This window comes from Macrotis lagotis, chromosome 4 (assembly GCF_037893015.1).
Source record: "Macrotis lagotis isolate mMagLag1 chromosome 4, bilby.v1.9.chrom.fasta, whole genome shotgun sequence".
Lineage (NCBI taxonomy): Eukaryota > Metazoa > Chordata > Mammalia > Peramelemorphia > Peramelidae > Macrotis > Macrotis lagotis.
In genome coordinates this window covers 172,769,372-172,913,550 of record NC_133661.1, presented here as the reverse complement: position 1 = coordinate 172,913,550, position 144,179 = coordinate 172,769,372, and the positions used below count along the sequence as shown (strand labels likewise).

At 36.4% G+C, this 144,179-nt stretch overlaps 1 protein-coding gene across 1 annotated transcript; it reads left to right on the top strand.

Moving 5' to 3' along the window:
- Positions 1-64,858: 64,858 nt before the first annotated feature.
- GLDN (gliomedin) lies at positions 64,859-142,140 on the top strand. The gene is made up of 10 exons (XM_074231939.1): positions 64,859-65,218; positions 93,043-93,094; positions 101,791-101,808; positions 102,198-102,305; positions 116,346-116,501; positions 120,228-120,386; positions 124,771-124,854; positions 124,933-125,058; positions 130,121-130,271; positions 138,292-142,140. The coding sequence occupies exons 1-10, from the start codon at positions 64,859-64,861 to the stop codon at positions 138,767-138,769; spliced, it is 1,692 nt and encodes a 563-aa protein (XP_074088040.1). The 3' UTR covers positions 138,770-142,140.
- Positions 142,141-144,179: the final 2,039 nt, after the last annotated feature.

Here is a 144,179-nt window from a genome sequence, read left to right as displayed (position 1 = left end):
TTTTTTCCATTTCTATAAAGTATTTGCTAGTTTGAAGAGTATGGCACTTAATAAATTAACTTAGAATTGTCATTTTTATATGACAATATAAATCCATGCCCATGAGCAATTAATTTTTCTCCAATGTTTAAATCTGTCTTTATTTGCATGAAAAAAAATTTATAATTGGATTCAAATAATCCCTGTGATCTTTCTTGGCAGATAGATGCTCAAATATTTTATATAGTCTGCAGTTATTTTAAATAGATTTCTCTAGCTATTTCTTCCTACTGGTTTTTGTTGGATTTATATAGAAATACTGTGGGTTTACCTTATATTCTGAAGCTTTGTTGAAATTGTTAATTATTTTAAGTTAGTTTTTTAGTTGATTCTCTGGAATTCTCTGTCATCTGCAAAGAATAATAGTTTTGTTCCTCATTACCTATTTTTATTCATTCAACTTCTTTTTCTTATCTTATTATTATTGCTAAATTTCTAGTACAATACCGAATAATAGTGGTGACATCCTTTCTTCACCTCTGATTTGTTGAAAAGACTTGAAGTAAATTCCTGTTACATATAATGCTTACTGGTAGTTTAGATAACATTTACATTTTAAGAAAGACTCCACATATTCCTAAGTTCTCTACTGTTTTAAATAGGAATGAATATTGAATTTTGTCAAAGACTTTTTTTTGCATCTAGTGATAAAATCATAAGATTTTTCTTGGTTTTTGTTATTAATATGGTCAATTATGCTGATAGTTTCCCTAATATTGAGTCATCCCTGCATTCTGATATAAATTCTACCTGGTCATAGTATATGATCTTTTTCATATATTACCTTGTTAGTATTTATTTAAAATTTTGCATCAAGTCATTAGGGAGATAGTGTTCCTTCTCTGTTTTTGTTCTCCTTTTTTAGGTATCAATATTTATATCATAGAAGGAATGTTGTGGGACTCTTTTTTTTTTACCATTTTTTTCACATAATATTGGAATCAATTGTTCCTTAAATGTTTGGTAGAATTCACTTGAAATCCATCTGACCCCGGGAATATTTTTCTTTTGTTAGGGAGGTCATTGATGGCTTGTTCAATTTCTATGGTACAGCTATTTGAGTATTCTGTTTCCTCTTCTGTTAATCTGAATGGTTTATGTTTTTTAAATCTTTATCCATTTGCTTTAGTACTGATATATAATTGGATGAAATAGGTCCAATTAATTGATTTAATGTCCTTTTCATTGGTGATATATTCAGTCTTTTAATCTTTTGGATACTAAAGATTTAGTTTTCTTTTTTATTCAAATTAACCAATGGTTTAGCTATTTTATTAGTTTTTTCAAAAAATAGCACCTAGTCATATTTATTAGTTCAATATTTTAAACTTTCAATTGTTTTGATCTCTCACTTGATTTTTAAGATTTTTATTTTGTATTTAATTGGAGATTTTTAAATTGTATTTTTAACCACATTGCCAATATATTGATCTGCTCTTTCTACTTTCTAACTGTTGTAAGCATTTAAAAATATAAATTGTCTCCTAAATATTGATCTGACTGCATCCCACAAATTTTGATATGCTATCTCACTGCTCTGATTCTCTTTAATAAAATTGTAAATTATTTCTATGATTTGTTCTTTGTTCCACTCATTCTTTAGGATTAGATTGTTTTGTTCTATTAATTTTAATATATACTTTCACTGACCATTTTTAATGTAATTTTTATTTCATTTTCGTCTAAAAATGCTTTTCTGGATTTGGTTATGAGACTTTTATGCCATAATAAATGGTAAGTTTTTGTGAAGGTGCCATGTACAACTGAGAAAGGGATATAGTCTTTTCTATTACCATTCAATTTTCTCCAGATTTCTATCAAATCTAAATATCCTAAAATTCTATTCATCTTCTTGACTTATTTCTTACTTATTTTATGATTAGATTACCTAGTTCTGAGAGGGGAATGTTGAAGTCCCCCACTAATGTAATATTATTGTCTATTTCCTTCTATAATTAATTTAATTTTCCAGTAAGAATATGGATGCTATACCATTTTGTGCACAAACATTTGGCATTTATATTATTTAATATTGTACCTGTTAGCAAAATATAGTGTCTCTTCTTAAAGTTTTTAATGAGGTCTATTTTGGTTTTGCTTTGTCTAAGATCATGATTGTTACCCCTGTATCTTTTTTAACCTCAATTGAAGCATAATTGATTCTGTTCCAGCCTCCCAACCCCCTTTTAACTGTATGTACTTCTCTGTTTCAAGTGTGTTTCCCGTAAACAACATATTGCTGGATTCTGGTTTCTAATCCATTCTGCTAGCCACTTCTGTTTTGTGGATAAATTTATCCCATTTATAATTATGGTCATTAAGTGTACATTCCTCCAACCTACTGACCCTTCTTTCTCATTTTTTCTTTTTCTTTTTTATTTATTTAAGGCAATGGGGTTAAGTGACTTGCCCAAATTCACACAGCTAGGTAATTAAGTGTCTGAGGCTGGATTTGAAATCAGGTCCTCCTGACTCCAGGACTGGTAGTCCAACCACTGCACCACCTAGCTGCCCTTTTCTCTCTTTTTTTAACCTGTCCCTCCTCTAAAGTTTGTTTTGTTTCTGATAACTGCTTTTTTTTTTTATCTGTCATCACTTTTATCATCCTCCTTCTTTTCATTTATTCCCTTCCTCTCCTTCTTCCCTGTTGGGTAAGAAAGATTCTGATTACTAATTGAGTATGTATGTGTGTATACATACATACATATATTATGTATATGCTTTTATAAACATATATATATATATATATATATATATATATATATATATATATATATATTTCCCCTGTTTGAACCTATTTAGATGTGAGGTTCAAGCATTAAATGCCCTTCCGTCACTTTCCCCTCCACTGTAAAAGTTCTTCCTTTACACTTCTCTTATGTGAGATAATTTTCCCCATTCTTCCTCTCACTTCCTTTTCCTTCCAGGGCATCATTCTTTATACCTATCTATTTATTTTTTTGTATCATCCCAACATAATCAACCCTCCCCATATCCTCCTTCTATGTAGAAACTGACATAATGATGAAATTCTTAGGTGTATTTTCTTCCCATATAGATAGAGTAACATTTAACCTTGAGTCCTTTAAGATTTCTCTTTCACATTTACCTATTTATGTTTCTCCTGAGTCTTGCTTTTGAAAGTCAAAATTTCTATTCAACTATGATATTTTCATTAGGATTGCTTGAATTTAATTAAATTAAATTGCTCAATTTAAATAAATATTCATTTTCCCCTTGAAGGATTATAGTCAGTTTTTCCTAGGTAGACTTTATGGTTATAATTTTAGTTCTTGGGGCAGCTAGGTGGAGTAGTGGATAAAGCACCTGCCTTGGAGTCAGGAGTACCTGGGTTCAAATCTGGTCTCAGACACTTAATAATTACCTAGCTGTGTGGCCTTGGGCAAGCCACTTAACCCCATTTGCCTTGCAAAAACCTAAAAAAAATAATTCTAGTTCTTATTTCTTCAGAATATCATATTTTAAGCTCTTGGACCCTTTAACATTGTAACTGCTAAATCTTATACAATCCTGATTGTGGTTCCATAGTATTTGAATAGTTTTTGACCACTTCAAGTATCTTCTTTTTGACTTGGGAGCTTTAAAGTTTAACTGTAATGTTTCTGAGAGTTTTCATTTGGGTATCTCTTTCAGGAGATGATCAGTGAATTCTTTCTGTTTCTATTTTAGCCTTTGTTATAGAATATCAGGGAAATTTTTATCCATAATTCCTTAAAATATGATTTCTAGGATCTTTCTTTGTTGATAGCTTTCAGGTTGGCCAACAATTCTTAAAATATCTTTCCTTGATCTCTTTTCTAGCTCAGTTGTTTTTCCAATGAAATATTTCACATTTTCTCCCAATCTTATTGTTTCTTGATGAGTTACTAGCTTCCACTTTTCTAATTCTGATTTTATAAGTTATTATTTACTTCACTGGACTTTTGTACCTTTGTTCCATTTGGTCAATTCTTCTTTTTTAAGGAATTATTTTCTTCATTATTTTTGTGCCTCTTTTGTGCAGTTGCTAGTTGTGTTTTCATAATTTTCCTCTTTTGCTCTAATTTATCTAATTTTTTTCTCTACCACTATTATTTGATTTTTAAACTTTTTTTTATAACTTTTAAAGGAATTCTTGTTGGACTCTGTCCAACTTTGTAGCTATTTTGACTTTTCTTCTGAGTTTGCATCTTGATCTTTGCTATCACCACAGAATCTTTTTATTGTCAGATTCTTTTGTTGTTGTTGTTTTTATTTGATCATTTCCCCACCCCAATTTCTTGATCTTGAATTTTATGTCAGGGTTGGTTTCTGTGCCCAGCTTGGGAGTCAGTGGGGAGGGATGAAGAGAAACTATCTCAAGTTTCAAACTTTTTCACACTGCTGTTCACTATTTCTGGGATTTTTTGGTGTTTTCAGTGATTTATGGAAAAGGCTATCACCAGATCTTTGCTTTAATATTCGCTGATAGGAGTGGCTAGGTGGCGTAGTGGATAAAGCACCAGCCCTGGAGTCAGGAGTACCTGGGTTCAAATCCGGTGTCAGACACTTAATAATTACCTAGCTGTGTGGCCTTGGGCAAGCTACTTAATCCCATTTGCCTTGCAAAAACCTAAAAAAAATCCACTGATTATTTGCCATACATTTATATAATCAACTGTGAACAGATTCACTACATTAAAACAATGTATGTCATGGAAATAGCGTGTTTATCTGACTGACATTTTCCTGGATCAAAACATCCCTATCATAAGCCTGTGTAAGACTTCAGTACTTCTTCAGGGTCAGTTCTCTGAACATTTATAGAGTCTTTTTGTCAATAGCCACAGAATTTTTTTTTGGTTGAGCTCTCAAAAAAGTAAAAAAGGAAGAAAAAGAAAGGAGGAGGACATGGAGGAAGAGGAAAAGAGGAGGAGGAGAGAGAGAGCAAGAGAGCGAGAGAGCAAGAGAGAGAGAGAGAGAGATTTAGCAAAATAGGCGCTTAATAAATACTTACTGATTGATTTAATGGTATCTAACAATTATATAGGTGTAGATTAGCACAGGAATTCTCAACACAGACAAAACATAGAAATCCACCAAAATAACTTTTAACAATGTAATATAATATAATATGATACGATACGATACGCTACGATACGATACGATACGATACGATACGATACGATACGATACGATATAATATAATAATTAACAGTAGCCCTAAATCATGGGACTGAATTAACTTATGGGATTCTCCAAGAGAAAATGATCCCAGAGTTCCCCTAAAAAATTCTAGAGACTCTGAGTAACTAATTAGTTGAGTCTTTAGAGAATTAATAACTTTTTTGGATTCTCCTAAATATGTAGTATTCCATTGCTGAAAGGATTCGGAATTTTAATATGACATGGTAAACTCTATGATTAAAGTACCTTTTGAGAGAGAGAGAGAGAGAGAGAGAGAGAGAGAGAGAGAGAGAGAGAGATTGATTAATTCTGGTTGACTGTAGCTTGGTTTTGATGGTAGAGGTGGCATTACATTACCTCAGTGAGAGGAAAGCAAGGGAAGTCCTTTTTTCCTTTTTTTTTCCTTCAAGGGAAGACCTTGAGGCTAATTCATTGGGACACTAGCTAAGAGAGCTTGTGTCGAGATTGACTGGCTTGCCCTTTATCTGTTCTTTCCAGCCTTAGGCAAGTAAGTATCCTGACATGGATGTACTCACGATTAGAGAATACTTTTTTAAAGGACCTGGATGGGGGCGGCTAGGTGGCGCAGGGGGCAGCTAGGTGGCGTAGTGGATAAAGCACCGGCCTTGGAGTCAGGAGTACCTGGGTTCAAATCCGGTCTCAGACACTTACTAATTACCTAGCTGTGTGGCCTTGGGCAAGCCACTTAACCCCATATGCCTTGCAAAAACCTAAAAAAAAAAGGACCTGGATCCTGTAGAGAGTAGACTGATAGGAGAAGTTAGCCACTACCAAGAGAACAGGAACAAGCCTAGTCATTTAACCAGCAGAGTTATAAGGGCAATGCCAAGCTCAGGTGAAATACAAAATGTTCATTAGACAATATAGCAAACCACTTTATTTTCTGATGAGTTTTACAGTTAACTTCTAAACAGATTGTAACAGTACTTATAAGTTATTACTGAATTCTGTTAGTATGTTTTGTAGGTACTGTGTTTAACATTCCTTACCTATCCCATATCTAATACATATTTACATTAAGTACCTTCTTGCTCTCTTCTTTTGGGAAGGCCTTAGACATGGGCTGTAACCTAAACTTGAAACAATTTTTTTATACTGTTACACTGGTGTAGAGGATCTTATAAGCTGTAAAAAAAAAAAAAAAAAAAGAAAAGAAACTAATCCCTCTAATTAGTTCTGAACCCAGTCAAATCATATATCTTGGTATAAAATTGGGAGCGGACCAGTTGCCTAGACTCTGTGGGTTCTGTTTCTCAGCTAGATAAGCATATCTAGAAAGAATATACAATAATTACATGGTAGTTTCAGTAGTTCATTAACAGCTTTATGGGGTTGGCAGGTCCTATAAGAAGTCAGGATGTTGTCATTCTATTTCAATAAATATGGTTCTTTGTGGCCAACTATATTTCTGGTTATTATACATTATCCACGCATGAAATTTCAAATAGTTAAAAGGTCCTTAGGTCTACCAACAGTTCTTGGGCAGGCTCTTGACACCATAGTGTAGGAAAAATATGCACTTGAGCCTCCCATACAGGGGTCCTAGGAAAGAGATTGGGAGAGAGAATATCACGTTATGAACCCTAAAGTACTCAAAGCACTAAACTTTGAGGTAACCATAAATACATCACAGTGACTTTGGAGGTATCTGAAGAGTCTCTGAATAAGCCAAAAATTTTGATCACTCCAATTCTGCAAGTAGTCTAAATTAGTTTGGGATGAGAGGCAAGCGGGAATGGCATAGTTGCATATGAAGATGGAAAATAAAATATAGGAAATAGGCAGACCCTAAGGATTTTTGAAGGCTGGTAGTCAATATTTCACATTCCATATGGCAGGTGAGGAGGAAGGTTAATGGCATGAGACTCTGAATTAAATAAAGTCATAATAGGCTAAATCAGATGGTCAGAGGAAAAACATTCAGTCAGTTTGATCAACACAAGTGACTAAGAGCTGAAATCAAATGCTGAATAGGGTTTTGTGGTTGCATCTCAAACCATTCATTTTACTCTTGAGAGTTTTCATTTCATTCCGTGTCAACACAGTCAATTTTTCCATGAAAAAAATAAGCTATCTTTGAACCTGCTTTAAGACTGTCTGACCAAGCAGATCCCCTGAATTGATCCAAAAATAGAGTGTGGTACTCCCCCCCCCCAAAAAAAAACCTGGCTTGAGTAAAACCTGGGTTTGGGCTATAATTAATGTTATTTTTCCACTGAGTATTCAGATATTACTTTTTCCTTTAAAAAAAACCCACCTTATTTTAAAGGTGTGGTCTTATATTTAGGAACAAGCTATATTCAAGTGAACATAGTAATTGTTGAAAGTAAGGGCATGGGGGGAGCGGAACCAAGATGGAGGCATGGAGGCAGAAATTCCCAGAAGCTCTCTTCTAGAATGCTCTGAATATCTTAAAATTATGACTCTAATGAAATTCTAGAATAGCAGAACCCACAGAAAGATGGAGTGAAACAATTTTCTGACCCAAGATAACTTGGAAGATCCACGGAAAGGTCATCAGGGTTGGAAGGGGCCCACAGAAACCAGGGCTGCCCAGAGCCAGAGCAAATGAGCTCCAGCCTTCCAGGAACTGTGGGTTGCCTGGGTCCCTGGAGATGCCTGAGTTCATGGCAGCTGAAGTTGTTTCCAGAACTCTCAACCCAGGGATCCCCAAGGACAACTTGGAAGGTCAACAGGAAAACTGCACCAGAGTGAGCACAGAGCCTGGGCCAGTACAGCCCCAGTCTTGGGAACCTGCAGAGACACCTGGCACCTACTTCCAGAGTGCTCAGTCCATAGACTGTAAGGGGGTTGGGGAAGACTGCACAGATCCCATTATCCCTGGGACAGGACTCTGTTGCTTTGTCCATACTCAGATCCTGGTATTATTCTGGCGTCCCCACTGCCATAGCAGAGCAGGGACCCTCCTCCTCTCAGCTCCAGGACAGAGGGAAGTGCATTTGAAGGAGAATGAATGAGCCTTCATTCTTTTTTCCCATTTATTTATTTGTTTGTTTGTTTGTTTATTTTCATCCATTTGTACACACATATTTCCAAGTTACAAAATTTCCCTCCACCCTCCTTTCCCATTCCCCTCCCCTCAGCAGGGAATAGTAAAGTTAGCTTTTTACATACATATTTTGTTAAACATAATTACAAAATTAGTAATTTTTGGTATGAGGAATTAGGATTACGGGAAAGAGATACATAAGAGATCATTTTTATAGAGTGTTCATCAGATTTAGTAGGGGTGTTTTTTTCCTGTGTGTTTTGTTTTGATTTGTTTTGCTTTTATTCCTCTGGTTGGGGATAATGTAGTCTGTAACCAGTCAAATACATTTGTCCTGGCTCTCTGGACTATTGAGAGGAATTGCTTCCATCAAGGTTGTTCATCTCATAATGTTGTTGATGTATACATTGGTCTCTTGGCTGTACTCCTTCCACTCAGCATCAGATTCCATAAATCAATCCATGCTTCTCTAGAGTCCAACCATTTATGATTTCTTATAGAACAATAATATACCATAATGTTCATGTACCATAACTTGTATAGCCATTCCCCAATTGATGGGCATCCCCTCAGTTTCCAATTATTTGCCACTACAAAAAGAGCTGCTGTGAATATTTTGGAACATGTAGGACTTTTCCATTTTATACAATTTCTTCTGGATATAGTGCTGGAATTGGAATTGCTGGATCAAAGGGTATGAACATTTTTATTGCTCTTGGGCATAGCTCCATATTGCTTTCCAGAAAGGCTGGATCTGTTCACAACTCTACCAGCAATGCATCAATGTCCCAATCCTCCTATAACCCCTCTAACATTAATCATCTTCCCTTTTTCTCATTTGGGCTAATCTAATAGGTGTGATATAATACCTTATTGTTGTTTTAATTTACATTTCTCTAATCAATAGTGATTTGGAGCATTTTTCATATGATTTTATATATATATATATATATATATATATATATATATATATAGCTTTAATTTCTTCATTTGAAATTGGTCTGTTCATATTCTTTGGCCATTTATCAAATGGGGAATGACTTGTGATCTTACAAATTTGAAACAATTATCTATAAATTTTAGAAATGAGACTCAGAACTCCTGGTTGTGCACATTGTTTCCCAGCTTTCTGATTTTCTTCTAATTTTGGCAGCATTGATTTTATTAGTGCAAAACCTTTTTAATTTAATGATTTTGATTTCCATTTTAATGAATGATTTTGCATTCATTCATTTTGCAGTTTATAATGTGCTCTAATTCTTGTTTGGTCATAAATTTATCTTTTTTTTCCATAGATTAGATAGAGTATTTTTTGGTCTATTAATTCATCTATGGTATCACTCTTTATGTCTAAATCCAGTACCCATTTTGACCCTATTTTGGTATAGGGTGTGAGATTTGGATCTGTGCTTAGTTTTTGCCATACTATTTTCCAGTTTTCCCAATAATTTTTATCAAATAGTGAATTTTTATCCCAAAGGCTGATGTCTTTGAGTTTGTCAAATAGTAGATTGCTGTAGTCATTTACTCTAGTTTCTTTTGAACCTATCCTAATCCACTGATCTGTTACTCTATTTCATAGTATTTCATAATCATATGATTATTTCACTAGATGCTGAAAAGGCCTTTGATAAAATACAACATACATTCCTATTAAAAATACTAGAAAGTTTAGGATTAAATGGAGTTTTCATTAAAATAATAAATAGTAACCATCTAAATCAAAATTCCAAAAAATTACTTTAATGAGTTAGAAAAAGTTATAAATTATAAAATTCATATGGAGAAATAAAAAGTCAAGAATTTCCAGTGATTCAATGAAAAAAGTGCAAAAGAAAGTGGCTTAGCCCTACCAGATCTAAAATTATATTATAAATCATTAGTTATCAAAACTGTCTGGTATTGCCTAAGAAACAGAGTGGTGGATCAGTGGAATAGACTAGGTGCAATAGCAGGAAACAATTGTAGTAATCTGCTGTTTGATAAACCCCAAGAGTTCAACTATTGGGATAAAAACTCACTCTTCAATAAAAACTGCTGGGAAAATTGAAAGTTAGTATGGATTAGACCAACTTAGATTAGACCAACACGTCATACCCTATACCAAGATAATATCAAAATGGATACAGGATTTAGACATAAAAAACAATGTTATAAGCAAACTAGAAGATCAAGGAGTAGTTTACCTGTCAGATCTATGGAAAGGGAAGCAGCTTATGACTAAGGAAGAGATGGAGAACATCACTGAAAACAAACTAGATGATTTTGATTACATTAAATTAAAAAGCTTTTGCACAGACAAAACCACTATAACCAAGATCAAAAGAAATGTAGTAAACTGGCAAACAATCTTTACAACTAGCATTTCTGACAAAGGACTCATTTCTAAAATATGCAGAGAACTGAGTCAAATTTTTTAAAAAAAAAGCCATTCCCCAATTGACAAATAGTCAAAGGATATGCAAAGGCAATTTTCAGATGAGGAAATCAAAGCAATTCATAGTCATATGAAAAATTGCTCTAAATCTTTACTTATTAGAGAAATGCAAATTAAAGCATCTTTGAGGTACCACCTCACACCTCTCAGACTGGCCAATATGACCAGAAAGGACAATGATCAATGTTGGAAGGATTGTGGGAAATCTGGGACACTAATACATTGTTGTAGAGCTGTGAACTCATCCAAGCTTTCTGGAGAGCAGTCTGGAACTAAGCCCAAAGGGCAACAAAAATGTGCATACCCTTTGATCCAGCAATACCACTACTGAAAAGAGGATGAAAAAGGGTTAAAACATTACTAGTACGAAAATATTCACAGCAGCCCTGTTTGTGGTGGCAAAGTATTGGAAATCAAGTAAAATGTCCTTCAACTGGGGAATAGCTTATCAAACTGTATGTCATGGAACACTGTTGTTCTATTAGAAACCAGGAGGGATGGGAATTCAGGGAAGCCTGGAGGAATTTGCATGAACTGATGCTGAGTGAGATGAGCAGAACCAGAGGAACACTGTACACCTTAACAGCAACATGGGGTTGATGATCAATCTTGGTGGACTTGCTCATGCCATAAGTGCAACAATCAGGGACAATTTGGGGCTGTCTGTGATGGAGAATACCATCCCTATCCAGAGAAACAACTGTGGAGTTTGAACAAAGACCAAGGATTATTCCCTTTAATTTAGGGGAAAAAACCCTGATATCTTATTGTCTGATCTTGCTATCTCTTATACTTTATGTTTCTTTCTTAAGGATATGATTTCTCTCTCATCACACTCAATTTAGATCAATGTATACCATGGAAACAATGTAAAGACTGGCAGATTGCCTTCTGTGGGGGGTGGGGGAGGGAAGGAAGATTAGGGGAAAAATGTAAAACTCAAAATAAATAAAATCTTTTAAAAAATAACTGTAGACAACATTAAATACTTGGGAATCTACCTCCCAAGACAAACCCAGAAACTATATGAACACAATTATAAAGCACTTCTCATTCAAATAAAGTCAGAGCTAAATAACTAGAAAAATGTCAAATGCAAATAGATAGGTCAAGCTAACATTATAAAAATGACAATTCTACCCAAATTAAATTACTTATTCAGTGCCATACCAATCAAACTACCAAATAACTGCTTTACTGAGCTAGAAAATAAAGTAACAAAATTCATCTGGAGCAACAAAAGAGCAAGAATAGCAAGGAAACTGATGGAAAAAAATGTAAATGAAGGTGGCCTAGCTCTACCAGATCTAAAATTATACTATAAAGTAGCTGTCATCAAAACTGCCTAGTATTGGTTAAGAAATAGAGTAGTGAGCTTTCATTCTCATCAGAAATGTCTCAGAGAGAGAAAACAACATATACACTCAATAGGGTATAGAAATCTATCTTACCCTAGGGGGAAAAGGAGAAGAAAGGGATGGGAGAAAAGGGACAGAGGAGGGAGGAGGGGGTTATAGATATTAGAGAGGGAAGATCATGAGAGAGGATGGTCAGATAAACACACTTTTTCTTTCTTCTTTTTTTTCAGCAAGGCTGTAGAGTTAGGTGACTTCCACAGGGTCACATGGCTGGGTGGTAGTTGGTTGTCTGGGAGCAGATTTGGTCTTGAGTCTTCCTGGCTACAGGGCAGGTGCTCTGTCCACTGTGCCACCTGGATGTCCCACAATATACTTCTGAGGAAGGAAAAAGTGAAAGGAGAGAGAGAGAATAGAATCAATAGGAGTGGGGAGGAATAGATGGAGGGAAACACAGTCAACAATAGCACCTGTGGGAAAAAATATTGAAGCAATGTCTTTGAGATCCATCCCAAAGACAGAACTGATGGTATCTGAACAGATTGAAGTATATTTTCTTTTCTTTTTCTCTCTATTTTTCACCCGGTTTCTCTATCTTTGTGGGAGGAAGGGGGATTGAGTTTGCCTTTGCAGAAAAACTGTTGTAATAATGTGCAAATAAATTAATTTTTTTAGGTTTTTGCATGGCAAATGGTGCTTTATCCACTGCGCCACCTAGCCACACCTAATAAATAAATTTTAAAAGAAAATAAGTAAAGTTATCTGCTTAGAGCTGTGACCTATTCATCTCTGTTACACAAAGGACTCAATCTGTCTTGACTCTAATTTAGTGGGTAGATCTGAAAGAGTAATTGAAATATTTTTTGCCTAGCATCAGGTAGGCTAAGAGCTAAGGCAGTCACTTATTTTAGACTTAAACAAAATAGATATTTGCCTAACCAATGAGCATGGGTTTTGTCCAGAGTTAGAAAACTCATATTAGAAGGGCTTTCCCAATCTCTCTTCATTTTCCCTCTCCACCCTTGCTGGTGCCTTCTGTCTAAAATTACCTTCTAATTACACTTTTATATCTTGTGTGTATCTGGTTTTTTAAATACTATCTCCCCATTAAAATGTGAGTTCCATCATGGCAGGGAGGCTATTTTTGCCTTTATTGGTAATCCAAATGCCTAGCATGGTGCTTTGGTTTCAAAGAAGTCCAATACCATCACATGGTGATGTTTTGACTTGTGTGAGAACTGGATTTACAAAAGTCTGAGCTGGCAGCCTCACTCTCTCTTCCAGAGCCATTAAAGTCCAGTGGTAAGGAAAAAAAATGGAATGACTAGTGATCTGAGATGCAACAGATGACCTTGGAGTCTTTAATATCCAACCAAGCTCTAAGTACTCCACAGAGCCAGCTTCAGCTGCTTTCATACCCATTATAACAAATTGCTGCCATCCACCCATTCCACTAGAGGAAATCTTTGGGGTAGATTGGGGTAGATAACCCCCTAAATCACCAACTGGTTTGTGGCCCTTTGGTTACTTTCAATCTGGTTAACCAGACTATTTGCCAGTATGCAATCACTGTACATGCTACAGATTCTTGGAGCCCCAGATAAAAGATGAATGCTGAGTGGACACCAAAGGTGGATAAATAGCCCTGAAAAAGGCTTGGAAAGCCCTTCCACCAGAAATGTTCTTCCTTCTTGAATACTGTGCTCATAGTAAGCACTTTATATATACTTGTTGTCTCATCTGTGAGATATGCAGAGAGATTCAAAAGGAGCATTATTAGGTTGGGGAAGAAAAAGTGAAAATGAGAAACAAGAGAGGGGTATTTTTTTCCTGTTGATTGATATTACTGTAACTGTAGCTAGTTTTCCATTACATCAGGGTGAGGGGAAAATATGAATTAGAATATATATGCATTATTGAATTATTTATTTGCAATCACAATCATTCATGCAAGTTATTCCTTCTTTGTTCATTTAATTCAAATTAAATATTTTATATATTTGTTTTTCCAACTATTTACACTGGTAGTTTTTTATTATTATCTGTAACTTTATTTTTTTTAGAAAGACTTTATTTATTTTTAATTTTACAATTTTTCCCCTAATCTTGCTTCCCTCCCCCCCAGAAGGAAGTCTATCAGTCTTTACCTTGTTTCCATAGCATAAATTGATCTAAGTTGAATGTGATGAAAGGGAAAAATCATATCCTTAAGGAAGAAAAATAAAGTATAATTACATAATAAAATAACTTTTTTTAAAAATTAAAGGTCATAGTCCTTGATCTTTGTTCAAGCTCCACAATTCTTCCTCTGGTTACAGATGGTATTCTCCTTGGCAGATACCCCACGCACTGGTAGTTTTTACCAACCATTTTTTTTGCAAGGTTTTGAGTTTTACAGTTTCTCTTCCTCCTTCCCTTCTCCCCCCATCCCCCTGACAGAAAGAAATCTGACATAAGCTCTATATTTATAACCATGCTAAATATTGATCAATATGGAACATGTTGTAAGAGAAGAATCAGATTCAAACCAGAGAAAGAAAAACAGTTGAGAGAGTTAAAATGACATAATACATAAGTCAACTTCAAAAAATTAAAGATAATATGCTTTGGTCTTCTTTTAAACTCCACAGTTCCTCCTCTGGATATGGATGATATTTTCCATCACATGTCTTTTAAAATAGTCTTTGATTACTTCCTTGTTCATTTAAACAAAACTTCCAAATGATTTGTTTTTGAAACACCGCATGGCCATTTGTCCAGGGAAGTGACTTTTCATTGACCCAAATGTTGTTTAAGAGCCAATGATTGTTGGCCCATTTGAACTGTTTCTGGGCTGAGCCAGCAAGACTCAGAAGAGAAATAGGAAGAAAGGAGTAAAGAGAAGTAGTAAATAGCCTCTCAGGATTGACTAGCTGGGGCTTCCCAGCTAGAACAAGATAACCAGTAAGCCCAGATCACAAAGAAGGTCTTTTTTTCTGGTGGTTGGCAGGAAGTGCTTAGGTGGAGGCTGCTGTTGTCGAGACCCCACATGAGCCAGATCTGCAGGTTTCCTGGAGCCAGCAAAGGCGTTTTCTGACTGTGTCCATTCTCTGCTGTGGAGAGAACATTATAAAGATCCAGAAGACTGCTGCCAATCAAGACCACCCTTCCTCCCTGCTCCCTACACACTCCTCTCCATTATTAGTTCTTGGTGGCTTCTCTTTGTCTGACCAAAAACAGGCTTCTTGCCAATACAAGGGCGCCTTCAGTACCCTGAGCTTGCATAACTTTTTCTGGTAAACAGATAAACAGACACCCCCCTGCAGAGACAAAGACAATTCATTCACAAGGGCCACTACCCAGCTGACAGATGTTTCAGTCTTCATATGCTTCAGGCTGAGTGGGTATGCCAGTGACCTAAAGGTGAAAGGCTCTGTAACCCATCACCATCCTCCAGCTGGCCAATCTCTCTCCAGTGTCATCCAAGAATTTTGACATTTTGCCTTTCCTCCCCACTCCTGCCTCCACAGTACTTAGTTGCTCTTTAGACCAATATTTCCCCAAAGCATCCCTTTATGTTTGTGGCTACAAACTTAAAAAGCCAGGGCATGTAGCTACAGCTGTTTTGTAGCAGCTGTTAAATTGTAACAGAGCCAAACATCTGGGAACCCAAGTGTACACTTTCAAAGAAAATATCCATAAGAGACCTTTTCATATGCTTTGAACTTCAATAATAAGGTTTTTTTCTGGAGGATTCAGAATTCCGAAGAAAAGTACATACCTCTTCATTCAGCTAGAGACTAAAATCTTGACATATGATGATTAAGATTTAAGAGGAAATAGCTACTGTCCTCAAATATCTGAAGGTGTCATTCTAAAGAAGAATATGTCTATTCTACTTGTCTCCAAAGGGGAGGACTAGGATCAATGAGTAGAAAATAACAGAGATAACTTTTGACTCAATATATGAAAATATTTCTTAAAATTTGAAACTGCTCACCAGTGAGATATGATACCATGGGAGGTAGTAAATTTCCTATTCCTAGAGAGTCTACATCTCCTCACGGATTGATAGATTGGGTAGGAAGTTGGAAGATGACCTCTGAGGTCTCTTTCAATGATAAGATTTTATGATATTTAAATGTTCAGGCATCTCTCCACTGAGTATGGGACAGATGTGCTAAACTTATTTTAGTTATAACACAAGAAGCTTTTTACTAGCTATAGGACAAGTGTCTAGAAATTGTCAATAATGGTTTTAAATAAACTACCACTAGGAAAGAGTAATAAGAAAAAATATCTTCATGACAATGAGAGAAAGGATAGAATAACTCCTAGAGGAGTTTCCTCAAGAAGAAAAGGATGGGGCGGCTAGGTGGTGTAGTGGATAGAGCACCAGCCCTGGAGTCGGGAGTACCTGAGTTCAAATCCAACCTCAGACACTTAATTACCTAGCTGTGTGCCCTTGGGCAAGCCACCTAACCCCATTGCCTAGAAAAAAAAACTTAAAAAAAAGGTAGAAGTAGAGGGAGTGGCCTTAGTAAAGAGAATGCTCACCTCTTTATCTACTATAGGGTTTCTTAACCTAGGTGCATGATTTTTTAAAAATGTGAGTTTTCAAAATCATTATGTTTCAATATACTTGATTTCCTTAGTGATTTCTATGTATTTTATTTTATTCTCTTAAAACAATAATCACAGGTGCATCCATGACAAGACAAAAACAAAGAAGAAATTAAGAAGCTCTGACAAAGAGCAAAGGAGGAGACGTGGGGATAGGGAGATAGGGGATGGGTGTGGGTGAAAGGAATATTAGAGAGCATTCTTTTTCAGTTTCCATTTGGACTAAATGGACACCAAGAGCTATTCAAACACTGAAATTCTTTGCTTCAGGGACCTCAACTTAGTATTCTCTCTTAATGAGTTGAAATTCTAAAAAAAAAAAAAAAAAAGAAAAAAGTTCTGCTCTGCTCACCTCAGTAGCATATATATTTAAAATAATTTTCTTTTAAATGTTTTCATTTATAGTATGCTTAACCTTTAAATAATAATTAACAAAAATCACGAATCATTTAATATTAAATTCCTACAATGTGTCAGACCCTAAGACAGGTGCTGGTGATACAAAACCAAAAATGAAAGTCCCTGCCTCAAAGAGCCTCCACTCTATCACTATGAGCAATATTTCTATCTGCTTGCCTTACTAAATTAATCATATTAATTGAAAAGTTAATTGTCAGTAAATAAATAGTATTTACATGCCTACTCTGTCTCCTATAATATCTATTCTCAGGAAATTTTCAAAAATAATGAAACATATATCAACCATACTGCTCTCACTAAAAATATTAATATTTTTATGCTGATAATAAACAAAATATTTTTAAATATTATTTATTAAAATATTTTAAAATATTATTTAGTCCATGCTTTAAATTTTGTATATATTCTAAATAATGTATATTAATACAACAAAAAATAAACATAATTAATGAATATCTGTTAGGGAATACATGCTTAAAAATGTTTTACTAATTGGGGTGTGTGATCAAAAAAACTTGGAAATCACAGCTCTAGATTTTTGAACCTTTTTCATTCTGTAGTACATTTGTTAATTTTTGCTCTTCCTTTAATGAAGAATGAAGTCATCTGCAACTTTATTGGTCCAATGATAAAGACCAGGAAACTAGAATGTAAGCACCTTGAGGGCAAGAACTATTAGTCTTTATACCCCCCCCAAACCCAGAATATTATCTAGTACATCTTAGGTGCTTGAAAATGTTTATTGAATTGAATGTGCTCTTTATAATATGTGCTTTAAAGTTTTCAAAACACTTTGCAAATATCATCTCATTTCATTCTCAACAATCCTAGGTGATAAGTGTTTTCAATTGTCTCAGTTTTATAGATGAGGAAACTGAGACAGACAGAGGTTGACTTGCCCAGGGTCGTACAGCAATATAGATCTGAGGTCAGATTTAAGTCATGTCTTCCTGGGTCCAGGTCTTCATCCAGTATGACATCATGTCTGGAGGACATTTGGTTCTACTTTCCATAGAGATCCATATGGGTCTTCCAATTCCAAAAATTATCACATTGAATGGCATGTTAAGAATTCAAAGCAATTATTATTTAAAGTACAATAACTGATCATTTTCAAAGAAATCTTAATTCCCTCTTAAAAATAATTTGTTATAACTATTTATTATCTCATTTTCCCACTGTATTCATCACCAATGCCCCTACCCCACTGGACAGGTTAAAAAAAAAAAGAAAAGAAAGGAAAAAAAAAACCTCAAAAAAATCCATAGTTCAGAAAAACGAACTTCCCCATTTTTCATGCCATCACTTCTCTCTCAAGAGTTGAATGACACAGTCTGTCTTCAATCCTTTGGACTTGTGGTTTATTATTCAATTGTTCAAAATTCTTAAGTTTTTCAAAGTTGTTTTTCTTTATAATGTTGTCACTGAGGTATAAATTGACCTCCTGCTTACTTTAATTTATTCTTAGAGGTCTTTCTGGTTTTCGCTAAAACTGTCATCTTGTCATTTCTTTTGGTGAATAATACTCCATAGCATTCCGATACCACAAATTTGTTTAGTCATGCTCCAAAGGGTGGGCAACTTCTTGGTTCCCAGTCTGGGGCTACTCTGAAAAGAACTACTATAAATACTTTTATATACATAGATCCTTTTCCTCTTTCTTCTTTTTGGAGTTATAAGCCTAGTAGTTATCTCACTAAGTCAAAAGATATGTACAGTTTAATAACTTTGGGGGGATAGTTCTCCAAATAGCTGGAACAATTCACAGTTCCACCCATAGGATGTAAGTCTGCCTACTTTCCAAAGCCCCTCCAACACCTGCCATTTTCCTCTTTTGCCAACTTTGCCAATCTGATAAATGTGAGGTGGAATCTCATTATTTCAAGTCCTTTTGTCAAATAAAATTTGGTTTAGAATCCTATTAGGTTTCTTGGTCCTGGGAGAGTATAATACAATGGAAAGAATGCTCCACAGGGAGTCAGAGGACATGAATTCTAATTCCAGTGCTGGATGACTTTGGTGAAGTCAAATAAAATCTCTCTTAGTTACAGGATCCTCATTTTTAAAATGAGAGGATAAGGGTACATGATTCTCAGTCTCAAAAAAGAGGCAATAACAAATAGGTCTAAAGTGTAAAAGTTACATTTCAGTATAAAATGCAAAAGTTACAGGGAGGAAAGGGTAGGAATGATTGAAATGGTGTTTTTGGAAGTGCTAAGTATAAATATTTACTGTGAAAAAATCAATTTAATCTCTTCAGTAATATAAAATAATTTCATTGATGATAATATTAATTATACTTTATGCTGATTTTGTCTTTACAAATGAACACCTTAGATATTCCCATTTGAAACTGGTTGCTGGGATACAACATTAGGGTTTTCAAATTCATAAGTTCACTTTTTGGTTGTTGTTTTTTAAAGAGGACATTGACCTTACTAATCAAGTTGCATTAAATTTCCAAGACAAAGGTAATCAGAGATAATTATCATAAAACTATAAAAGTATGATCATCGTAGAGAATATCTAGTACTTAAACAGAAATTTTTCAAGTCTCATTTCTCAGTGATCTTTTGTTCCCCTCTATAAGTTTAGTAAGATGATATAATTTCTGATGGGATCTGAGCAATTTGTACTTAGATAATTCTAATAAGAAAGGAACAAGATAAGAGCAAAGGAAAGGGCCTAGCAAAGATTGTTAAAAATTCCAAGCAAGAATAAACATTTAAAATCCCAATATTGTCACTTATTGACAGTGAAGTGATGCAATAAAGTCTCAGACCTAGACTCAGGGACATTCAAATCCTGAGTTCAAATCCAGCTTCAGACCCTTAGTAGTTGGCTAACTCTGGGCAAGTCATTTAATCCTTTATCTCTGTTTCCTCACATATAAAAGGAACTAAATAAGGAAATGACAAGCCACTCCAATATCTTTGCCAAGAAAACCTCAGATAAGGTTATGAACAGTTGAATATGACTGAAACAACTAAACAGCATCTTTCATTTATAATAGGTGAGACCTTGGACAAGACTTGTTAAAAAAAAATTAGAGCGGGGTGGACTTGATCATTTCTAAAGTCTCTTCTAGTCCTAAATAATATATAAGATGGATGGGAATCCAGCAATGGAAGACCTTGAATTCTGAGGGTCACAGAATTACATGCCCTAGAGCTGGAAGAGACTCCTGAGGTCAAATAGTTGCACCTGTACCTCAACTAGAACTCTTTATAACTTATATGATGAATGGTCATTCAATCTTCACTGGAAAACCTCCAGTGAGAGGGAATCTACTGTCCCTGAGACAGTCCACTCCACTCTAGAAAGCCTATTGTTTTACTTTTACCAAGTTTAAATTGGCCTCTTTGCAGCTTTCTATCTCTATTGTTTCTAGTTCTACCTTTTGAGGTCAGTCATTTGTATCAGGCACAGAAGTAAGCATTGATTTATAAAGGAAGTCAAAAAATGAATAAATAAAACCCCCAAATAAATGCAAAACAATCCCTGTTCTCAAAAAGTTCCAAGTCTCTTAGGGGTACATGTGAATAACTTCATACAAAGAGCAGAACTGGAGGAAATTCACAAAGGATAAGTTTTAGCATATTAAGAGAGGATCAAGAAAGATTTCTTATAAAAGGTGGGATTTTAGTTAGAAACTGAAGGAAACCAGGTAGATTGGGAGATAGAAATCAGGCAGGAAAAAATTCCAAGCATAGGGGACAGTTACTAAAATGCCTAACAAGGGACAGCTAGGTGGTATGGTGCATAGAGCGCCAACCCTGGAGTCAAGAGGACTTTGAGTTCAAATCCAGCTTCAGACCTTTTATAATTGCCTAGTTGTGTGACCTTGAGCAAATCACTTAACCCATTGCCTTTTGCCTTGCAAAAATAAAATAAAATGTCTGACATTGGAGATGGCTGGACAGCAAGGAAGTAAATTTTATCAGATTAAGATTATAAGAAAAAAGGAATAAAATATAAAAAGAAATATAGGAAAAGTTCAGATTGAGAAAGACTTTGACAGATTATCCTGCAGAACAGGCTTAATACCTCTTCCATGTGAAAATGTTTCAAACATTTGAAGATTGCTATTGCAATTACCCCTAGGGAAGTTTTCTACTTGGGAAATTTAGGTGGTACAGTAGATAGAGGGCTAGACTTGGAAACAGAGAGTCTCATTTTAATGAGTTCAAATCTATCCTCAAACATTAGCTGTGTGACCCTGGCCAAGGTCACTTAACCCCATTTGCCTCAGTTTACTCATCTATAATATGCACCGGAGAAGGAAATGGCAAACTACATCAGTATCTTTACCAAGAAAATCCCAAATGGGGTCATGAATAGTCAGAACTGAAATAGCAACATGTTGGTCCCCCTAAGTCTTCTATTCTCCAAACTAGAAATTTCCATTTCATTCAATCAGTTCTTCTATGACTCAATAATAAGGCCATTTATAATACTGGTTGACATATGTTGGATCTTCTTTAATTTATCAATGCCCTTCCCAAAATGTGGTGCTAAGAAGGTAGCACAATATACTACAATACCTCCACTAGAGGCACCTAGGTGGCACAGAGAGTAGAACCTAGAGTCAGGAAATCCTGAATTCAAATCCTGCCTCAAACACTAGCTGAGTGTCCCTGGGCAAGTCACTTAATCTCTGTGTGCCTCAGTTTCCTCAAATGGGGATAGTAATAGTACCTGACTCCCAGGGTTTTTGCTGTTAGGATAAAATAAGAGAGATCATATTTGTAAAATATTTAGCACAATAACTGGTACACAGTAGGTACCTGATAAATGCTTATTCCCTTCTCTGATGTAGAGAAGAGATAAGAGGAAAATCACTCATCTTCATCCAGAAAAGGCTCAGAACTAGAGACCTTCTCCAATGAGGAGTTAAGGAGCACTGCCATGGAGACAAGATGGTGGAGTAGGGGCAGCCACTCAACTGAACTCTCAAAACATTCCCCTCCAAACGACTTTAAAATAATACCCACAAATCAAATTTTGATATGGCAGAGTCAACAAAAGGTTGGGGTGAGACATTTTTTCAGTGTAAGAAAACTGAAGAGGTCAACAGAATTCTGTAACACCAAATGGGAAGACTGTCTAGAGCCCATGCATGTGGTACCAGCAACATTGATAATAGTAGCAGCAGCAGCAGTTCTGAGAGCTCTCAACTATCAGAGACAAAAAGAGGGTTGGATAACTTGTCAGAAAGAAATTTCAGGGGACTCCTCGTTGGCATTGGGTACAGCTAGCACTGATTGACACCTCTATTGCACATATGTAATTCTGGGTCAAAGTTCCAGGGCAGAGAGGAACTCTGAGGGTCAGTCAAAAGGGAGCAGGGACTCTGGTCAAAGTTCAGAGCAAAGAGGTATGCAACACTTGAGGGTGCAGGGGACCAAAAACCCTTCCTGAATAAAGACCAGAGCACAGAATAGAATAGGGATCATACCTTTGCCCAGGAATCATCCTTGGAAGCATCAAAAATTTGCAGACTCTGAAGCTTGTGACACTACATGAATTTGAAAGTCAAGAAACAGGATGGAAAATGAAGAAACAACAGCAAAAAGAATATGACCATTAAAAACTACAGTGAAAGGGAAGACCAAGACATAAACACAGAAGACAATATTATGAACATAGCTACAATCAAAGCTTCAAAGAAAAATGTTCATTGAACCCAAATCCAAAAAGAATTCCTAGATGAGTTAAAGAAAAAATGAGTTGTAAAGGAACAATTGGGAAAAGAAATGAGCTTGTTATAAGAAAAGTATGAAAAGAGAATTAATAGCTTAATAAAAGAAGCACAAAAATATTGAAGAAAAAAAAAGTTTAAAAATGAAATTGGCCTAATGGTAAAAGAAAAAAAAGCACAAAAATTCACACAAAAATGAAAAATGAGTCAAATGGAACAAGAGGTCCAAAATCTCATTGAAAAGAAATAATTCCTTGGAAATTAGAATTGAGTAAGTACAATGCCTCCATTAAACTTCAAGAAACAATAAAATCAAATCAAAAGAATGAAAAAAATAGAAGAAAAATGTGAAAAATTTCATTACAAAAGCAACTGACCTAGATAATGAGATATAATTTAAGAATTACTATCTAAAAGTCATAATAAAAACAAAGAACCTAGCTATTACATTATTAGAAATTATCAAGGAAAACTACCCTGATATCCTAGAAGCAGAGAGTAAAAATAGAACACAATCACCTTCTGAAAGATATCCCAAAATGAAAATCTGAAGTAATATTACAGTCAAATTTCAGGTCAAAGAGGAAATATTGAAAATAGCCAAAAAAGTAACAATTCAAAAATTATAATTACAGTCAGTATCACACATGATTTAGCAGCTTCCACATTAAAGGAATGAAAGGCTTTGACTATGACATACTGGAAGGCAAAGGAGCTAAGATTACAACCAAGAGTAACCTGCACACAAAAACTGAGTGTAATCCATCAAGGAGAAAATGGATATTACATGACATAGAGGACTTTTAAGCATTGCTGATGAAAAGATCTGAGCTGAATAGAAAATTTGACAAACAGAAGACAGTTTAAAAAGGTAAACACCAAAGAGCAATCATAAAGGACTTAATAACTTTTAAGTGTTTCTACTCCTATATAGTAAAATTATATGTAAAATCCTAAGAACTTTATCATTATTAGTTCAGTTAAAGGGAGGGCAGATAGACAAGTGGTATGTGTGTGCATTGATTATGCTGGAACAGTCTCAAAAAAAAATGAAAGAAAAAAAGACAGATTCACTGGGAGAAGGGGGAAGAGAGAGAGATAGAATGAGGATTTTTTTTTCATATAAAAGAGGAATGTAAGAAAGAGAGTTTTATGATGGAAGGAAAGAAAAAAATGGAAAGGTGAAAAAGGATAGGGTGATAGGCAATGTTTGAACCTCACTTTCAAATAGAATTGGTTCAAAAGAAAGAATATACACTCAATTGTATGTAGAAATGTAACTTACCCAATAGGGAAGTAGGAAAGGGGGGGATAAGAGAAAAGGAGGGGGGGAGATAATTAACTTAAGGGTAAATTAAGAAGACAGTAGCTAAAAGTAAAATACACTTTTTTGAGGAAGGACAGGATTAAAAAAAGAGAAAGAAACAAAGATAATGCAATGACGGGAAATCACCGTAATCATAACTGATGAATTAAGTGCAAACTAAAGTATAGTTTCTTCACTTTGTTTTTCTTGTTTTTAAAAAATATATGGCTAATATGGAAAAATGATTTCACATGTATATTTTATATCATATTACTTGTCTTCTCATTGGATAGAGAAGGGGTGTGAGAGGGAAGGAGAGAATTTGGAATTAAAAATTTAAAAAGAAAAGACTATTTAAAAAATAAAGAAATTAAAATGTTGGAGGGGGAAAAAAACAATACAGGAACTACCTGAGAGTTCCTTTTTGGAGCTGAGGTGGGGCTGAGGGACAGACTAAAGAATGGGATGAATAAACCCCAGGCACAGGGTTCTCTGAAAAAGTTTATACTCAAAGAATCCTAAACCTAGGCCACATAAAACTTCGGAGGTCTGTGGCTAAGGGAGCTTACCTGAAGGAGCAGAAATGAATGGACAGCCACAAAAGAGCTTGAGGTTAGCAGTGGGTTTGATGGCAAAAGCAGAGAAGTTAAAACAGGAAAAGAAATAATGAAGGAAGCAATGCTTTAAGGGATGAATAAGAGAGGGAGTTTCAAGACCAAGAAATACAGTGGAGTAAGATTTCCAAGCAGTGGAGGCACACTCTGGTCAGAGGAGCCAAGGACTGCTATTTGAGGACAGCTGCTGTTCCTCCAGAACCTTCAGAGAAGGACACCACAAGTCCCATATTCTCTTTCCTATCCTATGTCCTCTTTGTTCCTTTTCTCTAATTGACACAAGCTCAAAGGGTCATAGCTCTAGAACTGGGAGGGAGGTTAGAGTTTAGTTTATAATTCTCACATTACAGATAAGGGAACCAATGATCAGGGAAGTTAAGCAACTGGCAGATAAAGAGTAAAGAATAACTTTATTAAATGAGATTTCCTCTGAGTTATGTTTTCTTATTGCCCAATTAAATGTTCTGGTTTGTTTTTTTTAATTCAGGTGGTTTTTCTGGACTGTAAGGAGATTCTGCTTTTCTTACTTCCACATCGAAACTTGGAGTAACATAAGAATCCCTCAGATAGAATAGAAGACTTCCTGTACAAATCAAAATGCTAAGTCTGGGTTCTGCTACTGTTAACCTGTGTAATCCTGGACAAGTCAACAACTTTCTGGCTTTAGTTCCTCATCTATATAATTGGGATTCCTTCTACCTCTAAATTTATTATCTTTAAAATTCCTATGAAAAAAACATAGGAGTTAAGCATAGATCCCCAGATTATTACTAATAACAATGGATAGCATTTATACAGTGCTGTTATGCTGGCTATGCTAAGTATTTTACAAGTATCATTTTATTTGGTCATAATAAATCTAGGAGATTGGTGTTATTATTTCCCAAATTTTACAGTTGAGGAAACTGAGGCAAAATAGAGGTTAAATGACTTGCCTAAAGTCAGATAGCTAGAGTCCAAATCAATGTTTGAAATCAGACTTGTCCTGATTCCACTCTATCCAATATACCACCTGTTTCTATCCACTAGAGAGCTCTTTCCATGTTGACCAGATTGCTCAATTAAGCAATCATAGCTGCCAGTTCATTCAGTACCCTGTGATATCATTCCTCTGAGACTGATGATTTGATTTCATCAAAGACAGCTGAGTATTCTCAAAATTACTCACTTCTTATCTTTGGTATCAACACCCCATTGACCAATTTTTGTTTCATCATTTCTTGAATAATTCATCATCCTCCTTGGCAGAGAAAATAGAATTGAAATAAATTGTACAACTTGTCCTTCATCTTCAACTCTCATCATGAATTTACCCTAAGCAATATTTCTCGGTTTTTTTTATCTACCTCTCTTTATCAACAATTAGTAATACCCCAAAAGTCCTTTTGCTGTCCTTGGATTTTTTCAACAGCTTTTTGAGTATTTATACTCTTGACTTGATCCTTGTAGGACCATGCACACTTCCATATTCATCTTCTGCTGCCTGTCCTTCCTTCCATCTTCTGGGTTCTTTTTTAAATCTAAGTTTGTAGATATGTGAAAAAAAAGAAGTCACCTAGAGAGACTGAAGGGGAGACCACAGAAAGCTCCCTGTGTATCCACTTCTATGTCTTTAGACAACTCCTTTTTCCTTTTCCTTAGAACTGCTTTCCTTTAGAATTTTATTCTAGAAAGTAACTAATCTCTCCTGGGCTGACTTTCTGTGTCCTTTCTTTCTCTGGACTTCAAGAAAAACATGGAGGAAAAAATTGGCCTCATTGTAAAGAAAAATATTGAAAATAAATAAATAACTAAATAAGAAAAATATTGAAATCAGTCCCTCTAAAATCTAGGGTACATGTCAGGCACTACTTGAAAAAAATCCTCTCTACAATACACCTGATAAGTGTGGAATTTATTCTAAATTCTGTGGCAAATCAAGGTAAAGGTGTGTGTGTGTGTGTGTGTGTGTGTGTGTGTGTGTGTGTGTGTTTGTGTATATGTATACACATGCATGTGGGTAGCTAGATGAAACAATGGCTAAGGTCCCAGGCCTGCAGTCCCAAAGAGCTGAGTTCAAAACCAGTTTGAAATACTTACTGGGTGACTTTAGGCAAGTCATTGAACTTCTGTTGATCTCGGTTTCATTATCTATAAAATAGGGATAGCTTATCCTTTCCAGGGTCTTTATGAGGGTCAAATGAGAAAATAGTTATAAACTGTCCAGTATTGTATATAAGTAATACATATATATATATATATATATATATATATGTTGGTCAGTAGTAGTAGTAGTAGTAGTAGTAGTAGTAGTAGTAGTAGTAGTAGTAGTAGTAGTAGTAGTAGTGTTGGATTTGAGGGAGAGAAGCTGAATGCAGTGAGACCATTTTGGAACCCATTGCAAATGTACAAGTTTTGTACAATGACAATGAAAATGACAAGAGATATTGTAAAGGAAAAATTATCAGAATTTAAGGGTGAAGCCAACCAACCTTCTCTGAGATTGACATGAGCCCCTGCTTGGTACTGGAATTAAAAGAATAGTATTGATATTGGTGATAGTGGACCAATGGGCTCATAGATAACTCTGCCTTACAGAAAAATATAATTGTATATAGGCATTTTCACAGAATTAGTTCATGACTAATTTGAACATTTCAGATCTAAATTGGTCACATCTGGAACAGTTCATTGTAATGCCCTGAAAAGGCTTCTCTTCTCTAGTGGATGCCAGGGCTTTGATAATAATGGAGCCAGGATGCAGACGTAGGCCAACTTTTAAAGATATTCTTTAAATGTAAATTTTGTTATCAAGATAGAATGTCCAAGTACAAAGTTCTAAAACAGAAAGCTACAAATTATCCTTCATTGGCTAACCCTCAAACTGCTTTTGTATACATCCTATTCAATAATCCTGTGAGTTTAGGGCTACTAAAATCCCTTCTAACAGAAACACATAAAGAAGGGCATTGGGGAAAGTTTGTGCCAATTCCTATTTCTCTGTCAGTATATACATGGCCCCTTGAACTATGGGTGTTAACCTATTCCACACCTAACTATGATAATTATTATTGATCTATAATTACACTTAAATTGAGCTATATTCCATTTAACTCTTATATTTCCCATGATACAATGGAAAGAGTGATGAATTTGGACCTAAAATCAAATCCTGACTCTGCCATGTATCATGTGAAATCTTGGGCAAGTCAGTTAACTTTTCTAGACCTCAGTTTTTTTTCATACAAAAAAGTGAAAGAACTGGACTAGGTGACCTCCAAGTTTCTTTCCATTCTAAAGCTATAATTCTATGACATTTATGGCTATCAAAAATGACTGATTTGAACATAATATTTTAAAATTTGCTAAGCACTATTTAACTTTAACAACAACTCTGTGAAATGGTGCTACAAGGACTATTATTTCGTTTTGCAAATGAAAAAACTGAGGCTCATAGAGATAATTTGAATTGCTTGTGTTCATAAATTTGTTTGAGTGAAAAATAAATTATTGAATGTTTGTTGTGTGACAGTGACTGTGTAATCCCTGAATATATGAATACAAAAGTAAAATAATCCTTGCCTCAAGGCAAGTACATATAGGGAAGTGGTAGCCAGGGAAGAGAGATTTTGTCTGGGAAGTTCTTGGAATGGAAAGTTGGGACCTTAGGACAGCCAAATGACATGCTCCTTCCAGAGGTAAGAGTGGGCTTGATTGATTATTGCACCTAGAGAAAGACATGGAAAGAAGGATGTGGTATGTAAGTGGAAGCAACAGATGACAAGTTCTCTGGGGAGATGGTTCTATGGGAATCATGATCTGGTCTGGAGTTGTCAAGAGAATGGATCAAGTAATTTTGCACTCTCATCAATCGAAACAGCTAAGGACAGAGTTAAATGAATTCATTTTCCTAGGATTGGAGATGATTTCTGGAGGGTGCTATTTTAAGTAGGCAGTGGGACATTAGAAGGACAGATGGCAAGATAAGCAAGTTGAATGACTGACAGGAATGTGGATCTGGGTTCAATCTGAGACTCAGTGGATTGAAAGTCTAGATATAATAAACATCAGAAATAAAGTTTGAAATCCAGGTTTTCTTGTTTCCATGTTCAGCACTCTATCCATTTTATCAGGTTTCATTTCTATGATCAATGATGATATTTACTCCAAGAACATTAAGCATATTTTGAATATCAGTGTTGGGTTATTTGCATGCCCAAACCTTGAATTATTTAGGGCTATTTTCCTAAAAGCTGGTATAAGATGAACCAATATAAATGGGCTTTCTCCATTAAATAGGGCAGTAATCAGTGTTCTTGTCTCTTTGGAGCTTCTTTTTCCAAAAAATCTCTTCTTGATCTGTGGAAGATAGTGACTAGAGCTCAGTCGTGTCCAAAATGTTCATTTCATAAAAGGGCACATTAAAAATAAAATATAGTAATGAGAATTTTTTATGGGATCCATATTTTCCTTTGTACTACAAAACTTTCTCCATGAAAGAAAATCAGATATTTTAAAACTTATAAGTGTCAATTTGCTGAGGAACTGAGAGAATAAGTGTCTTGCTCATGGTAACTGGTTAATGTCAGTAAATGCTAGAGGTAGAACTTAAACTAAAGTCTTCCTGACTAGTTGGTCCTCTGACCACTATGTTGCCCCTCAACAAGACTAACTATTAAATTATTTACCATAATTTAATAAATTTACCATAACAAAATTATTTTTTATTATTAAATTTAACTAACAAAAAAGAATGCTAGGAGATAGAAATGGAATGAATAAAGGGAGGTAAACAAAATGTTAAAAGCTAAACCTTATGGCTCCTTAATTTTCCCATGGGTTAGTTCTGCCCACAATTTTCTACAAGTAAAGCAAAAAAGTATTTCTTCCTTTTAGAAACTGAAACCTAAGATAGACAGGAAGAGTAAATATTTGCCTGGCGAACATTGAAAGGTTAAGTTGGGGTATGGGTGAGGGGTAAGAAGGAGATATTAAAGTATAGCAGTATATATCTGTCAACTAGAAATTTTGAAGAATGGAACACTTTGGAAGAGATTATGCCTGTGTGTATTTCTTTAATTTGCTTCTGAGAGTTATATAGTATGGTAATTATCATGTGGAAGACGAACTCAAATTCTGCCTCAGATACTTACTAGCTGTGTGGCCCTGGGAAAGTCATTTAATCTTTCTCTGCCTCCATTTCCTCATTTGTGAACATTGTTAGACTGAGGTATTGAGAGGTTACGTGATATATTGCCAGGATTATGTCTCCTATTGCTACTTTTGGAAAAAAGCAGTAGTTCTGATAGATCAGTAAAGTAATCCAGGCAAGTTATTTCTGCCCTATTATTATTACACTCAGACTAAACTTTTTTTTCTTTTATTTTAGCTAAAGAATAACAGACTGTGCTCTAGCCCCTTATTTTGACTTTAAGTGTGTCTTTATGTTTTGAATGTCTCCAATGAAACAACATATTTTTGGATTCTGGTTTCTAATCTATTCTGCTATCAGCATCCATTTTATGAGTGAGTTCATTCCATTTACATTCATACTTATAATTGCTAACCGTACATGTCCCTCCATTTTCTGCTTCTATTCATCTTTCTTTTTTTTTTTAACCCTGTAACCTTTTTTTTTAAAAAATCTATTTAACTTTTGATCACTGTGGCCCTTAATTTATTTATCTCCTTACCACCACAAATTCCCCTTCTCTTAGCCTCTTCTTCTCCTACTAATAAGTAGAAGATGAATTTCTATATTCAAATCTGTGTGTATCTATAAAATATATATATATATATATATATAAATTTATATATGTGTAATATACATATTTCCTCTTTGAGCCAGTTTAGATGAAAATAAGATTCAAATTTCACCAACTCCTCCCCTCCTACTTTCCCTTCCATTGTAAAAATTATTCTTTTTGTACCTCTTTTATGTGAGTTTTTTTTTCCATTCTTCCTCTCCCTTCACCTCATCTTTCTATTTTTCTTTGAGATCATCCCAACAAAACAGATATACATTTATGCTCTCTAAGTAGACTTTTCCTAAATGCTCAAATGATGAAAAAGTTCTTATACCATCTTCCTATCTGGGCATATAACATTTTTTTTATATACCTCTCTTGAATCTTGTATTTGAATGTCAATTTTCTATTTTAGCTTTGGACTTTTCAGCAACAAAGCTTGAAAGTCCTCTATTTCATTAAATACCACACACACACACACACACACACACACACACACACACCCCACCCTCCCAACCCCCAAAGGTAATCAGTTTGGCTTAATAGTGTTTTCTTGATTGTAATCCTAGCTCCTCCTTCTGGAACATCATATTTCAAGCTCTAATCTTTATGGTGATAGATGTTTCCACAAGATTGTGTATTCCTGACTAATTCCATAAGTTTTGAATTATTTCTCTCTGGTTGCTTGCAGTATTTTCTCCTTAACCCAAGAGCTCTGAAACTTGATTATAATATTGCTGGGAGTTTTCATTTTGGAATCTCTTTCAGTAGGCTATTGAATTTTTTCAATTTTTACTTTGCCTTATGGTTCTATGATTTCTGGGCAGTTTTCTTTTATAATTTCTTAAAACATGATGTCTAGGCTCTTTTTTTATCATAGTTTTCAATTAGTACAGTGTTTTTATATTCTCTCTCTCTTTAATCTATTTTCCAGGTCAGTTGTTCTACAATGAAGTATTTTACATTTTATTCTCTTTTTTATTCACTTTATCTCCTTGTTTCTTGATGTTTCATGGAGTCATTTGCTTCCACTTGACTAATTCTAATTTATAAAGAGTTATTTTCTTTGGTGAGGTCTTGTACTTATTTTACCATGCTGTTAATACTCTTTTAATAAATTTCTTGAATTACTCTCATCTCTTTTCTTTTTTTCATAGTAAAGACCATGTTATTTATTTATATGAAATTGGAGAAACAGGGTAGGATGGTGGTCTCTAACACCAGCTCAAAAATGACTTTATCACTACTCTCTCATTTAAATAGAGTTTTCCAGATGTAAGAAAGGCATAGACTCAAGATCCAGAGGCTGAGGGTCTCTGAATATCCCTCTTCTAGCCTATGATCTCCAAGTATACAGTAGTATTCAGAAATGGGATGATTATGTATATATGAGGGGGAGAGGAATGGTTAGGTGATATAATTACCCCTTTTCAAAGGAGCAAGATCATCTTTATTTGGCATCAAGACTTCTGCATATCAGCTATTGCCATTCTATCCTATCTCTTTTTTGGGGGGAGGGGGGAGATGGTTCTGAAACTAGAACATAAAACTCTCCTTCTTACAAAATTCCTAAGGGACAGGGAAGAAATCTCAGCCCCCTTCTGGGCCAAAACATAGTTCCCAAGGGAAGACCAAAGGTGTTGATCACTTCAGACCCAGAATTGGTGATCTTGAACATATGGAGAATATGTCTGGGGGGTGGGTAGGGGAGGTGAGTGACAGGGGAAAGGGTATGGTATAAACATTCTGTGCTTTGGGTTTACATAGTCAACACAGATCATTGTGGATATTGAGAATTACCTCCTACAGAGGAGGAGGGTTGCAGGGCAACCTGAAATTTCAAAGACTGAGCACCAGTTCTGGGGTCTCTATCTATAGCTGTTGGACCCAAAGAGAGCCTTCATGGCTTGGGTTTGGTGAGAATGGACAGTGAATCTGGATTCTGTATCTACTATAGAAGGACAAGGAGTTTGGATGCTCCTGCTGCTGGAGTTTTGGACAAACAGTGGGACATCCAGTATCAATTAAGCAACAGTCTGGATTCTGGACAGTTTCTTCATCATATTTCATATGTATTGGGAAGATATTATGTTTTGAATTGACTAAGGATTCTTTGATGAAGAAAACTTTGCATCTCAGGGCTATTAAACTGACCCCAGTCTAGCTCTACTGATCCCAAAGTGATTGGATACTGGTGGATACATCTGCTATCTGTGTCTCTGGTACCCTCCCTATCAGGTTGTGGGTCCTGAAAGGTGAGGGTTGAGGAGCTCCAGGGGTTAGGGAGGTGCTTCTTTTGTCAGTCTAAAGATTCAGAGAAGAGGAGCTAGTCAAAGTTCCCTAGCAATGAGGAAAAAGAACCTGAGCAGCATTGAACATGGGTTCCTGAATGTCTATATACATGTGGTACAAAGTGTTATATCCCACAAGAATGTTCTTTAGGCTTCTTAGGGCCTATCATCTCCTGTACCATGGTAAGATTTCAAGCCAGTTCCATGGTCTACCTCATTAATTCTGGGCTGTTGAGCATGTGGTTGAGCATGGCTTCTCCATCTATTGTCTCCATGATCTTGTGGCATGATAAGCAGGTCAGAGTTGGACATCATGTCTTAAAGAAGGGAGTTTTCCATTATCTGGGTCAGCATCTTAGAGTTGTACATCAGTTTTCTCTGCGATAGCTCCATGAAATGAGATGAACCAAGACCTAGGCTGCTCAGGCCTAGAATCTCCTAAAATCAGAGAGAATAGATACAGGACCACCAGGAGGCCTAGACCCAGTCTCTGTGGTTAGACAACTTCCTCTGCTCCTCTGGTTTCCACTAGCAGCAACAGGGTTGCATGAGGTGGATGACTGAGGAGGAGCCAATTTTGGGACAAAGTAAACAGTAGGAGGAGGGTGGCAGTAGCTACGGCAGCAGGATCTTGGACCTTCTGTAAGGTCCAATCTGTAAGATGAATTGCTAAATGGACAATGAGCCCTTCTTTGCTCTAATTTAATGCCATCTCCATCTTTGAGAATCTTGACAATGAAAATCAGGATAAGTTAGTTTTGTTGGATTTTTAAACCTCCAGGAGATCTTTTTTTTTAACTTTTTCACCAAAGTTCAACTGCAGATCAGAGTCCTCTCCTTGTCCTTTGGGCACTTGGTGGTGACTCAGATTGGGGGCCCCCAACCTGGCCTGGTCCTGGTCACAGCACTGCCATTGCCACCACCTGCCTACCCACTAAACCAGCTAGTATGGCCTTGGATCCTTCTATCTGCCATTCCAAGTATGGCCATAGTATTCCCAGGTCTCCTCTCTGCTTCCCCCACTTCTTGTTTCTACTGTTTTGCCACCTACCTTAGCCCCTCACGTGTCTTTTTTCCAATTTTTCTCTACCATTTTAATTTCATTTTTAAAACCATTCTTGTTCTTTTTAGAGTGTTCCTAAGCTCTTTTAGATATTCTTATTGGGCTTTACATTCAATCTGCATTTTTTTTGAGACTTCTCCTCTAGATGTTTGCAAGTCATTGTCTTCTGAATTTGAACTTCCTTATCTCTGAGGCTTTTTTGATGGTCAGATTTTTATTTCTGTTATTATTTGCTCATTTTCAGCTTATTTCTTGTCTGGATTTTATTTTCAGTAGCTATAGCATTTAATAGTACTTGCCTTTGGGGGAAATGATTAGCCTGAGCTACTGTGAATAAACCGGGGGACCTTTAGGTTTTCAGTGCTTGCTAGGGCTTTTGATCTAGAGAGAGTTCTCCTGGTTTGTGCTCTGGTCCTTGTCCAGGTGGGGACTCTCTCATTCAAAAATTGTAGTTCCATCAGGGAACTAAATTGTGGTAAAGGGTTAAGGGACTTCCAAATGATGTCCAATCCTACACCCAGTACTAGCACGAGGATTCTTTGTAATTGTTTTCTGACTAGTAATTTAATCCCCACATTGCACTTGGTAGCAAAATTGTTGCTCTTATTCCCACCTGGGCTATTGCCACTATCTTTAAGGTGGTAACCAATGCTTCTTCCTCCACACAGGCTCCATGCCAATGTCCACAAGCAGATCTCTTTTTAAGTCCTCCTGAAGTATCCTGGACTGGAAAAATGAAACACTGTGAATTTTTTTTAATCTCTTCCAGTACTTGATATTTGAGGCATTTTTAAAAAATTGTTTAAAAGGTAGAGTTGGGAGAATTCAGCCAAAATGTTCAATTCTCTCTCATCTTAATTCTGCTTTTCTATTCTCCATATGAAACTAAACTTTCTTCTGAAGACTTCTAAGTTTCTAACTTGGCTTTAAGAGGTCACAGTGGGGCAACTAGGTGGCACAGTGAATAGAGCACCAGCCCTGGAGTCAGGAGGACTTGGGTTCAAATTTGACTTCAGACACTTAATAATTACCTATCTGTATGATCTTGGGTGAGTCACTTAATGCCATAGCCTTGCCAAAAAAACCCAAAATAGAAAAGAAATTATGGTGGTTTCCCTCTGAACCATTACTGACAGCTTTGGGTGGCAGATAATAAATTCAACAAACATGTATCAAGCCCCTTTTATGAGCAAGACATTCTTGGCATTGAAGAACTACCAAAAAAAATGATTCACAAGTCTTGTCCTCAGGATATTTACATTCTAATAGGAAATGCAGCATTTATATCAAAATAACTTGAGAAGGGAAGGAACTCTAATGGCTAAGAAGTTCATCATAGTAAAGGTAGAACATGAGATAAGATAATCACCATGTGAGTCTGGAAGAAGACTAAAGATTCTAAAAGATAGAGCTGAGGAAGGATTACATGGGACCATAGCCTGTCTAAAGTCACAGAGGCAAAGGAACATTTCAAGGTTGGGAAATAGTAAATGAAATAGGCAGTATGGATGGAATGCAGAATTCATAAATTCAAGGAATGTGGAATAAGTCTGAAAAAGATAAGTCTGGACTGAGTTAAGAGCTTTAAATGATAGAATGAGCAAAGTATATTTTTATCTTATAAGAATAGAATGCCACTGAAGATAGATAAAAGATCATTTGTGTGTGTGTGTGTGTGTGTGTGTGTGTCTGGCGGGGGGAGATGTATGAAAGCGATTAGAAGCTGGAGGGGTCAGAGAAGTTTTCATGTAGGCTTAAGCTCATAGACTTAGAGGTGGAAGGGACATTTGAAGTTATCTAAGTCAATCCACTCATTTTTCAGATGAGGAATTTGAAACACAGAAGATTAAGTGATTTGCCTAAAATCTAAGTTAATAAGTGACCATTCCCCTCCTTCCAAATGCTGTGTTCTTCAATGTTAAGAAAAACAAAAACAAGACAACCCTTAAGTGAGATGATTCTGAGTCACTGAAAACTGTATCAATTCCAAAACAAAGAAAAGCCCAGAGTTTCCTCTGGAGACTCTTATGGACAAAAAGAGGCTCTAAAATAGGTCCAAATGGGTAAAACAAAAGATTCAGAAAACCACAATGGTGCATTGAAAAGATGATCATGACTCACATTCATTTAGCCCTTTCATTTCTTGTAAAATACCTTCACACAGCAACTTGGTGTATTGTGCAAATATTATACCCATTTCACAGATGAAAAAACTAAGGTTTGTAGAGGTTCATTGACTTAACCACAAACACTTGATTAGTCAGTGCCATTTGAATCTCAGACTTAGTTCCTCATTCTCCAGATTCAGAGCTCCTTCTGCTATCCTGCCTCTGGAGAGGAATCAAGAGATCTGAGTTCTAGATTCCAGGTTTGTTTGTTGTTTTTTTTTAAATTTCTTATTACCAACCAAGTATGTGAGCTTGGGATAGACCCATCACTTTCCTATTTCTTCACAATTTCTTTATCTGTCAGATGGTTGGACTAAAATTCTAAACCACTTAAACTTGATATCGCTCAATGTTAGTGACTTGTGCAAATGACCTTTTCCCAGGCCAAAGTGAGAAAATAATGGTAATAATCAAAACCTAATGCTAAGAAACAAGAAACAACTTTACTGCCAAGAGTCTTTTCTACCCTTTTGTAACAGAGCGGGGGCCCAAAGAGAATGGCAACGGCTCAGAACCAAAGATGTGAGTCTCATAGCAACCAGAAAGAAAAATCTGTATTTCCCCCATTAGCCAGGCACACAGTTTTCAAAGAACCAGAGGAGGTCTGGAATTCATCCCAAGGAAGACTAAGCCCAAAAGAAAACTTTGTACTATAGAGAAAATCATTTTTCATTTTATTTTTTAATTTCTCAATTGCTGAGGAACGAATAGTAATAAGTCATTACCTCAAATTCAGAGCTTCAAATTCAAATTCCAAAAGAATCATTTGAATTCATTTTCCCTTATGTTTATTCATGTAAACATATTAGACTTCCACCTTTCTGAATCAGGAAGGTGAAAAAATAGAATCTTAGAGTCAAAGGTGATCAGAGAGATCTTTTAGCCTGGGAGTTCTTGACTTTTTTGTATCATGATTCCCTTTGACAATCTAGTGAAGCCTATGTACTTCAACTCGGAATCATATTTTTTCTTTCAGAAATCAAAACACATAGGATTACAAAGGAAAATAATTATATTAAAATTAGTTATATGTGGGTATATGTCACCAAGTTCACATACTTCAGGTTAAGAACGCTTCATCTATATTCTATATCTACTTCCTACCCAATAGAGAAATCCTCTCTAGAGGATCCTTGGCTGTGAATTCAACAGCTCTTCTACTTTTGGACAACTCTGAAAACTGAGTATTGATGTAGCCATCAATAAAAATACATAGGGCACCTATGATTGACTAAGAACTATAAGGAATAATGTTTTTATCCTTCAGTTTCTTTCTTTTTTTTTTTTTTTTGGTTTTTGCAAGGCAAATGGGGTTAAGTGGCTTGCCCAAGGCCACACAGCTAGGTAATTATTGTGTATGATTCTGGATTTGAACTCAGGTCCTCCTGAATCCAGGGCCGGTGCTCTATCCACTGCTCTACCTAGCTGCCCCTATGCTACAGTTTCAATGAAGGCCATGACCTCAGGAAGGTAATGCCTTGACAAGCATGTAAACTGGATTTGACTGAGGAGTTGCTGTGCTAAGTCATCAGCCTCACTTTCTCCTCCAGAGCCATCTAAATCTAGTGGCCAGGTATGAATCAGGACAAGTGTAGATGGCCCTGGATGAGAGGCAGTCAGGGTTAAGTGACTTGCCCAGGGTCATATAGTTAGTAAGTGGCAAGTGTCTCAGGTCAGATTTGAACTCTCACCCTCCTGAATCCAAGGCCAATGCTTTATTCATTGCATCACCTAGTTGCCCATAAGGGAAAGGAAAGGAAAGAGAAATTGTCTCTGTCTACAAAGAATACATACAGATAATCTTTGTCTTCCTTCTTGCCTTGAGAAAATTTTTGTTGGAATTCTGATGATCCTTGAAGAATGTTGAATGACACTTGGGCATTTTTTGATACCCAGACTCTAGTTGGAAAGTTTTTGGATCTCTAGTATGTGGTGCGATGTTCTTTAATTAGTTAAGATTTAGTGAATACTTGTTGATTGATTGATTGATAGTCTGAGGATTTAGTAATATGATCTGTTATTATGGATTATCAAGAATAACTGTGAGCACTTTGCTACTCAAACCCAGGACCTTCACGTCTTGAATTTGCAGAGGGGAAGGGAAGGGAAGAAATCTTTGTTCATATCTGGATTGTTAGTCATTGAAGTACTTACTATTATGGTGTCATGACTTGCAAGTCACTTCACCTATACCTTAGTTTCTCCATTTGTAAAATGGGAAGGTTTGATTCACTAGCCTCTTCACAACCCTTCCAGCTCTCAGTGTATGAGTTTATGAATGGCAGAGCTGTCAGCAGCTGGTAGATAGAGACGGTTTGACAGGCTACAGTCACTAGAGAATGCTGGCTTGGACCTGTCCCCTCCCAATCCCCTTTAAGCCATGCTTTCTGACCTACAGCAACTGGAAGAAAGATAGTTTTGCAGTCCTCTTCTTCCCTTTCCTATTTTCAATACAGCTGGTAAAACCTCACTGGGTTCTACTCTACTTCCCTTATATGAAGAACATGCTGCTTTCTAGATGGGGAGGGAGGAAAGATTTTCCTTTCTTCAAACATTGCTAGGCTCTCCTCTCTCTGAGTATCCAGCCTTCCATTTAAAAATGTTTCTCCTTTCGCCTCATCCCTATTTAAATAGGCTTGATCCTAGATATTTTTCCTTGCTCCCATTTTGCCATTACATTAGCCTTTTGATATTTTTGTTGTTTAAACTCCTAATTCTCCTTTTTCACTAAGGCTCTTTGCTGCTCTCTTTCTTTTTTTCCCGTTACAATCTTTTATGATGTTATTTGGGCATTTTTTTTTTTTTTGCTATTTAACAGCTCCCATTTTATATTTGATTTTTATGGGGTCACAACCCCCTTCCCCCACTCCTGAGCCATTTTCAGCTCATTTATCACACATTTTTCCTTAGCATTTAAGCAAAATGCAAAATAACTTTCAAGTAAGATGATTCTTAGTCACTGAATACCGTAATAGTTTCAGAACAATAAGAAACCAAAAGGTGGGAGGCTTATTTCAGCTAGCAAATGAATAGTCTTTCTTTCTCCTTTCCTTTACTTCTTTTTTAACCAGTGGTGATTCACATTGTCTTTATCAAAACTGTCTAATGTTGGCTGAATCTAGTACAACCAAACAACAGTTTTCTATTGGCATCTGGGTAAAGCAGTCTTACACATGGGCAGCAGTTCTCAAAATTAAGTATTCAGGAGCACATGTGAAGCCATGAAATTGAGAGACTGAGGAGGAAGGGACAGAGAAATGGGGAGTTTCAACTATATCAGTAGTTTCCAACAGTTCTCAAGTCATTGAGTTTTTTTCTCTAGGGGGTTTTGAACTTCAACCTTAAGCACTGGACTTGGAAATGGTTGGTTTAGCTAACTCATCCCCACACTGGAATCGAAACCCCAGTTAATACCCTTCTACCTCCCCATTAGGTGATTCACTAGAATCAAGGTCAAACTTATTTGCTAACTGGTCCCTGAGCAGCCTTTGTTCCTTGCCTGTTTGCTTTTATGAAGAAGAACTATTATTTCTTCCACATAGAATATCTTCTTCTCAACTACTGGTCTAGTAGAAAAAATAGTGACCTTAGAGTTGGAGAATCATTAGATCACAAATCCAGAAGGGATATCAAGGGCTAATAATAAGTCCAACTCCCTTATATTAAAGAGAAGGGGCATATGAGGGATACAATAGATAAAGCACTGGCTTTGTAGTCAGGAGGATCTGAGTTCAAATCTAACTTCTGATACTTACTAGCTATGTGACCCTGGATGTGTCATTTAACCTCAACTGTCTCAAAAAAGAAGTGATAAAATTAAAACTGAAGAACTGAGTTCATAGGCATCCAAGGAATAAAAATCAAAGGTAGGATGTGAACCCAGGTTCTTTGATGAATCAATGAATGACTATTTTTAACATGGTACCACATTACCTTAGGTTCCTATCCTTCCTTTGACAATGTATGACATTGAGCAACTCACTTCAATTCATTGGGTTTCAGTTTTCTTAAACTATAAAATAAAGGATTCTAATGATTCCATGCTACTCACCTCCTGACAGAGAAGCAATGGATTCAAGCAGTAGAATGAAGCACATACATTTTGGATATGATTGAAGCAAGAAATTTGTTTTGCTTAACTATGTGTATTTATGATGATGGTTTATTCATTTATTATGTTTTTTTTATTAAAGGGAATTTTTATAAAGCCTATTTATTATAGGAATTTTTTCTTTTTTTATTCAATGACAGGAGGGTGGAAGGGAAGGAAAATAAATTTTTGTTAAGGGAAAAAATATTAAAGCCTAAAAAATCTTCCCCTACAATAAGTAGGTTTGATTAAATGACCTCTGAGATCTCTTCCAATTCAAAAATCCTTTTTAATTGTCTAAATCTTACCCACCCTTCAATGCCCAATTAGGTCACCCCCAGGAAGTCTTGTTAGCCCAAAGTTCTTCCTCTGATCTCATAGCAGTTATAGTCTGTACTCAAGTCCTAACTTGGGATCTCACTTAGGCTATGACCTTCTTTAATACTTCAAGAACAGGAGTTAGAGTCATAATAGCAGAATGATAGGAAGCAATTCAGAAAACTTTCCCCCCTGCATACCCTATTTCTAACAGATCTAGAAATTGCACTCATCAGAATCCTGATGGGAAAATCTAGAAAAAGTAGTAGTTGGTACTTTGTCAAGACAACATAGTGAAGCTGATGGGGATGTCTGTGGACACTGGAGACAGGTAAGGTCAGCCAAACAATATGTGCAGTGAACCCTAGCACCCAAGCAAAGGCTGTGCCATAGATCAAGAGGAAGTCTCAGACCCACTCCCAAGTACCCTTGGGAGAAGGGCACTCCCAAGCCATACCAGGCACTACCATGGGTCAAATGTGTCAAATTGTTTTTCCCAGTACCTAATCCTGGCTTGCAGATCCAGGGCTGAGAGAGGGTCCCTGTGAGGCAACGGTGTTCCACAGTCAGGAAGTCAGAAGCAACAGCAACAGTAGCAGATTCTCTCTTTCAATGTCTTGCCCAGCCTGCCAAGGAATAACCAAACCAGAAATCTACTCTTTCTTCAACCCAAAACTTGGTCAAGAAATTGTGAGGACACAAGCCAGGGATCAGACCACTTTAGAACTGAGATCCTGGAATAACACAACACTCTATACCCCAAGAAGGCAATAATATGACCAACCCAAGATATTCCCTCCAGAAGTGATACAGAACCAAACACTAACATCAAGTCTGAAGTGAGGAAGTGGACTGGAAGAATAGACAAAAAGAAAAGAGAACTGTACCATAATGAGGTCTTATGGCAACAGGGCTGCACCAGGGCACAAAAGTAGAAGAGGATGACTTCAAACATTTGCAAGCATTGGCTCAGGGGAAAACAGCTTGGGCAAAAACTCAGCTAAAATTCCTTGGAAGAGATGAAGGAAAAGTTTTTTTTAAGTCAAAAATTATTTTATAAGGGGAATGAGAACTCTTGAGGAAGAAAAATTAGAAAAGAAATGAGAAGAATAAAGAATTGGAGAGGGAATTAGCAGCTTGGCACAAGAGATACAAATCTTAGCCAAATAACAAACTCCCTGAAAATTTGAATGGACCAAATAGAAGTCAATGACTTCATGAGTCAACAAGAAATATTAAAAAGTCAAAAGACTAAAAGAAATAGAACATTTAAGGTATCCCATAGCAAAAACAACTGACCTGGAAAACAGATTTTGAAAAAAAAAATAAGAATTGTTGGGCTTCCTTGAAAGCCATGAACAACAAAAAAAGAGCCTAGACTAGATCATATTTCAAGATATCTTAAAAGAACACTGCTCATATCTCCTAGAACCAGGGAACAAAGTAGAAATAGTAATAATCTACCATTACTTCCTGAATAAAATCCCCAAATTAAAACTTTCATGGACTTCAGAGCTTTCAGGTGAAAGAAAAAGTACTTCAAGTAGCCATAAAGAAAGAATTCAAGTAATAAGGAACCACAGTCAAGATCATCCTTGACTTTGTAGCCAGCACTATAAAGGAGCAGAGAACTTCTGGAATGACATTCCAGAAGGAAGAAGAAATGATCTTGTAGCCAGGAATAACTTACCCAGCAAAATTTACTATTATGCTATGGGGAAGGAGGAAATCATTTAATGAAATAGAGGACTTCCAAGCATTCCTGATGGAAAAAATAATAGAACTATAGAGAAACTTTGAAGTATATACTACAGGAATGAAGAGAAATATAAAAAGGTAAACATGAATGCCCACATGATAAAGGACTAAACAATAATAATCTGCTCATATTCAACATGGGGAGGTAATATGTGTGTCCCTTCTGATACTTATCATCATCAAAGTTCATAAAGGGAATTCAATTAGAGGAGGCCTGGAAGTAGTTAGGTTCATTCTTGAAGCTCTTAAGAAAAGAATACAAAAAGAGAGAAAAATATGATTGAATATGAATGGCAAAGAAAGTCTGGAGAAAATTACCTCAAATAATGAAGACAGAAAAGTAGAAATCTATATGAAAAAAGGAGGAATATGTGGAGGGTAGCAGCTGACTCTTGAATCTCACTCTGAACTGGTCCAAAAAAACATGCAGAGTTGGGTACAGAAATATATTTCACTTAATAGTGAAATAGGAGGGAAGAGAAGGAGGGGAAGAAAGAATTAGAGATAGGATAGATTAAGAAAAGAATCAGTCTTAATCAAAACAAAACCTGAGGATGCAAAAAAAATTACTCTTTTTGACATGACAAACAATGGAAATATAAGGTATTCTCCATAAATTCAGGACTAAATGAGCAAGTTATAGTATATAATATTATAGAATACTATTGTGCTGAACAGTGTAATGAGCAACTAGGGTTCCTGAGGTCTAATGATGAAACATGATGCCCATCTCCTGATAGGGAGGTTCAGAACCTAGAATGAAGAGAAAGAAATATTTTGTAGGATATGACCAGGGTGGACATTTGTTTTGATTAATTATACATGTGTATAATGAGTTTTATTTTTCTGTGCTCTTTCAGAGGAGGTAGGGGAGGTTAGGATTGGGGTTAGAGAATGGGAAAGCAGAGCTTTGCAGATTAAAATAAATTATACTTTTAAAAATTGGCAGGTTAAGGAATTGAAATCGACATGGCTATAAAACTTAAGTAGTAGATGAGATTCACGTGGTCATTATCTTGTCCATCATTATCAAAGAAATAAAAGGGTCAATTGTTACCATTAAAAAGACCAAAATAACACTTCAAGGATAACCTCACTCTTTTGTATACCACCATGACTTAGCAGATGGTCTTTGCAAGTGAACTTTGGTGCTTTTTTCCCCCATATTTCTAACCTGAATGCAATGTAATTAGTTTCCTTTGTAATCCATATATATTATTTTAGACATTGAAAAACATTATTCTGAGAAGGGTTGTTAGGCCTCAGCTGAAAACCAAGGGGATCCCAAGATACACAAAAAATGGTTAAGAACCTCTGTCCTAAAGCAACTAAAACTATCATTTGTAAAATAGATGATTAATAATTTTTTTATTACATGGTTTTAGTGAGATGATTTGACCCTTGTTTGCACTGCAGGAATTATTTTTTAATATTGTTTCCCTTGGTGATTTTGGCTCTTTGAGCTATACCCATACCCAAATCAGTAAAACTGGTCCAAGTACTGGCTTATCATCGAGTCAGTAACAGAGGAAGACCCAGGTACCTCTCACATATGAATGGTATGTAGCTTGTCATTGGTTGGTATGAGATGAGGCAATAAATGTGGATGACAAAGGGACCAAGTTATGGGAAGCTTAGTTGTCTCAGAAACTTCCCACTTCTTCCAAGTAACCAATTATATGAACTTAGGAAGTATTAGTTAGAACACTGGACTGGGAATTGATAGAATTGGGCTCAAATTTTCTTTCAACTTCTATGTGAATAGTGTGATGTAGTAGAAAGACACTTGTACTAGACTACAAGAGGTCTAGATTCAAGGTCCAATGTTGTCATTAACTAGCTATGTAATTTTGGGTAAATTACTTCCTGAGCTTTGACTTCTTTTTCTGTAAAATGTATTAGATCAGGTGAACTTTGAGCTCTAGCTTTTTTTGTCTAAATTAGTCTCTCTAGAATTTAATTCATCTTAAAATTAGATTAGACTATATTAGGCATTCTTAAATTACAGTCTATTGACTCTTAAGGGGTCATCTGTAGGTATATACTAGAGCCATCTCAAAGTAATTCATGAGAACTGGTTATTAAATTTTCAATTCAGCATCTATACCTTGACAATTAGGAAATGATACAAAACAGGGATTGATTTATCATTTTTTTTAATTCTAGACTTAAGAAAGTGATGGGGAAATGTTGATACTGCAAATTAAACTTAAAAATATGTGGCAGGCACATTTTTTTCTGGAGAGCCAGTTGTTAAACATTTACCAATCTACCTGGTCCTTGGTTATATTTCAGGAGGGCCCTGAACTTGAATGAAGAGAAAAAATTGATTTTCACTAATTTCTATCTGGAATTTAGTATTTCTTCCAATTATGAATTTAGCAACAAGTACTATTCTTAGGAGTCTATAACGCTATCAAAAGAAACCATTGACACATAAAAAGTTTGAACACCTAGACTAGAAAAGTTCTAAAGTCCATTCCACTTCTAAGATTCTGTAGTTTATTCTTCTCTATGCAAAATCCTGTCTTTATACTAAGTCCCCAACAAGCCAAAAATTAGGATATTTACATCTTATCCCATAGAATAAAATTTTAGCCATAATATATGTGTGTGTGCATACATGTATGTGTGTGTATATAGAGTATATTTAGGTATATGTGTATACAAATATACATTTTTTAAAAAATTTTGCTCAAAGAAGGAAGGAATGGTACATTGGACTGGTTATTTAATACTTTGACAGGAATGGGCAAAGGGACTTTGGGTGGTTTAGAAGAATGCTGAAGCAGTTGTCAAAAACCTTCCAAGTTTGCATGCCATGTTCCAAGGGTGGTTACCCATAACAACAATCTGGAGTAGGAAGGGCCCTTAATGCAAACCTTCCATCAGCAGCCACTTTAACCTCACCACAGTCTGTCAGAAAACAAAGTACCCTCCTTATCCATTCTGACCAGGACACAATTGAATTAGTTTCTCTCCATCTTCTTTCTACTCATTTCATTCCCTGTCAGTCTTCAAAATTTTTTGTTTTTACAAATATTGATGTTATAATACAAATTGAGCTGATCCCTGCACACTTCACTCTGCATCAGTTGATACATGTCTTCCCATATCTTTTTGAAATCATATACCATAATTTATTCAGTAATTCTCCAATTAATAGGTATTCCCTTAGTATCCACACTTGCCTTTTTTGTCACTATAAAAAGAACTTATAAATATTTTTCTACATATGGTACTTTTTCCTCTTCCTTTAATAACTTTTTTGGGAGGGTTTGCAAGGCAACGGGGTTGTGTGATTTGCCCAAGATCACTCAGCTAATTAAGTGCCTGAGATCAGATTTGAACTCAGGTCCTCCTGACTCCAGGGCAGGTGCTCTATCCACTGGTCACCTAGCTGTGCCTTTCTTTGATTTCTTTCAGAGAAAGGGTTAGCAGTACTATAGCTGATTCAAAGAGCATGTAATGTTTAGTAATTTTTTTATGTACAATTACAAATTGCTTTCCAGAATGTTTGTATACATATAGAGCTCTACCAGTAGTGCAATATTTTCCCATAACCCTTAGAAAATTCATCATTTTCTTTTTTTTAGTCAACTTTGTCAATCGTAGGGGTAAAGGGTAGAAATACAGAATTTATTTAATTTGTATTTCTCTAAGTATTAGTAATTTGGAACATTTTATATGAATATTGAGAACCTTGAGAATTTACTGCTCATATTTTTGGGTCATTTATCAATTAGAGAATGGTTCTTATTCTTATGACTTTGGATCTATTCCATCAATATCTTGGAAATGAGACTTTAATCAACAGAACTTCCCCAGTTACTTGTTTCCCTTTTAATCTTTTTTTTAGGTTTTTGCAAGGAAAATGGGGTTAAGTGATTTGCCCAAGGCCACATAGCTAGGTAATGAGTAAATGTCTGAGGTTGGATTTGAACTCAGGTACTCCTGACTCCAGAGCCGGTGCTCTATCCGCTGCGCCACCTAGCAGCCCCTTTCCCTTTTAATCTTAACTTTATTGGATTTGTTTGTGTAAAAACTTTTAAATTTTATGTAATCAAAATTATCTACAATTTATGCAACAAAAATGTAAAAACAATTTTGAAAGCTGTAAGAATTCATCAACACAATGATTATCTATGATTTTAGAGGATTGGTGATAAAGCATTCTGTCTATCTCCTGACAGGTAGGTGATAAATTCAGAGTATAAAATGAAAAAGATATCTATGTACATATCTATGTATATAGATATCTATCTCATCCTATACTCTCTCTCTCTACATATATACTTTAATATGTATATACACATATATAAATAATTTGTTTTAATTTGTAATTTATTATTATGTTTTTCTAGTCATGGTCACTGAGAGAATTCTATGCATATTTGCTACAAAGAATTTGGGTTTTTTTCCCCCAGTAGAGGAGAGAGAGAGAGTTAAGAAATAAAATAGATCTATTAATTTTAAAAAAATAAAATTTAATTTCAGTTAATTTTTTAAAATTTAAAAATAAATGCAATTTAATTAATAAAGCTTTGGTGTCTTAAATGAGGTAGCAGCTTCCTATCTTAAGAATTTATTACACGTAGTTTCCTGCACGTGGTATGAAATCGATGATCTTCCAAAAAGGCATGGCTTCCAATTCTCAGCATGTAGAAAAATACATGTCACCATGACTACTTTGACAGAAGCATCCTGCTGGTTATGTACTTTGGGTAATTTTAGGGCATCCCACTGGGTCTGAAGTATCCTAGAGTCTCCAATGTTAGGTTTAGAGTTCAGTGATTCTAGAAGTCTGTTTCATGAATTGGGGACACTCTTTTCTTTGTTTTCTTCCCATTTTTGAAGTGGTTGGAATGCATTTATTATGTCTCTAAAGCACATTCTTTCTACAGATTAATTCCTTATTGTTGTCCTTGATAGGAACGTGGTGTTCTTATCTGTGATTCATCCAGTAAATTCTTTTCTACTAAAGTAATGAGTTCTCTGAGAACTCTCTATATCCCTTTAAATTGACTGCAATCATTTCTTTTCTCTAATTTATCTGAGAGAGTGATCATAGAATCTAGTTGATAGAGTTGACTTTCCTCCTTATCACAGATATAAGGCTTGGAAGGATCTCAAAGGTCATCTAATCCAAACTCTGCTTAATAGATGAACAAATTGAAACTCAGGTAAGTTGTGACTTGCTTAAGATCACACAGTTATTAAAAGTCAGAAATGGCATTTGAACATAGATCAAGGGGAAAAGTAGGTATCCTAGCCATTCACCAAACTCTTCCCTTTCTAACTTTAGTTTCAAGTTTAACATCATATTGAAGGGTGGCTAGGTGGCACAGTGGATAGAGCACCTGCCCTGGAGTCAGGAGTACCTAGGTTCAAATCCGTTCTCAGACACTTAATAATTACCTAGCTGTGTGGTCTTGGGCAAGCCATTTAACCCCATTTGCCTTGCAAAAACCTAAAAAAAACCCCCATCATATTGAGAATGGAAAGGGGGGTCCCTAAAGAAGAACACTTTTTTGCCAAAGCCCAAAGATACACACAAAATGAGATGAAAAGATCATTTTCAAAAAAGGAAGAACATTGAGATTTGATTGTTGTTGTTATTCTGTCATGTCTGACTCTCCATGACTCCATTTGGGGTTTTCCTTGCACAAAGATATTACAATGATTTGCCATTTCCTTCTCCAGTTCATTTTATAGAGGAGGAAACTAAGGCAAACAGAAGTTAATTAACTTGCCCAGGGTCACAGAGCTAATAAGTGCCTGAGGCCAGATTTGAACTCATGCCTTCCTGATTCTAGAACCAGCACTCAATCCACATGTGCTATTTCAACCTCAATAGATCAGACTGGTCTAGCCGGACATCTCATGAATTTATGGGGCCATGATCTTTACAGGAGTGAGATAGGAAAAATTGGAGATGTCTGAAATGATAGATCAGTTTTTAGATTTCTTTTTGGGGTCATTTAGATAATGTAGTAGAGAGCCAACTGGACTTGGGTTCGGGAAGAACTGTCTTCCAGTTCTACCTCACTTACTAGCTGTAAGACCTTGGAAATGTTGCTTAATCTCTGAATTTCGATTTCCTTAAGTGGAAAAGGAGGGGCTAATGGCATGTAAAATCTCTAAATCTGACATCCTAATTTGGTAAAATGAGTTCTTCTTGCCTTCCTAGTTCAGAAAGTTTTCTTTAATTTTAATGATAGCAAGAGAAATTCTTATGTTCTCTCTGACAATGGGGATGTGTTGGCAGTATTGGGAAAAGAACACATTTCTGGAATGGAACACAGTCAAATCTTCCGTAGGCATGAAAAACAAAGAGAAAAGAGTTCACATCATTTTACTGTCTCTCTTTGGGGTCATCTTTATGGACATATTCCAAAGAAGTCTTCTTTGGCTAAGAAGAGGAAAGTGCCTCTTCCCACTTGGCTTGAGCATATTAGTGTCAGCCTCCATTCTTACTCATAACTGGATAGTCTGTACCTCTTCAGCATCAGATAATTTAATCCTTCACTTTGACTTGGTCATTCATTTCCCTTTTTTCCTATGAATAAGCACTGAGTCAGCCCAGACAGGACAAAGGCTATGGAGGCCTTTACTGGCTTGAAAGTGAAATTGAGACAGGCTAACTGAAGTCAATTCATCAGTTAACAAAATCATCCTTGTTTAACCAGGAGGACACAGAGAAGAATAAAAATAGTCTCTGGCCCTGTGGAGGATATGATCTTTTTGAAGAAACACATATTTGGGGAAGGAGAGTGACAAACCTAGGAAATGTAGGGAAAGCCCAATGAGGAAATATTTTTGCCCAATGCAGAGCTGTATCAACCTGGGAACTTAGAGTTAAAATAGTTACTTGGGTCCCTGAGAGATAAAGTCAAAGCTACAAGCAAGTATCACACATTAGAAGGTTGTGACTTGCCCAGGGTTTCATACTTCCTGCTTCTCAGAGAGAGAGAGCATAAACCCATCTTTTTACTCAATGGAAGTGTGACATAGAGATAGAAATAACTAAGGTGATTGACAAATATCCATGATTACGTTCCCTGACTTCAAAGGAATTCTGTTAATTCTCAAATTTAGGTTAACTCAGTATAAAGCTTAGAATAGTGGGTAGAGCACTGAACTTGGAGTCGGGAAAATTTGACTCCAAACACTTGCTATGTATGTGACCTTAGGTAAGCCACTTAACAACTCTCAGTCTCAATTTCCTTATCTATAAAATGGGGACAATATTAGTACCTAGCTCAAAGATCAGATAATTAATCTAAACCTTTACCAGTGCCAAGAAATGGTCCCAAAAGAATAAATGGCAAGATATAAAAGGTTAAAGCATTAAAAATTTGATAGAACCAGAAAGAGATTTCCTTTCATATCTATGGATAGAGGAAGAATCTATAATCAAACAAGGGATAGAGAGGCTCATAGTAAACAAAATGGACAATTTTTACTATATAAAATTAAAAGGGTTTTGTACAGATTATTTTTAATTTTAAAAAAATTTTTAAAGAGAAAAAAATCTGTGCATCAAGTTCCTATGATAAAGGTCTAATTTCTCAGAATCAGGAGTTGAACCAAATTTATAAAAATGATAGCCATTTATCAATTCACAAATGGTCAAAGAATGTGAATAGGCAGTTTTCAAAGGAAGAAATCCAAGCTATTGACAACCATAAAAAAAGTTCCAAATCATCAGTAGGGAAATGCAAAATAAAGCAATTCTAAGGTTCCAAAATCAGTCTTACAAAATAGGTAAAGAAAACAAAAAAAAGGAAAATGATAAATGTTGGAGAGGTTAAGTGAAAGCAGGCACACTGATGAACTGTTGGTAGAACTTTGAATTGATCCAGCCATTTTGGAAAAGTAGTTTAGAACCATGTTTCATGTACCCTTAGAGTCAACAATACCACCACACAGTCTGTACCAAGTAGAATTGCATTCCAAGGCTATCTCCAGTTGTCCTGATCTATATCTGGCCACTGGACCCAGATGGCTCTGGAGGAGAAAGTGAGGCTGGTATCTTAGCACAGCCTCCCCTCACTCAAATTCAATTCATGTGCTTGTCATGGCCTCACTCTCTTGATGACATGGTCTTTTTCAAGAACAAAGAGCATCAACAGCAGCAGTAGCAGAAATCAAAGATATTTTTGTTATCAAAAATACTTATGGATCTCTTTTTAAAATAGAAAAAGAACTGGAAATTAAAGAGAGGAGCTCTTCATCAGTTGAGGAATGGCTGAAGAAATTATGGCATATGATTGAAATAGAATACTATAATACCATACATAGGGAAAGATAAAAGAGATAGTTTTTGGAGAAACCTGGTAAGACTCATGTGAGCAGTTGCAGAATGAAGTGAGTTGAACCAGGAAAACAATTAATACTATGACAATAACACTATAAAGACAAACAACTTAGAAATATTCTAATCAATGAAATTACCAAGCATGTTTACAAAGGAATCAAGCAGGTTACCTGCCCACTGACAGACAGGTCAGTGTTATGCTTGTTAGTTGATTTAAAAATTAATTTAAAAAATCAGGGAGGAGGATAAAGGGGTGGGGGGAGAATGGACACTTATAGACCTAAGAAGAGAACTCAAAGGAAGATTAATTTAATCACAGTTTTGTAGAAAGCTCCATAGTCAACAGTTAAAAAGTACTTATTAAGTATTTATTTTGTGCCTTGGACTATGTTTTAAGTATTAGTAATAAAAAATACAAGCAAGACAATCCCTGACTTCAAGGAGCTTACATTCTAATGGGGAGAGATAATACATAAAAAGAAGTCAGATAGGGAGACAAGGGAAAGATATCCAACATAGGGACCTCATGGCAAAGTCCAAAGAGAAGTCCAGAGTGATAAATACAGAGATGGTGGGCCTGGATACCTTTCTTTAAATGACAATATTGGAAGGAAACTGCCCAACACAAGAGGAGCACCTCAGGAGTGGAGACTACTTCTGACATGTGAATTCCAGGACTGAATGGTTCTTCCATGATAAAGAAATTTTTGGAGTATGATGGAACTGTCCAGAATGGAGTTTGGTGAGAAATGATAGGACTGAAGGAGGAATCCCTCAGGTTCCCCTAAGGGAGTGGACTTAAAGGCAGAAGAGGGGGGAAAGTTAGCAGGAAGACAAGTTTTGATTATCTCAACTTCTTCTATAAAAGTGGTACCCAGACTCATGAGTGAAATTTAATATTTCTTAGACTTTCAGCCAACAGCTCAGAAACTTGAATTTCTAACCTATGAACACATTTGCACTCCATCAGAGGGCCTTAGGGAAAATGCTTTACTCTGGTATCCTGACCTCCCCAGAGTCACTTTATGTAAGGTATTATTATGTTCTCCTACAGTCTCCCTCTTAAATGGATGATCAGAATAGCAAGTGGATAATTTTTTCTACTCAAGTATTCTGCTCCTTTACTTAATTTGAGAGCACAAAGAAAAATTAATAGATGGCCACTTTATGTAAATGCCTCTCTCTTTTATATCTTATTATATTACAGGGAAAGGAACAGCTCTGACATTTAGAGAATGGAGAGTTTTTCAATAGAAATTTGTTAGAATCTGCTTTGCAGTAATGGTTTTTCTTTGTTAGGATTTTCTGGGAGTCTGTGAGTGTGTGTGTGTAATTTGGAGACCATAAGCTCAGGGTTAAATTGATACATCTTTGAGGAGCCTGAGTCTAGAAGAACCATTTGCCAGACTTTAATATCATCTATTTCTAAACCATCATTACAAGAGGGCTTAAAACATTGGTTTCCAGAAATTTGAAGTATTCTCCACCACTTTAAGTTAGCTTTTGTATCATGAAATGAGGCAAGATGCAAATGAACCTAGTCGCTTTAGAGTTTTACAATATAAAAATTTTTGTAAAACAAAAGACTTCAGCTATTGGGGTAAGGATTCATTAGCTGATGAAAACTATTGGGAGAATTAGAAAGTGGTTTGGCAGAAATTAGGTATGGACCAATAACTAACACCAATAGTTTAACCCCAACAGGTTCTAGGTGCAGAGGTATTTTGCAGCCAACTCCAATCACTTCAAGAACCTACTGCTAAATTTTCAGTGTGAGCATTTTCAGCTTATAAATTGGGAAATTGGCAACCCTACTAATTAGGAGCTGATTTATTGATTTTGAATGTCTAGATTTAAGTGATGGATAGAATGTAGATAATGTAGATTAAACTTAAAAGTATTTTATATATACTTTTCCCCAAAGGGCTAGAACATCTTCCAGCACACCACTGTCAAAGTGTCATGACTTTTTGATGTTTAGTCATGGCTGGTTTGTTGTGATACCTTGAAGTTTTCTTGGCAAAAATACTGGAGTAGTTGGCCATTTCCACCTTCAGCTCAGGCACTTTTTACAAATATTATCCTATTTGATTTTCAAAATAACCCCATAAGATAGGTGCTGTTATTCCCCATTTTGCAATTGAGGTAACTGAGACAAAGATTAAGTGATTTGTCAAAGGTTGTCTAGCTAATAAGGGGTTGAGGCTGGATTTGAATTCAGGTTCCTTACTTCCGACCTAGTAGTCTAGCCATTGGACCTCTTATTTGCCAGAAGGAACCAAGGTTCAGAGAGTTTAAACAATTTAACCAGTCACACAGATAGTATACATTAGAATATAAGCAATGTCCTTGCCACTAAAACCTGTTGCCTTACCACCCTGCCCCCTTTCTCTTTTTTTGCTCTCTTTCTTTCTCTCTTTCTCCTTCCTTCCTCCTTTCCTTATTCCCCTTCCTTCCTTGCTTCCTTCCTTGTTTCCTTCCTTCCTCTCTCTCCTTCCTCCCTCCCTTCTTTTCTTCCTGACTTCTTTCCCCCCTCCTTCAATACTGCTGAAAAAAGAAGCAGAAAAAAAGATGTTCGTTTCTTATTTCCAATCTCCAGCTTTTTCCCTCTGTCCCTTTTTCTCCACCCCCATCTCACCACAGGCATCCTCAATGTTTTTCACCAGGAAACACTCAGCATCCCTTAAAAATCCCAGACTGAACTTCAAGTCATAGTTCTGATATACTCATGGTATGCGGTGGAAGCAGCTTCCAACAGATGGGAAAACTATCTTACCTCATAGCTTTTGAGAGAAGATTATACTACATAAAATCTTGTTAATGATTAAAATGGAGAGACCAAATCATCCATAGGATCTACATGATTAGATGTTGCTTGCTTTGATTTTAATACAGAGACAAATAACCTGTCACTTCCAGCCAAAACCCAGTAGCAATCAATTAATCAACAATCATTTAAGTACTTATGATATTCCAGGAGCTATGTTAGGTTTGGGGGAGTCAAAGAAAAAAAACAGTCACTGTTTAAAGAGTTTACAATTTATTGGAGTAAATAAATTGTACCATCTCTCAGACCCTTTAAAAATATTCAAGCGGGGTGGCTAGGTAGAGCAGTGGATAGAGCACCGGCCCTGGAGTCAGGAGTACCTGAGTTCAAATCCTGCCTCAGACACTTAATAATTACCTAGCTGTGTGGCCTTGGGCAAGCCACTTAACCCCATTGCCTTTCAAAAAAAAACCCTAAAACTAAAAATATTGAAGCAAATTGTAGATTTTCCATATTTTTTACTAGGTAAGATCTGATTCTCATATTTTAAGAGAAGTATGGGTTGGTTGAGAATCAGTGGATCTGGGTTCAAATTCTCCCTCTAATACAACCTGCTTTATAGTCACTCCATTTAATCTCTCTGGGTCTCAGTTTCTTCGTGTTTAAAATGGAGAGTTTTGTACTAAAAAGCCCTTGAGATACCTTTAGCTCTAAAGTCAAGATCCTATAAACTTCAAAACATTTAGAACTATCAGAAAATGCAATAAATTGCCTCCATGATTGGTGAAGAAGTGAGTTCTCCAAGGGAGATGTTCAAGTAGATATGGATTGAGCATCTTTCAGTATTACTATAGGAATGTGGCTCATATCTCAGGGACTGATTGGACTAAATGACCTCTGTTTAGATAGCTGAGTCTATGACTTGGACTTGATGAAACGAATCTATCTGACCCTTTCAGCAATATGTTTTATAGTTCACTCTCTGAAAAAAAAAGAATTGGTATTAAAACTACCAGAAGTCAAAGTCAAATCCATGGCTAGAAAATTAAAGGACAGAGGTGAAATTATAGGCAGTCAATTTTTAATTCTAAAGGAAAGCTGCTGTGCCCCAATCACCAATTCAAGTTGCCAAAAATGGAACCAAAAAAATCTAATTACATTTTAAATGAAAACAGATTCATGAAGCAATTTAAGAAATTGCTAAACTCAAATCAAATCTCTAATTGTGATGAAAAAGCAGGTGACCACATGAGGTTGGTGTGGAAATTTTTTAGAAACTTTTGCGATTGTGAAAAATCATATTGAAGGCAGATTTCTCTAAATCCAACCCAACAAGTACTTAATAAAAAAAAAACCTGATGAGATTCTGGTGAGACAAAGACAAAACAAGCAAAACAGTTACTGCCCTAAGAATTTTACATTCTACTGGAAGAATACCTACTGCAATAGATACTCAGATGATAAATAATTCTTTGAGGAGGAAGTGAGCACTACTATTAGGAAGGTCAGAAGAAGCCTCCCATAGGAAATACTACATGAGCTGAGTCTTGAAGGAAATCAGGAATTCTAAGAAGTGGAGATGAGATGAGTGTATTTCTAGTATGGGGTATAAACCAGGCAAAAGCACAGAGATGAAAAATTGAATATTGTGTTCATTCTGGTTATTCTGGTCAGTCTGGCTAGAACACAGAGTACATGAAAGACTATAAGCCTAGAAAGGTAGACTAAAATCATATTGTGTAGGACTTTAAGTGCCAAAAAGTGAAGTTTATATTTTGTTCTAAAGGCAGAGAGAGGCATTGAAATTTTTTTGTGAAGGGAAGTGATAGGACATATCTTGTACTTTACTTTGGTAACTGAGTAGAAGATGGAGTGATGATGATAATGTTTGCCCTTTGTTCTGGAAGAATTATCAGAGAAGTGATGCCATGACATTGGATTTGGGTGGGTGGGTGGGGTACTGCACTAAGTCCTTATCCTCACCTTCTCCTCTGGAGATATCTGGGTCCAGTGGCCAGATATGAATCACAGTGATGGGAGATAGCACTGGATTTGAGTCAATCAGGGTTAAGTGACCTGCCCAAGGTCACACAACTGATAATTGTATGAATCTGGATTTGAACTCAGTTCCTTCTGATTTCAGGGTCAACTCACTGTTCACTATGCTATCTAACTGCCTTAGAAGATGGAAAAGAGGAAATCCATCTGCTGCTCTGCCTATTTTCAATTCCTGGGAACAAGATGCCCCTACCAGGTTAAATTCATCACATCTAATCTCATCACCATGCTGCTAGCTTAAACCTTGACTGACATTACCTCCCTCAGCTTCATCTTCCTTCTGATTAGGTTTGGAGGGTAGAGTACTAAACTTCTCCCAATGTCTTCCTTTATAAAGGACAGAACATGAAATTGTTGCTGTTGTTGTTTGTTCATTGGAATTTTTTGGCTCACTCTATTCTGCATCTGCTATTCTGTCTGGCTGCAACTTCATAGATAAGATACTCATGTACTGGGTACCCCCTGACATCTTCTTCCTCTTTCCCTCCTTTTGTGTGTTACCTCCTTGCTCTCCCTCCCACTCTCCCATGCCCACCCAATTAGCTTGTAAACTCCTTAAGGACAGAGGCCATTCTTCATTTTATTAATTGTATCCCCAGCACTTATTACAGTATGGCACCTAATAAGCTATTAATAAATATTTATTGGATTGGATTGAAATTTGGGAGTTCAATTAGAAAACTGTCATAACAGGCAAAAGATGATGGAGACCTGCTCTAAAATTTTTATAAAGAATCTATTGTGGTTCAGTTTTTAAAAAAAGAAAAAGCACTAGATTTGGAGGCAAGGACCTTGAGTTCGAATCCTAATTCTGTCATTTGATATTTGTTCTTCTTTGGGCAAGTCTCTTAAATTCTCTTAGTTTCAGTTGCCTCATCTATAAAAAAAAAAAGAGGAATGGACTAGATCAGAGGTGTCAAGCTCACTGCCCACAAAACTCCCCAGTGAAACCAGATCAAAAAGTGTTTGGGAAATATTTAACAAAAGAATTTGAAAATCCAACGTAAATAAGAGGCAGTAGTTGGCATGGTGGCTAGAGCACTGGGCTTAGAATCAGGAAGACTCATGTTCATGAGTTTAAATCCAGCCTCAAATACTTACTATCTGTTTTTTGCTTGTTTCCTTATCTGTAAAATGAGTTGGAGAAAGAAAAGGAAAACCACTCTAGTATCTTTGCCAAGAACTTTACCAAACAATAAAAAAGTCAATATGCAGTCCACAGGAATCCATTTCCATTTGAATTTGATTCCACTGCACCAGAGGACTTCCAAAGTCCCTTTTAGCACTAACTTTATCATCCTATCAAATCTCATTTAAATCCTTCCTCCAGATCTTTTAACACTCCATGAGTACCATTATAGAATTTCAGTCATCTACATATTGCATGACAGACCTATAATGTGATTCTTTTCCAATCATATGTTTCCTTAATGATATATTTTATAAAACTTGCTATATGCCCATGTCGTAGTTTGTCATGTGCTGCAAATTGCTGAAGTCCATTATTCATCTCTTCATGGTCCTTTATATGACATGCAATTTTAATTCTTTGGGGATTAATTGGGTTCCATGACTCATATTTCCTCCTAGTATTGTAAGAAGAATAATAAGGTTAAAAAGATTATTATCTCATCAAAAGGTTATCTCTATTACATTTTAACCAATATAATAGTCCTGTGGGAGGCTTGAAGTTCAATATTGAAGCTACAGTTCTTAGTCTTCCCAGATCCCTATAAAGTGGGACTTAGTATGACTAGAAGATATAAGCTTCCCTGAGAGAGCTCTTTTAAAGCATAAGAAAGACAAATCAGAAAATGGGAAAGAGGTGTCCAATGTGTCTCCTCAGACACCTATTAATTATAAATAACAGAATGCCAGAGTCTGGACATCAAATCAGATCATTTAGTGAACCACTACCTCCATTTTACAAGGGAAGAGACTAAGTTTCAGAAAATCCAAGAGATTTTCCCCATGGGATAAAGAGACAGTGACCAGTCAGACCTGAACCTAGCATCCTTTTATTTGGGTTCTTTCCCTCCTTCTCTGTCTCAAATTCAACTATGTCTATCTTTGAGACTGCAAAGCTTCAATTAATAATAACAGCAAAAATAACTATTATTGCTATAGTACTTTAAGGTTTACAAAGCTCAAGATATATCATCTGATTATTTCATTTTTTATTGATTTATTATTTTATTTCCCCCAATTATATGTAAAAACAATTTTTGGAGTTTTTTAAACTTTGAGTCCCAAATTCTCTCCTTTTCTCCCTCCCCACCCCCAACCATTAGCTGCCCCTACCCCTTGAAAAATTACTTCCTAAATGATTAATGTTTGGGTCAGGGGCAGCTAAGTAGTTCAGTGGATATAGTACAGAATCTGAAGTCAGGAAGACTCGTATTCCTAAATTAAATCTGGCCTCAGACTCCTACTAGTTGTGTAACCCAGGGCAAGTTGCTTAATCCTGTTTGCCTTAGTTTCCTCATCTGTAAAATGAGCTGGAGAAGGAAATAGCAAATCACTCCTCTGCTGAGAAAAATCCCAAATAGGGTAATGAGTCAAACATAACTGAAGAATGACTAAATAATAATATTCAGGGGGAGACTATAGCTCCTTTAGTGAGAAAGATAACAGGAGAAAGTGATTTTGATTTTGTAGCAGTGCAGGTTGAAGGAAGAAAGGTTAGAAGTTTAGGAGCTGTGGTAGAAGAGGGAGCATTTTAGCAAATGATAGAGGGATTTTCCACCCACCACTTAAAAAGAGGAATGAATGGCAGACAGATGTAAAGGAGCTATATTTCCAAAGCTATTCAATATTGCTTGCTCATCTCAGAACAAAAAACTGAGAGGCCAGACCTTAAAGAGAATAAAAATTACTCAATTCACAATCAAATAAAAATGCTATGGGCTCAAAGCCAGAGAATGTTCTTGAATTGGACTTTTTTTTTTAATGCTCTAAATTTAACCAGCTGGATTTCTTTTTAAGTATCATTCTATTTAACCTTTTGAAATGAAGCATCTGCCTTTTATTGGAAAATCTACATTTCATTGTAAAGGTAAAACAGAAAGTTTTTGACTTAACTACTTTATAGAGAAGTGGATTCAGATTCTTCCTCCTGCCTTCTCTGGAAGCCACTAATACAGTGAAACTGAATTGATGGGGAGGAGAGAAGAAAGAGGGAACCATTCTGGCAATTTCCAGACTAGGTGGCACATATAGACAGAGTTACTGTCCAAGGTTCACATGTCTATAGACCATACTTCATGAATAACTTAAAGCCAAAGTCATAGATTCTAGCTCTAGCTTCTTAATTCTATTCTCTAGGGTGTGGGTCATAGTTTGGGGATGATTACCAGCTCAAAGATTCTATTGATTCAGAAAGGATACCCACAGAATAGTATTATAAATGAGGGAGAGGGAGAGGAGAGAAAGGGGGGAAAGAAAGAGAGAAAAGGGAAATAAAGAAGAGAGATAAGAAAAAGAGAGAGGAGAGAGAAAAGAGAGGAGAGAAAGAGTGAATGAGAAATGAGAATCAATTATTTCTTGAACTCCTACTTGAAACAAAGGCAGTGCAGTGGTGTGGTGAATAAAGCACTGGCCTTGGAGTCAGGAAGACAGGAATTTGACTCCAACCTAAGACACTTGACTCTTACTAGCTGAGTGACCTTGGGCAAGTCACTTAACCCTGATTACCTTGCAACCAGGACCATCTCCAGTTGCCTAATTCATATCTGGCCATTGGACCTAGGTAGCTCTGGAGAAGAAAGTGAGGCTGGTGACTTAGCACAGTCCCCTTCACTCAAATCTAATTCATATGTTTGTCACAGCATCACCTCCTTGATGTTGTGATCTTCAAAAATGAAGGACAAATCTTATTTACTAGATATAAAGTGCAAGATGCACCTTGGGGAAATAAGATCCTTTTCTTTAAGTATATTACCATCAAATTATATGCTAACAACATTTCCACAGCACTTTAAGGTTTTGAAAGCATTTCGTGTGTGTGTGTGTGTGTGTGTGTGTGTGTATAATTATATATATATGTATATAATTTCCTTTAATCCTCACAATAATCCACTGAGGTGGACATTATTATTATCTCTATTTGATAGATGTTGGATTGGGAAGAGAGGGATTCAAAGGGGAAATGAAATTTGAGATGCCTTTGAAAGAGGTATTGTAAGTATGTAATAAAATAGAACTTGGGCTATATAGCTCTAATGGTCATAGTAAACAAGTAGGCATTAAGTTATTATCCTCTGCTCTTTGAAAGAACCCCAAGATGACTTGGAGAAGACCACTGGGCCCCTTACTTCTGATACAAAAATTCCCATTCTCAGCCCTTAGGTTGAGAGGGATACAGGTTCCCATTGCTGGCATCTGGAGATCATGTACTTTGGCCCTTCCACTTGTGAGTGGTCCTATGTGTCTGATATTCTGTTTGTGTTCTCCCTCCTTCTCCTTCTCTGCTATTTCTATCTCATGTCTACACTTTGGCTTCTGCTATGTACCATGGAGTCACAAATTGAGTTGCAATCGAATCCAGAAAATACCTTCTTCCTGAATCCTTGAACCCCAAGGGGGCTGTCCCAAGGGCATGGAAACTTAGTCCCAGTGCTTTAATCTCAGGAACACTTTGACTCATTTGAATTTAAAAGAAATTAAGATTAATAGAAGAAAATTGAAGAGCTAATAAAGGAGAAAAGAGAGAAGTATAAAGAAGTATAAAGGGAAACAGGCAGCCAGGTGGTGAGGTAGATAGAACACTGGGTCTGTAGTCAGGAAGACCTGAGTTCTAACTGGACCTCAGACAACCTGTTTGCCTCAATTTCCTCATCTGTAAAAGGAACTGGGAAAATGGTAGACCACTCCTGCCAAGAAAATCTCAAATGGGGTCTTCTGCCCTTTGAGGGAATCCTAAAATGATGTGGAAAAGACCACTGGGCCCTTTGCCTCAGATGTCAGAAACATGTCAGTTGATATGACTGAACAACCAAAAAGGGAAACAAGTAGAATGCATAGGAAAAGAGGAAGAATTGGAGAGAGAAATAAAAATATAAGGAAGAAGAGGATAGACCATTATGCCCCCTTTAGCTGCTCCCATAGTAATCCCAGAGATCCATACTTTTCTTGTCTTTCTTAACCTTGTATCCCCAAAACTGACCTACTAGCCATCGATTCTGTGGCCATTTTCAGGTAGGAGACCTCTGAAATGTGGTTTAGGATGGACCTCAAATCATGAGAGTGTTTGACTTTTTGCTCAAATACATCCTGGGAAAGTGTCAGAATCAATGGATTTCTTCTCCCACATTCTTTTTCTTTCAGATGGATCAGAGAGTAAACTTCCCTAAGGAGAGGATGCCAAAGAAAGAATAGATACTTGACTGACTTGTACTTATCTATACTTGTCATTTATTCTGTTCTCTTGAATGTAGGCCCCAGTTTGGGAACCATTGCTATAGTTTTAATTTGAGAGTTCACAAACCAAGTTCTACATTAGAATTCTCTTCCTAAAACATACTAACTAGAAATCTTGGGAGGGGGAAATCCTCTCCTATATTTCCAGGAAGGGCAAGATGTCTGGGCAGCTGTTATATGTTCATGGGTGAAGTGTAAATTCTTAAAGTGAGGGAAGTTTACACAGAGGGAAAAAAACACAATAAATGTTGCAAAAATTTTCAGATCAAATAATATGTCTGAAAAAGATTACCTCAAGAAAGAATTTCTTCTCTGAGAATTCAGAGAGAGAAAAAAATCTGCAAACAACTGTGACCCAAAAAATCAGGAATTTCTCAATCCAAGTATCTGTGCTGTACAAAGCAACAGTCATGTAAATTAGCATGTACCTACTCAATAATTAGCCTCAAGAAAAGGAGACAAGGTTACTTCTGCCAGAACTGAGAAACTTTGGCCTAATGGAACTACAGTGGCAGTTCCAGAAACAAAGCAGAAGAGCTATAGCATCTTTTCCTTTTAATCAAGTTGCAACCCATTGGCAGAGGGTAGTCATAAACAAAATAGAATATGGGGATAGGAAGGCACCTTACCTTTCCTTCCAGTAAAATGGCTGCAGCTCTACCTTGTATTCAACATTCTATCTCCTTCCTCTGTAATGATCCCCTCCCATCTGGAGTGCACTCCTTCCTTGCCTTAACTTCACAGTACATCTTATGATGCCTCCTCTTGTCGCTGTTTTTTGCTTATCTGCAGATGTTTCCCTCTTCATTGCCTACCTCAACCCTAGGACAATGCGAATCACTTTAATGTAGGGGCTACTTATTAGCCTTTATTTCCTCGGATCTAGTAGGTACTTTGTTGTTGTTGATCTTTTGTTTTTGAAGAGGACTGATGACACCATAGTGATGTCTTGACTTGTCTGTGAATTAGATTTAAATGAGTCAGAGTTGCACAAAGTTGTCAATCTCACCTTTTCTTCCAGAGACATCAAACTCCAATGGCAATGCAAATGGATGATGGCCCAGGAGGTAGTGACTGATCTCGGCATCTTTGATGTCTGACCAAACTCTCAGCACTCCACAGTGTCTGCTTCAGTTGTCTTCTTGATTGTTGGAACACATTGTTCTCATATGCCCATTCTGCTAGGGAAAAGTCTTTTGTGCTTAGGGTGGATATCCCCCCAACTCACCAATAGCTTTGAAGTCTGTCAAGTTTCCCTCAGTCTGGTTTAACCCATCTGCCAAGTCAATGTTACCAGCAGATACCTGCTGTGCATGTTACAGCTTCTTGGAGCCACAGGTAGAGGAAGTGAAAGAATTTAATTTAAAGGTCATCTAGTCCATTAAATGCAGGTCTATTCTATTTCATCATCTATCCTCTGCTTGAAAATCTCCAATGATAGGAAGCTTATTTCTTCATTGATTGGCCCAACATTAGACAGCTCTAATTGTTAGGACACTTTTTCCTCATTTTATTTTTAGTTCTCTAGGATAAAAGAAAGGAAGGAATGAAGGGAGGGAGGGAGGGAGAAAATAAGCATTTATTAAATGCCTACTATGTTCTAGGTTTTATCAAAGAGTTTCACCAATATTATCTAATTGGATCCTTACAATAACACTGGAAGGTAGATGTTATAATAACCCCTATTTTACACTTGAAGAAACTGAGTCAGAGGTGAAATGACTAACTTGGGGTCATACAGGTAGGATCTGTCTGAGGTTAGATTTGATTTTAGAACTTCTTAACTCCAGGTGTAGTACTCTATTCAGAGAAAAGTTAGTCACCTCTATTCTCTGTACACACTATTCACATATTTGAAGAGGTAGGTGGATCACTTGAGTTTGAGAGTTCTGAAAAGCAGAGGGACTAAAGCCAATTAGAGGTTCATACTAAGTTCAGCATCAGTGTGATAAGTCCCGGGGAGGGGGGAAAGGAATGGTTAAGGAAGGCTGGCTAACTAAAGAAGGGTAAACTAGTCCAAGTTAGGAGCAGGGTAGACTGAAGCTTCTAGGCCAATCAGTATTGAGATCAGACCCTTAAGTAATCTCTTCATTTTCAGATGAAATAGTGAGAATCAGTCTTTAAAAAAATGCCCCAAACTCCACAATTTTACTAATTTCAACACAAATACAGTTCCCTCTCAGTTCTTCAGTTATTCTGACTTATGTGATGATAATGATGTTTGTCTTTTGTTCTCAAAGACTATGACATCAGAAGAGATGATGCCATGGATTTTAGTGAAAAGTGCTAAGTCACCAGCCTCACTTTCTCCTCCAGAGTCATCTGGGTCTAGTGGCCAGATATGAATGACAATGATGGAGATGGATCTGGATGTCAAATGACTTGGGCAAGGTCATGTGACCAGTATCAAGCAATTGAGGCCACTTAGCTTGTACATGTAGCTGACTTGTGTTTGGTCCTCCTATAAGAAATGGAATCTTGATATCTTAAAGAGAAATGATTTCAAAGTCCTAATCATCTCCTACAAATGCTACCTAAATTATTTATGCATGCTAATAGTGCCTTGTCCTTCCTACCCCACTTATACTTACTGCAATTTTTGGCTTCCAACTGCTTTTGGCATCTGGGAATCTCTTGCTCATTGTATGTAGGGTAAAGGAAGAAAGTCTTATAGAAATAGCAACACTAGTTGAAAATCAGTTCTTTCTAGCTTAACTGGGGCCTGGTTCCATTGGTATGAAAAGCATATAGGTTTAAGTAATGTTTTACTTAAGTAAAATAAAATTTAGAAATGAAGAGCTCCGTGATGCAGGATGGAGGAGACAGAAGAAAAGATTTGGCTTGTAGAAGGTATAATCACATAAGAATGAGAAGAGGGTGTTTCTCTCTCCCCAAGACTGACAGTAATTAAGAGAACTTGGGCAATTTGGAGGAGACTGAGTCAACAAGAGAAACAGTGAGAATTTGAGTGGGAGGAGAGAGGTGTCTGAATTCTGCCTTCACCCGAAGTACCATGGATAGTACCTGGTGCTGAAAGACAGAATCATCAGAAGTTTTAAAGCAAGCCCTTAGAGATCATATAAGCAGTCTGTTTAATGCCGGAAAGGAAATTGTCAGATAAAGTGGAATAACATACCCAAAGTAGCAGGAGTGAATAATGGAGCCAGAACTGGAATCGAGGCTTCCCACTCCCAAGTGGGTATTCTTTCCACTAAAATCACATCACTTTTCTGTTATGTTAATAACTGCACAAACTCAATATTGTTTTCAACCTGATGAATTTTGGAAGTCTACCTGCAAAACTGCTTTACTGCACTTTGTACTGGGTTTCACCTTTGCTTTTCTGAGTTCATTGGGCTCTGTCTCTATAAGTCCCCAAGGTCTAGCATCTTGTGTCTTCCTTATCTCTAGAACTTAGCTTCTATTAATATGAAGACGGAGATAGGCATTGACTTGGGAAATGAAAGAATGGAAGGGTGACAGATTTTCAGTGACATAATCCTAGGTCCTGCCACCCCCACCACCATGTAAATTAATTAAAAGCACGGGAAGACTTCATCAGCAACACCATGTAGTTTTTGAGGAAATACCTCTTGTGAGTGACCCTCCCTCATGGTCCACTCTATTGAATGGAAGCTAATGGACTTTTTCACCCAACTCCCCTTTCATTATTTGGTTCCCCTCAGCTACGCCTTATCCTGTCTTTCTTAGCTTTCTCCCAGCTGATTTTCTTTTACAGTCCCTACTTTTCTTCATATCTCCCTGTACAGTCTCTAGCAGTGTTCAGAGACCAGAAAAGGAGGGGGGCTCCAAATGCTGAGGAAGGAGAAGGTTGAAGGTGGAAAGTGAGAGGAAGGGGGTTGCTTTTGGTGCCAAGAACTTCGTGTGGTGTCACGGTTCTGCCTCTAGCTTGACCCTTTCCAGTGTTCCTTTCCCTCCTTCTTGTCCCCCATCCCCAGAGGGTTTGCCAGGACTGCACCTCTCCAACCCGCCTTTCTTCCTTGGCCAAAGGGCAGCGTGACTCACGGAGCCGCCACCAGCCCACGGCTTTCCAGAGGCTTATAAGCCGGACTAGGGGAGACCCGGCTGAGCTCCCCCCGCGGCCCGGCCCTGCCCCCTCCCGGCTCTCCGCGCTCCGAGCACTTGGCCGCCGGCCGTCAACTGGGCAGCGGCGGCGTCCTGAGGCCCGGCCGGGCTCCAGGTGGAGAGGATGGCCAAAGCAGAGAAGGGCGGCGGGGAAGCCGGCCGGGCTGTGCGGGGCGCCCTGGCCGCGCTGGCCCTGCTTTCCGCGCTCAACGCGGTGGGCACGGTCTTCGCGCTGTGCCAGGGGCGCCAACTGAGCGAGGCGCTGCGGGCTCTGGAGGCGGAGAGGGCTCAGCGGGCCAGGGAGGACAGCGCCCTCCGCGCCCTCCTCCAGGAGCTGAGCCGGGCGCCCCAGGGCAGCCCCGGCCCCGAGCCGGAGATGCCCTGGGCGGCGCGGAACAAGCGCAGTCACGGAGGGGAGCCCCAGGCGCAGGTCCGGGCGGAGAACCAGGACATGCTGATGATGATGACTTATTCCATGGTGCCGGTAGGCGTAGGCGCCGCTCCCCCTCCCCACTCATCCACTCGGGGTGGGCGGGAAGGGGGGACGTGGGGAGGAGGACCCGCCAAGTCTGCAGGCTCTGGCGCAAAGCTTGGGACCTTCGGGAGCCCACGCTAACCCATCCCAGATGCCACCTGGACGCCTCTGCCCAGATACATGCTTTAGTTTTAGGATGAAGAGGAAAGGTCAATAAGGTGGGGACGTATTTCCGAGTGTCTTCTTCCCTGACAAAGTTTTTGCAGCTTCACGCCTTTCCGTACAATGGCATATAAAATGGCTGCATATATTTTTGTAACATTGCTTAAGTATTCGAGCTCTGTTAGGTTCAAGAATATATAATGCTGTATCTGACTCAAGAAGAGAATACACTGGATTTTTATTTTTAAGTACAAGATTTCCCAAGATTTAAAAAGAAAAAGAATTAGTGGCCCCCATCACCCTCTGGTCTAACTAAAAGGGGAAAAAATCCTGTTTGCCGTGGGCTGGCTGGTGAGATTGTCTGACTGTCATTTCTAGGAAGGAAAAGAAAAACAAAATTTCAGTTCTCTCAAGATTGTCCACAAAAAAAAAAAAAAAGGGCTGGGCCTAGCTGCCCGTATCTCCTGGGAGAGAGGGGGGTGGAATTTAAACGAGTTATTGTTATTCTAATGCCTGTGGTGCTCTTGGGAATCAAATCTAAATTCTAGAAAATTTAGGAAGACTAGATTCCAAGCTTATATATTGCTTTGAAGAGAGATAAATGAATACAGAAAATTCATTTTAGATTTTAGGATCATATTCAGAACTGAAAGAGACTTCCAAAGTCATTTAGTCCACCTCTTATCCTCATTTTTTTATATTTGTAGAAACAGAGGTGAAATGTCAAAGGTCGCAGATGCAAAATAATAGAGTAGAAATTTGAACCCAGATCTTCTGACTCCAAATGTGTGTGCTCTCCAAAGCACACAGCAAGATTCCTTAATATTCTCTCAGAATTTAGAAATTTGTTTAGCCTTTAGAAATGCATTATTTTTGCAATTTTAAGTTACTGGACTACTTTTCTGATTTTAATTTAATAATTATCCAGCAATTACTTGTAAATTGCATTGACCTTTCCTTTTTAATTTCATTATTAATTACAATTACTGTGGGTTTATTTCACTTTATAATTAGAAGGAATTCAGTTCTGTCAACTGAAATCAAGGGGTGTAGGAGGTACTTTTGAGTACAAAATTTGTGGAGATGTTACCACTTAAAGTTCTATTATTATAAAGAATTTTAATATCTAATAAAAGTTAAAATACTCCCAAGATTATGAGGAAGCAAAATCATGCTTGGATATTCTCTTTAGCTGGATAATTTCCAATTCCAATCTTTCTTTCAATCTATATCACATATTTAAATTCTGAGCCTTCATCCCAAATAGAAAGGGCCCTCTTGCTTTTCCACTTCTATGAAATTAATACCTTTAGGAGAGAGTCTCTTGTCTTCCCCTCATTGACCTAGCTGATAATCATAGTCTTTAGTTAGCTCATCCACAGGCTTCAAACTTTAAATATAGATCAATAGAAGGTTATTTAATGGAAATTGTTTTAATAAATATATCAAAACTATCTCCTTATATTATAATTCATTATTGAACTAAAGAAACATATATGCCTGGAAACCAGTCTTCCTAAACTTTCTTCCCTTTGCCAATCAAAAGTTCAAATGTGATTCTTAAGAAGACCTCTGAACAATTGCACTCTAATATGGCAACTTGTTTCAAAGGAATTATGTTGGCAAAAACATGAAGCATGTTAATCCATTTGCAAGAATTTATTTATGATATACTTCTTTTTTATGATTTATTTCTAAAGGCATTTCTTTCTTCCAATAATATGCTGAGCATCATTCTCTAATACAGCATGAAGGAACTTCCCTGAATATAGAAGATTCTATTGACTTTCATGAAGCCATATTTGGAGTGGTCAGTTATGCCATGCCAACCCCACTTGCCTCTTTGTTCTCCCTTGCAGGCAGGCATGGCACACATAAAATTCAGGGTTGGGAAGAGAGGAGGGATACCTGATTACCAAGAAGGTCACAGCATGTTTTCAGAAAGTATTGTATTTATTCTTGAGCCATGCTCCTAAATTCTTCTCTCATTATCTGCTATTCTCAGGAAAAAAAAACTCTTTCTCTTTTTCTCCCTCTCTCTTTTCTCTCTTTCTGTGTGTGTATATGTGTGTATGTGTCTCTCTCTCCCTTGGTACTATTCTTAGCAACATAAGACATAAAAATATATGAATCTAAGTAGTGATGGAGATGTAAAGTTTGTGATGGAATCAACTACTTACACCTTGAATCTTTCTGGCAACACTAGTAAAAGCTTGAATAGAGGTTATACCTAGCTGGTACAGTGGAGAGGAATAAAAGTAGGTCTGTTCCACTCAAGAGAGGAGCCTATTACTTCTCTTTGGTCTCTTATTTTCCTCTCCCTTTGCTTCTCCCTCTTTGAGTTCTTTCTGCCTTTGTCTGTCTTCTCCTTCCTTTGACCTCATCTCTTTATTGGCCCATATATATTGGGCCAATATGAGAAAAATATTTGGTTATTTATTAATTTCCGGCCTTTCCTCATCTCTGTAGTACCTAGAACAATGAAGGGCTGGTAATAAACACTCAACACTTGTCAAACTAATTATACTTTAAATATGCATGCTGAAATGCTAAAGTACTGGCACAAATTTCATAACATAAATCCGCTCTGATTCCGGACTAGGACTCATGCATCCAAGTAAATGTGGTGAAACCAAAAGAGCACTAGATTTGGAGTAAGGATAGAGATGTGAATCTTGGCTCAGTCTGAGATTTTCTATCCCCACACTCTACTTATGTGACCTTAGGCAGGTTATCTTGGATTATCAGTTTCCACATCTGGAAAATGAGCAATGATTGTCCTTTGGCAAACATGGGTTGACCATAATCAAGAGATCCATTGAAGTATTATAATCATATTTTCTTGGACAAAAAACTGGCTACTTTTCCTACTTCTAAATTAATTTATTTCAAAAGTATTTAAAAACATATTTCCAAAACTGTGTTAGTATTTTTAAAAAAGCAAGAAAAGAAAATTAGGGGTTGCCCTAATTCCCTTCCAAATGTATATTTATGAAATGTTTGCTTGGGAAATTATAGAGTCTAAACCATTAACAGTAGAAGCAAGAAGTCGAAAAACTAGGCCTTTCTCCCTTAATTTAATGTTGCCATGGCTTAAAACTTTTTTTTAACCTCCTTTTTTTTGGAAATTGGCTTCAGAATTAGTTTCTGAGACACATCAGTCTCCTTATTTTATAATCATTTCTCACTTTTGACCAAAAATAATATAACCCAGATTAATCTCCCACTCATTGCCACAGGCTTAGACGCTGAGCTCAGTCTAGGGACAGTGGGAAGGGCTGACTCCAGTCTTCTCTCTGTTCTCTCTCCCACACTGGCTGATGGGAAATGGAAATAGAAATATTCTGATTTTGCTACTCCAGTCATCCTATTTAGAAATAATATTCCATATATTTGTTTCTTATTAATTCCTAATGGAAAGATAATCTTTATAATTAGGAGGCCAATCTGGATCAACTTGGAATAATTTGATTTATATTAAACAATCAAAAACAAACAAAAATGACTTTATAAACAAACAAAATGACTGCTTTCCTTGTTCCTCAGTTCTGACCCCCTCCCCCCAAATCCATGGCCAAATTCATTTGACATTAAGACTTGATTTGTATGCATTTTATCTACAGACTAAAGGTCACATCATTCTAAACAAGAAGCTTTTAGACTGAGATTAAGCTACAAAAGGAGTATTTTTTTCAGTCCATCAGAGGTTTTAATGTAGTTCTCTAGGAGCTTTATATTAAATAGATGTGATATGGGGAAAGTATTTGGTTATTTATTAAGTAAAGTTCAAGTCATGATTTTCTTAAAAGAGTGAAAGTAGCAAGGTCAAATAACATTCTTTTAAAAGTGTTTTGTGGGGTTTGTCCATTTTAGTACTGTAACAGATGCTGTGGGGGATACAATCAAGTTTAAGTCATGGTAACTAACCTAAGGAGTTTAGAGACAGTTTGGAAGACAAGATTAATATACACGGAATAATTAGACAAAGCAAATACATATTGTTTATGAGCAAATCACAAATAAGGTATTAGTAATAAAGGTGAAGGGTTATTAAGAAAAAATTCATAGAGGAAGTGAAAATGGAGATGGAACTTGAAGACTGTATAAAATTTGGACAAGAAGAAAAGGAGGAAGAAGGCTATATTTTAAAAACCTGCATAATAAGATTGATTTTATAATAGAAGTGAAGAAAACTGAACAAAACCTGAGGTTATTTCAAAGAAATCTTTGATAAGGCAAATAAAGTAGATTTCATGACAAAGATTAACTGATTAACATGTAGTAGACTTCATAACAAAAATTAATCTATATTATTTTTAATATAGGTGAAATTAAAAGCAGATCAATAAAAGGATATATGCCTAAACAATATAATGAGAATGTTATGTCCAGAGCCTAGAGGTAGTTAGTGGCACAGTGGATAGAGTATTGAACCTGGAGTCAAGAAGACCTGAGTTCAAATGTGGTCTCAGACACTTACTATAGGCATGTCACTTCACTGATGTCTGCCTCAGTTTCTTTAACAGCAAAATGGAAATAATAGTGTCTATCTCCCAGGATTGTTATAAATATCAAATGATATAATATTTGTTCCTGTTTAATAGCAGAGTGTCTGAAACATAGAATGCATTATATAAATGTTTATTCCCTTCCCTAGGGATGTGATATACTTGCCCAGAATGAAAGGTTCATGTTTAATTCTACATTAAAATAAATGTCTATGTTATGCAAGGGACCAATGAGGAATAGTGAAAAATAAATAATATGGTAGAACAAGATTATAGGAAATCTTGATTACCCAGATGAAGAATTTGGAATTGATTTGACAATCAATTGTGAAGATTTTGGAGAAGGAGAGACATGAAATAACCAGTGTTGGAGGGAAATTTATTTGATGACAATTGAAACTATAATTTGAAATGAGAAGAAAATGTATATACAATGAGTAATTAGAAATTTGTTATAAAAACAAATAAACCCAAACCAGTAAAGTTTATTGCACTTATCCAGATCAGAATATTAGAGCCTGAACTAAGGTGATACTGATTAATAGAAACAGAGATGAAGTGAATAAATTCTAGAGAAAGGGTTCTTAACCTGGGGTTCTCAAACTTCTTTTTAAAAATAATATTATAGTTGCATCTAAATATACTGTAATTATTTTCCTTTCTATATTTTATTTCATGCATTTAAAAATATTATTCTGATTGGGAATCCATAGGTTTCACAAGACTTCTAAATGGTTCACACGTTCTACAGATATTTGGAAAGAAAAATTGACAGTTTCATAAAGTTTTCTGTCTATGCAATGCATATAAGTTTGCCTTCTTTGCAAAGTTGTTATATGGCTCAAATGAGACAATAGATTAAGTGCTTTCTAAATGTCAACTATCATTCTTATCTTTACTCTCAAGATCTTTTTCTCTTCTTTGTTTTCAATTGGATTGCTAAGGCTTGTGATTTGAGTTCAATCTGGTCCTATGAGTTGATGAGATTGCCTTTGGTCAGGGCTCATCTTATGGACACTAAAAAAAAAAAGTTTGTTTCCAAAATGTTTGTTTTGCTGCTTAATTTAGTCAAAAGGAATTATTTTAATCCCTATAACAGATACAAACATTTGGTTTAGAGTTGCTAATTCTGCAAAGCATCGTGGTGAAATAGAGAGTGCATTATATTTCAAGTCAAAAGACCTGGGTCCAAGTCTATGTTTTACTTCTTACTTGTGGGGACTTGGGCAAACTAGTTCACTTCTCTGGGACTCAGTTTTCTCATTTGTAAAATGAAGAATTTGAACTAGGCTATCTCTCAGGTCTATTCTATCTTTAATACCCATCAATCTTTTATTTGAAACATTATCAAAAATATCCATTAAAAACTTAAAAAGAAATGTTAATTGGAAGCAAATGAGGTAGTTAGTACTAAAGTGTTTTAGGAGAGGAAAATTGATAACAATTCTGAACTTGGAAGTAGGAAGATTGGGGGGTTGAATCTTACCCAAGATATTTGATTAAGACCTTGGAAAATCATAAAATCTCTCTAAGATTAATTTTCCTCATCTATAAAATAGGAGTAAGGATATCTATAACACTTACCTCACAAGGTTATTATGAGGATCAAATGAGATAGAGCTCATTAAATACTTTTCAAACACTAAAATGAAATCAATCTAAATATCTATATCCATATCTATGTTATCAACATTTTTAACTTCAGTAAACACCTGCAAATATATTAGGATCATGTCTTGTGTTTGGAAATATTACAATGTGAATTAATGATGCTTTGGAGTAGAGTTTTTACCTTATACTTACTGCAGTATCTTATAAACATATTACTTATCTGTGCTTTGCCCAAACTCTCATTTAAAGACCCTTGTTGAAAGGCACTATATAAAAAAAAATGGCACTATATAAACATAAAATGTTATTCTTAACAGTTTCAGCATGATTCCTCCAGCAACTTTCCATCTTCAGACCACTCTATTACTGTCTTCAGTTGACAAGTGATTCTTAAAATGGGGTAATACAGGATTGGAAGCTGTCCAAGGCATGGTTACATTCATTCTCTTCAAAACACTTGGGAGCTGGGTTGGGACAGGGAAGCAATGGAAATAAGCACTCTGCTTTTAAACCCTTTTATGCTTCTTATCAGTGCCATAGAATTAACATTTAATTTTAAGTGTATGTGTGTTTCTGTATGGACATAAAGATATACACATCTACAAACACATATATGCATATATGTGTGTCTATCCATAAATACACACACACACACACACACACACACACAAACACACACAAACACACACTGTCTCATTCTCAGTAAAATGGGCAACTTGATATAGAAAGTTGGACCAGGAGTCGTGTTTGACATTTCCCTCTGACAGTTACTAGTTTGCCACTTGCCACTTACTGTGTGACACTTAACCCTGATTGCCTCATATCCAGGGCCATCTTCAGTCATCCTGATTCTTATTTGGTCCCTGGACCCAGATGGCTCTGGAAGAGAAAGTGAGGCTGGTGACTTAGCACAGCTTCCCCTCACTCAGATCCAATTCATCTGCTTGTCATGGCATCACCTCCCTGATGTCATGGTCTTCTTCGAAAATGAAGGATAAATATTATTGTTATGGGATCCTGGGGGAAAATATCAACCAATCTTTTTTGAACCACTGTTCTCTTCCTTCATCGATGAGAATGTTTATAATAATAAAAGCTACTCAAAGAGGTAATTGTATTGAAATAATTACAAATCCTGGAGAAATATATAAATTTTAGGTGTTCTTCCCCTTATTTGTCTCTGCATTACCATTGTCTACTCAATGATATTGTTGGCTTCTTGTGAGAAGGGTCTACATTTTATACTTTTTTAATGTTGCCTCATATTCCTTATCCCAGACTTGATATGCTCAATAACCCCACAATGTTTAACACAGTGCTAAGATGTTTAATGAACATGTCTTAGTTGATTGGCTGTTAGATTGATTATAAAACTGGTAATGAAAAATGCAAATTCAATCCTTTGAATAATGTATCAATTTCTTAAACTTTTTGTTGGTTCTTTGAAACTTTAACTGAAGTTAAAATTTTTTGATAACATAGATATAGATAAATAGATTAATATAGATTAACTAGGGATCTTGAGGTATGAGTCAAATCCTAATAAGGCTTTTTAATTACTTTCTGAGAGATCTGAAGTCCTTTCTAGCTCTTGATCCATGATCCTTTGAAGTGGCAGTAAGCATTTATTATGTGCCTATTATATGTTAAACAAAGTGCTAAGTGCAGGAGATACTCTTGCTGTTTAGTCTTTTTTCAATTGTGTCCAAATCTTCATGACTCCATTTGGGGTTTTCTTGGCATAAATACAGGTATGTTTTGCCATCGCCTTCTCCAGCTCATTTTACAGATGAAAAAATAGAGGCAAACAATGTTAAGTGACTTGCCTGGGGTTCACATAGCTAGTCACATAGCTAAGAGTCTGAGGCCAGATTTGAACTCAAAAAGACTCTTGCTGATTCCAGGACTGATACCCTATCCTTTGTACCACCTGGCTGCCCCATTGGGGATACAAAGGAAGGTAAGAAACAGTTTCTGCCCTCAGAAGAATTCACTCTCTAAAGGGGGAGATAACAAATAACTATATGCAAACAAAATAATGTTGGATAAAATCAGAAGTAATCCACAAATGGAAACCACTAAAATTAAACTAGATCAGAAAAAAACTTCTCTTAAGATTTCAGCTCAGACGTAAATGCAGCTAAGAGACAGAGATGAAGAGGAAGAGAACATTCCAGTCATGGGGGACAGTCATTAAAAATGACTAAGTTGGGAGATGGAATGTCTTATCCAACAAATAGCAAGGTTCAAAGATGGTGCATTGGTCTTACACATATAAGACTCATTAACTTTTCCTGAATTATGGTGATGGTGGATTAGATGAAAGTTGCACAGGATAGATTAACATGATCAGATCACAGATCATAATACATTAAAGATGATAATAGGACAACTCTGAGACATGCTTTCAAACATATCTTAATCAATGTTCTAATGATGTTTAATCTTTAAAATGAAACCTATCTTACCAACAATAAAATACTATTCCACTGTTGCATCAAAGCCTGGATTTGACCCATAGAAGGGCCTCTTTTCTGTGACTATGCAGGTGATATGGAGTGCGGTCTCGAGGCTCTCTTCAAGTCTAAATGAGGTTGAGTATCTCTATCTTCTCTTCCTCACACTCTCATTGAGATTCCAACACATTTCTTCTTTTTCCTCAAGGGTCCATTTCTCCTCTAGTATCTCCGTCTGAGTCTCGTCTCTGGGTATATGTGATTACTACCAGAGAGACTTTGTGGAAGCCAAGGCCTCTCTCTAGGTCAATGTCCCTATATTTTAAAACATTAGCCCAAAATCAACTCAAGTATATTAATTCTATCATCATTAAGGAGCAAGTAGACTCATCTTCTTGAGTTCAAATGTGGCCACATATACTTACTAGCTGTGTGACCCTGGACAAGTCATCTTCATTTTGTTCTCAGTTTCCTCATCTGTAAAATGATATAGAGAAGGAAATGCAAACCACTGCAGTCTCTTTGCCAAGAAAAGTCAAAATGGGGCAACTAGGTGGCACAGTGACTAGAACACTAGCCCTGGAGTCAGGAGTACCTGAATTCAAATCTGGCCTCAGACACTTAATAATTACCTAGCTGTGTGGTTTTGGGCAAGACACTTAACTCCATTGCCTTGCAAAAAACCTAAAAAAAAAAACCCAACAAACAACAGATTTGAAGTCAAGAATGTGAGTCTTCCTGATTCTGGGGCTGATACCCTACCATTGTACCACCTGGCTGCCCCATTAGGGATACAGAGAAAGGTAAGAGACAGTTTCTGCCCTCAGAAGAACTCACTCTCTAAAGAGGGAGATAACAAATAAATAACTATATACAAACAAAATATATGCTGGATAAAATAGAAAGTAATCCACAAATGGAAGCCACTAAAATTAAACTCAAGCAGGGGAAAAAAAAAACCTTCTCTTAAGATTTCAGCTCAAGGGGCAGCTAGGTGGCACAGTGATAGAGCATTGGCTCTGGAGTCAGGAGGACCTGAGTTCAAATTTGACTTCAGACACATAACAATTACCTAGCTGCGTGACTTTGGGCAAGTCACTTAACCCCATTGCCTTGCAAAACCAAAAAAATAAAAAAGCAAAGTCAAAATGAGGTCATAAAAAGTTGGATACCACTGAAATGATTGAACAACAGCAATCTTCATTATAATATAAACTTGATAATACTCACTGCTACTATTAAACAACAATTTCATCAGAGGCACAATGAGGACCTAAGACAATTCTCACCTTGTTCAATACTTATTGGAAAGTAAAGGGCCATAATATTCTCCTCTGGCTGCATGACTGTTACAGTTCTGACATTATGTTTCTCTTAAATAGCTACACATGTATTTTTTTTCCTTTTTCACACATACAAAGAACAATATCATTCAAACAAAATTGAGTTTTGCTATACCTTGGTGACAGATTAACATGTTTCATTTAATTGAACATTCTGGTGGGTTTAATTTCCTTTGAAGCTTGGTTTAGCTTTTCTTTGTAAAACTTTTCCACTGACCCACAGAATCACAAAAATCATAGAATTGGAGATTTTAAAGGCCATCTAGTGTTTATTTCCACCTAAAATTTGAACACTTCGTGCTATTCCTTAAAAGTGGCCATCTAGTACTTGGAGATCTTTACTAATAAGGAGCTCATTACTTTCTAAGGATATCAAATTTTGGGTAGCTCTAATCTTTGGGAAGCTTTTCCTTATAGTGGGCTGAGTGTATCTCCTTTGTAGTTTCTATTACCTAGCTCTGTTTCTGTGGCCAAATAGCCATTGTACCTTTCCTAAACCTTCCTCTCCTATAGGTTAAACATTTCCACTTTTTAAACTGATCTTTGGATGCTGTGACTCAAAGTCCTTTAAAATCCTAGTCATTTTAATCTTGGCATGTTTTAGCTTGTTCATATTCTTCCTAAAATATGGTGCCCAGAAATGAGTACATTACTCTAAATGTGATCTATTTCAGAATTCATTGGTACTGTTGTTCAGTTATTTCAGTCATGTCTGACTTTTATGACCCCATTTGGTTTTTCTTGGCAAAGATACCAGAATGGTTTGCCATTTCCTCAATAATTTATTAAAATTCTTTTTATTCATTTTTCTTTCCTTCCATCCTTCCTTCTTTCATTTCTTCTTTCTTTCCTTCCTTTCTTTTTCTTTCTCTCTTTTACAGATTCTTTTACAGATAAGGAAACTGAGGCAAAGAGGGTTAAACCCAGTCTGAACACAGTCTGAAGCTGAATTTGAACTCAGAAAGATGAGTTTTCCTGACTTTACCCAGTGCTACTCCTTGCACAATGAAGATATCCTTCAATATACATCATGACTACCATTTTGCCATATTCTGGATATCACGCCTTTTTTAATGAAACAGTTAGAAAGAAATATCGAACTAGTGGTTTTGAGAGTATATGCAGAGCACATTAGTCCCCACTCTCACCGTGTTTATATGACCCTGAGCAAGTCCCTTGATCTCTATTTGCCTCAGTTTCCCCCTCTGTAAAATGGGGATAATACTAGAACCTACTTCCCAGAGTTGTTGTAAGCATCAAATGAAATAATATTTGTACAAAGTGCTTAATAGTACAGTTCCTGGGGCGGTTAGGTGGCGCAGTGGATAGAGCACTGGCCCTGGAGTCAGGAGTACCTGAGTTCAAATTGGGCCTCAGACACTTAATAATTACCTAGCTGTGTGGCCTTGGGAAAGCCACTTAACCCCATTGCCTTGCAAAAACCTTAAAAAAAAAAAAAAGTACAGTTCCTGCACATAGTAGTTTCTTTCTAAATTCTAATTCTCTTCCTCTTCCCTTCTTATGATAGAAAAGTTGGCATTTTTGTTTTAGTCTCAGGAATATGAGTATGGGGATATACATGTATATTCTTTCTTTGTATATAGAATAGGTTCTAGATTTACTCTAACCATCTCCACTGGCACTGGGAAATTAGATCAGGAAAGGACAGCTGAATAACCTCCTCTTGGGATTCTAATAGTAATCCAAGGGGTTGGGATTTCAAGTACTCATTAACTCCTATCTGGTACATTCCCTCTATAATCACTTAGCTAGTTAACATTTTCCCAATATCAATGGAACAATGAACATCAATTAGCTTTTACAAAGGGGGAAGTACATTTATGAGGTTCAATGCCAAATTTTAAATGTTTCAAATCATTTTCTCTCCCCTATATCAATGAGAATTTTGTCTAAAGAAGGCTTGAAAAGTGTGTATTTTATTATCTAGAGGTGGGAGGATAAACTTGTAAATATGTGAGATATAAATTAGAAACTTGTCAGTGTTTGTGATTCTGTTCCCATTGCTAAGTAGAGCCAGGAAGGCTGTTTGGGCTATAAGTGATGAGCTGCTTTTCTTGCTAGGCCCAGGATCTAGTTCTTCAGTCCCAGATCTAGAACTTCAATTGTCTGTTTTATCATACAATTAAATTCTCTTTGTTTGAAAAAGCTGACTTACAGTGCTCAAACTTATACAAGGACCCCAAGGAAATACTGAATTGGGAGTCTCCCTAGAAATGGAACCTTGAACTAGTCACATCTTTGGTAGGCCTACTTTCTTGTCATTTACCAATGATGAGGTGAGGGTGAGTTCATAGCACCACAGATTTAAGTTTGAAAAAGATATTAAAGGCCATCTAGAACAACACTTTCATTTTACAGATGAAGAAATTGAGATTAAATAGGTTAAGTTTGCACAGATGGTAAACTGGAGATAGGTGGGATAGATAGGTAGGAGAATCTCAGGGTGGCAATTTCCTCATTTGTAAAATGGGGGAAAGGAATAGGTTCTTTCCTTTTCTAAATTCTAAAATCTATCCTAGATTAGGGTGGTGGCAGCAGGACTAGAGAAGAAGGTCAGTTAAAAGACACATTTCCAAGAAAGCATTAGCAGAGATCTACTCTATGATTTCTAGCCTGGGGTCTTAGAAGAATGATGGTCCCACTGACACACATAAGTTAGTTAAGGCATTCTAGAAGAATCACAGAACAGTGCTAACCAGGTCTAACATGTTCTTGTTATCTAACCAAAACTCAATGGAATTAAACTAAATTGAAACCTCAATAATTTATTAAAATTCTTTTTATCCATTTTCTTTCCTTCCATCCTTCCTTCCTTCATTTCTTCTTTCTTTCTTTCCTTCTTCTCTCCCTTACTTCCTCTCTCTCTCTCTCTCTCTCTCTCTCTCTCTCTCTCTCTCTCTCTCTCTCTCTCTCTCTTTCTTTCTTTCTTTCTTTCTTTCTATTGGTGATTCCTCCTGAAAGTCATCTCATATATTACTCTGACCTCTGACCTCATCTTCAGTCTTCCCAATTCTATTGGTTCTTTCCTTGCTGCCTAAAAAAATATGATCCTAATTCCTCATCCTAAGAAACAAACAAGGAAAACCCACAACTTCATTTGATTCCCTGCCTTCATATGATCATCCATTGATTCCTTAACCTCTTGCAACTTAGCTTCTGATTCTAGCAGCTACTGGAAACTGTTATCTCCAAGGCTATTGATGACCTCTAATTTCTTAGTCCTTATCCTCCTTTGCCTTCCTTTTCCTTTAATTTATATTGGTTGTTTTTTTATTGTTTTTAGATTTCCATATATAACCTTCTCCCCTCCCTTATCAAGTAATGCATCCTTTATAGGGATAGAGACAGAAATTGTGATTTTTGCTGGTTTAAGCCTAGGAATTCTCAAGTGAACAAACTCCTTCAACTAGTGCAGGTGAGTGCCTTCTCTGTAGTTTTACAGTCTCAGATTTGCCTAAGGTAGCAAGAGTTTAAGTGTCCTGGGTCACATAGCTGGTATATATCAGGTACCGAATTTGAACCTAGGTCTTTGTCTTCCTAGCTTTGAGGCCAACTCTAGACACTATCCCACACTGCCTCTTTTTAACAAGAAACAAAAAAGAAAAGAATAGAAAAGTAAAAGCAGTTCAACATATTCAACAAACATATCAACCACATCTGATATGGGCAATATTCTATATGTGCTGTTACCCACTTCTTCAAAGAAGGGAGTGAAATGCATTTCCTCATTTCTAGAACTTGGTCCTTATAATTGCATGATCTTTAGTTTCACTTTTTTTGTTGTTCTCTTCTTAGGTCTTTCTGCATCATTTAATGTTATTATCTCTTGATCTTCTTGGATCCTTTTTCCTTTTTTGGGAAAATGGTTCTTCTTTCTCCTAGTTCTTCTCCTACCCATCTGGTCACTCCTTTTCAGATTTTCCTCCCATTCCCTAAATGTCAATGTCCCATGGGCTGCATCCTCGTGCCCCTAATAATCCAAAAGGCATTTATTAAGCCCTTTTTTGTGGATAAAGCATCATGCTAGGCACTAAAGATACAAGGCAAAATGAATATAATTACCTGACCTTGAGAACTTTATAGGAAGATTCCAATATATAAAGAGAAAAATATAGAAATGATCATTTGAGGAAGACAAGAGACTAATAATTATCCATATTTGCCATATTTTGAATTGTAATAATGATTTGGATATAGAGAAAAAGCTTTATGTAACTACAAATGCTCTCAGTCTTCTTATTGTGACAATAAATTGTATATTGTGCAAAAATATATGTCTATGATTTCACATGAAGTAAATATGTATAAAAAATCTAAATAAAAATAATTATGTCCCCAGATGAGGTGTTTTCATTGGCTTCTTACACTAAAATGAACAAAATCTATAGCTAGAAAAATAACTTATCCTTTGAAAGTATTTTTGTACTTGATTCAATCGCAGATCCAACTGTCATATCAAAGCATTAAAAATGCAAAATTTCTTAGAATTTTTCTTTCCATAGTCATCATTAGCTTCTAGCAGGCAGTGTGGTATGGAAGAAAGGGCACCAACTCTGAAGTATAGAATTAGTTTTCTTATATTAGATTATTGTTTTTATTAATTGTTATTTGTTTATTATATTATATTAGTTACATTAAAGTTTCAGTCATACCCTTGACTCCTAGTACTTAAGTGACCTTGAGTGAGTCTATTAAGCTTGCTGGGTCTCAGTTTCCTCATCTGTAAAATGAGAGGGGGTTAGACTAAATGACTTCTCAGGTCTACTTTAGCTCTAAGATCCAATGAATCTAGGCATTGTGAAAGTTGACCCATAAAGCACAACTGAAACCTGAAATCCTTGAAAACGATCTTTTAAATACTCTCTCGGGACAAGTGACAATTCTTGTTGGGCAGGTTTTTGAAAATGATGTGGAAATGAACTTCATTAGCTTGTCTCCTTCTCCCAAATCTCCTAGGAAAGTACATGAAGCTCTTCTCTTCTGTCTATTCTCTCTTCTAGATTTCATTGCCTCCCTTGACTCCTCTATACAGGTGATACTATATCTATATATTCAGCTGCAATCAGTCCTCTGAGTTCCCCTTCATATCCCCAGCTTCTTGTTAAGTATCTTCATTTGGATGTTCTATGGACATTCAAACCCAATTTGTGTAAGATGAACTTATCTTCTCCCCCGCCCCATCCACCAAGACTATCTCTCTTCCAATTTCCCCTTTTCTATTAAACTCAAAATCTTGGAATCTCTGATGCTTCAGATCAGATCTCTTATCCAATCAATTTCTATTTATTCTATCCCACTATAGCATCTTTTAAAAAAATGTTTAATATTTATTTTTCCCAATTACATGTAAAAACATTTTAATATTCATTGATCCAAAATTTTGAGTTCTAAATTCTCTCCTCTCCTCCCTCCCTTCCCCCATTGAGAAGGTAAGCAATTTGATATAGATTATGCATTTCCTGCAATATCTATTGCATCTGTCTTCTCTCTCATTGCCTTTCATTCTAAACTATTATAATACCCTTCTAGTGAGTCTCCTTGCCTACAGTCTCTCTGTCCTCTAATCCAGTTTTCATAGAAAAGTCAACAAAATGTCCTTAAGTAATAAGAAAATGAACTTCCTTCTTCTCTTCCTTGCAGAGTTGGGGGACAACTGGTATGGCCTACTGTATACAACCATCCATCAGATTCAGGTTGATTTATTGGTAACTCTTAGTATTGGTAATTTTTAAACTTTTAAAATTTTTTTTTTAATTTTCATTTAAGGCAGTGGGGTTAAGAGTGACTTGCTCAAGGTCACACAGCTAGGCAATTAAGTGCCTGAGGCTGGTTTTGAACTCCAATCCTCCTGACTCCAGAATCAGTACTCTATCCACTGCACCACAGAGCTGCCCCTTCTTTTTGATTTTTTACAAGTGAAAGTGTGTGTAGGTGGGGGAGGGATTATTTTAAAAATTGAGATGATAGAAAGACAATCTATAGATAATTTTAAAAATTTTCCTCATATATAAGTCTCATGTTGCTCATTTGGTCAAAGAGATATGACTGCTTATTACCTTTAGACAGATAAAATGACATTTTCCCTGACATTTAAGGCTCTCCAACTTACCTTTCCAACTCTATTCCACACTCCTGCTCTTGACTTATTCTTCTTTCTAGTCAGATTTGTCTGACATCTGATCTGTATTTTTGTAGCACCAAATATTAATTCATACCATTCCCCATGCCTGGAATGCATACCCTCCATCTGCCCACTGAAATCCTGTTTTATCTTTAAGATAAAATGCAACTGCGGTACAGTGGATAGACTGCATGAACTAGAGTCAAGAAGTCTTATCTTTTCAAGTTCAAATCAGACTTCAGACACTTACTATGTCACTAAACAGGTCAGTTCACTCTGCCTCAGTTTCCTCATCTATAAGAAGGAAGTGTCAAACCACTCTAATATCTTTAGCCCCTAAATGGGGTTACAAAGAGTAGGACATGACTGAAAAATTGAAAGGGCTGCATAAATGCTAGCTATTATTAGAGACATATTAACACTGAAGTAAAATCTCAAGTTGAATTGAAGATAGTTTATTTGGAAGATTCTGAGCAGTCAAAAACAAACAACTACAAAACAGGAAATCCTGCAGACCAGACTTCAAGGATTTAAGATGTAGAAAAGATCTTTAATTTGCTTAGCCAGACTGACTGCTGGTCAGTCCCTAACTTTGCCTCCTCCAAATTCAGCATTACCAGGAAAAGGTGTGTCCAGTTTTTTTTTTGTTCTTATGGCACTGGATGTCATAATTTTCATTACCAAGCAAGTTTTTAAGGCACAAATTGGCTAGAAGAATTTTCCCTGAATGAGGTTAACTCTTATCTTACTGTTATAAAACTAACCAAAATTTTATAATATAAGTATATATAAGAAATTCAAAGACCAGGAATTATCATTTTTATTGTTCATTATGGCTATTTTTCAACCATAAATGGAATGCCCTCAAACCATGTGGTTTGGCATCTATTCAGTGACTTAGAGTTGCTTGGTCATGGGAAAGTTAAGTGACTTGGAGGCAGCTAAGTGGCACAGTTGATAGAGCACCAGCCCTGTAGTCAAGAGGACCTGAATTCAAACATGACCTCAGACACTTAATAATTGCCTAGGGGTGACCTTGGGCAAGTAACTTAACCCTTGTCTTAAATAAATAAAATGAAAGTTAAGTCACTTGCCCAGGATAATACAGCTAATATTTATCTAAGGCAGGACTTGAATCCATGTCTTCCTGATTCTAAGGTTGGTTCTCTATCCATTACTCTCTCCTACTTGTATAATGCCTTGCTTTGCCATTATAGCATAAATAGACTCTTTCTTCTCTAGAAGGAGTTCTCTGGATTACTTCTGGACATTAGATTAAAAGGTTCATTAAGATTTATTTTCTCTTTGTGTGATTTTTGTTGTTTCACTTTGTGTGTTCCATCCCTGGTCCTGCAATTTGACTGCATCTGGTCCCTCATCCTTTGCTTGAATTATTGAAGGAGGAGAAGGGGAGAAGGAGGAAGACTCAGGATCTTAAATTTCTTCAAAATCATAGAATCTATTGTATAGATAGACATATACCTGAGTCTTAAGCCAACTGAAAATATTTATCAGTCTTTTTTTCTAGGGAAGACTTAATCACTATATTTTTCTTTATCATTCTATTTGTTGTTGTACAGGCATTCTACTCCTATCTGGTTCTTTGTTACTCCATTTGGAGTTTTCTTGGCAAAGATACTAGAGTAGTTTGTTCTTTCCTTCTTTAGCTCATTTTATAGATGAGGAAACTAGAGCAAAATAAAAAAAAAAGTGAATTGCCCAAGATCACACAACTAGTTAAGTGTTAAGCATCTGAGGTCAAAATGTGAACTTGGGTCTCCCTGAGTCCTGGGGGTCTATTCATTGGACTATCTAGTAGTCCTTAATGTTATTTTGTAGGTTCCACTGCAATTTCAACTCAGATATCTGGACTCAGAGTCCAGAGAGCTCGCCATTATATCATAAAACCACCAAATCGTTCCTTAATTTCATAATTTCTGTAATTGTTCCTTTTACTAAAACAGCAATAGTCAAAAAAAGATATAACTAGGATTAGTTTTTTTTTAACCTGGAATAAAAACAGTGACCTGAGGCTGGAGGCAAAAGCTGTAATTCAGACTACAGTCTAAACAAAGGGTAGTCATACAACAAGCAGTACTGGTCTAGTCCCCACTCCCAAGTGTTCTGTATATGGCAGGTCAAGGTTCAGAGCAGGGTTGACCATCACCACTGAAAGGAAGTTACTTCCCTTGATATTGGTGCCCTAGAACAATCCCTGTCTTGTTACATACAATTTATACCTCTAGCATCAATTTCTATCTTTCCATACTACCAAAAGTTGAGTTTTCAGTACCGTCTTAACAGTTTTATTATATAAAAATGCACTCCTCTGCAAAACAACTAATTTTCCTCATTTGTAAAAGGGGAAATTGAACTAAATTCCCTCTAAGAATCTTTCCAGCTCCAGATCAGTGAGCTAACTTATTTACCTATCAAATGCTGATAATAACAAAGAAAATTAGCAATATTCTTTTTTTTAAACAATAGATATGGTCATGGGAACCACTTTTAGGAAATCTGATAGCCCTTGTGCTCAAAGGATAGAGGTTGATGTCATAGCCTCTGGCTGGAGAACTGACAGTATTTGCTTGCTTGGCTCTGGATCCTGTGGCAAGCAAGTACTCGATTTACCTGCACATCTATCGTTTTCAATTTCTGTTTTGAATGAACTCATTTCACCCCCTTGGAAGCTGAAGGACACTACATCTGTATTCTAAAATAAGGAAGAGCCATCTGGGAACATGCTCTCAAGGCCCTTGCTATTATCCTATTTGGGGAGGATTTCCCTCCAGAGATCAAAGTTGTAATTACCCAGCTATATCCTTCCCCCTTTCTCTTTACAGGCTAACTAGAAAACAGTAATGGTTTAGCAAATAACATATCACCTCCCTTTCCCAATCTCAAATTTTGACCTTCTCTATTGAACATCTGAGTCATAGTTGATAATAGATCTGTGATCACATCAATTTAAATTCTCTTCATTGATACAGATAGCCACATATCCATGGCTGCCCATTCTATGTGACTTTTGTCTATAGCTTCCTCTGGGTGCCCACCAACATATTGGAGATCTTTCTCTTCTTCTCTGGTGAAGAAACTCTGAACATTCATCCATCTTACCTAGCATTCAATTTTCCCATGTTATACAATCCTCAATGAGATCTTTTACTCCTGTTCTTCAAAAATCATCATCAGGGGCACCTAGATGGCACAGCAGATAGAGCACCGGTTAGTCAGGAGTACCTGGGTTCAAATCCAGCCTCAGACACTTAATAATTACCTAGCTGTGTGGCCTTGGGCAAGCCACTTAACCCCATTGCCTTGCAAAAAAAAAAAAACAACTTAAAAAAATCATCATTGGTTACAAGTTGGAGCCTGCTCCCACCATCATGTGCCTCTTCATTTTTAATTATACAAAATAATTGATACTACTCCCCTTCATCTAGGACTTCCTATTCTGGAAATCAAAGCTATCTCTATTCATTAAGTACCTTATCTTCTAGAAGTGAAACAAATGTCAGTATTTTAGTCTCTCTAATCAGCACCAATGAAGGAGAAGTTCTGGGGAATTCTTTCTGTCCTTTACCTTTTTTCCTTCACCAGAAAGTACTTTCCTTTGAAGAATAACCATTTATATCTATTTACAATGAAGAGTCATGTGGAAAGGTGAAAATTCTTCTGAATTTGTGAATAAATAGATGTTTTATTATACTGTCCCTTTCCTCCCTAGAGATACTACAGTGGGGAGCCTTCTTGAAGATTAAGGACAAAGGATAAAGACTATTTAAGAATGCATATGAGGAACAGCTAAAAGAGAATGTAAAGAAGTAGTTAGGGGAAGAGTTCATGATCAAGCAAGAGATAAAGAGATTCACAGGAGATAAGATGGAAAATTTTGATTACATAAAATTGAAAAGGTTTTGCATAAAATTCATGCAGTTAGATTTAGAGGGAAGCTACAGAAAATTTGTTTCTTTGATAAATGTCCAAAATATGAATATGGAGAATTCATGCAAATATATAAGAACAAGAGACATTCCTTAATAGATAAATAGAAAAAGAATATCTCAAGAGAAGATTTCTAAGCTTATACCCTTCAGATTGTCAATAAATTGTTGGAGATATTGTGGGAGAATTGATGCCTTAATGTATTGTTGGTGGACCTATGAATCAATCTTAACAATTCTAGCAAGCTGGAATTATACCCCCCAAATCACTAAACTATGCCTCCCCTTTGACCTAGAAATGTCCCTACTGTTCTTCTTCAGGTTTCCCAAAAGAGATGAGAGAGAGAGAGAGAGAGAGAGAGAGAGAGAGAGAGAGAGAGAGAGAGGATCTATATGTATACAAATATTTGCGACAGAATTTTTTATTGTAGTAAAACCTAGAAACAAAATGAAAACCTATTATTTAGGAATTAACAAATTTCAGTTTATTAATGGACTATTATTATGCCCTAAGAAATTTAACAAGAGAGAGATTCAGATAAATCTGGAAAGACTTGTGTGAATGCTGATGTAAACAAGGGTAAAGTGAGCAAAATCAGGAGAACTAAGTATTCAATAGCCACAACATTAAGAAGAAAAGCAACTTTGAAAGATTTAGGAACTTTAATCAATGTAGTGACTTATCACTACTATAGGAGACTATGCTGATTCATGCTTCCCACTTCCTGATAGAGAGGTGATAAGACTGTAGGTGCAGAACAAGACACATACATTTTCAGACATGAATCAATATATTATGTTTGTTTAGTTTGGTTTTACTAATTATAGGGAGAAGCTTTTATTTGACCAGCTAGGTAGAACAGTGAATAGAATTCTGGGACTGGAATCAGGAAGATCTGTTCACATCCAGCCATAGACACTAGCTGTGTGACCTTGGGCTAGTCTTTTCAGCTCCATTTGCCTCAGTTTCCTCATCTGTAAATGGGGTTAGTAATAACACCTACCTCCCTGGGTGGTTGTGAGATATCAAAAGAGATAAGAATTATAAAGTATCTAACACAGTGTCTGACATATAGTAAGCACTATTTAATATTAGTTGCTCATGTTGTCCTTCATTCTCAAAGAAGACCATAACATCAAGTCATAAATTGGATTTGAGTGAGGGGGTGCCATGCTAAGTCACCAACCTCACTTTCTCCTCCAGAGGCATCTAGATCCAGTGGCCAGATATGAATCAGGATGATTGGAGATAGCCCTGGATGCAAGGCAATCAGGCTTAAGTGACTTGCCCAAGGTCACACAGCTAGTAAGTGTCAAGTATATGAGGTTAGATTCAAACTCCAGTCCTTCTGACTCTAAGACCAATGCTCTGTCCACTGCACCACCTAGGTGCCCCTTCTACCATTTCATGGAAAAAGCCAAATGGAGAATGTAAGTATGCTGAGGGCTTTTGGTGTTCAGTTATTTCAATCATATCTGAGTTTTTGTGATCAGTTTTTCTTTTCAGATACTGGAATTGTTTGCCATTTCCTTCTCCAGCTCATTTTACATATGGGGAAACTGTGGATTAAGTGATTTGCCCAGAGTCATGTAATTAGTTAAGTGTAGGTCAGATTTGAACTCAGAAAGATGAGGCTTCCTGAATTGAGGGCCAGCACTCTATCCATTGCACCACTAAGCTGACCCTAAACCAAAGGGCTAGAACCATGGAAGCAAATTTTGTTTTGAACCAAAATTATGCTCCTTTTGGAAACTGGAGGAAAATCTACAGTCCTTGTGGTCTTATCCATAGTCTCCTCAAGACAGAGAATGAAGGATTTTTCTCAGATATCTTTTGCCACCTGATAACTCTTAATATTTTACATGGTCACATAAACACACACCTCCACAAATGTTTCAGAATTAGGAGTACCTTTAATTTGACTGATTTTGTTCACCCTCTCTGGATATGCCCAATATTGTTGTCTTTATTTATCTAGTTATTTTTATCTTTAGTGACCAGGTCAGGAAATTATCCCCCAAGCATCTACTCTCAATTGTGGTGGGAAGAGCTAAACAAGAGAAAGAAAAGAAATTTTGGTAAACCTCATGACCTAGTGATTAGAAATATCCTTTCTGTCTCTGGAAAATAAGGATAGATACGAAGACCAGTACTACGAAGCCTGTGTTGACTTTAATAACTGTACCCAGGACTGAATCTCATTTTCTTTTCAATTAGAAATCTGACCTGGGATATGAGCCATCTGAAATATATTGAGCATATTGAAATATATGCTGAACTAAACTCTTATCACTCTTTAATTTTGGCAATACCTAAGCACTGATAGTCTTGCTTTTTAAAATATAGGATTGGGAGACTTAAAAGACATTTCCACTCCCATCAATAGGCAAACTGGCACTTTTCATGTACAAATCACTGTAGCTTCAAAATTTACAAATTCTTCGATAAACAGTACTTTAATACTAGGGATACCTCTTCCAAATCATTCCAGCTGCTTGGGAATGTAAGATCTAGTTAAGAGTAGTTACCTTCATGATGCCCTAAAATCATGGATAGTAGAATTAACAAAGATCAATAGACTCAAAACAATTATTAGGATGTAGTACTAATATATGAGAAAGGGGGGGAATCATATCAGAATAAAAAGTTGAAAAAGTCATTTCAAGGAGATCATTCTGGATTTAAAAAAAAAATCCCTCCTTTGGTCAACCATGTTTCCATGTCCCCTATGCTTCCTAACAATGAATATTAAAATAACCAGTCTATCCATTCATTATTTGGTCTTCTGTAGTAGTATAAATAATTACCTAGCTGTGTGACCTTGGGCAAGTCACTTAACCCTTCTGCTTCAATTTCCTCATCTGTAAAATATATACATCTGTAAAATATACAAAAAAGAAGGAAATGTCAAACCATTCCAGTATCTTTACCAAGAAAATTCCAAATGGAATCATGAAAAGTTGGACCTGCCTTAATAATGAATGAATAAAGACAATCCTTGTTCTTGAATGTGGCAGGTTACTTCTATCTTGGCCTCAGTTTTTCTTATCAATAAAATGGAAGCTTGAACTAGATGGTCTTAAGATCCTGGGAGTTGTATTTCTTCCCAGCTCCTGAAGAAGCAGGAGCAGAACTAGAGAGAGGGGTCTTCTACTGTAAAAATCTTGCCAAAGAGAACATACTCACTCTCAGATCCCTAGATCTCTTTTATGTTGGAGTCAGGAAGACCTGAGTTTGAGTCCTGTCCCAAATATTTATCACCCTGGGTATGTCACTTAACTTTTCCAGCCCACAATTTTCTCATCTGGAGGGTTGGACTCAATGATCTCTATGCAGAATCTATGATTCTATAACTCCCTACAGCAGAGGAAGCACCAGAATGTAGGGTGGGAAAAATCAATGGATGTTGTGTCAGAATTCCTGAATTTGAAGCCTGTCTACAGAATTTAGTGTCCTCATCTGCCAAGGACCTAATAATGCTTACGTTATTTAACTTACAGGTTGTTGTGAGAAGAGAGCAATATCAATCATTATGTAACATAGATTTTTAAAATTTGGAATAAGAAAGAACCTTAAGGATAATCTTGTACTTTCATTTTGCTGATGAGGAAGCTGAGTTCCAGAAGTGTTAATTGAACTACCGCATAGTTACATAAAGATAGCAAATAATAGGTCTGAAACTTGAACTTAGATCTTCCAAATAATACTAGCTAACACATAGTACTTTCAACATTTCATCTCATTTGAGTCTCACAACCCTAAGTGCTATTTAATATTCACATTTTGCAGGTTAGAAAACTGAGGCTGAAAGTTAAGTGACTTGCCTGAGTCACATAAGTAGGATTTGAACTCAAGTCTTCCTGGGTCTAAGTCCAATAAACCATCCACTATACCACTTAGTTATCTTTCTATTTGAGTACATTTTCTTATAGTATGTTGTCATGATATCACTTCAACACACTCATTGACTTAAAATTAGGGAACCCTAATCAAATGTTTGCAGCAATCAGAAACAACCGGAGGAAAATAATCTACTGTCTTCATTAACTAGAAAACAAGTATCTTCAAAATAGACTGTTTTCATTGTTGATTGACATGACCAGGGAATGGAATGTTCAGGTTAGCTGAAATGTCTACTTAACTGATAGTGAATGAAATTCTAGGGACAAGGATTTCCATAATCTCATCCATTCTTCTAAAAATGAAGAGATCTAGGAATTTTAGTGCCCATACCATGATAGACTTGAGTTTTTTATTGGGGGGTGTTGGGGTGGTTGTTTGCCTAAATCACTTAAGCAAGCATATGAATATGCTATTGCTGAAGCTGTGAATTGGTTTAACCATATATCAAGGTAATTTGGAATTAGGCTAAGAAAGTGAATAAAATAACCATTCCTTTTTATTTAGAGATCTCCCCCCACACACACATACCCAGGTTTCTACTCTAAGGAGGTCAATGATAAAAAAAATAAATGCCTCAATATACATAAAGATATTTATAGCAGTAGCACTTTTTTAAACTTTTGTGAAGCAATGGGGCTCAAGTGACTTACCCAAGGTCAAAATTAGTAACTATCAAATGTCTGAGGTTGAATTTAAACTCAAATCCTCCTGCTCCAGGACTAGTGCTCTATCCACTGTGCCACCTAGCTGCCTCCAGTAGCCCTTTTTAATAGAAAAACTGGAAACAAAGTAAATGCCTCCTTATTGGAAAATGGCTAAATAAATAATGATACTTACATGTAATGGAATATTACTGCCCTGTAAAAAATGATGAAACACAGAGAAGCACAAAAAGACTTAAATGAACAGATGCTTTATAAGCAAAACCAGGAAACAAGGACTATATTAATAAAAATAAGCAGGAGGAGCTATAAACATTAACAGAACTGTCAAAATTAAATATTGTGAAATTCAAAGAAGAAATATGAAAATGCACCTTTCTTCTTTGAAGAGGAAGAGAATAATAGTTGGGAATATAGCACATAACATCAGACTTTGTTAACATGTCGATTTTTGTTTGTTATTTAATAGTTTGTTGAACTATTCCTCCCTCCTTTTTTTATTCTTTATTGTTAAGAATGGTTCTCTAAGGGGAAAGGAGATGTTGAAATATGTCTGGAAATGAAAATTATGTAAAAACAAACAAAAATCAGCACTTTATCAATTATGAATATTCTATGCAGTAACTAGATCATGGAAGCCATGTCAGCTAACTTTGAAAGAAGTGAAATTAAAAACTAGGAAATGGTCACTGATGATTTTATGGAGAAGAGAAAATTTAAATTTTTCTGCTAAACTTCACACAGGTAGAAAGCACAATGCTTCTGAAATCCATTAGAAATAATTAGTTCATTTTTCCAAAATGAAGTATAAGTAGAAATTTAAGTACCATTGATATAGGCAAAATGAGCCATCATTAGAGAATACTTCTCAAAAATAATTATGTTCATAGAAGCTATGAGGAGTTTAATATATACCTGCTGACTTAATAGAAAATGCAAATCTGAAATTTTCTGAATTTCTTAGATACCATTTGAAGATAAAATTGTTTACCTAAAAATCAAAATTGTGTTTGTGGAAGTTAAAAGAAGAGATGTTAAAAATTACTGAAGTTCTTATGAAATAACCCATGAGTTAAATAAATTAGATAATTCAATTTATTAACATGTGCTGCATTAACAAATCATCCTGTCCGACCTTCTTGAGGATTCTTATTTACATAAATAAAGTTAGAGAATTGATGGGAAAAAATAGAGATAATCTTAATGAAGGTAGAATTGGGTTAATGAGCAAAGACTTCTTGGCAGAGATAAATTCTGATCCCATACAAAAGTTATTTGTATTCACTTTCCATCCCTACCTCCCTATAATACAATTCACTGATTTTACCTTGAGATTAGCCAGCAAGTAGGTTCCATTTCCCTATCTTATTATCTTCAATAGCTATAATTAATATGTGAAGAATCTTTTAAAGTGACACCTGAAAACTTTTTGGTTTTTGTTTGAAGGTTTCAGGCAGGTTGCATTTTGTTGCTGTTATTTTTGAGTTATTTCAGTCATGCCCAACTCCTCCTGACCCCATTTGGGATTTTCTTGGCAAAGATACTGGTATGGTTTGCCATTTCCTTCTCCAGCTCATTTTACAAATGAGAAATTGAGACAAACAGGGTTAAATTACTTGCCCTAGGTCACAAAGCTAGTAAATACCTATAGTTGGATTTGAACATAGGTCCTTCTGTCGCCAGGACTGATACTCCATCCACTTTGTCACCTAGATACCTATAGGCAGCATTTTAGAGGGGGTTTAAATCTAAACCCCAAGTTAGCTAGGTTTAGTTATTGTGTGTTCATCTTGTCTTGCCATTTTGAGAATTCTAGATTAATTCGAGAGAATGAAGGAGGGAGAGAAAAAGAGAGTCGGAGAGAAAGAGAGAGAGAGAGAGAGAGAGAGACAGACAGACAGACAGACAGACAGACAGACTCAGAGAAAGTAAAGGAAGAAGAAAGGGAGGGAGATGATCTTAATGAAGGTGGAATTGGGTTAATCAACAGATTTCTTAATAGAAATGAAATCTGATTCCACATAAAAATTAACAAATTAACAAATAGTTTCATTATCATGAACCAATGTATATAGAATTATGGATTTAGAACTAGAAAGGATCTTAGGCATCTTCTAGTTGAATCCACTCATTCTTATTATCATTCTACAGATAAGAAAGCTGAACTCCATAATGGTTAAGTGACTTGGCCAAGGTCATACAGGTGGTAAATCCAGTGTTTGAGTCCATGTTCTCTGCCTTCAGTTTCATTGTTTCCTCCATTGTACCATTGGCCTATGAGCCTCAGAACTGGAAATAAAATAATATTCTTCCTCCTGCTTATTAGATTCAACTGAACTGGACTAAATTATGTTCAGTCCTTGTTTAGACATATTGCTAATAAAATCCATTTCTTCATGTGTATGAGCACATAAGTCCATTGATGAACCCCATGGGCATAAAAAATCCTATTCTTTCTTGGCTCAGTATAATCCTTCACTCATAGTTACTCCGAGTAACTAGGGTCAACTTAAGTGTTAACCCTTTCTAATCCAACACACACCAATGGAAGATGGTTTAACTCTGACAATACATTCTTTTAATAGAAGATTGGTGTCTTTGGAGGCTGCAAATTTATGACCATGGAATGAGTGATTCAAGCACAAACTTATTATATAATATTCACTAAGTTATTTTCCATCTCTAGAGTCAGTTTCCTCATTTGTAAAATGGAGGGGTTGAATTGAACCACATAATCTCTAAATCTCTTCCAACTGTAATAAAACCTTGTTTCTTTGTCAGTGGCAAGTCCAGATTTAATAAAACCTCAGGCAACTTTCTTTATTCCAAGAAACTGCAACAGAAATTTAAAAACTAAAGTTGATTGCTTCTTCTGCTTCATAACAAACCTTTCCTGCCTGCTATTTTAAGGATTTTTAAAAGTTCACACATTTTGCCCAGTGTTTAGCTTTGTAAATTCCACTGATGTTGCTGAATATTTTTTCTAATATCTTTCCACTTATTAGTCACTTTTGAATAAAAACTGTATCAGTAATCTTTTTTCCAGTCCAAAACTATTTTGTTTTTTGTGGTTAATTTCACTCTCTTTATACTTTTAGGTTCGGGTGATGCTGGATTTATGTAATAGCACCAAAGGGATATGCTTAACAGGTATGTTTGAAGATTCAGTAAACTATTATGCCTTACATATCAAAAATCCAACCTCATAGAACTCTCAGGGGCAAAATTATTAATGGGAGAAAAGAATCATTCTGAAAATGCCATTTTGGTTTACTTTCTGAGATATTATGTAATTGGAAAAAAAATCCCAATATGAGTAGTGCCTATAAAATGTCCCAACATTTGCAGTACTGATACCAAAATACATACATCAAGAGCATTTAATTATAGTAAGAGATCATTAATTCTGACAATAAATTAGAAACTTGCAATAATTTGAACAAAATCATGGACTTTTATTTTGGTGCTAAACCAAAAAACCTTATTAACAAACCAACAGCATAGATGAGATGTCAAAAGCAATGTTTACCAACTCAGAAGCATGAATTCCTTTCAAACTTATTAAAGTGAACATCATTTCTGTAAGCACAATGTACAAAACAACAGTAAAAGTCAAGGTTAACACTGTTTAGGTTGGGTTTAACCAACAGATCAATCCAAAAATAAAAAAAAATCTCAATTATTAATAGCCTCCTGTGTGGCCAGGCCTGTGCTAAGACCAAGCCCTCCCCTCAGATAACTGGAATAACTGAAATTTCAGCCTAGTTCCCCATTATTTTTGCACAAGTCAGGTTCAAATGAACATGAAGAAAGCATCGAATAGGTACAGAGGTCACAAGGGGACAGCACAACCTTGGGAGAAGGGAGGATGGAAGGGGGTGTACTAGTCATCGGGGAGAGTCATTTCCAATTGTCCTGATTCATATCTAGCCACTGGACCCAGATGACTCCAGAGGAGAAAGTGATATTGGTGACATCTTGGCCTTTCCTTACTTAAATCTAAATCACATGCTTGTCATGGCATCAGCTCTCTGATATCATGATTCTTTTTGAGAGTAAAAATCAAATAATAACAATAACTCTGAAGGGTATAACTCATTATACCACATTCTTCTGGACCTTTTTCTGTTACTTTGACTTCTTCTCTGTTCCTTTTCCTGATCCCTCTACTCAGTTTTTAAATATAGGATTCTCCCTTTTTGACCTCATCCATTCTCATAGCTTCAATATTACTATAAAGAGGAATGCCAATAGTCAAGATAATGTTAGAATTGGAATCAGAAAAAAATCTGGATTTGTGTTTTGCTTCAGATATGGACCACCTGTGTGACTGGGGAAGTCACTTAACCTCTTCAAGATTCACTTTCTTTATGGAGGAAATGGTACTTGTGCTACCTATCTTACAAGAAAATCTTAAAGCACTATAAAAATAATAGAAACCTTAAAGCACTATAAAAATATAAGAAAAATTAATTTATATTAGATAATATCTAATATGATTATCTAATCACTTATAAAGTTCTACTTCTACCCCACAAGTATTTTTTGCCTTTATCCCTTCTATTCCATTGCCATTGCCATCATCTAGTACAAACTTTCTTTAAACTCTCAGGCCTCCTGCCTGGACTCTAACTCTAATATCTCTTAGATTTAGTGCTTTTATGAATCACTGTCAGGTTAATTGTGCTAAAGTATAGCTCTGACCTTTCATATCTCTTGTTCCATAATTGTCAGTGACTTCCCAGTGCATGCAAAATGAAACCTAAACTTCCTAGTCTGACATTCAAGGACATCAGTAGCCTGGCTTCAAAGCTGTTCTTACTTATCTCCCAAAGAGATATTTCACCAACCCTGTGTTCTAACCATGAAGTAAGTTGATAGAATACTAGACCTGAAGCTAGAAAGACCTTAGTTCAAATCCAGTCTCAGTTACCTCCTAGCTATGTGATCCTGAGCACCTCATTCAACCCTGTTTGCCTCAGTTTCCTCATCTGTAAAATGAACTAAAGGAGGAATTGGAAAAACTCTTCAATATCCTTGTCAAGAAAAGACCAAAAAATGGTCTTGATGAGTAAGACATGATTGAAAAAACAACTAAACAACAATAAATCCTCCATCCAAACTCAAACTATTTGTTATTCCCAAACTCAATCTGTCCTTTTTTTTTTCTTTAAATCTCTAGGGCTTTTGTTTATACAATTCCCACTTGCTGTCCTGTCCCCTTCCCCTCTGTTCACTCTACCCAAGTGAGTCATCCCATTCTTCAAGGTCCAGTTCAAATCCTACCTTCTTCTCTCTGTGGGCCTTACTGTAATCTCTCCAATAAGAAATAACTTCTTCCTCTGAACCGCCAGGACACTTTATACTTCTTTCATAGCACTAATCATTACCTTGCATCATAGTTATTTTATATATTATCTTATTTTTCCTCTTCCTCCCTTTCCTCCTACCCTAGCTAGACCATGAATTTCTTAACCTACTCTGTGTTAGTATTTTTATAATCCTTTTTGGAGCCTAAACAAGACTTCTTACCCTGGCATCTGTGAACCAACACCTTCTCAGGGTTAGATTTTTAGGGTGGGGTTTATGAATTTTGATGGAAATAATTTATCTTTATTTTCACTAACCTCTAACTGAAATCTAATATTTCCTCCTGTAATAATTAATAAAAATATAGCATTCTGAAAAGGTATCTGTGGACTTCATCAGACTCCCACAGGAGTTCACTACATACAAAATGTTATAAATACCTAGAATATTAAAAGAATATTCATGTTTAGTGGCTAAAATACTATGTGTGTATATATGGGAGTCAGGGTATTTTAGGGGGAGAAGAGGGTAGGAAATTTTTCACCAACTGGTGATAGTCAACTATTTCTGCCCAGCAGGCTGCCATCTTGATCCAATGTTGTTACAGTGGTACAACAGATAGATCACTGGACCTGGAGTCAGGAAGACCTGAGTTCAAATTCTGTTTGAAACCCTTAGTGGATGTGTGACCCTAGCCCTGAGTTTCCTCATCTATAAAGTAAAGGAATTGAACTCTGATGACCACTGAGGTTGTTTCCAGCTCTATTATTTATTTTTCTAGAGATCTATAAATTGGTGGTGAGTAGGGGAATAGGGATTGCAAAGGCAAAGCTTTGGACTAACTGTACCTTAAAGGTACAAAAGATGGAGAAGTCATGGTCCTTGTCTTAAGGAACTTACATTGGAGTTAAAATCATCCTTAGTTGTTCATTGTCACAGAAACACCACTAAACAACTTTTGATGAGCTTTAGGGTAGTTACTATTTTGCTTACATGGTAAATCTGTATTATCCTAAAAATAATAAAGGTTGGGCAAGTTGATAAACAGCTAAAAAATTATACAATTCATCAAAAAGTTGATGGGTTTTTTGAAGCAATCAGAATTAGGTGACTTGCCTCAAGTCACACTGCCAGTAAGTATCTGAAGCCACCTTTGAACGCAGGTCTTCCTGACTCCAATGCCAGTACTCTGCACCACCTAGCCACCCAACAAGCTTTTATTATGAGTCAAGAATCCTACATTTATTTGCATATCTAAAACGTTGACCTTAAAAGTCTTCCAGTCTAACTCTTCTCACTTTATTTTTGAGCAAACTAAGGCTTGGAGAAGTGATTTGACTTAACCATATCACACAGCTAGAAAGCAATAGAACCAAGATTTTTATCTAATTCCTCTGATTTCTGATTTCATATTTGGTCAGGTGATATAATTGATTTTAAGAATACAAAAGAGACAGATTTGGAGTTCAGAAAGCTTATATTCTATTTTGGCAAGGTAGTTGGTTCACTGAGCAGACTCAGAAACTAATATGTTTCCCATTCAATTTATTCTGCTCCACTAATTGTTGGCAGATAGTAGGCATTTAATAAATGTTTATTGATTATTTATTGATTTCTCAAACATATTTATTGATATAAACTAATAAAATTTTAGGCAGCACAATAAAAAATCATTTTGGGGAAAATATCTGTTATTCTTTTTTTTTACCCTGAGATTCTGTGACTTGAATATCTTCCATCCATGCCTTGGCATGTGACCATGATGGGTACTAAAGAAATGAGTGGATAAGTGAAATTATAAGCACAAAATCGCTGCTTAAAGAGAAAAGCAGTTTCTTTTGCCCTTTTCCCAATTTATTTTATGATGATAAAATGGCTTTTGCGATAAGCAGTGAATGCTGTGTGATGAGGCTATTGAGAACACTTAGAGCTGAATTGTGATTGTACAAGGGGGTGGGGAAGAGGAATCGTATCTGTGTTGGAAATTGGTTGAGATTGTTAATACTTGGCACATCAAAATGCTGTTAAAAAGCCAACTCTTTCTACTTTCCCCTCTGCCTTGAAAATGGGCCTGATTTTACTTGGAAAGCTCTATAATTAAAACTTAGCTATGTGAAGTACAAATTTGAGAGATGAGTGGGTGCCAGATGGCTCAGAACTGACCCAGGCCCTAGGGTTTCAGTGTGGGAGTCTTAGACAGAATGGCATGTTATGGACATGGATTTGAATAAAAGGAGTTGAGGGTCATGTCCCTGAGGTCCAGCTGCATCAGGTGAGCAGGTGGGAACCATATACAAGGGGGAAAAATAAATTAAATAGGAAAGCCTATTATTAGAACCAGAAGAGACCTAAAGCCAATGAGCCCAATCTCTTCATTTTACAGATTAAAAAACTGAGACCTAAATAAAAGTCTTGTCCAAGAGGTTCAGAATTTGCCTAAAGGCACACAAAAGCAGAGAGGAGCAGAGATTTCTGAATCCAAATCCATTACTCATTTGTCATGTTGCTGAGGCTGAAAGAACAAAAGCAAGGAGATAGCCAAATTTGGGGACAAGAATTAGGGAGGGAGAGTAAGTCCAAATTTTGAACCTTTACCAGGTCAGATTTTTGTAGCTTGCCGTGGGTCCCATTAGCTATGAATGTAGATCCTTCTCCTTTGGCTTCTCTTGGGTCTCTGTCCACAGTTGCTATGGTGAGAAGAAAAGATAGTCAGTGGCATCCACCTCAAGGCAAGCACATGTATTTTTGGCACAGGTTCAAGTTTTATGGATGAATAAAATATGAGGGTGTGAGTTCTGTATTCTGCCCTGGCCAGACAACACCTGGATTAATAGTTTCAGTTCAGAGTGTCATCTTTTAGTAAGGACATCAGTAAACTAGAGAACTTTTGGATGAATGGTGATTCAGATAGAGAGGAGACTTAAAATTACACTATGCAGCAATCAATTGAAAGAATTAGAAATGCTTAGCCTATGGAAGAGAAGACAAAATGGTAGTCATGATAGTTGTCTTTAGACCTTTGGAGAGCTGTCTAACAGACAATTGAACTTTTCTGCTAAGGTGCAGAGAAGACAATGGGAGAACAATTAGTGGAAGCTGCAAAAAATATATATACTTAAAAAAAATTCCTAGAATCAAGAATTAAGGCTAGATAGATATAAGTCCTTAGGAGGTACCACACAAATAATAGTATAGTATCATACATCTAGCATTAGAAGAAGCCTCAGAGGTCATTTTTATAGGTGAAGAAACTAAGGCTTACAGCAGTAAAATGACTGCCCCATGGTCACAGAGCTGTGACATGATAGTGGAGCCCACTTAGAGGTCATAAGCACAGATTGGATGAAGACCTTTAGGGGAAATTCCATAGGAGGTCCCAATGACACTGAGATTCTAGGATTTTGTGAAATGCTGTAAATTGGTAACATAGTGAACTAGAGAGATCAGGGTTTTTTAAACAAGAAAACCCAGGTTCAGATTCTACTTTTGATGCTATGTTTGTGATTCAGCGCAAGTCACAACCTCTATGTGTGTTAGGCAGCTCCTAGAGATTTAAGTACTAAATTGTAGAAGTGTTATAATCCCCCATAGTTTCTCCTACTAGATCAGTAGTGACTCTAACTTATCTATAATTTACTAGACATAATTTCTATATCAGTACACAGATATAAATTCTATAGATATAAATTTATACAAATTCTATAATTTATAACAACTATTTGTGTTCATAGTTGGATCTATTAGCTAATCAGTTCTTCTTTGATCTTTTCATAGATCAAACTTTTCAAAAACCTTATACATACCCAAATCCTACTAATGGCTCTATCCATGTGTACGAGGTGGACATTTGTTCTCCTCTCTTTTACCAGTCACAATAACACAAGAGGAACCTTGAAGGAATCCTTTCATGGCCAGGGGAATGAGACATATTGACTTCTTCAACATAGAGTTTTGGGGAATGTGTAACTCTCATCTTTTCCTAGTTCCTCTGCTCTAGAATGTCTAATATGATCTGGGTACAGACCTATAAATTCTTGCTGCTGGGGAAGGCTGAGGTCAGTAGTTCATTGGAACTCAAGAGTTATTAGCTGCAGAGAAGTGCAGAAGGCCTTCAATGCCTACCTTGGGCTTGCCATCACAATGATATATATAGGAGGGTGGGAACCAGGCTGTCTAAGGAAGTATGAACCAACAGATCAGAAACAGAACAGGTTAAAACTTCCAATTTGATTGATCCATAGAGGATCAGGTCTATGACTATTATGCTTCCAGCTTGGAAGAGCTCTCCCTAGATATAGTCTTAAAAAAAAAGTCACAATTTCCCTTTTACTCACCAAAGAAAGTCTCTATTCCATCCTATTCTTCTCTAACTTCTGCTTTTCCTACTCCTCATCTTGATCTCACTAACCCAATCAGATCAGTCTCCTTACTATTTCCCCACTTAGCATTCCTCGTTGATCCCCCTTTTACAATGTTCTCCTCTCACTTCTTTATGGACCTATAGTCTTTCCTATCATTAACACTTCAACTCAAAATTCATTCCACTCCTGAATAATAGCTAACATTTATATTGCTTTAATGTCTGCAAAATATTGTACACATGTTATCAAACTTAAAGCACATAACAACTCTATGAGATAGGTGCTATTATTACTCCCATTTTACACATGAGGAAACTGAGGGCTGAGCAGAGTTAAATGATTTGCTTAAGGTCAAATACTAGTAAGTATCTGATGCAGGATTTAAATTCAGATCTTCTTGATTTTAGGACAGCTGGGAGGTGAGGTGGATGGAGTAATGGGCCTGGCGTTAGGAAGGCCTGAGTTCAAATGTGGCTTCAGACCCTTACTAGCTATGTGATCCTAGGCAAGTTACTTAACTCTATTTGCCTCAGTAGTGTTTGCCTCAGTTTGCTCATCTGTAAAAATGAACTGGAGGAAGAAACAGCAAAACACTACAGTATCTCTGTCCCCCAAACCCCAAAAGCAGGTCATGAAGAGTTGGACACAACTGAAAATCAACTGAACAACAACTTTCTGACTCCAAGTTGACAACTCTTAGCTACTGTACACTTAGCTGTCTCAAGAAATTTTCTCTGACCTCATCATAGACATGCTAACCAGTCTTTGTCTTTATAATGGGCATTTGTAGTCCACTTTACTTATGTTTGGTATTTATTTTATTTGCATTTCATCAGTCTTTGAAGTAAAAAAAATACTCAGTGCTAAAGACCAACCTTTTGGTGATAAATCTTGTCCAGGTTTAGCTAGACCGATCGTTGACTGATACATGCATATATTCTGTGCTGGTTTCCTGTGTATTACTCTTGTCATCTGCCTAATTTGACTTTAAACTTCTTAAGAGTAGAGGCTTACTTAACTGAGTGACCTAGGGCAAGCCACGTAACTCCATTGCCTTGCAAAAGAACAAAAAAGAGACTTAGACTTTTCCACCATTTGTATTCTTTGGTGTTTCAACTAGAGAACCGTTCTTGAAGTCAGGAAAACCTGGGTTCAAGTCTCACCTTTGACAAATACTGGCTTTGTGACCCTGGACAAGTTACTTAACCTCTCATTGTATGTGGAGATAAGACTATAAGTTGCAGAGAAGATACCAACTTGCATGAAGAGAAGGAATTTCCTCACTCAAAATTTCTCTATTCTATCTCTCCCCTACCTGAAGTAGAACTATACATGAAATAGGAGTTTCTTAAATGCTCATTATGTGCTTATAAAAAAAGTGAATGTATACATGGATGAATTTATGGAAAGAACTTTCCAGCACTTGGGGTTATTTTTATTTCACATAGTCTTTGGGGAAAAAAGGAGTATTTCTTTCTGTTTCTCATGTTTCAATCTCATTAACTTGCCTGAACACCCAAAAAGAATGATTTAAAGTAAGATATACCTATTGGTGACAGCAAGAATTTGTTTGTTGGGATATTTGTAAAAGACTCATCTGAACCCCTGAAATCCTTACCAATTATTTACTAAGGAAGTTATTTGTTATCTGATACTAACCCTAACTTTTCTCATACCACTTAAAAGAATTTTAAAAAATGGAATCCCTAGAGAACTGGGTTATGTTATCATTAACTTGACCACCTTCATAAAGAAAAGCTCTTGTGATACGGTCCTAAATAATTAAGTAGAATAATTATTGGTTTACTTGGGTTTATATTTATGGAAGATAAACACTTGTGTGATGATGACTTCATTAATCAGTCATGAGAACAGAATAGAAAACATTCTTTGTCAGATGAAACTTAAGCAAAGACATTTCTATTGGCAAGAGGGTCATAGTTGAATTGCTCAAAGGATTCTTTCAACACATTTGTTTAATAGCTCTACACAAAAGCTGCAGCCTCGATTTGTTGGTTATAATCAGTCAAATGTTTAGTAGTAAATCCTAAAAAGGAATGGAGTGGGAAGTTGTTAATGTGAAGAGTGAGGTGCTCTGCTGTTTAATGATTTTTATGCTAAATTTACTTTTGCCTCCAATTTTCCTTCTAATACATTTTATTTTTTCTGTTCTAGGCCCACCTGGACTACCCGGTAAGATACCATTGAACTTTCAGTAATATAGGGTGTCTAGACATTCCTCCATCAGGGTTAAGTAACTTGATGCAGAAAGGAGATGGAACAATTCCACACCCTGTCCTCCTTCCCCAGACAATAAGTCTGATAATTCTGAACATTCTATTTCCCATCTACTGCCTAAGGAGGGAAAGGGAAGGGAAGGAAAGGGAAGGAGAAGAGATAACTCTTATTCTCAAATTGTCTCTGACAGCCTGAATTCGGTCCACCTGTCCTGCAGCTTCATTACTAGGGATTTTACCTTGCTTTTTATATAATGCATCTAAAAAATTGCATTAATTCCAGCCTAATTTAAATGTAGTGTTGAATATTCTGCAAATGTTCACTAGTTTTGTGTTTTCATTTAGGACCCCCAGGAATGAATGGGTTACCAGGACACAATGGATCAGATGGATTGCCTGGCATTCAAGGACCAAAGGGAGAAAAAGGAGCAAATGGGAAAAAAGGAAAAATGGGTATTTTGTCAAAATAATAATTATCTTATCCTGTGTCTTTGTGACTGCATTTGGGGAAATGAAAACTGGTAGTTGAGAAAGCAGGAAACTTTTGATTCAGTGATATGCTGAAAGCCTTTGTGATCTGTTCTGCATGTTCCTCCTTTCTCCTTCCAATTCTTAATCAAACCTTGATAAATTCTCTTTTAGAACTTAGGGGAAGGGGAGGCTAGGTGGCACAGTGAATAGAGCACTGACCTTGGAGTCAGGAGTACCTGGGTTCAAATCCGACCTCAGACACTTAATAATTACCCAGCTGTGTGGCCTTGGGCAAGCCACTGAACCCCATTGCCTTGAAAAATCTTAAAAAAGAAAAGAACTTAGGGGAAATGATCTCTCCAGATAGTCTCTGAGGTCCCAAAGCTGTCTTGCTTCTTGGGGTAATGGCTAACAGAGGACAAGAAAACAATAAGGACAAACCATGAATCAGATCAACCATGAAGCCCCCCCTCCCAGTTTTTCCCCAGTTCAGTGCCAGGTGTTATCCTCTGACCCCACTATCTTCCCCCCTACACCCCAGAACCTTATTCATTTCAATTCAATAAACATTTATTAAACATCTATTTTGTTCAAGATTCACCCATGTCTAGGAAAAGACTGAAGTCTAGGAAAAGATGAAATAGTTCCAGCTATCAAGAAGTTTACATTTTGCAAAGCAATGTGATGTGCACATAGTCAAGTACATGGAAAAGACATAGAAAGTATTCAAAGTTATTTCAGGAGCGAAAGAGCTCTAACAACTGTGGCGGTGGCGGGGGGAGAGGTAGTGGATCTGGAAAGGACTTGTATAGGAGGTGGAGTTCCTGCACTGTGCTCTGAAGGAAGAGGGAATCTATGAAATAAAGATAAGAAGAGAGCTCATTCTAGATATAGGGGACCACCTGGGCAAGGGGATAGCAGTGAGAATTATTTGGGAAAAAGCTAAAAGTTCATTCCAACCAGAATACAAAGCATGAAGAATAATATTAAATATTGACATTAAATATGACTCTAAAGGTAAATAGGAGTTATATTGTAGAAGTCTTTGAATTTCAAGATGAGAATTTTTGTCCTTTTATACAATAGGCAATAGGGAACTATTGAAATAGATGAGTGACATAATCAGTTCTGTATTTTAGGAATGAAAATTTGAGAGGAAGGGAGGGAGATGGAAAAATGCAGCTCAAAAGCTTACAAAAAGATGAATGTTGAAAACATATTTGCAAGTTATAGGAAAAAATAAAATAAAATACCATTTAAAAAAATAAAATTAAAATTTGGCAGCTATATGAAAAGTCAAATAGAGAGAAAAAGAAGACCAGAAGCTGGGAATCTAATTAGGAAACTATTTCAATTAAACATGTATGTGCATATATGTGTGTGTGTGTGTGTGTGTTATAGTTCCAATTACAATCAATGCCTATACGTGTATATATATTATATATATATATATGATTTTGTTACAGTGCTGTTGTTATTCAGTCATTTCAGTTGTATCTGACTCTTCATGACCCTATTTGAGGTTTTCTTGGAGATGATAAAAGAGTGGTTTGCCATTTCCTTCTCCAGCTCATTTTAGTTGAGGAAACTGAGGCAAACAGGGTTAAATAACTTGCCCAGAGTAACACAGCTAAGTATCTTAATTGGAGTAATAGTTATAGTTAATGAATATTCTGGTTCTAGCCTTATTACTATGCCTCTTTTCATATACGCTTTTCTATATTTCTTTGTATTATTTGTATTTGTGTTTATAGAAACATAACATTCCATTTCACTAAATGGTCTTTTTTTTAATGAGAGCTGTAATTTCATCAATATTAGGGAGTTCCTGGTGAGGAATATCCTCTCCTCCATTTCAGACCAGCAACTTCTCTTCATCCTATATAAGAGGCTTGGGGGGGGGGGGGGCTGTGAGTAGATTGATATACAGGTCACATGATCATTCTGGGACAGAGCCATCAGTTGGACTCAGGTCTTTCTAAACCCAAGGACAACTCCACCATGACAGGCTGCATCTGTATTAATATAGCATAATTTACTCATCTGTATTCCAATGAGTAGATAGAGAGGTTATATTCAATTTCATTTTTTTCACACTAGATTCTTGAGCTGACCTCTGGATTTGGTATCTGGGTTTGAATCCCTGGCTCTGCCCCCTATTACCTGTCTGATCTTGGCCAGTCAGTTGCTTTATCTCTCTGGGTCTCAGTTTCTTTATCTGTAAAATAAAGGAGCAGCACTAGACTGATCCTAAGGTCCGTTTCAGCTCTAAAGCCAAGACCCTGAGACATGATTAAAATAGGGTTTTAAGGAAGATTAGTAAGAAGTAGCAGAAGATAGATGCTTAATTTCATAGTCAGAAAGACCCAGATCCAAGTCCAATCCCTGACATGTATTGGCTTGACAATGATGGGCAAGTCATTTAATGTCTCTGTAACCTGGGCAGTTCTTGAAGACTACAAGTCACAGAGCTTTGCCCATCTAAGTCACTGAAGGAAAGCATTGTGACATTGAGAGTTTTCTTGTGTGGATTTACAAACTTTGAAGTCTTCTCACCCATTTCTCTTGTCACCAAGAAAGGAGAGAGAGAGAGAGAGAGAGAGAGAGAGAGAGAGAGAGAGAGAGAGAGAGAGAGAGAAGGAAAGAGAGAGAAAGAAAAAGAGAAAGAGAAAGAGAAAGAAAGATAGGGAAAAACAAAAGAAAAAGAAAAAAGAGAGAGAAAGAGAAAGACAGAAAAAAGTGACAGAGAGGAAAGAAAGAAAAGAAGGAAGAAGGAAGGAACAAAGAAAAAGAGACAGTGAGAAAGATATATATAGAGAGAGAGAAAGAAAAAGAGAGAAAAAGAAAGAGAGAGAACGAGAGAGGAAAGAAAAAGAAAAAAGAAAAAAGAAAAAATTGTGTGTACAAGATTTGTTGGAGGGAGGTAATATAAGAATAAAAGCCAGCTTGACAGGTCAGCAATGATACAGACATGAGATGGCGGTGAAAATGGAACCTAAGATTTTTCAAAGGAAGAAATTACTGACCTTGGGGACTACCTGAATGTAAATAAAGGATAAAGGAGAAGAGACAAAAATGATTATAACACTTCTAGAATAAAAAATAAGGGAAAATGTGAAATCACGATGAAAAAATGGGGAGCTGATTCATAGAGGAAGATAATGAGGTGTTCAGTTTGGAACATGTCAAATTTGAAAATATAGACTGATATGTATCCAAGTGGGAGCATCCTCTAAACAGCTGGAAGTACAGGCCTGGAGTACAGGTCAGGGCCGAAGATAGGGTTTGTGAGTCACCTTCATCAGAAGTGATAATTAAAGCCATGGGAGGGGATGTGTGAACTGAGGAAGCTACCAGTCAAGAAACAGCAAGGGGTTGAGGACAGAGTCTTGGGAGGGAAGTAGAGTGAGAAACAGAGAGAGGAAGAGTCAGCAAAAGAGACCAGGAAAACCAGCTGAAAAAAGGAGAAAAGATTTTTGAAGGTAAACAGGGATATGAATAATGCCAAATATCACAAATAAAGTCAAAGAGGATAAAGACTAAGAGTAGACTGATTTTGTCGACAAGAGTTTATTAATGACCTTTTAAGCATGATTTTAGAAAAGTCAAGGAAGTCATGTTTCAAGGAATTCCAAAGAGAATTGATAATTAGGAAGTGGGGGAAGTTCAAAATGGTTCATGCATTTGAAAAGTTTGATGGCAAAAAGAAAAGGATATCTGACACGTAGCAAGGCCAGTTAAAGGGTTGTTTGGTTTGTGGGGGATTTTTTGTTTTATTTTTTTAAGATAAAAGCAACACATAACTTTGAGTTTTGAACCAGATCTTGACAGAGGCATGAGAGAGTGAAAACAGAGAGATAATAAGTGACATGTGTCTGTTGTGCCCTGCTCATGATAATTTCTTCTTTAATAGAAAAATACATAGATAGATAGATAGATAGATAGATAGATAGATAGATAGATAGATAGATAGATAGATATACACACCATAAGTGTGTGTGTGTGAGAGAGAGAGAGAGAGAGATTAGTAAGACATAGGTCATTATTACAATTACTTAACCTTTGCCTGACTGTGGAGTCATATCTCCGGAAAGGCAGATGACCAGGCACTGACATTGAGGGAGACGTTGTTCCCTGCTGTTATCCCAATGTACACAATCTTCTGCTGCTTTTATCTCCATAGGGAGTGCGGGTAAAAGGCAGACGCAGAAGTGGATGAGACTAGAAGGAGATAGCCAGGGGAGTCTGGGGAGGAGAACGACCGAACCACTCCCTTTCAAAGCACTATGCACCTGTGGCTGAATTACTTTGTCCAGTCCCTGCTGGTTCATCCTCCTCCCCAACAGAATTTGCTCTACTTCCCTCCCCTTTCCCACCCCTTCTCCCTCTCCCTCTCCCTCTCCCTCTCCCTCTCCCTCTCCCTCTCCCTCTCTCTGTCTCTCTCTCTCTCTGTCTCTCTCTCTCTCTCTCTCTCTCTCTCTCTCTCTCTCTCTCTCTCTCTCTCTCTCTCTCCCCCTCTCTCATTGTCTCTCTCTGTCTCTCTCTCTCTCTGTCTCTGTCTCACCCCCGTCACCACTCTCTCTGTATCTGTATCTCTCTCTCTTTCACTCCCTCTTTCTCTATGTCTCCTCTCACCTCTCTCTCTCCGTGTTTGTGTGTCTGTCTCTCTCTCTGTGTGAGTCTCTGTCTCTCTCTATCTCTGTCTTTGTCTCTGTCTCTAACACACACACACACACACACACACACACACACACACACACACACACACACACACACACATTATTACCAGGCTTCTAACATCACACAGTTCAGGAGACCACAAATATCCAGAGCAATATAGGACTTTCTAGACAATTTCATCAGCTCTTGCATAGAATAAAACTTTAAACATACATTTTTAATTCCCCCAGATTAAAAATGTAATGTCACTCTCAGCTACAAGACTTTATATACAACCTAATGACAATCTTAATTTGAGTTTGATGAGCAAACATTTGCAACCTACCTATTCTTTCACCTTTTGTAAGTAAAAAGGAAATCACAGATCACAGGTGGATAGTAGATATATCTTGCTCAGAAAATGAGCTCTAAGAATGTGAGAAAAACAACCACATGCAAAAAAATAAAATAAAATAACATCCTGTGGCAGAATTATTGGATCTCATTATCAACTGGCAAACTGTTTTCCCCAGCATTGCTTAGCAGGAGTCCTCTGTGAAAATGTGGTGTGCAGAAATAAGGCAGAATTCCCAGGTCAATTCAGTCCAAGAAATTAAAACCATAAATTATTCAGGATTAACTGATCCTTATGTTTATTATAATAATTATGAAAGAATATCATTGTAGAATAATAATGATGTGATCATGATGTCCCTACAGACCATTTGGCTTGTCCCATGAAACTACTAGAAATTTAAATTAGATTTACTTCCTAGATAGATAAGACATAATTGCACAGCATTTATCAATCAATATTTGATCAGTGTCTACTATATGCTAGGTGCTTGGGAGGAGAACAAAAGAAGCAGAAGATATGTCCTCGGCTTTGAGAACACTTCAATAAAAATTGATTAGTAAATCTGGCCAAAATGAAATAATATGATACATCTGTGGGCCCTTGTACATCTGGGACCTCTTAGGTGTGGGGGATGAATACTCTTCCTAGAGTTTTAGATTGGCAACAGTCCTTTGGTTTCCTTGTGATATGAAAGGGAAAGGAAATCCTTGAGCATTCAAGAAACCATGTCATTAGTAATTCTTGCCTGTAGAAAGAGACTTTTCATCTCAGGGAAGAAGGAAATGTTTGGAGCTAGAACTTTAAAGAAACATAGAATATTGAAGCCAGAAGGGATTTTAGAGATTATTTGATCCAGTGTAGCAAACTCATAGAAATGGGCCAATAAATTGTATATCAGGATCCTTATGGGCCACATAGTAAATTAGTTTTAAAATGTAATATTATTTATGGTTTATTGTATTTTGTTTATTATTCATTTGTTATTCTATTTAACATTTATTGATAATAATTTTATGTAAAATGAATTATATTATTTATAGTTAATATAATTAAATTGCTATTATTTTCTACCAAATTTACTTAAATTATTTTTCTGTTATAAAATAATATTTATTAAATAATACATTTATATTTATTTGTTATAATTTATTAATTACATTTTAATCTGGTATAAAGATATGTAGTCCAGTGTTTGATATCTCTGATCTACTCTAAATCTCCTCATTTTCCACATGAGGAAATGGAAGCTTGGACAGATGAAGTCCCTTGTCCAGGAACCCTCAATTAATGAGTGGAAAAACCATTTATAATTATGTCCTGGCATCATAACTATCTCAAAGTTGAAAAATAATTCTTAAATTAAAAGCCCAAAGTTATGTCAATCACTAGTTTTAGGGAAGGAGGTTTTAGAAAATTTTGAAATATTAACAGATGTGTTCTTCTTCCCTCCTCCCTTCCTTCCTCTCTCCTTTTTCCCTTCCTCCTTTCCTTCCTCCCTTCCTCCTTTCCTTCCTCCCTTCTTCCTTTCCTCCTTTCCTCCTTTCCTCTTTTCCTTCCTTCCTTCCTTCCTTCCTTCCTTCCTTCCTTCCTTCCTTCCTTCCTTCCTTCCTTCCTTCCTTCCTTCCTTCCTTCCTTTCCAACCTTACTGGCAAAGGAATGTAAATTTTGATTGCTGAAACCTGGGGAGATATTTTGGTTTTTTTCACCCCAAATTGCTCTGACTCTCTGATTGGTCAACAATAGATCCTTGGCCAAATCCCAATTATTTCTGTTTTGGCTAGAAACCCTGAGGGTCCTCCCTATCCAGACTGATTGGCGGTGGGGGGGGGGGGGGCATGCAAAAGCAGTCATTATTTTCTTCATTTCTTTCTTATCTGCCTTAATCACAGAATGAGTATTATTTTGAGATCTGTTACAGGCCAAGGTCTCCCACTGCATTCAAGGTCATCTCCAGTTGTCCTGATCCATATCTGACTACTGGACACAGATGGTTTCAGAAGAGAAAGTGAGACTGGTGACTTTGTACAGCCCCTCCCCACTCTTAAATTCAATTCACATATATGTCCTGGCATCACATCTCTCATATGATGGTCCTTTTCAAAATGAAGGACAAATAACAACCACAACAACATTTGAGATTGACCTACAGGGGTTCTCTGGACAAGAATTGTAACAGATATTTATTTAGTATTTTCAAGTTTACATTATCTCATTTAATCATTTGATCAACAGTTTCAGTCTTAGGACAGCTAGTTGACTCAATGGATAGAATGGTGGGACTGGAGTCAGGAAAACTCATCTTTCCGAATTCAAATGTGACTTCAAACACTATCTGTGTAATCCTGGACAAATCACTCAACCCTGTTTGACTCAGTTCCCTCATCTGGAGAAGGAAACAGTAAACCACTCTAGTACCTTTGCCAAGAAAGCCCCAAATGGGGTCAAAAGAGTCAGATATAACTTGAAAATGACTGAACAAGGTTTAATCTTAACCAATCAAGAAGCCTCTTGCTCTATATTTTATCCTCTCATGATAAGAAAAAAAAAAGTAAAAGGAAGAGACAGAAAGCTCAGCTTGGAGGCAGTTAGTAATTGAGGCATTAGTAAATGGGGGAAGTAGCCAAAAACAAAGTGTGCAAGCACCAAGAATCTATAATCAGGATCACACAAGACCTGACAGCTCTCATAGTTAGTAATGGAGAGGGGAGCTTCACCTTAGACAAGTTCAAAAAAATGAAAAAAAGTTAAATATTTCCCCATTTCTAAGTAAGGAAATGGAATTGTTCCCCCATTCCAGAGAATGATGAGATTCTCCCAATTTAATTTTTTAAAAAATAACAACCTAGGTGACCCATGAAGGCAGATCACAGACATCTGATGTAAAAGACATTGAGATATTAAGTGAACTGCCCAGGGTCACACAGTCAGTCTGTGTCAAAGAGAGACCTGGATTCAAAGTCTTCCTAACTCTAAAATCAACTCCCTCTCTCTTACATCATATTTCCTTTCTCCCAAAATATGCATTCTGATAGAACTGTACAGAGTGGGCAGACAAGAAAGAAAAACCAAAGTTGTAGCATTTGCACCAGGCAAACAAAACTTGTGACTTTCTTTTCCCTGAAAAACATGTTCACTACAGTAGCCACAAGTCATAAGGCCAAACAAGGGAGGATATTCATTAGTGACCATTGTATCAAACTTGTAGATCTCACTTTCTCTAAATAGTGTGGAGGCAAAATGATTGAGCCATAAAAGGAAATTTTACTAGGAAATGAAGGCTGAACTTTGTTGTACTTCTAACACTCTGTTCTTCTATCTATCTCTGTGATAAATAGAATTTTCACCAAGAGGTGATATTTTGGTACATTTTGCTTAAAGAAAGATTTTCTTTCTGTATTCCATCATCTAATTATTGAATTCCACACAACAATAGAAACAGACAAAATCATTACCTTTGGGGACTGTGTTTTCTATGTTAAGACTAAGCAGAAATTTCCTCATCCATAAAATAGGGTTAGTAATAACTAATACTTATCTTAAAGGATTAAGAGAATCAAATAAGAAAACATATGTAAAGGTCTTTACAAATCTTAAACCAGTACATAGATGGTGGCACTTATATAATCATTAAACAATATGTAATTACTTTCTGTGTAATCTGGACAAATCACTTAACCCTGTTTGACTCAGTTTCCTCATCTGGAGAAGGAAACAGTAAACCACTCCAGTACCCTTGCCACAAAAACCCCAAATGGGGGTCAAAAGAGTCAGACATAACTGGAAAATGACTGAACAAGGTTTAATCTTAACCAATCAAGAAGCCTCTTGTTCTATATTTTATCCTCTCAGGATAAGAAAAAAAGTAAAAGGAAGAGACACTGGGGCTTTCTGCCCCCCTAAATATAATAATGTAATAATAATGATTGTTCTCTTCTCCCACCTTAGACCATTTCAGAAAAATATTAAGAAACCACAGCCAGAATTACTAGGTGGCAAAATAAAACCTTTATAAATGATAGTGCCTAATGTGGTTGTGGACACACACACACACACACACACACACACACACACACACACACATTTTTAAGAGCAGTATCATTTTTTATTTCAATATAATATTCATTTTGGGATATGCATCTCTTTGACCACTTTCAACAAAGAAAAAAAGATTTGGTAAAACCAACTGAGACAGTGACCATGTCTGACAGTGTAGTCAATATTCCATGGCCACAATCCTCCACCTCTCTCTCAAAAGTAGATGCTTTTTATCATTTGCTCTCCTCAGGGTTGCTCTGTATACTCAGAGTTGTTGTGTAGAGTGTTTTTTTAATCTTCTCAGAGTTTTTTTTCATCTTTATTCTGTATCAGAGTCTTCCTATCAGTAATGATCTATATACTGAAAAACATCACTTAAAATCAATATTTAATCATGAATAACTTGGCTTCCTATCTTTTAAAAAAATTTGGATTAAGAAAATGATAAATTTTAATAGTTAAATTCAAGCATAAAAGTTTTACAGTTATGTATATGAGCTCTTTAAAAAGGAAAAGACAAAAGAATGAAAAAATGTAATCAGAAATTAGGCAATGAAGGAAGAGGTCTTTGTGAAGTCAATGAATATCTTAAAAATAATATAACCAAGTAGCCCAACTTTCCTAAACTCTATCCCATATAAATCTTATAAAATCTTCAGATGGTATTAACTTGGGTCAGTATTCTTAGATTCTTTGGCAACAATTCTCATCTTCTGTCCCCAGCAGATAGCATACCTAAATTTATATTTAAAATGTAGACAAAAGAATACTGTATCATACAGAGTTATCCTTCCTCCTTTACATATGTGGACACTAAGTAGGTTGAACTACATAATCTCTAAGGTCTCTCCAGCTCTAACATTTCATGAATTCATTATTAATTGTTCAGCCATACTGTATATGAGGCAGCTAAGTGGAACAGTGTATTCGAGTGTATAGAAATTAGAACTGAAGTCAGGAAGATGTAAATTTAAATCCTGCCTCAGGTACTTACTTTGTGACCCTGGGCAAGTCATTTAACTTCTCTCAGCCTCAATTTTTTTAATCTGTAAAAATAAAGCTAATAATACTTCATAGCATTATTGTGTGGATCAATAAAATAACATGCAAAAAATATTGCAAACCTTAAAATTTGTACATAAATGCTAAATAATATTTCAGCAGGACCTCTTTATAACTCTGAAATCAGAGGACAAGAGTAACTCCTTACCAAGTTCTAAGGGTTTCAAGGTTGCTAGTAAATCCTGAAGGATCCTCAGCAAAGGCAAACACATGGATGGATTCTAGGCTTGTTGTCCAAAGACTAGCCTAGTTAAGGTACCACAGAATAATTAATTCTACGTTGGATAAAAGGTGATGGATTTTCTAAACTGGTTTTCTAAACTAGTTAACTACCTACTAAGTTATGTAGGGGTTACACTTGTGCTACTTGAGGAGATTATAATCATTTGAACAACCTGAATAACTATGATTTAGGGATTAATTGTATTTTAATGTAATATAAATTATTTGAATGCAATTTACCAGATTTCCCCAAAATAATTCTCTTCCTGACACTGGAAGTATTCATAGACTAATCAATTTTAGAATTACAAGGGGGCTTAGAGATCATTAGGTCAAGCCCCCTAATTTTAAATAAGAGGAAATTGAGGTTCAGAAAAGTTAAATGATTTGCCAGTCATCCAATGTTTAAGCCATGATTTAAAATTATAATATCCAGGCTCTTTTCTCATCATTGCTTTCAAGTAAACTAATGATACTTAAATTATCTATCCTGGATTTGTTTTCTAGATCAATATTTTTGTATTAGGATACCTTATATTTTCTTCTTTTTTTTTTTTAGTCTTTTGAATTTGTTTTAATATTTCTTGTTGCCTCATGGAGTCATTAACGTCTATTTGGTCCCTTCTAATTGTGTTGTTTAAGTAAGTTTCATACCTCTTGTTCTAGACTGTTAATTATCTTTCCAAGTCTTTCTTCTATCACTCCCATTTCTTTTCCAATTCTTTCCTCTAGCATTCTCTTTTCATTTACAGTTTTTTTTTTTTGTAAAAAAAATGCTCTTAAAAGTTCTTGCTTCATTTCTTTCAGGGATTCGAGTTGAATTTTTATCAACTAGTTTTTTCTTTGAGGCTTTGTAGATTTTTTTTAAGGTTTTTGCAAGGCAAATGGATTTAAGTGGCTTGCCCAAGACCACACGGCTAGGTAATTATTAAATGTCTGAGACCAGATTTGAACTCAGGTACTCCTGACTCCAGGGCCAGTGCTTTATCCACTGAACCCCCTAGCTGCCCCTTTGTAGATGTTTTGAAGTCATTTTCTTTTGGAGATATCTGACATTTCCTGAATTAATCACTTATGAAATGTTTGGACCTTACTTGACCTTGTTTTATATTTTCTTGGTCCTCTCTACTTGTCTAACTGTTCTTCCTAAGTTTCCTTTCCTGGATCTTTTTCAAGGAAAAGTGGTATTCCCCAGGGCTCTGTCCTAGACCTTCTTCTCTTCCTCTTTTATACTATGTCATTTATCAGCCCTCCATGGTTTTAATGATCTCCTCTTTACTGATGACTCTCAGATTTATCCTCCTACCCAGCATAACTATTCTCCTAACTTCCAGATTCATATCTCCATTTGCCTATTAGACATCACAACATAGATCCACTTAGACATCTTAAACTCATCATATTCAAAACTGTACTCATCTTCTTTCCTTCTAACATCATCACCACTTTCAAACTTCTCTATTACTGTCAAGGACACCATCCTCCTAGTCACCCCAATTCATAACTTATGTGTCATCCTTGATGCTTCACTCTATTTCACCGCAATCTCTTTTTCAGAAAGAGACAGAACAAAAATTTGGGAGAAAAAAATTATCTCATTTAATTCATTAAATAATATTTAATAAACTTGGATGGGGCTCAAAGAGAATTGATTAATGAGAGAAGATGTAATTTTTAATAATAAGAAACTATCAAAACCTTTTGATTGTATTAGAATGAAGAAAGAAAGAGAAAAATGAATAAGTAAAATGAGTTAGTCCCATGATTTTGAGGATCATTTTTGATGGGGCCCAAGAAAACCCAATAGTTCCCATTAATGTTTCCTTCTTTTTCCAAACTAGATTTTTATGAATCCATTTTATTTTTACATGGCCTATATTTTCCTTTCTATTCCTCCCTCCCAGAGAGTCATCTCTTAGAACACAGAACTTTAAAAAAAAAGGAAGAGAAAAATCAGTAAAACCAATGGATATACACAAGCACACAAATTATGACATGATATGTAATGTTCCATAAACTATGATTTCTGCAAAGAAGTGGGCAGAGGTATCACTTAGAATTCTTCTTTGGGGACAGTAGTCTTTGCAATTTTTTACAACATTCAATTTCAGATGTTCTGCGGTTGTTACTTTTTCTAAAAATATTGTAGTTAATTGTTTTCCTGACTGCTTACTGTATCTTGATTCAGTTCAAATTAATTTTTTCCATGCTTCTCTGTATTTCTTATCTGCCATTTCTTGCAGGAGTGATATTCCATTAATAATAATAGCTATTGTTTAGTGTTTGTTATATGCTAGAAGTACTTTACAATTATTATTTCATGTGATCCTCAGAACAATCCTGGGAGGTATGTGCTCTCATTATCCTCATTTTACAGATGAAGAAATGGAGTCAAATGTCCTAAAGTCACACCACTAGTAGGTGTCTAAGGCCAGATTTGAACTCATGTTTCCTTGACTCTAGATTTAACAATCTATCCATTGCAATGCCTAACTGCCCATTACATCCATTTACCATATATAAATTTACAGGAAATGGGCATTTATCTTATTTTCTGTTCTTTCCTAACACTAAAGGTATTGTATAAATATTTTGGTTATATGGTGCCTTTCCTTTTGTCCATGACCTCCTTAAGGGATAGGCCTAGCAATGGAATCTCTTTCTTACTAGTAGTTCTTTTCTGGTTGGTACTTGTCATTGATGATGCTTCATCGTTTCCTCTAAATGTTTTGGATTTCCTTGTCCTTGATGCAGTGGATAGAGTGGCAGACATGAAATCAGTTCCTGAGTTCAAATTCAATCTCGGACACTAACTAGATGTGTGACTCTGGACAAGTCACTTAACCCTGTTTGCCTCAGTTTTCTCATCTATAAAATGAGTTGGAGAAGGAAATGGAAAAACCACTCTAGTATCTTTGCCAAGAAACCCCCAAATGGGGTCATGAAAAGTCAGGCATGACTGAAAATACCAACTAACTAGTAAATTGCTTGATTCCAGGTCCTGAACTCAAATTACTGGGCCACCTAGCTTCTTAACTTGTTTATAGACCTAAGTATTTTGCAAAACTTATTATATTTAACCTTGCAGTTACTGTCACCCTTGCCTAATTCTCTTTCTTGCTGCCAAAAATCTGACCCACTATGAAATCATTAAATCATTTCTCATCCCTTCCTATTTACTTTCAAATTGCCTAAATATCATATCTATTTGACTTTTCTGACCTATTTTTTATTCTAGCTCATTCTGTTTTCTAAGACCTCTTCAGAAGATACTTAAGCTTTTTTTTGGCAGACAATTACATTTTTGTAAAAACCATTAAAAGTTTCCTCAAAGGAAAGTCATCTTGATTACAAATTCAATGTCATTTATTACCTACATATGACAGTATAGTTCTTGTTGAAATGGATTCTTATTTTTTTTGTCTACTTCTATCTTGTAGGTTCAATCAAAATAATCTGGGGGTAATGAGTCAATTAGAAGCCTAACAACTCAATTTCTTTCCAGGAAAAATGTTGCTGGCCTTGATATATGATTATATCTCTAATATTTGGAACAGCTATACATTATTATAATTTGTTAGAGGAGGAAGCTTTCCCAAACAAATGTCTGGTTTTTCTTTAGGGTGAACAGTAATATTTTTGGTGATTTGTTTGTACTATATGGCTAATATATCAATTATTCTTAGGGCTGCCTGGGGCCATAGGACATCAAGGAGAGAAAGGAGAAAAGGGAGACCCTGGTGAATTAGGTTTACCTGGAAATGATGGTGCCCTAGGAGAAAAAGGTGAAAGAGGAGAGAAAGGAGACAAAGGGGATCCATCCAATGATGTGCTTCCTACAGGTAAGGGTAAAACTACTTTGTTCATACAACTATGATCATTGCTATTCCCATAAGAGGCAGCCATGACATAGACTGGTAAAGAAAAAAACCTGGCCTACACATGGCAGAGAAGGTAAGTTCTGCAAGCTTGCTGCAATGATCACTAGTCAACTAGTCAATGATCAGCATTTGACCTGATGACCTTTAGCTGTTGTAGACTGGGGTTTTTTAGAGAAAAGAAAGTATGAGTTTTTGTTTTGTTTAACTTTTTTTTTTGTTAAGTGGACACCAAAGTCAAAAACCGAACCCCAGACCATCACCAGTCATTCTGACTTTTGTCTTGCCACTGGACTTTGATGATTCTGGAAGAGAAGATGAGACCAATGACCTTGGGCATCTCCATCTCATTTAAATTCAATTCACAAGCAAGTCAAGATATTATCCATGATCCTATTGATCTTCTTCAAAATGAAGGATGAGCAACAATTTTTTTTTTGAAACTAAGATCCATATGCTTGAATTTTAGCTTGTCCAAGCTCTGTGCAGAAAGTTTTATTGCCATTAGGGCTTAGGCATGTATGGTATAGAGAGATGGCCTTAGAGTCAGGAAAACTTTGGTCTCTGTCTCTGGTACATACTGGCCATGTGACCCTGGACAAGTCACCTAACCTCTCAGAGTTCTAGGAAACCCTCTGAGACTATAAATGGTGAGGAAGGTTCCAATCTGCATCGATAGAGAGTGCTTCCTCATCCGTCTGATCCCTGTATCAATGAAATCACAGGTCCAATCTCTATCACCTATATTTGAATAGTTAGAGCTTTATAATTATAACCCACATAAAATCCTCCTACTCAACCTGTGAAACAGGTGGATTATTTCCATTTTAAAGATGAAAAAACTGAAACTCAGAGAAAATAAAGTGAATTGTCCATGGTCACACCACCAGCAAGGGATAGAGGTTTGAATCTAAGTCTCCTGAATCTAAGTCTGGTCTTTTCTTTTTTTTCTACATAATAACTCTGCCTCACTTAAATTCAGTTCACAAGCAAGTCAAGACATTATCCAGGATGCTATTGGTCCTAATCAAAATGAAAGATGAACAACCATTTGTTTTTTTAGATTAAGATCTATGTGCTCAAACCTTGACCAAAAATTTACTCACAACTGCAATGTGAGCAGGAAAAGCTGCCCAAAACATAAGATCATGTGATTGAATCAACAAGTCAACAAGCACTTATTTATTAAGGACCTACTATGTAAGAGGCAGTAGTCCAAGTGCAAGGTGTACAAAGAAAGATTTAAAATAATCTTTGCTCTCAAGGAGCTCACAGTCTACTGGAGAATTCAGCAAGTAAACAGGACAGAGCCAGGATAAAACAGGAGGGAAGAAACAAGAACTAAGAGAGATCATAAAGGCTTCTTAGAGAAGGTGGAATTTTATTTGAGATTTGAAAGAAACCAAGGAAGTCAAGAGGACAACTGGGTGGTGCAGTGGTTCGAGTGCCAGGCCTGGAGTCAGGAAGACTTATCAGATACATATTAACTGTGGGTCCCTGGGCAAGTCATTTAATCCTGTTTGCCTCAGTTTACTCATCTCTAAAATGAGCTGGAGAAGGAAATGACAAACCACTCCAGTATCTCTATCAAGAAAACCCTAAATGGTAGATCCAACTGAAACAACCAAACAAAATAAAAGGTTGGTTTGATATTATCTCCATTTTGCAGATGAGAAAATTCCTGAATTTTTATCTGAATTTCCTGCCTAGTTCAGAAGCACAGATTAGAAGATATGGGTACTAGGCAGATTAGAGGGAGAAAAAAGTGATAGTTAATAGTGAAAAAGGAATCATCTCTCTAAAAAAACAAATAAACAAACAGAGCCACCAAGGCCATCTTGTGTAGGAGTGTAAAGTCTTATATTGTCTCAAGTAACTTGGATTATAACACGATACAATACTTGATGCTAATAATGTAGCCATGAGTCATCATGGAAAGGTTGCATTTTGTGCAATAGACTCTGGTTTTGGAAGGCAGGAAAATATGTAACACATTTTAGAAATATTTCTATCTAAAACACCTTAAAAAAGTAAAGATTAGGAAGAAAAGTATTCTTTTGTAAAAGATGATGCTATATATAAATATGGACTTTTGGAGAGGCAATGTGTCCCAATGGTTGAACGGAGAGATTGAAATTAGAGAACCTGTATTCAATCCCAGTCCTAGGACTTACTGTCTTCATGACCTTAGGAAAATCACTTAACCTTTTGGGGTTTTAGTTTTAGTTGAACTTGCTGGTCTATACAGTCTCTTTTAGCTCATATCTAATCCTATGCAGTCTGGATTTGCCATTTGCTAGTTATATGACCTTAGGCAGGAAGGAGGGAAGAAAGGAATCAGGGAAGAAAAGAAGGAACAAAGGAAAGAAGGAAAGAGAAAGAAAGGATGGGAGGAAGGAAGGAATAAGGTAAGAAGGAACAAGAGAAGGAAGGAGAAAGGATGGAAAGAAGGAATGAAGCAAAGAATGAGAAAAGGATAGAATAAGGGAAGGAAGAAAGGGAGGGAGAGAGGAAGGAAGAAGGAATGGAGGGAGGAAGAGAGAAAGGAAGAAAGGAAAGAAAGAATAATGGAAGAAGGAAAGGAAGGGATGAAAGGAATGAGGAAAGGAAGGAAAGAAAATGAGAAAAGGGTGGAATAAGGGAAGAAAAGAAAGAAAGAAAAAGGCAAGAAGGAAAAGTGGTAGATGAAATGAATGGGGGAATGAGGGAAAGAAGAAAAGAATAAATGTAGGCAGGAAGGAACATTGGAAGGAAGGAGGAAAGATGGAAGGAAGGAGAGAAAGAATGAGAAAACAATGGGATTAGGGAAGGAAGAAAGAGAGAAAGGAAGGAAGGAAGGAAAGAATAATGAAGAAGGAAAAGAAGGAAAGATGAAAGGAAGAAAGGAAAGAGTAAATAAAGGAGGGAGGGAGGGAGGAGAGAGGGGAAAGAAGGAATAAAAGAAGGAAAGTAGCAAATAAGCATTTATCTAGCACTGTGCTAAAGCACTTTATAAATATCTATGTGATCTTCACAAATCTCTGGGAAGTACATGCCATTTTTATACTCATTTTATAGATGAGAAAACTGAGACACAGAAGAATTAAGTGACTTGTCTCAGCTCACCCAGTTAGCCATTAAAAGAGCCGAGATACAAATCCAGTTCTTCCTACTTCAGGTACAGTGCCCTTTTCCACTACGTATCATTGTCCCTTATAAAAGATTTAAAAAACAGACATCCTTCAGGATGCACTTCCCCCTTCCAAAAAAGAAAGCTCCTGGAGGTCCAGTATCTCCAGTAGCCTCTAGTTTACTATAGAGGGAATGTTTATTTAAGATTAAATAGATTGATCTTTTACTTAAGTCTTATGTTAGTATCTCATCATGACAAGAATGTGGCCCAGAGTTTTTAAAGGTATAGGGGAAGTAGCCACTCAGAGGGTATTTCTTAAGAGACAAAATGGAGGCTGAAACTTAGAACCCAGAAGAGGCGGGTTCTGACATTTAGTAATTGGGCAAGTCATTTAAGCTTTCCGGAACTCTGTTTTATCACCTATAAAGTAAAGGGATCAGATTCATTAACATCTCAGTTTCTTTCTGGTTCTACATCTAAGATTCAATAAGAAAAAACTTCCCACCATCCTCCTACTATGTGAAATGAAAACTCTATCTGTGATAATAATGTCTCTCACTCTTTTTCTTTCTCTCTAGGTGCCAAAGGTGACCAAGGTTCCCCAGGTCTCCCTGGCCCTCCTGGCCCTCCTGGCCCTCCTGGCCCTCCTGGTCCTCAAGGTCCACCTGGTCCACCTGGAAGTAGAAAGGCCAAAGCCCAGCAGCGCCAGGCAAATATGTTTAACAGCCAATGCACAGGTCACTATAGCCCCTGGTTTTATCGTGTCTTTCTCTATTTCTTGCCCTTTACTGCTCTTCGATGAGCAAAAGCAGCAGTACAGGTGCTAACAGTTATCCTTTAGACTTCCACCACATTACCACCCCTCCAAAATCCTATTTTATTCCCCAGGAGATATTAGTTTCACCTATCCTCAGGTTTTGTAGGTAAATTCAGAAAAAGCCAAACTGAAAAGATTCTTGTCCAAACATATCTTCTCCCCAAGAAACAAAGATGTTTATCAGAGACTGGAGCAGGAATAGATAGGAACAACTCACAAGATTCACTTCAAATTTGTACCGTTAAGATCTCTTCCTCCTGGCCTGGCATCCATACTGGATCCTTCAGATTCCTTCTATCTTTGTCCAAATATACTTCTCCCTTCCTCCAAACCTATCCTAATCATTCTATGTAAGTATTCTTTAGAAACTTTGTGTTTTAAAAGGAGGGAAAGGAGCTGACAATAGAACCAGTTGAACCTATTATCTCTCTTCTGCATTTACTGTAGGTAACAAAGATATCAGGACTAAGTCCATAGTTAGAGATGGAAGATCATTAACATCAAGAGTATACTTATACTCATTCAAATCAAGGGGACAGGTTTGATTAGCCAATTTATTAGGTTTAAAAAAATAGGAGGAAAGAAGCTATTTGGATTTTTAAAAATACCTCTCATGGAAGATAAAATTTTCTATAACATGAGATGATATAGAAATATATGCCCCAACCCTACTTCTCACATTCTTCTCATTTCCATCTTAGATAAAGCTGGAAAAATGAAAACCCATTAGCACCTATGCATTGAAAATCCTCTGGGATGCCTATAAATAAAAGGACCTCTTAGGTCAATATAATGAAAAACATGATCCTAAAAACCATAGAATCGTATGGTTAGAACCCACATAGACCCATAGAAGGTCTGGTCTTTCCTTTGTCGCCATCCTGCAGATGATTTCAGAATCTACTATGGCATTATCTTCCATTTGAGCGAGTGTGTAATTCTGGTACTCAGAGAACAACACCTCCCTCTTCTTTCTGGAAGACACATTAAGGCAACACTCAGCTGCTGGTGAATATATGTTTTAAAAGATACCCTCCCCTCAGGGAAGTTGGATTACAGTGCTCATCACCAGTTGGGAATTATTTTCTCCCGCTGCATAACTACACCTTTTCTGACATTCAGCACCATCTTCTCCATTAACATTGTCTCCCTTTGTCAAGGTTTTTTCCTGAGAGGAACTGCAGCAATCAACTCTGGGTGAATAAGATCAACTTTGCCAAAGCAGTTATGGAGTTTTAATTTGCCAAATGCATTGCTAGTCAGTAATGGTTGGTTCCTGGAGAAGCTATTTATGCCACTTAGCATATTAACAAAGAGGCAGAGTCAGTTATGTAGATCCAAGTATTGTTGGGGGGGGGGAATACTTTCAGTGAGATGCTATTATCAACTCTTCATCTTTGAGATAAATGCTTTCTATTCTCCTCACCAAGTTGTGAATCTCTCTTCATTTTGAATTTCTCTCTCTCTCTCTCTCTCTCTCTCTCTCTCTCTCTCTCTCTCTCTCTCTCTCTCTCTCTCTCTCTCCCCCCCCCGCTCTGCTTCCCTACTTCTTTATCTCTCTTTCTGTCTCCCTCTGTCTTTGTGTTTCTCTGTCTGTTCCTTCCTGCCTGTTTGTCCTTCTGTCTCTTTCTCTTCTCCCCATTACTATTCCCTCCAACTTTAGAATGGAGATTGGAATATTCATTGTTACAGATTCTTCAAAGCAACAGAAAGCATCACCAGGACCTAGTCCACTCACTCGCCTTTTGCCCAAGGCTAAGGTCAAAGTTATTAAGGAAAGCACCAGTGATAGTGATAAAAGGCTGCAGATGAAGGCTGATAAGAGTATGATAACCCACGAAAGTAGTCACAACAGAACCCTCAAACAGCTGCCTTCAAGGAGAGAAATACTTCACAAAGAATTTTGTCCCTGGAAGAGACCTTAAATCCCATTTAGTCCAACCCCCACTTTTTATGTACCAAAAAATGACTTAATTTTGCTATAAATTTCCACTATACATCTTAGACTCATGATTCTTATTGGAAAAAGGAGTCTTAGAGATCATTAAGTCCAAACTTTTTACTTTACAAATGAGGAAATTGAGACCCAAAAGATTAAATCATTTTCCTGGGGTTACATAGATAGTAATAGAGTCAAACTTGGCCATGCATGTTCTGTCCCAAGGGTCCAAGCTTTCTTTCCACTACATAATTTTGCCTTCTGAGTTTCAGTGGTTTTGACATGGCACTTCTCAAAATAATAGAAGGTACTTCAGAGTGGACAGAAGTATTAACTGATGAAGCCTAGAGACTGGGATCACTACCTTTGCCTGGCATTCTCCAGCATATTGGCCCATCCCAGCATCACAAAGCTGATGGTCAGAGGCATGATTATTTGAGAGGAGATAGTACCCTTCTTTCTATCATGACTCAAGTACCAAGAAAGTTTTATTAATACTTCTTAATAACTCTCACTCACTTTTCATCTTTTTTTCTGGCAGTGATAAGTTATGTAAATAGTGAGGGGAAAATGCTTTAAAGAAGAACTTGTGAAGGGGAGTAATGTGAAAGAAAGCTGGAAAGGTAGTAGATTATGTAATGGGTTTACATTGATTTCTAGGGATGGTAGGGAGCCATTCAAGGTTTTTGAGCAAGAGAATAAAATCTTGTCTTTTCTAAGCATGGGACACAGTACAAAGGCAAGAAATCCAGGGAATGTGTGTATGAAAATTATCTGGCATGCCTGAAAAAGGTCAGTGTACCTCCTAGATCATTGGGTATGAAGAAGTAAGAAAAAATTTAAAAATTGGAAAGAAAGAAAGGGGCTAAGCAGAGGATTTCATCGATCATGAAGATCATTTAATGTAGGTCTAGCTTACTTTGCTGTCTTTGCCTGCCTGAGTCATTCCAAATGAACATTTGATTGGGAAAACAGAAACTACAATAGGAAAACAGCATGAAAGTGTTGGAAGCAGAGTCTCTTTTTCATTAGGAAATGAAAAATAATGAAGCCCAGATTCAGAGATGTATTTGCACACTTTGGGCCAATTCATCTCTTTCTCCAAGAACCTGGAGCATGATGGGTGTGGGGAGGAGAAGGGAAAGAGGAAGAAATAGCAGGAGAGGGAGACTCAGGTTTCAAGGTTGGGTTTATCCTTCTTATGTAGCAAAAGTCCTAAAAAGAATTAGAACCTTAGTTTATTCCACCCAAAAGGCAAGCTGACTATCTGTATCTCTGTGTGTGTGTGTGTGTGTGTGTGTGTGTGTGTGTCTCCCTCTGTTTCTGTCTCTGTCTCTCTCTTTCATCATCATCATCATATCATCTATGTATCTTCTTTATCTCTTTTTGACTCGGTCTTTTTAGCTGTTTCTGTCTCTGTCTCTTTATTTTATTTATTTATTTTAAATTTTGGTGATTGGGGTCATTCCAGCTTCCCTAGTAACACACCAAAAAGTGTTATACAATAGAAACCTGACTGACTCATTGGATGGTCCCAGTTGTCAGGATGCTGGACAAGCCTAACTGATCTGGGGCTTGGAAGAACAACACCTTCCTTACATTCTGCAATAATTTATGAAACAACTACTGTAGATGAGGCACTCTAAGTCCTGGGGATACAAAAAAAATGATACTCAAGGTTTGCCCTCAATAAGTCTGTAATCTGATGGGAAGGGGAACAAGGAAAAAAGCATAGCTCTGATAGTAGGAAGAGTGAGAGAAGTAGGAGGAAGAATAGTGTGGAAATAGGAGTAGATTCAGTAAGTAAATAAATTGAATTGAAGGAGAGATTACTTTCCCTTGGTTATAAGGAGAAAGCTAAAAAGCATAAAGGAGGTGACATCTTTTTATTTTCATAAACCAAGACCTTTCCCCTGTTTAGCTAAAAATAGGATTGCTTATGCTCCAATAAAACTTAGTATAATGGGATTTTAGAGTTCAAAAGACATTAGACACCATCTAACCCAACCCCCTCCTTTTACAGAAGAGGAAACCTGCTCCCAGAGAAGTGACATGATTTCTCCAAAGTCCCATTGGGAATGAGCCAGGCTTGGATCTCTAGGTCTTCTGATTGCAATCTGGAGTTTTTCCCTTCATTAACAGTTATTTCCTGGGAGTCACTATCTTAAAGAAAATAGAACTGAATCCCATTGGCTTATTACCCTCATTTATATCCCACCAAGCAAACCATGCCCCTCTAATACAGTCTAATAGCTCCATTTCCTCAAAGACCCAATGTACTATAACCTATAAAGGAGGTGCTAGGCTGATTTCCCAAAGACTACTACATTAGTTGTACTTGTTTTGTTTTGTTTTAACTCTTTAGGTGATACATGTGCAGTACCAAACGATGACACACTGGCAGGAAAACCAGATGAAAAAGCTGGTGAACATCATTCTCCACAAGCTGGTAAGATTCTGTGTTCTCTGAAAGATGATGCTTCATGGTCATAGACAATGACAATGTTACCCTTTGCTCTTTTGGCAGAATGCATCATTGCTTCTATTGGCAGTCCAACCCTGGTGATAAAAATTAAGAATGCATTTGGAACTTGGATGAAAGAATCAGTGAATAAGAGTGATGAACGAATTTGGGTGATAGAACATTTCTCAGGTATTGATGCCCCCCCAGATGGATAAACATCTATCTTCCAACTGTACTGGAAAACCATTTTTTCTTTGTTTACTCAGTTTTATTTAATAAAAAGAGGTGATTGGTTTTTAAAAACATGATTAGAAAGGAGTATCAGTTTTTACTTGCAATGGCCACCTCAATTTGATTAGACTCAAATTTAAAATAGCTGCTATAAATATTCCCTCTATTATCAAGTTCAATTCCAGAAACATTAGATGACTGACTCCCTTGTTTATAGAGGATGGTTTATTGACTTCCAAGTTTATCTACTACTGGATTGGACTTGTTGGCAAACTCTGCAGGCTCTTCCAGCATTGAAAGTCCAGAAGATCATTATATCTCTAATACTTCTTCACCTAAGATCAAGAAAGAATAAACACAAGACAAAAAGAGAAGGGAATAAATATTCATGAAACACTATGTTCCAAGGACTAGACCTAAGTGCTTTTTACAAATATCATCTCATTTTATCTTCACAGCAGTCCTGCAAGGTGAATAATATTATTACCCCCCATTTTACAGTTGAGGAAACTAAGATAAACTGAGGTTAAATGGCTAGTTTAGCATCACACAAGTAATAAATTTCTGAGACCAAATTTGAACTCGGGTCTTCCTGACTCCAGACCCAGAGTTCTATCCATTGGTCTACCAGCTACCTCACAGAAGAAATAACAGAAATGCATGCATGAACCATGTATCCCTCCAGATGGTTTCTCTCTCTACCTAGAAGCTTATAGTATTTTTTTACTTATTTGCCAGGAAAGAGAAAATTCATGTAAACATTCAGTTCTGACCCTTCAACTAATTAAAAATGCTTGCAATATTATACAGTAAATAGACAGGAAAGTCCCAGAATACCTGCACATGCTTTGAAGTTGAGGGTAAGGACCCTCCTTCACACTAATTTCTGGAAACAGGTACACCAAGAAACCCCATCGGTTCACACCAGGTAGAAAAGATTCCACAAGTTCAAAAGACTGGACTTCTAGTCCACCATTACATGGATGCATATAAACATATAAAGAATAATTATAAAATAAATACAAGGTAACTAGAATGCAGTTGGGAAAAGAAGGCATTACAAATTGGGGGATCAGGAAAACCTTTACATAGAAGATTTTTGTCTTGGAGGGAGTGATGCTCTTGGGCCGAAGTGAGGAGGGACATGGGAAATATTCAGTGCAAAGACAGAGATGGGAGCAGGAGTGCTCTATGTGAGAAATGAAGAGGTCAGTTTGGCTGGATCACTGAGTGTGGGAAGAGGAGTAATGTACAATGGACATAGAAAGATAGGTTGGGGACAGGTTATGAAAGACTTTAAAATAAAAATCATATTTTATCCTAGGGACAATACAGACATTTTGGAGCTTATTTGTAGGAAAATAATGTGACATTTGTGTTTAAGAAAGATCACTTTGGAAGTTAAGAGAAGGATGGACTTGAGGCAAAAAGACCAATTTGGAAATCACTGCAGTACTTTAAGTAAGAAGTTATGTGGCTGGGGGAGTAGATAGAAGAGGTTAGACACAAAGATACTGTGGTGGTAGAAACAGCAATGTTTGTTCATTAATTGGTTATGTGGAGTGAAGAAGTGTGAGGAGTCAAAAAGTATGCACTTAGAAGATTGGAAGAATGCTGATGCCTAAATAGAATTAAAGAATTTGCAGATATTAGAATCTGTTTTGGATATGCTGAGACAGAGACATCATTAGAACCTCTAGTTTAAAATGTAAGCAGTTGGTGATGATGGAGAGACTAAGTTCAGGAGAGACTAAGGCTAGGCCTTTAGTTCTGTGAGCCATTTGAATAGGGATGATAGATCAACCCATCTAAATATCATACCAAGCATATATAGCTTATCTCTTCCAAGTAAATTGTAAATCTTTAAGGTTATGACCTTGTTTTCTTAGTCTTCTTTGTACCACTGACATTCAACTGGCAAGGTCTAGTATCATGCTCTGAGCAATGTAAGAACTCAAAAATATTGCTGAATGAATGAATGAATGAATGAAAGTCCTATTGGTTCTTCATTTTTAAAGTCTTTCAAATTTGTCCCTTTCTTTTTTTCATTTCCACTGTTAATATACCAGCTGAGACCCATAGACTTAGAACTTAAAAGGACTTTAGTACAACCAAACCCTTCCTTTTGCAAGTTAAAAATTGAATTCCCAATGATCCCAAGATAGAAAGAGATTTGCCTATTATCACACAGATTGTAAGTGACAGATCCAAGATTCAGACTGAGGTCCTTTGATTCCAAGCCCAGGGTTCTTTCTTTGGCACTATGCTATGTCTCCATGTCTCATGCAAGTTTCCTAACTGATCTTCCTATTTTTAGTTTCTCCTCAATTCACCTCATACTAAAGATTGCTGCCAGATTAATCTTCTTTAAATGTTCCTTCATAATAACACTTCGGTGACCCAAAATCTTTAATAACTTTGTTCCAAGGATAAGGTAAAAATTCTTTGGTCTTCATCTTCAGAGCTTCCATAATCTATCCCCAAATCTGCTTTCTAATCTTATGAGTGACATCTTTACAGGTACTCCCTATTTCAGGTATGCTTCTCTAGTCAATATAATTGTTCTCTGAATGAACCTAAAACAATGTTGCTTTCTCAACTCTAATCATACTTTCTAACTTGACCAGAATCCCTTCCTTCTTCTCTCTATGTCATTTCTACCTATTATTCAAAGATGAGTTTAAGTCTGCTCTCCTTCATAAAGAGTTCCCTGAGCCTTTCAGTCTGCAATTGTTCCTCCCTGAATCAGCCCATCACCACCAAGAGCAAGCCAGTCACTTTTTATCACACATTTGAACTGTCAGTTATCTTTTCAACATGTATTTGTTTTCTCTTTCCAAATAGATAGTGAGCCCCTTGACTGCAGTTAGAGACTACATTTCATATACTTTTTGTTTCCTTCATAGTACACTACCTAGCCTTGCAAGTGTTTTGAATAAAATAGGTATTCAGTAAACTCAATTGATTGATTTGAACAAGTGCTTCCCAGTCTCAGATGCATCTTCAATAGGAAGATGACCTGCAGTAAAATGTCCTGATCAGATTTTATAGTGCTAACTGATTTTGTGTGTGTGTCTACATAGACACAAGCCAGAGTGAGGCTTTCTGGGTGTCTTTGTCATTGATAAAAAATGGAAGGGATGAAAGATCCTTGGAAAAAAGGATAAATGGGTAGGATCACATGGTGTATGAAGCCCTGGAGACTTTTTGTCAGTCAGGTAAACTTTCTTATTGTTTGTTTGTTTGCTTGTAATAATATTCTTTTCCCAATTATATAAGATAAACTTTTAAGAATACTAATGACTTAAAAAAAAGTACCCTGATAGATTGATTTAAAATAAGTCGCAGGTATACTCATTCATTGTTGGAAGAGTTGTAAATTTATTCAGTAACATTGTAAATGTTATTTATATAAATGTATATTTGTATAAATTTATAAATAACAATTTTATACAATAACATTGGAAAGAAATCTGACAGCACACTGTAAAAGTTATAAAAATAATCATATTGTGATTGTACATGTTATGAGATTACCTGCTGTCATGGGCAGAGGGGAAAGAAGAAAGGGAGGGAGAAAAATTTGGAGCTCAAAATCTTACAAAAAATGAATGTTGAAAACTATCTTTACGTGTAATTGGAAAAAATAAAATAAAAATTTTAAATAATAAAGTTCTTTAACTATGGAATGAATTATGTGGAATATATATGTGAAAGAAAATAGAAAAAGCTATATGATAAAGATTTTCATGGTTAAATAAATTGTGGTACATTAATATAATAGAATACAGTAATGCTCATAAGAATGCTGAGAATGAGGAATATAAATAAATAAATCTAGGAAGACTTATGAAAAACTACAAAATGGAAAAGGTGTGTTTATGTGTGTGATCCTTTTTTGTTGTTATCATTGAGATCTATGATTTCTCTGATGCAGGAAATTTCTGGTGAGAAAACTTTCCCATTACTAATGGAGGTCAGTAATTCTTCACTAGCCTTGTAGTCTTAGAGAATTGTCTGAGAAGCTGAATGACTTGACTAAGGTCACATAGTCAGGACTGGGACTCAAACTCACATTTTTCTGACTGTGAAAAGAACCTTCTCCCCACTATACCGTTTAAAAACTAAACTAAATAAGAGTGAATAAACAAAATGAAATAAAAAATAAAAAGCCTGATGGGATCAAATGAGAGGGAAAAGTCCTTTGCAAATTCTAAAGCCCTAGCTAATGGAAACTTACAGGGAATGAACAAAAAGTTTTTATTATCTTTCATATACTGACATTTATAATGTAAAATTACTAAATAAGTTGAGTATTTTGAATTTCCATATTAAATCTTTAACAAAATGTTTAATTTGTATAAAAATAAGTCCCACAACTTCAGAATGGGAAGGGACCTCAAAGTCCATGGATTGATCAATCTGTTTTAAATCATTTAATTGCAAATTAGAGAGGGAAGAGAGTTTAGAGGTCCCCTCATTTAACAGAAATATGAAACAGGTTCATAGTGGTTTTAGAGATCAAAGAGTTAGTAAAGGAGAGATTTGTCATTTTTAACTCTGGCTCTTTCTGCTATACCAACTGATTGCCCAGAGGAGGTGACCCAAGCTTTCTACATCTAAAGAAAAGCAATGGTTTTTCTAGATGTCACCATGAATAGACCACTGGTATTGGAGTCAAGAAGGCCTACTGGAGTCAAGAAGACCTGAGGTCAAATCTGACCTCAGACATATTTCAGCTGGGTAACTATGGGCAAGTCACTTAACCTCTGTTTGCCTCAGTTTCCTCATTTATAAAATAAGATAGTAATAGTACCTACTTCTTAGGATTGTTGTGAAGATGAAATGAGATTATAATTTAGAACACAAAGCATAGTACCTTTAATATAAATATTAGCTATTACCCCTATCTTTTCTCCCCTTATTAATCTAAATCTTCCAATTGAACCAATCATATGGTCATTGCAGGGAATGTGGATAAAGACTTTGACTTCCTTTTCTGTTCATTCTCTCTTTACAGGAAATATTGTGAAAGAATTTAAGGATCATGTCTCCCTTCTGAACAATAGTTACAAGTCCACTATGTTCAAGGACAATTTCTTTGGCTGTGGGCATACTGTCCATAACAACTACCTCTACTATCACAAAGGAGGCAGCCAAATCATTGTGAGGTAAGAGCGACTGAATCATCAAATGATGAAATTTGAGAATTGTGAAGGCCCTGGCAGGTCACCTAGCCCAGTGGTTCCTAGCACTTTTTGTTGTTATTATTCCACAATCCCCTTTTCATAGCAACAATTTAATATACTTCTTAATATTTCTTATGAATATTATTGCTTAAGATATCATTAAAGAATTTTTAGCACAAACACTTTGATCATTGTCTAGAATCTCCAAAAGTTTAGCAAATCCCTAAATGACAAACCACCAATTTAGCCTATTCCCTTCACCTTAAAGTTAAGGAAATTATGCCCAAAAGAAGTGAATCAGAATCCTAATAGCTGACATTCACTTAGCTTTATTTATTCTTACCTTTGATTTTTGGAGTACTGAAAGTATTATTAGCTCAGTTTTATTGATAAAGGATCAAAGTCCCAGAAAGGTTTCATGACTTGTCCAGAGTCACACAAATACAGAAATAGTATTTGAAACCACATCTTCCTGACCCCACATCCAGAACACTAGTCCCTTATACCCAGTGGAGTGCAGGAACCAGCCCATTGAAGGTTTGATTTACTGCCTTATTGATTATCCATACTTAAGAACCTGATGAAGGAAATTTAATAATGCAATTTGAATTTTAAAATGGTCACATGACAACTGAGTGACCCAGCCCAGACTAGGATTCAAGTCTCTCAAGCCCCAATTTTGTGCTCTTCCTACTAACATGCTCTATGCTCATGGTAATTAATACTCTAATGGTGCCTTGTCCACAGGGGTATTTTGGTGAGACAATTTTTAACGACTGTTTAGAGGGCTAATATTCTTGAATTGAGAATGTATAAAAGAGAGAAACAGTCTCTATGAGAAATTAGTTTGGTGCTACAGTTTTTAATGGCTATTTAGAGGACCAATATTTCCCAAGTATGCAAAAAAGGAGAGCAAGTCACTATGAGAAGCTAGAGAGTCACTAAACTTTGAAAGTGAACACTTTTCCTAGGATTAGGAAGAAACAACTCCCTTTCAATTTTGTTTTTGTTCAATTTCTAACACCCCTTGATTTCATTAAAGATACAAAGGCAAATACACGACAATCTCTGTCTTTAGCTGTCTCTTCCCTAGACCTGATTGATACTCATTCAATCACTATGGCTGAAAAAGTAACTGAGGGGAAGTAATGTGAAATCAGTGTGGAAAGAAAGGTTGGAGTCATATTTTATTTAAATACCAGATAGTCATTCAGTCAATTATTTTAAAGATAACAGTAAGTCATTAAAACTGATTGATTAAGAGAGTTAGGAATGGGGATAGGAGGTGAATTATTGCTACAGATATGGAATATTGCATGAATTTTCAGATGAGATCACTATTTTTAATTTTATCTAACTGCTTTATTTTATTACAGAAAACCTCTCATGAAGTGAGAGTAATCTTGTAATATAAAAACAAAACAATCAATAAAATTGAAAAAACACAAAAATTGTTTGATCAGGAGAATAATATTGTAACACCTATGTTTTTAGGAATATCAATTTCTTGTGGTTCATGCTTTGATACATTGGAGTTATTGGTAGATTGTGTTATTGTGTTATTGGTATATTGGTATATTGTGTATAATGGGATATTGGAGGATAAACACCAACTAAGAAATCCTTACAGTGGTGCAGGTGAGAGATGATAAGGACCTGCAGTCAGATGGTAACTCTGTGAATGGAGAGAAAAGAATGATTTTGAAAGATGCTTTGAAGATAAAATTCATAAGACTTGAGAGTGAAGAATTGAAGAAAGTACAATGTTGTAAATCCAGATGACTGAGATGTTGGTGGTGCCTTTAACAGATAAGAGAATGTTAAGAAGAGGGCTGAAGAAGAGGGTTCAAGTGAAAAAATAATAAATTTGGTTATGGATGTGTGGAGTTTGGGGGGCATATGGACCCTCTGGGTGGAGATGTCCAATAGGCAGTTAGTAATGTAGGTCTGGAGCTAGGAAGAAAAATGAGGGCTGAATATATAGCTTTAGGTGTCAGCTCCATTGGGATGAACTCATGGGAATTAGTGAAATTACCAAGAGAATATAGAAAGAAGTTTTTCTAGAACAGAGCCTTGAGCATAGAGAGGAAGAAATCAGTGATGAGCCAGCAAAAAAACACCAAGGAGTAGTCATTCAGGAGGAGCAACAGAAAAACAGCATCACCAAAACCCAAGAAGTTGTTAGTTCCTTGAATGAATCAAAAGATGCAAACTGATGCAATGATGCAAAATGATGCAAAAAAAAAAAGTCAAGAAGAATGAGGACTGAGTAAAGATCATTGGATTTAGCAGTTAGATTGGTGATTATCTTGGAGAGAACAGTTTCAGTCAAGCAGTGACTACAAGATTGTAAGAGACTGAGAAAAGAATAGAAATAAAGAAGAGCACTTTTTACAAAGAAATTGATTATGACGGAAAGGAAACATGTCAAACAATAGTTTGTCCAAAAACTTGTCCAATGATCATTGAGATAAAGCAAAATGTATGGATCATGAAATTTAAGAAAGTAGATAAACTTAGAGGCCAGAATGTTTACATCAGTATGAGTAGGAGTTTGAAGGTGGAGAAGAGGACATGTGCCAGGTACTGAATTCATCATAAGAAGAGAGAGTGATGTGGAGAAGAGTATATGCGGCAACTTGGACCAGGGCAGGTGATATAAATGCACGGACTGAATCTCAAAGGAGGAGATTTGCAAAGTAATGTTGGCCTGGAATTGGTAGTAAGGAGTAAGGAGTATGCCTCCTCCTCCTGGGCAAGTTGGGGATATGATGGAAGTTTCATCCAATACTGAAGAGAACATAGGTGGATTTTATCTAGTCTGCCTTGACTTTCTAGGTCCTTTATGCCACTAGAAACCCACTGCTATGATCTAGTGGAAGTCAGACTATGACTCTGCTCAACTCCAAACCCTGTATTTCACTAGAATTTCAACAAAGTCTCCTAGGGCAGGAAGAGGATCCAAGCAGCTCTTGTCCTGACTTTGTAATGCCAGAGGTAGTCCACTATTTGCCAGTGCAACTGAGAGAAAGACAGACAGACAGACACATAGACAAAGACGAAATCAGAGAGACAAAAAGACAAAGACAGAGATAGAGGCAGAGAAAGACAGAGACATATGCAGAGAGAAAAAGAGACAGAGATAAGAGAGACAGAGGAACAGAGAGATGAAAATAATGGACATTTTCATAGTGATTTAAAATTTGCAAGATACTTATATGCACTATCCCATTTGAGTATCACAACAATCTTATGAAATAGGTAGCAAGAATATTATTTATTATTCCTATTTTCAGGATGAGAAAACTGAGACTCAGAGCAGTTCAATAATTATGTTAGTCACATAGGGTATCAGTGCCAGAGGAATATTCAAACCTGACATCCAGTTCAGCCCACTAATGCTTTATAAAAGATGAATCCCTTTATGTCCCCTTGGAACAGAGGCAGCTAGATTAGAAATAGTTCCTTGTGCTTTGCATATTATAATTATTAAATATTGATTGATTAATTGATTGAGAGGGGACATTCCGCTTATACACTTAACACACACACACATAAATATTGTTCTCTTGGGAATCATCAAGTCATAGAAATTGAGAAATGGAAGGGAATTCAGAGAGCATTTAGCAAAACTTCTTTGTGTTACAGATAAGGAAACAGTCCTAGAGAAGAGACTGGTCAAAAGGGAGAAAGATGGGATCCTAGAATACCAGGAAGGGGTTGTTATTTCAATGGCACTTCTCTTCCTCTTGCTTTCTCTCTCTTCCTCTCCAAATATGGACCCAGCAGCCTTTCCTGACTCCTTATAGTTCTGTTTTGTTATTCCAACAAGGATTGCTGCATATAGAACTGGTGGAGAGTTCTAAGAATGGAGGAGAGTTCCACTGCAGACAATTATTTCTGGAGGAGTCTAGTCCCAAAAAAATCATGGAGGGGTAATCCTACCACATATATAATAATTAATTGAGCAGAATTCAAATCTAGGCTCTTTAGATAAAGTCCAGCAAAAGTGTGGGGGAAAAAAAATAAAAGAAACCGTGTTTGTGTGTGTGTGTGGGGGGGGGTGTTGTTTTAAGGAAACCATACCATGAAATACAATTAACCAAATTTATTAAATACTTAAATTAAAAAACAAATTTATTAAATACTTTGTGCAGGTCACTTTACTATAGGATGCAGGGGTAACAATGCGATGTACGATATGTAGAAAGTTCCTTTTCTCAAGGAATATCCAGTCCTATTGGAGAAAAAAAAAACACTAATAAGAACTTCAACTTACTCAGCTTAATATTGTTAGTTAAGGGACCAATGAGTGACACAGGCACGAATCAGAAGATCAGAAATCCTGAGCTAAAAAGGAATTTAAAGATCACTAAGTTTAATCCCTCCTTTTTGCAATGACTTGCCCGGGGTCTTCCTGACACTCAGGTCCAGCCCTCTCTCAATTACACTACCATGGAAAGGACTTCAGAGTTAGAAGGGATCACTTCCAGCTGAGACAAAGAAAGCTTTACAAAGGCATAACTTATCTTCTCACTACTGTCTTTCAAAGATTCATTCTCAGCTTCAAAACATCTTGTTTCCATAATGCATAAAAAGGCAGTATGGTATATGGGAATGAGCTCAGACTTGGAATCAGACTTGGTGACCTAGTTTCCTATCTCATCTATCTCTAATGCTTCCTGGTGGTTTGACTCTGGACAAACCATAACATCATAAAATTAGAGCTGGATAAAGCCTTAGATGTCATCAAGTCTGGTTCCCTCATTTTCTGGATGAGTAACTGAACTCCAAGAGATAAAATGAGGCAAGACTTGAATTCAGGACTTCTTGTCTCCAAGCTCAAATCCATTATGCCAGAGGTATCAAACTCTCTGCCTCAATCCTCCTGCAAAATTCCTGAAGTCCATATCAGATTAAAATGTATTGGGAAATATTTAACAAATTAATTTTAAAATTTAATACAATATAGATGTTAATTTGTGGCTCTCTAAGTCACTATGGGGATACAGATACTCACAATACATGATAGGAGAGAGAGAGAGAGAGAGAGAGCATTTTGAAAAATGGACAATTTTCTCTAATTTATTTAAAGTGGTTTCTTGGAAGTTTCTTTTGCTGCTCAATGTCGCCCTCTGGTTGATTATAACCCTGAACTGAATTCCTCAGACTTTCATTTCTTCAGTTAAATAAGCTGTTGCTATAACTCACCTACATCAACACTATTTAGATCCTGAATTCCTACAGGAACATGAAAATGTTTAGGTCAGACAATCTCTAGATTCTCGAAAGGGCAAAGGAATAGACATCTAATGTATATTGAAACCTTTAGAGTTGGAAGGACCCTCAGAGATGATCTAGACTAATTGCTAAATACCTTACAAACATCTCATTTGAAGCTCACAACAACCCTGCCAGGTAGATGCTATAATATTATCCCCATTTTATAATTGAGGAAACTGAGGCAAATGGAGGTTAAATGACTTGCTCAGGGTCTTACACATCTAGTAAGTATCTAAGGCTGAATTTGAACAGGTCTTTCTGACTCTAAGTCTAACACTCTATCCGTAGTCATGCTAACTGCCTTTTTTTCTTATTAAATAGTTCTTAGTGTCATATTTTAGTGCTTTGCAAAAGAGGCAACATGGTCTGGTTGATAGAGAACTGACTTTGGAGTCACAAAGACTAGGGTTCAGATCTCATCTATGATAGACCAGTGGCTGTGTGATCTTAAGTCACTTAACCTCTAAATCCTCCTAGATTATAAATGGCAGACAAATTATAAGTGGTAGGGGGAGTTCCCTTCACCAGTGAAATCAGAAACCTGGATTCTTTGTTTTTAAGATTTATTGTTGTTATTCAGTTTTGTCCAACACTTCATTAGCCTGTAGACCATTCTGTCTGTGGGGCTTTCTTAACAAAGATACTAGATTAGTAAACTACTTCAAATAGAAGTAAAATGACTAGCCCAGAGTCACACAAGTGTCTAAGGCTAGATTTGAACTCTGCTCTTTCTGACTCCAGGCCACCCCTCTGCCTTTTTATTAAGTCAGAGTGGTGGAAAGAGCATTGGAGGAGTCTAGCTCCATTTCTACTGCTAATTGATGTTAAAGTCACTTGACTCCTTTGTGATTGCTTCTTTATAGCAGATCAATATTTTCTTATAAATGTCAAAATAATAATTACACTTTAAACTTAGAGTGCTTCACATAAACTATTTCATCTGATCTTCAAACAATTCCCTAAGGAAAGTGTTATTATTATCCTCATTTTACAGATAAGGAAACTGAGGCTGACAGGATCATATATCTTGTCATATACTTACCCAAGATTACACAACTAGTATCTGAGGTAGGTTTTGAACTCAGTTCTTCCTTTTTGAAGTCTACCAACTAAGCTACACCTAACTATACCTGTCTGGCTTACCTTGCTCTACTTCCTACAAGTAAGCCTTAAGTATTAACAGATATAGTTTATATACATATATATATATATATGGATATATCCTCCAGGTTGCCATTGATTTCATGCCATAGTTGCCCCTTCTTTTCCCCAGCTGCTTCCTATTAAGTGATGCAAGAGTTCTCCAAACAGACAAGGACCAGGGTATATTTGAGCCCTGTCTCTGTCCCAACTGGTTATATCACCTTGAGTGAATTATTTAACTTCTCTTGCCCTCATTTTCCTCAGTTGTAAGAGGAGAGATTTGAGCCAGATGATCTCATGATTTTTTCAGATCTAGAGTGATGATTGTTAATCATCCTCTTCCCCTGCCAATCTCCTGAGCAGTGTCTCAGGTACCATACCTGGAGGAAGAACAACTGAGAACTGAAAAAAATAAATAAATAAAGGACTAATGTCACCCTGAGGCTTCAGATAGCAGAAATGTTGCAGAGCTAAGTACATGATTCCCATGAATAATCTTCTCTGGAACCACCTTGTCTCTCTCTCTCTCTATTTGAGGATTATGTTATAAATTGTGTGTCACCATCTGCCAAGCTTTGACCCTTTGCTGTAATACTTGTGATTTATGATGTTACAAAATAATGGAGAATGGAATCTTCTAGTGTTCAAAATATGTGCATTTACCAAAAAAATAGTGAAAGCATCCTTCTGTTGTATTCCCACGTGTTCACATATTGCAATGGACCCTATGTGATTGAATACCTTGCCAAGTTCAGATCATAATGCTTATTTCCAACAGTTGTCACTTCATAGAACTTAATAAAAATTGCAGTTAGATGGAGCAATGATAGAACATCACACCTGCTGTCAGAAAGATTCATCATCTTCCTGAGTTCATATCTGGCCTCAGACTTTTCCTAACTGTATGATCCTGGACAAGTCACTTCACCCTATTCTCCTCAGTTTTCTCATTTTTAAAATGAGCTAGAGAAGGGAATGGCAAACCATTCTAGTATCTTTGCCAAGAAAACCCCCAGATGTGGTGGCAAAAAGTCAGACACAACTGAAATGACTAAGAAATCACACAGCTAGTCTCTGTCTAGATGTGAATTCAGGTCTTCTGGCATTTGTATATTAAAGTTAAGAAAACTGAAACAAACAGATTAAGTGACTTGCTTGAAGTTGGATTTAAACTCAGGTGGTCCTGACTCTAGGCTGGCTGCCTCACATATATAATAGTAGCCATTTCACAGACCATGTGTGAGGATGAGCCTGAGGACACATCTGATGATAGGACCGGTAAAGAAGATCATGTCTACACAAAAAAGAAAAGAAAAATAATGAGCCTGGTCAAATAGGGTCTGCTCTCAAGGAGTTTAATTTCTATTTAGCAAATGAATGATTTCAGGAATGCTTAATAGAGATCATGTTTCAACCAGAGTAACATGATCAGAACTGTCCTTTAGAATATCACAGTTATCAAGGTCTCTCATGTAGCTCTGTCAGAATGAGGGAAATATAATACACTTTATTTTCTCTGGGGATTCTCCCTCTCTCTAGCAAAATACTGAATTTTCTTTTTTATAATTTTTTTCAGATATGAATTTGCAACAGAAACATTTGAAACACTGATGATTGAAAATGCCTTGCACGCAAAACGAAAATATCTCTTTGTAAACTCGAAGACATACTTTAATGTAGCAGTCGATGAAAAGGGTTTTTGGGTTATCTATGCTTCAAGTCTGGATGAGTCCAGTATCTTTGTGGCCCAGCTAGAGGAAAGTACCTTCTCAGTCATTCAGCATATCAACACTACATACCCCAAATCCAAAGCAGGCAATGCCTTTGTTGCTTGTGGCATCCTCTATGTCACGGACACCAAAGACATGAAGATAACCTTTGCTTTTGATTTGTTAAAGAGGAAACAGATCAATGTGAGTTTTGACCTAAGAACTTCACAGTCCCCTCTTGCCATGTTAGCTTACAACTTGAGAGATCAGCATCTATATACATGGGAAGATGGCAATTTAATGCTATATCCTGTTCAGTTTTTATCAGCCATTGGAAATAAATGATAGTTATTTAAGAATGATTCAGCATCTCTTTGCCCCTCAGTAAATTTAAACTTGATATGGAATATTTCCACCCCAACCTACAATGTGTCATTTGGGGAGCTGGGTGAATAAAAAATAATCCAGAAATTTATACATATATGTATATATAATAAAAATGCAAGCAATACATGTAAATACATAGTTTAATAATAACTTGATTAATTGATTTTCCAAATAATTACAGTTTATATATAGAGTGATCTCTATATTTACATGGCGATCTCTATAAATAAACTAAAATGCTTTTTGGGATTGGGAAATCAATCAACAAACAATTATTAAACTATTACTATTTCAGGGACTATAAACTTTAGGAATACAAAGACTAAAAAGGAATGGTGCTTCAAGGAGCTTATTTTTTTATTTATTTTTTTTTTTTAGTTTTTGCAAGGCAAATGGGGTTAAGTGGCTTGCCCAAGGCCACACAGCTAGGTAATTCAAGGAGCTTATTTTCAATTTAGCAGATGAATCAATCTTCTTTAAAATGTGATTCCTAGGGGGGCTAGGTGGCACAGTGAATAGAGCACTGGCCTTGGAGTCAGGAGTACCTGGGTTCAAATCCGACCTCAGACACTTAATAATTACCTAGCCATGTGCCCTTGGGCAAGCCACTTAACCCCATTGCCTTGCAAAATCTAAAAAAAAAAAAAAATGTGATTCCTAAGTGGCAGAACATTGGACTAAGTCAAAAGATCAAAATCATAGTCCCAGATCAGAATCATAACTAGCTCTGTGATCTTGGACAGATTACTTCACCATTCTGACCCTTCATTTTATAGACTGAAGGGATTGAACTAGGTGATTTCTACAAAGGGTCCCTTTCACCTCTGATTTTCAACTCCCTGGATGAGAGTGGTGTTGATAACAAGGAGTTTTCCCCCAGTTTTTCCATGAATTTTTCATGAATTTTTCAAATTACAGATGAAATAATTGAAATTAATTAAAATTTCATGAATTAATGAAACTGATTGTTTGAGTAATGAATTCTCAAGTACCTGGTTAGGAATTGGTAACTTTTGGCAGTCAACTTAAATCTTTGAGGGTGCTAAAGTCTATCTTGGAATGGATTTAGAATTTCATGTGGAATTTGTGCAGGTGGAGGAGAAATAGCAGTTGGACTTTTCTGTCATGCTTAACTTCCTCAACTCCGTGAACAGCAAAAATCCAGAAAAAAATGATAATTGATCCTTGCTCAGAAGTCAATTTTGCAGACATATGTTTCTAAGTCTCTTCCAATCTGAGGATTCTCTAGGTTTGTGGTGGCAAAAATTATAACCATGGCCTTGGGTCATTCTATTTCTGTGACCATAGCAGTAGGTCTATCCTCAAGAGTGTCTAAAACGAGACCCTAGTGAGCTGAAATCTGACTCAGTGTACATATGAAAGTACTATTGTACCCTACAAGGGGAAAGGTATTCTGTATTATAAATCTGATTCTTTCACTTATTAATTAGTCTGGGATTTTGTAAAAATAAGGATGGGAGTCCTCTGATGGGTTTGTGGTATAATTTTTTAGTTGTTTTTATTGGGGAGGGGGGCTTGAAGGAAAATAAGGGAAAGGGAAGGAGAGATAAAAAGTATTTGCAATCCCCTACAATAAGAGTAGTTAGTGGAGGTGGTTTTCTCCCTTTTTCAAATTGGTTAGATAGTGCTGGGAAAAAATAATTAGACTAAAGAGCATTGCCATTATCCCAATCTTCTGCCATTCAGTCTTTCTCTACATTCTCTAAATTTGCACTATAATATACCCGAAAGGGAGGGAAAAGACACCTTCCAATCAGTATAATTCTTTATATTTTTTTGGCATAAAGAAATTTGAAAAATCATTTTATCCAACATTCTGGCCAGGCCTCAAGCTCTGAATAATTTGAATACTCCACTACTTAGGTGACTTAAAGCTAGCTATGTTATGTTCCTTTGCCTAGACCCAACATACAAACAACCAGTCGATTCTCTGAAAAAATTAGTCAGATGAGTTTTGAGTGAAGTTGTGTTGATAGAATATTCAGTTAGATTGGCTGGGGTTTTTTTTTCGCTTTACAATCAGGTGTGCTGATGTTGTATCAGCTCGGTTCAAATCATCCTTCCTAGCAACACATTGCTGTCATGTGTACAAGGTCACTGTGTCTAGTACTTAAATTTTCATATCATGGTATTTTTTCTTAGTCTCATTTTTAGTTAATATTATTGATATTATTTTACAAAATTTAAAAAGATTCTTTGCTGTTGAAATTCTTATATGGAGACATAAATCCTATATTTTAGTGGGCAGTTATTTCTGTTTTAATACAGAAGATACATAAATTCAAAGGAATGAGTTCAATGAACACAAATTCAGTTTCGGGGGGTGAAAAATCAAAGGCCCTGGATTTTATTCCTCAAACATCAACAATCTTCCAATCCAACAAGCATTTATAAGAACTTGCTTTATGTAAGTCACTATCCTAGGCAATGGAGATGAAAGAGCAAACCATTCTTATTCTCAAGGGGAGTTGTGTTCTACTGGGCAATAAAACACAGATGCAAATAATATTGTTACATGATAATTTGAGGTAAAGGGAAAGAACACAATGAGATTCCAGCATGTGAACCAAGTCTTGAAAGTAATAGGGATTCTAAGAAACAGATGTGAGAAAGGAGTGCACTCTAAGCATGAGGAAGTAGAAAATGTTCGGGGAATAACAAATAGGCCAGTGCTGTCCCCTTAGCTTTGGATAAAGTATCTGCATTCCTTTCTGTACAGTTCATCACTTTGAGACGAAAGTTTTATTGACTCAGATTACTAATGATATTTTTCCTCTATTGCAAAGTAATAGGAAGTCAATTGAGTCTGACCATGACTAAAAAAGTAAGAGCTGATCATTTTATAATCTAGCTGCCTAAGAAAGCATATGTTTTTACACAATGAAAATAAAAGAGATTATAGTTTTGTTTTCTTAAATTATCTATAAATCCTTAGGTTTCCAGTGGGGGGGGGAGGAAAAAGCAATCTAATTTTGAAAATTCAAGGAAGAACGTTAGTATTGTTTCAAATGACTTCCATCAGGGCCTCCTAATATTTTCTGTGCACCTACCTCTTTGGAAGCCCAGTGAAGTCTATGAATCCTTCTCAGAATAGTGCTTTTTAAATGCAGTTTAAAAACTCTAATATTACAGAGGATATTGAAATGCAGTTATTAAAATATTTTTAAAAAAGAAATTCACAGATACCATCCCACTCTCCACTTAAAACTCTTAGCTTAGAGATCTGATTAGTTTTAAATCACATCTAAAACTTATGAATTTCTTGGAATAGCTGAACCAAGCCAAAGAATTCTCTAGTACTAGATTAACCTAAAGCAGATAGAGTCACATATATATATATACATATATATATATATATATATATATATATATATATATGTAAAATGTGCCACAATCAACTGCAGTCTTCTGACCTTCATAGAAAATGACTGAGGGGGGGGTGGCTAGGTGGCTAGGTGGCGCAGTGGATAAAGCACCAGCCCTGGAGTCAGGAGTACCTGGGTTCAAATCAGGCCTCAGACACTTAATAATCACCTAACCGTGTGGCCTCGGGCAAACCACTTAACCCCATTTGCCTTGCAAAAAAAAAAAATGACTGAGCAGGAGACCAATCCAGGAACTAAGGTCGAAAGTGAGACATGCTGATCTTTCAAGAGTTAGTTGCCATTTTGCTATCATTTTCTGGATTAATTTCACTAAGTCTATTTTGAACATATCTCTGTGATGACAAAATATCCAAGTGAAGAATGATTGATGGGATTCTAACTTCTCAGCCAGATGTCTCACTCTTATGCATCATGCAAAGTCACAGACTTCCATCTGTGATCAAGGATTAAGCATAACAAGATGAGTAATAACGAATGGCTTGTTTTGGACCTATTTCATGTTAACATTAACCAAATTTTTATTTAATAAAATGCTGATGGATAAGCACAGTCTTATTTTAAAATAACTATTTGTTGGTTTTGCCTTTTAACTCTTTAACACATAACTCTCAGAAGAAAAAAGTTGATTTCCTCCCATGGTATTTTGAGTTCAGTATAAGTTCATTGATCTTAGATTTACAGTTGAAAAGGACCTCAAAGGCTATCCAGTCCAATTCCCTTATTTTACAGATGAGCCAGTTGAGACCCAGAAAGATGAAGACTAGCCACTAGTCTTATAAAAATAAGGAGGTGAGGGGTGACTAGGTGGCGCAGTGGATAGAGCACTGGCCCTGGAGTACCTGAGTTCAAATTCAGCCTCAGACACTTAATAATTACCTAGCTGTGTGGCCTTGGGCAAGCCACTTAACCCCATTTGCCTTGCCAAAAAGAAACAACCTAAAAAAAATGAGGGTAGCCCTCTGATGGTTTTGTGGTATAAGTGGGATTTGAACCTTCCTATCCACTAAGCCACAATGTTTCTACAGCACTGCTACTAAAGAACTACATTCCTTCTAATAGTGAGAACATTTTGTTCTATAAAGTGTGTTTCCTATGATCCCAAAGAAGGAAAACACAACCATTATAGAAGAATATGTGTACCCAGTATAAAATGAAGGGGAAAGCTGGCAATCCAACAATGTAGAGAGTCCTACATTAGGTACCAGATTACTCCATCTACTCTTATGATAGTCTGAACTATAGAAATGGTCTGTTGTTTCCTAATTGATCGATTGTATTGGGATGATAAAGTCAAAGACTTGACTTGGAAGAAACCTTTAGAAGTCACATAGTTCAACCATTTCATTTTACAAATGAAGAAACTGAGGTCAAGAGGGAGTGGGGCTCCAAGGTATCACAGATAATAAGTAGCAGAGTTAATTGAATTATGAAGATGACTGAAACAACCAGTCTCCTCACCACAAAAACAAAACAAACAAAACAGTCTCTCAGCCTTTCTAAGGAATTTAAAAGGGCATTGAGGATTAAAAAAACAAAATGAAGGAAATGGTCCCATATAGATGCAATGATCTACTATATGTCTCCCCCCATCCCACCTGAAAAACTCCTTAATAACCAACAGTCAAGCCCTGCTAATGTCATTTGTATTTACAATATTTTAAAATATCAAAGAAAAAAGTGGTAAAGAAGGCAATTGGATGGAATGAATGATCCTTTATTTAAGTTTTACCATTCCCACATTACTCATCTCACTGTTTATTTTAAGAATATCTAATATCACCCCAAAGAAAAAACAACCTGCTATGACCCTCCTCCAGGATAGGAACAATTTAATAATGAGTGCGTGAAATCCAAAAGTGACAGCATTGGTTTCCAGAAACCAGTTTGCCTACTCTGTTATAGTAACCTTTTCTTTGAATTGTGTCCTGATGTTTCCTTCTTAGTCTATGAACTCTGAATCA

Excerpts from the sequence above, each read along its gene's own strand:
- GLDN (XM_074231939.1), top strand. The coding sequence starts at position 64,859 with ATGGCCAAAGCAGAGAAGGGCGGCGGGGAAGCCGGCCGGGCTGTGCGG. Across the intron at positions 65,219-93,042 it reads TGACTTATTCCATGGTGCCG|GTTCGGGTGATGCTGGATTT; the intron begins GTAGGCGTAGGC and ends TTATACTTTTAG. Across the intron at positions 125,059-130,120 it reads GGTGATAGAACATTTCTCAG|GAAATATTGTGAAAGAATTT; the intron begins GTATTGATGCCC and ends CTCTCTTTACAG.